The following is a 118973-nucleotide window of genomic DNA, read 5'->3' on the forward strand; positions in this document are numbered from 1 at the left end:
GTGGTAACGAGTGGTAACGAGGTGGTAACGAGGTAACCAGTTAAAAACGGTGGCCCTAAAGGGTCTAATTTTGAATAACTCGATACTGGTGAATGTAGAGCAGGACTTAATGTTTCTAGTGAAAGTGTTAGTGGAGTTGATGTTCCTATTGAATGTGCAGCAGGGGTTTGTGGTTCTGGTGAATGTGCAGCTGAATCTGGTGGTTTTGATGATTGTGCAGCAGGAGTTTGTGTTTCTGGTGAATGTGATCATGGAGTTGGTGGTTCTGGTGAATGTGCATCAGGAGTCGGTGATTCTGTTGAATTAGCAGCAGGGATTGGTGGTTCTGGTAAATGTGCAGCTGAAGTTGGTGGTTTTGGTTAATTAATGTGCAGCATGAGTTGGTGGTTTAGGTGAATGTGCATCAGAATTTTGTGGTTGTTCTGGTGATTGTAATGGTGGAGTTAATAGTTCTGGTGAATGTGATGACGGAGTTGGTGTTTCTGATGAATTTGATGGTGGATTTGGTGGTTCTGATGCATTTGATTGTAGAGCAGGAGTTTGAGTTTCTTGTGGATGTAATGGTGGAGCTTATAGTCCAAATCCTATAAGCCAACACGTTTTTACTAATATTAGGTATCTGGCAAAATAAGTCAAACACCGACAGTTGTTAATGTCTTTAGATAGCATTTATCACAATTCTAGCCCTATAGAAAACTGTCAAACACCTGAATACAATATATTCGAAATTCATGATAATCCATCCATCCCAAGTCCTGATGTAGATCTACCAAAACTAACAGTTTTGTGCTAAGAAGCATCAGAACCAACATGTATTTCTGTAGAACCTTTATAACCACAAGGATCTGTTGCATAACCACCAGAACAACCAGTTCCTGCTGCATAATCACCATAATCACAAGTTGCTGCTTCAGAATAACCAGATCCTTTAGGTTTTGTTGCAGAATCAACAGAACAATCATGTCCTGCTGCAGAATCACAAGGACCACTAACTCCACTATCACATTCACCAGAACCATCAACTCCTGTTGCACAATCATCAAAACCACCAGATTCAGCTGCACATTCACCAGAACCACCAACCCCTGCTGCACATTCACCAGAACCACCAACCCCTGCTGCACATTCAACAGGACTATCAACTCCACTATCACATTCACTAGAAACATTAAGTCCTGCTCTACATTCACCAGAATCGAGTTATTCAAAATTAGAGCCCTTAGGGCCACCGTTTTTAACTGGTTACCTCGTTACCACTCGTTACCACATCGTTACCACATCGTTACCACTCGTTACCTCTTTTAGTAACAACGCAAATCACACTATGTACTGTATTTCCACCAAGTATAAGTATAAATGCCAATACCTCCTGAACCAGAAAGATTTAGAGTTTTTTTTATAGCTCGTTGGATAGCTGAGAGTCTATTCTTTCTTTAAAAACCCAGTGACCAGGAATGAAACTAGGTTAGGTTGTTTACTCGTGACAAGTAGTAGTAGTGTTTATTTATTTGTCTATAACAAGACTAGCAACCACACTCATAGAAAAAAAATCTAAACTAAGGAGGTGGTCGCAAAATTGTTAAGTTACAAGAAATAAATGAACGCATGACTTCGTGACGCTCAACATCATCAAGACGAGTCAAAATGAAGTGTTCTTGCAGAAGAGGTGGTAACATTCGATTAAAGATTTTGTAAATAAAAAGAATATTTAGGTATTTTACGAAGTCAAAAAAGGTTAAAAGAGTATGACCCAAGAAGATAGGTGAGGAATGTGCTCGAAAAGCGCAAAATGTCATAATTCGGAGAGCTTGCTTTTGTAGTGTTAGAATTCGACGGGCGTGAACAGATTGGCGTTTTCCCCAGAGTGAAATAAAGAATAATATAATGCTAAAAACGTTTTCTTGTCGGTTGATTTTTATTTTTAGATCGTAGTTTACTTTCTTTCTAATAGGTCTAAAGATAATAAGCTCAGTTTTGTTAACATTCAGAGATATCTTGATTGCATTCAACCAATGCAATAGAAGTTTAAGATCGGTAGAGACCAAGCCACCAATTACGTAAGCACGAGATTTTCGACCCCATAAATATATCGTGTTAAATCATTATTTGGAGTCATTCGAAAATAAGACTTACGGAATATACTTTAGTAACAACAAAAAGGTGATTGTTACAGTTTTAAGAGTTCGTTTCTGATAAAAAGCATTGTGTCATCAGCGAATAAATTAACTAGGGAAAAGGAAGGGTGATATGCAAGTCGTTAACGTAAAGAAGAAATGATAATGGTTCAAGAACAGAGACTTGGGGAACACCGTGAAGCATAGGCTTAGTTTTAGAACTAATGCTAGAAATAGACACAAATTGTGATCATTCAGATAAAAAAGAGCGGAACCAATCAAGAGCTGTCCCACGAACCCCATAGAATTCTAGTTTTGAAGTTAAAATCTCATGATCAACGGTATCAAAAGCTTTTTGTAGGTCAATGAAAATGGAGCAGCCATACTCACCTTCATCCAGAGCAGTTAAGATTTTATCAACACAATATTGAAGTGCTGTTTCTGTAGAGTGTTTTGAGCGGAAACCAAATTGGAGTAGATACAAAGAGCCTGATTGATCAAGAAAAGTCATAAGACGTTTGTGCATAAGTTTTTGAAAGATTTTATCAATGTTTGAGAGCAGAGAGATGGGCCTGTAGTTTTCAGCATCAAGTGCAGGAGAGCCTTTTTCTTTAAAGATAGGTATGATGACTTTGGCTTCTTTGAGTTTAGATGGAAAAATACCAGAATAGAAAAACAAGTTGATAATGTCAGAAAGAATCCGAGAAAAGCTTTGCAGAATTGAATTGATTATCGGATAGGATATGTTACTTGGACCCGTGGATTTTTTATCACTTAAGGACTTGAGAACAGCAGATACTTCATTAGGGGTCGTGGGAACAATGAAAAAAGAGTTTGCATTCAGATTTTCGTCTTTCAACCACTCAGAGAAACGATGACGAGTAAAAGGGATTTTGGAACGAATGCTACCTGCGATTGTTACAAAGAAGTCATTAAAATTTTCAGAAACTTCTTTGGGATTAGAAGAGAGGGTGTCGTCAATATTAAGAGAGATGCAGCTAGAAGATGAGGAAGAGGATATAATTTCACAAACGCCTTCCCATAACTTACGAATATTTCCTGAATTATGAAAAAAGAATTTAGAATAGTGAAGCTTTTAACTCAAACGACAGAGAAAAACGATTCGGTTACGATAAAATTTATACCTACCACGCAAGAAAGCCTTCAGATCAGGTAGTTTTGTGTTTAGATAGTCACGAAATAAGCCATCTCTAATTTTCATCGAAGTGAGAATACCTCTAGAGATCCAGGGTTTCAGAAGAAGACCTGCTTCACGTCTAGTAACTTGTTTAAGAGGTACATGGTTTTCATATAAAAAAGAGCAAAACGAGTATCAAAAGCATTAAAAGAAGATTCAACATCACCTTTGTCAATATCGATCAAGCCTTTTCAGTCAATGCTATCAAATTCACGTTTAAAGACATGTGCACGAAATTTAGACCAGTCACGACGAAAGGGCAAATGGGGCTTAAGTTTTGAATTAGAAGTATTCAGGATATTAAAAATTGTGGTAGATGATCAGATAAAGCCACTGTAAAATTTCCAGATATCGAAGAATAGTCAGTATTTGAGGTGAAAATGTTGTCGATGAGAGTGCTGGATGTGTCGGTTACCCTAGTAAGAAGTATGATCGATGGAAGAATTTGATATGCACCAAGTGTATCAAGAAACTTAAAGTGAGAGATTTCAGTATGACAGGTAAGGAGATCAAATTTATTTTCTTTGCATGCTTTTTTCAAAAGAGGTGATAAATATTGTTCATTAAAAAGATCGATTTTGAAAGAAGGATGTTTGTAGATGTACCCAATGATATAATTTTTTCGGTTTTTAAAAATCATTTCAGCAAAAGTAGATTCAAGATTGCCACTATTAGAAAAGATGATTTTAGAAAACTCTTGGCGAGGTTTACTATCGAGAGATTCAGAAATATAGAAAACAGTACCTCCAACTGAAGAAACAGCTGGTGTGTGAAAAGATTTATAACCCTTGATAGAAAGATTTGCGTTTTTCGAGTTTTTGATAGAAGATTTTAGTCGGGTCTCACTAATACCAAGAAAATCAAAGTTATGATTGAGTTTAGATAATATTGTCATGAGATTGTCATGGTATTTATCTAGAGAACATATGTTAAGATGAAAATAAGAGAGTGAATTTTGTTGAGAGGAAGATAGGTAAATTCCTGAGTACCGTAATATTTACAGTTAAATTCTTAATCACGTGGTCATTATAGTCATACTCGTCAATCTGGTCGTCTTTTTGCGAATCAATGTTAGAAAAAGTATTCGAGATAGAATCCAAATGCTCAAAATATGATCTTAAGTAACTTATGTCTTTACCAGCAGGTAATTCATCATCAGAATCAAAATTAGGTAATGCGTCAATTCTGCAAGTTTTGAAGAGGCAGATATTTTTAATGAATTTTGCTTCTATGCCGTTACACTTAGCATGGGATCGTCTTTTGCACCTGGGACAGTAGTTAGAATTTTCGATTTTTAATTTTCTAGCGCATATGGAACAGGCTTCTGTCTGCATAGGTATAGAACAACCAAAAAAATGGTAAGAAAAAAAACAAAAAACAAAACATACCCCAAGCCTTACACATAAAACCATCAATATTAAAATAAAATGTCAAACATTATTGAGAATGCCTGCGTTTAGACCAGCCTGGCATTTGTAATTGGTTGCAGTATTCTTTTGAATTCTATTGTTCCGCGCAATTGTTCGGTTTGTCAAATGCCTAATGATGCCAGCGTGTTGGCATTTCGTTGGCATTTGAAATGCCATTTTGAGCAAAGGAATCCCCTTTTCTGGCATTTTGAATCAAACAAAGGAACCAAAACAGAGAGAAAAAGTGATAGTATTTGACGTTTTTTATTCAGTTCTTTCTATACCCTTTCTATAGATTGTAAAATTTGCAAGATTTGCCATAGCCTAGCCCTACGGCAAAAAGTTTCAGTCTTAATGAGTGCAGTTTTTGAGAAATTCCATGCTTTTCATTGTTTGATCTGTCAAAGTTGAACTTGAGGGAATCACCTTTTCAGTAATGACTCTAAAAAGACGATTCCTTAAATGCCATGACAGAAAATACAATGGAAAAGCTATTAAAATCGAATCCCTCATGAGCAAATGCCAAATTACAAATGCCAGTTGGTCTAAACGCAGCCACAGATTGGAAATTTCGAAATAAGGTCATTAATATGGCCAATCCTCAAAGGAATGTCATTTTCAATAATCTTTATATAAATGTTTCCATTGAACAACCAAAACTTATGAATTTAATTATCCTTCAACAATGCTTTTGATTCCCCCCATAGTAAACGATTATCGTTACTCAAGTTGCTGTTTATGAAAATTTTGTCAGATAAGTTAGCTTTTTCCTGTATTACTGTTTTATGAAATTCTTTGCTGGAGCGTAAAAGAGCTCCACAGATTTTTCGATTTTTAAAACGAATAATAGTTCTCCTTGGAAAGGGATGGGACTAGGGTTGGATTGTTTATCAGTGGACTAGGTCAAATTGTTTAACAGTGGACCGGACATGGATAGATCGGATTGTTTATCAGTGGACTAAGGTTGGATTGTTAAACAATGAACTAGATCAGATTGTTTAACAGTGAACTGGACATGACTTTAGGTTGGATTGTTTAACAGTGGACTAGGTTGGATTGTTAAACAGTGGACTAGGTCAGATTGTTTAACAGTGGACCGGGCATGGCTAGGTTGGATTGTTTAACAGTGGACTAGGTTGGATTGTTAAACAGTGGACTAGGTCAGATTGTTAAACAGTGGACTAGGTTGGATTGTTTAACAGTGGACCGGGCATGGCTAGGTTGGATTGTTTAACAGTGGACTAGGTTGGATTGTTTAACAGTGGACTAGGTCAGATTGTTTAACAGTGGACCGGACATGACTATAGGTTGAATTGTTAAACAGTGGACTAGGTCAGATTGTTTAACAGTGGACCGGACATGACTATAGGTTGGATTGTTTAACAGTGGACTAGGTTGGATTGTTAAACAGTGGACTAGGTTGGATTGTTTAACAGCGGCTAGTTCGAAACACGGGTCACGGGTCACGGGTCCGGGTCACGGGGCACGGGTTACGGGGCACGGGTCACGGGGCACGAGGTGACGGGGCAGCTCAGATCAAAGTAGTTCAAACAGAAAATGTTTTAAAAACACTAAAAATTATCGAAAAAATCAATTTTAAGGTATTTTATCCACGTATGACTATTTAAAACGCTAAAACCTAACCACGTGCTTTCCACGTGCTTTCGAAGTTTGCGTCGTGTATAATGCAGACCAGAAAACACCGCAACATATTACATACATATAATATAGCTATATAATAAGCTTATATTATCAATAATACACTTTTAGTGGTATATGCATGTTATATGTTATACGTAAGTAATAAACATATTACAATTCCCATCGCCTGAAAAGCGAGCTTTCTCAAGAAAATGATAGTACGGCTATTGTTAAATCATATCTCATTATATCCCCTCCATCACCTTGAGTATGAATATAATTTTAATGGATAATAACGTAGAAATGATGGTATTTCATAAATGTGTCAATATTTTCCACCTACCATTATGAAATTTTAATAAAAATGACGTAATTATACTCATATCTCTAAAACCACTATCTTGCAGCATTTAATCGTTTTAAAACATGTCAATCTATATCCAGTCACATGATTAGCATCCTATTGAGTATGAAAAAACATTTTGTTGTAAATTGGTTCAGAGGCCTTATATTTCATGATTTTGACAATATTTTTGTCATTCAATATCATTTTGTCAAAATTTGTGGGTGACATATTATTTAAAAATTTTCATGATAATACTATTAGTATATAATTGTTTCAGACATACTATACTAGTAGTATTAGTACTATTATATGTGTTGTGTAGTACGTGTTATGAATTATACGTCATGATATCGTTATATTTTTTCCGGTCTGTAAATTGTATGCCCCGTACCCCGTGCCCCGTGACCCGTACCCCGTGCCCCGTAACCCGTGACCCGTGACCCGTGTTTCGAACTAGCCGGTTTAACAGTGGACTAGGCCAAATTGTTTAACAGTGGACCGGACATGACTATAGGTTGGATTGTTTAACAGTGGACTAGGTTGGATTGTTAAACAGTGGACTAGATTGGATTGTTTAACAGTGGATTAGGTCAGATTGTTTAACAGTGGACTGGACATGACTATAGGTTGGATTGTTAAACAGTGGACTAGGTTGGATTGTTTAACAGTGGACTAGGTCAAATTGTTTAACAGTGGACCGGACATGACTTTAGGTTGGATTGTTTAACAGTGGACTAGGTTGGATTGTTAAACAGTGGACTAGGTCAGATTGTTTAACAGTGGACCGGACATGGCTAGGTTGGATTGTTTAACAGTGGACTAGGTTGGATTGTTAAACAGTGGACTAGGTCAGATTGTTTAACAGTGAACTGGACATGACTTTAGGTTGGATTGTTTAACAGTGGACTAGGTTGGATTGTTAAACAGTGGACTAGGTTGGATTGTTTAACAGTGGACCGGGCATGGCTAGGTTGGATTGTTTAACAGTGGACTAGGTTGGATTGTTTAACAGTGGACTAGGTTGGATTGTTAAACAGTGGACTAGGTCAGATTGTTTAACAGTGGACCGGACATGACTATAGGTTGAATTGTTAAACAGTGGACTAGGTCAGATTGTTTAACAGTGGACCGGACATGACTATAGGTTGGATTGTTTAACAGTGGACTAGGTTGGATTGTTAAACAGTGGACTAGGTTGGATTGTTTAACAGTGGACTAGGCCAAATTGTTTAACAGTGGACCGGACATGACTATAGGTTGGATTGTTTAACAGTGGACTAGGTTGGATTGTTAAACAGTGGACTAGATTGGATTGTTTAACAGTGGATTAGGTCAGATTGTTTAACAGTGGACTGGACATGACTATAGGTTGGATTGTTAAACAGTGGACTAGGTTGGATTGTTTAACAGTGGACTAGGTCAAATTGTTTAACAGTGGACCGGACATGACTTTAGGTTGGATTGTTTAACAGTGGACTAGGTTGGATTGTTAAACAGTGGACTAGGTCAGATTGTTTAACAGTGGACCGGACATGGCTAGGTTGGATTGTTTAACAGTGGACTGGACATGACTATAGGTTGGATTGTTAAACAGTGGACTAGGTTGGATTGTTTAACAGTGGACTAGGTCAAATTGTTTAACAGTGGACCGGACATGACTATAGGTTGGATTGTTTAACAGTGGACTAGGTTGGATTGTTTAACAGTGAAATACTTTCTGGTCTGTATTTTATAATATTATTAGGTTAAACGACATTAGGTTATATTCTTTAACAGTGCTCTCCACTACTAAAGAATCCAACCAGTGACCACGCTAACTGCACCTGACCCGAGAAAGTTTGTCATTTTTAACACACCAATGGAAGCCAAGATGATTTAGTGTGTCCTGTGGATTGATTTCGGTTGATTGGAGGTTCAGTTTTGGATTAGTTAATTTGCTTTGACCAGAAATAACAAATTGAGTTTTAGTTTTTGATGGATTGAACTTTAAACCATTATCTTTTCCATGTTCCTCACATAAACTAACAAGATTGCAGATGTTTGAGGGAGGGACTCATGAGTATTATGTCATCAGCATATGCAATGATGGCAGTACGTAGTCCATTCGGTAGTGAGCATCCGATTTTCATACTTTTGACGTTGGTGAGAAGGTCTTCTGTGTATATGTTGTATAAATATGGTGATAGGATTCCACCTTGACGTACTCCTTGAGTGAGTGAGAAAGTTTTAGAGTGGTTAGCACCATAGCAGACAAAGGCTGTACTGTTCATATATAGTTGAATTAAAAAGTTTAGTATTGCATTAGGTATGTTTTTGTCTAGCAATTTTGTAAATAGGGTGTTCCAATTACAACAATCAAAGGCTTTTTCAATGTCCAAACTACAAATATATACGGGTGAGCCATTGTTATTATAATACCTGATAGTGTCCTGAATGATTAGCTCAGCGTGGATTGATGAAGATGCTTTGACAAAACCAAATTGAGAGTTGTTGTGGTCGGTAAGCTGAGGACATTTTTCAAGCACAATAAGTTCCAATATTTTTGTAATGATGGGAAGAAGGCTGATTCCTCGATAATTGTTTGGGTCGTTTAAAGATTTCTTATGTGATTTCACGAGTGGTATTATTATTGAGGTGCTCAGTGATGTAGGGAGGGGGGTTTCATAGTTGGCGGAGGAGCGGAATCGGCCCTTTTTTCGGACGGAGTGACGGAATTTGGCGAAAATTTAGACGGAATTACGGAGATTGGGTTCTCTGACGGAGACGGAAAATTAGACAATTTTAGTGCGGAAAAACGGAATTTAGCAAAAAAAATTGCGGAATTTCGGAATTGGTAAAAGATATTCAAAATTTGCGGAATTTTCGACAAAAATATTGAATTTCAAAGGAATTTTCGGTGACGGAATTTTGGTTCAATTTAAGACGGTGTGACGGAAATTGAAGAAAAAATTGGCGGAATTGCGGAATCGGGTACCCCCTGAAACCCCCCCCCCTAGGGATGTGTTTCGAGCGAAAAATTCTATTGATAAGTTTGGTTAGATAGTCATTAAATATATCGCTTGTTGCATATTTATAATGTTCTGATAGCAGTTGAAAAGGGTCACGTGACTTTCCAAGTTGTAGTTTATTGATGACTGAGATAATTTCATGTTGAGATATGTAAAGATCACTTGAATCTATGTCTGTTTGTAGTTCGTGTAATAGGTTTTTAAGTTCTTCATTCGATTGGTTATTGTCGATTGTGTCAATTCTTGGTGTGTTTAGGAGTCTATCAAAGTGTTCTCCAAATTCATTTGATATGTCACTTTTGGTGGATTTGCCGTTCACTGTAAATAGTTTTATGTTGTTTTTCTTATTGAGAAGATTAACTTTTGTCCAGTAAGAGGATGGGTTCACATTTTTCAGCTTTTCAACATTAACATAGTGTTCTACTGTGACTTGGTGCTTTGCACGTTTAACTAATGTTCGAAAAAATTTTCTGGAAAATTTATAGCGGTTGTATGATACATCAGATTCAGATTTTGGGAATTGATTGTCACGCCAAAGGTTGAAACACAGTTGTAAGTTCCTTTTGGCTTTTGTTAACTCATCATTCCACCAATTCTTGGCTGGAAATTCATAAAAGTCCTTCTTGAAAGTTGTATAACACTCAGATGCAGATGAGTGCAGTATGTCGTTGAGGTTGTTTATCATTGATTCAATATCAGAGTCACTTGTGTTGTTAGCAATTTTCTCTGCTACCTTTTCTTTATATAATTTTATGAATTCACTGTTCTTCCATATGTGGTTTGGTATGAAATCATTAATTAGCGTTTCTGTATTTATTTCATTGTTTTGAGATGGTTTTGATGGAAAGTTCATGGTTAGTTTGATTGCAAGGTGGTCTCCTGTGTTGATTGCATTTGGTTCTGTAACATGAGTGTCAATAAATAAATCAAACAGCGATTGAGATATTAGAAAATGATCTATATAGGATTTGTGTGGGAGAGATGCATGATGATACGTATAAGCAGGACCATGTCCATGAGTGAGATCGATCGGCGCAAGGTAGTTTTCAGTAATGAATTCTGATAAATAGTCCGATAGAGCATTGGGGCTAGTAGATCTTTGTGTGATGGGTTCACTGGGACACGACTGGAAATCTCCAAGGATAATACATTCGGAAGTTGCAGAGAATTGATTCAAAATACCCGTTATTGAAGAAAGTTGGTTTTTGTAAGTCTCTTTACAGTCAGATTTTGAGTTAACAGATTGGAGATATACTCCTGTGATGATTAATGATCGATTGTTGAGTGTGGTTTTTATGGTAGTCATGAAGTCCTCCTGAAAAATGGTAGCTGTATTAGAGTGGTTTGTATTAGATTTGTTTAAGGAAAATATCTTTCCATGTATGATATAATTTGCTATATCTCACAAATAAATCGACCGATTGCTTTGAAACTTTGCCAAAAGTTTCAAGATATATTGGTAATCATCATTAGCAAAATATTTTTGCGAAAATTTATTTTTCCTACCTGGGGGACTGAATTTGAGTTTTTCTTGAGAAGTTTCCTCAAAAACTTAAATTCTTAGGATGGAAACTTTGTTAGCTTTTTGCTCTGAAATTTCTTCTATTTCTTCTATTTTAAGTACAATTATTTTCTGGAGTCTGGTATTTGATAAAAAATTGCTAGAAGGCATAGAAATAAAAGTTATTTTTTGCGGGTTAAGGGAAAACGGCCTACCTGACGAATAAAGCCAAATCATCTTCGATGAAAGTAGAGCTTGATGTCCTCTAATAAGTTCATACTTTGAGGTGACTTCTCTTTTTTTTCGCCATTTTACTTTCCTTTTAACAGTAGCAGCTTGCCTCAAAATAAGAAGTTCTACTTAAAAACCGGCAATAGTGACCTTTTCGGGAAGTAAAAGCTGATAAAATTACGCCAAATCACTGTAAGCCATGTAGCCATAACTTCAGTTAAAAGCATCGAAATGCTGTATAGTTGTCTTTAAAAGGACCAAGAAATGTTTGAATGATAATTTAAAGTTTTTTAGAGCTAGTTTCCATCCTAAAAATTTAGGCTTTTGAGGAAACTTGTCAAGAAAACTCAGGCAACTGTGAACTAGAAATTGGCATATTTACCCCCTGATTTGCCACCTGTATCCCTGATACCAGATAGTGAAAACGACAAATTGCTTTCCTCTATTGTCTATCAGAAAGTATTAATGTTTCCAGTAATTTGAAATCAAATTTCGTACACCTCAATACTGTTTTATGGGTCAAATGGGCCCAAAAATCTATAAAAATCAATAAAATCCACTAAAATTGGCAATTTTACCCCCTGGTTTCTCCAACTGCAACCTGTATGTGAAAGTTTCAAGTCAGCATTGTAATTTGGTGTATATTAAACAAAGATCAAGTTAAAACTATTTTCGAAGATATTTTAGACGAGATAAAAAGTGAAAATTACTCAAATTATGTAAAAATTCAATAAAATGGGCATTTTTACCCCCTGAAGCGTCGAAAACGCTACTAAATACAGTTGACAGGAATTTTTCTGGCGTATCGCATCAAATTTTATCATAAACAAAGTTTGTGCCTCAATAAAAGTTGTTTTGGTAGGTCTCAGTCTTATAAAGTGTCAAATTCGGTGAAAATACCCAAATTTTGCCTATTTCCCCCCAGGTAAACCTCCAAAAATAAATTTTCGCAAAAATCTTTTGCCAATGATAATCCAATCTATCTTTAAACTTTTGGCAAAGTTTCAAAGCAATTGGTCAATTTATTCATGAGATATAGCAAATTATATCACACATGAAAAAGATATTTTCCTTAACAAATCCTTACAAAGGGTAAAAAGTATCCCCTAAACTCGAGCCCAGTATGAAAAATTGACCAGGAGTTAGCTTTAGGGACCGACCATTTCTTAAACTAGGATAGTTGAGGATTCCAAAAATTTATAGTTTTTTCTGTAGAATCTTGGGTTAAGTAAAAGTGCCTATTTAGGGAGATATAGGATTTGGCTCCTGGACTATTCTCTTTGTAAAACGAAGACTTTTGAGAAGTAGTAGGGGGAAATTTTTTCATTTTTTTGAGGTCGCTTGATTTTTTTAGTCAAAGGACTTGATTTACATTTTTGGAAAGCTAAGGGGTAGGGTAATCAAATCAACTTGGGTGCCAATTTTTTTCGGACAAATATGACGGTCGCAGGCAAAAATCATAGGGAGAAAAATTAATGAAAATTTTAGCTTGAGAAAACGGAGACCTGTTGTATATTTTTGAAAAGCTCTCAAAAATTAAGATTAGAGATATATTGCAAGTATAGGTGATTTCTGTGCCTAACTCGTGATTTTAACCCTTAAAAACAGTTTTTTAGCCAAAAACAGCTGTTTTATCCAGTTTTTGCACGTTTCGAAGCTCAATATCTCGAGTTAGGTACTGAAATCAGCTATACTCGCAATATATCATTAATCGTAATTTTTGGAGAGCTTTCCAAATATATACAACAGGTCTCCGTTTTCTCAAGCTAAAATTTTCATTAATTTTTCTCCCTATGATTTTTGCCTGAGACCGTCATATTTGTTCGAAAAAAAAATTGCCACCCAAGTTGATTTGATTACCCTACCCCTTACAGGTCTCTATTTTCTCAAGCTAAAATTTTCATTAATTTTTGACCCTATAATTTCTTACCTGTTGATATAGCTGAACTAAAAATATATGTTCGGAAAATTGTACCCCGACAACACCTTTAAATAAGTTACTTTCCAAACATCACTTGCCTTGTTTTGAAATTATTACCATGGTGATTAACTCCCAGCGGAAAACTACTTCTTAAATTGATTTAAAACATTTGTCTACAGTACAACAAATCAAATCGAGTAACCCCCTCGGACCATAATTACATTTTCAAGAGATTAGGTAACTTTACCCAATTCCCCCCGATGCTTAAAGTCTTCAAGATCCTGGGTTGATTGACATACACAACAAATTATGATTTTCGACTCTTTCCATTTTCATGATTAATTTTGCTACATTAATGAATCGTCAACAAAATAATATAATCATTTGACAAAATTCCATTGGTTTGTTTTATTGTAACTTTTCCCATAATATTTGGTTGTGAACCCCAAATCTATACGTTTTTGTTGTTAAGTTGTAAGCATGTAAATAATGATATAAAAAAATGCACTAATTAGTTTGTCCAAAAAGATTGTTAAATTTTCTTTACAATAATATATGAAACATTCCCAGATCATTCAAAAACAGTTCAAAAGATGTTCCAACCGTCCAACTTTTTATAAATACAGTGTTTGTTCCGAAGGCGAAGCAGAAAAAATAAGAGAAGAATCTTTCCTTAGTATTCCTCTTTAAAATTACAGAGCAGTTAAAATTATTTCAGCATAGATGAATACCTACATCCAGATATTTTACAAAAACATTTATCTAAATTTTGAGGATCTACCTTATCGGGGAAATCTTCGTCGGAGAAAATTTCTGCCGGGGAAAAATTCGTCACTTGCTGGTAGTTGGTAAACGCATTAAGGCCGGGGATAATTTTCGTCGGGGAAAATATTCTTCACTTGTCCAAAATTTCGTCACTTTTCCCCGACGAAGTTTTCCCCGATAAGGTATCTATCTTTTTTCTCTTTGCTTTATGGGACACACTGTATATTACAGAGTTTCAACCAAAAAACACCATTCAAGCAGTGTCCATGCGATGACCACAAGGCAATTACCGCGCAACGCTTTCCCAACCTTCGCCTAACGTTACATGGACGTTTGTTTAACGTCACGTCAAGTTTGACGGGAAGCATTGGGGGTCTTCCCGTGTATGTGCGTGTGTAAACTCTGAAAACAACATCAATCTCTTAAAAATGTTTTCACTGAACAAAATGTCAAAACGTTATTTTTTTGTACGCATCTCTTAAACAGCGAGTTGAGGTGAAGTTTGTTCATTGATTGGTGACGTCACACGTTGTTCGTCATCGCTGCTTTCAAATTGGAATGAAGCTTTCTCATTGGCCAATTCCTCTTCGACGGTTGGTGAGAGAGTAGGCGAGATTTCGATCGTTTTCTCGATGATGTCGAAAAGACAGTTACCTGTGAAACAAAGAAAACGGGATGAGTTCAGTTAATTCAATACCAGCACAAATTACTAAATACTCAAAAAATGCTGAAGATAAAAAGATTGATCACGACTTTTTTTGAATGTAAACTTAATCAGTTAAGAACATGCAAAACATTCTAAGAATGCTGTAAGAATCTTCTTCTTCAATGCTGTAAGAATATTTTCGGATGATTTTCCCCACCATTCTTATAAAAACAAGGGATACTTTTATGGACCTACCTGGTTATGCATTTAACAAATATAATTGATATCTACGTGAACATGACTGTTAAACAATCATTCAGAACAGAAATAGTGACGATCTACTAAAATTAGTCGTTTGTTTCTTATAAAAAAAAATGTCTAGAAACCAAAATTTCATGCTCTTGAAATAATCTTTCATATTCAGGACTTCGTGAGCAAAAAAAAACATCTTTCTTATTAAAAAATTGAGTAATTTGGCTAAGAACATTGGTGTATGCTTATTAATAGTGATTCTTATAAATAAAGATGCGTTTTTTAGCTGAAAAATTATTTTTTTACAAAAATCTGCTCGAGCCATCTTTTACCTACTTTCATGTAAAAAATCAGAAAAAATCAGAAAAAAACAATGATCCAATGTTTCACAAAGTCCAAAAAACCCTTTTTTTAGCCGTTTTTTGGCCCAAATTTGCCCAAAAACATTTTTTTTCGGAAATCGGGCTCCGTCACATTTAAGGGTTTAAAGTTATGCATCTTTGTGCAAAAAATCATAAAGAATGAAAGAGCTAATCTCAAGAAAAGCTAATACCTAAGTAATTGATAATGTGCTTATAAAAAAATACCGAATTCGGCCAGTTTTTCTATAAAAACACGCTAAGCAACCAAAATTTCATGTCTAAACACACATACTCTCTAGAAGTAAGCCCTCATGAGCAAAAAAAACATCTATCTCATAAAAAAATTGAGTAATTTGACTAAGAACATTGATGTATGCTTATTAATAGTGATTCTTATAGATAAACATGCGTTTTTTGAGCCAACAAAATTTTTTTGCAAAAATCTGCTCGAGCCATCTTTTACCTATGATGGTACCCCACTTTCATACAAAAAATCAGAAAAAATTAATGACCCAATTTTTCACAAAGTCTAAAAAACCCGTTTTTTAGCCGTTTTTTGGCCCAAATTAGCCCAAAAATTTTTTTTTTCGAAAATCGGGCTCCGTCACATTTTGGCCACTACCATTTTGCACCTTTGTACCAAAAATCAAAAGATTCCTATGATTCAACCCTGAGAAAAGTTGGTAACAGACAAACGGACGGACGAACGGACGAACAAACACAGGTTAATTTATAGGACCTCCACCGGGGTAGGTCCAAAAAGTGAGTAGGCGAGGTAAGTGTGTAAACGTGTGTGGGTCGGAGATTGTGTTTTTTACAAGGTGAATTCTTTTGTTTTTTTTCACTGGATGAATAGATTATAACCACGAATCATAGACTCATAAGAGTCTTCTATCATATCAGAATCTTAATATCATTCATTCTCAATATAACTTTCAAGTTGGATATCAATTGATGGTATTACGTACTAGTTATCGCATCATTTCGAGTGCAATACGAGAAATATTTTACGAGTTCCGAGATTTTTCCGTAATATTTTTCCGAGCCTTTAGGCGAGGAAAAATATCGGTAAAATATCGGAACTCGTAAAATCTCGAGTATTGCACGAGAAGTCATGTGATAACTAATTTATTGTCGACTCAAAAAAATTGTCCTCTTTTTGTTTCAAAACTTACTTCCGCCTTCTTCTGCTTCTGTGTAGTTTCGAATGGTTTTATTCGAAAATCTAATTCGAACGTTAGATTCGAACAAAAACATATTCGATAACTTCCCGCTGAAAATATTCACACAAAAACAAAACTTTTCGATCATTTTCGATCCAGAAGTTTTGTTTTGAAAAGTTGCAGATTTTTCAGAGATGTATTTGAAAGTTTCTCGATTGATAATTCAAAATGCAGATGATGTACAGTATTGTTTCGATGAAGAAGAAACCCTCCATCATTGGATTAATCAGATTGATAACATTCAGTCTTTTTTTTGTTTCGATGACATATGGCCATGGAAAAGAATAGCAGAGGAAAGGAGTCCCACGATGGAAATGTATGCTTGTAATAATGGTTAAAGAACAACATTTTTTCAACAGCAAAACAATTTGGATACTTTCTTGATTATCGTCAAGCTCTAAATGTTTCGAATTTCAGAAGGAAGATGTAATGATTGTTGAGTTGAAAAGTCAAGGACGTACGTTGTTGTCGAGAACGAGAATTAGGAGAGAACTTTTATAAAAATCACTCGTCATTTGGTTTAATACAAGACATTACACTTCCCTTGTTATGTTATGAGAAATTTTATTGGCAAACATTCAAGAATCTCAAGTTATTTTGTATGCATTGATAAAAAACTGTTTGGTTACCACACGGACAAATTTGCCAAAAGTTGAAAATATTTGGGTGGTGTAGTTTTATAATTTCTTAGTTCATCAGATTTGATTTTAGTGTCTTTTATGGAAGAACTCCAAAGTAAAAGTTAATCTGAACATATTTTTGTTGCGTTTTTCCCTTTGATTCCCAAGTCAGTTTCTCCGAAGGTCAGTTCTTTTCGGCTGTTTTGTTTTGATTTTTCTCCCGCCGCTTACCCAGTCCCCCAAAAGTCAACGCGGTCATATTTCCAGACTAAAGAAATATGAAATATCGCAAATATCTCGATGCTCTCGACCAATCAAAACGCTGATATTTTTTTGGGTCGGCAATACAAGGTTATATGGTCACTCTCTGACAATGAAATGAGGAGCTAAGTTATTAAAAAAAAAACATAAAACATAAAAAGAGATACTATAATAATTTACCTTTAATGAAATCGTTGTCGACGAGGTTGACGAGTACAAAATCATTGCAAATACTTTCGATGACGTTAGCAGAGGCGGATCCTTCTTCGTAAAGGGATTGCCATTGGATCTTCCACAAGCCAAAAGCCTCGTCCTGTGTATTTAAACGATTTATAGTTGAATCTCGTATATTCGAACTAGAACGGGGAATCTTATTTGTTCGAATTAGATGAGAGATTCGAACTATAGAAAGTGGTTTAGAAAGATTCGCTTGTCATCGCTGTAAGTATTTGATCAGCAGAGCACAAAGGTTTACACTTCACTGAGTAGAAGCTCTGTCACGGGCGGGCCGCTACGGCTCAATAAGTAACTCCCGACAATTATCCTCAACAGCAATATTTATATTTGTCCCCGGATTAGTTCAGGATCCAAAGCTATTATTGGAAGAGAACCGGTTAGGTATTATAGAATTCAAAGCACGAGTAGTAGCAAGGTTTAAGTTTGATGCATCAATTCTTCAATAAAATAAATAACCATAAAATCTACGTAGTAAAGTCTCTGTAATTAAATCAGTCCATAGTCCGTGTCTGCCATTTAACATTTACCCTCCGCTGTTGGCTCAGCGGAGACTCTGCTTCATTTTGTCTCAGTCCAGCCATTTAACATTTACCCTCCGCTGTTGGCTCAGCGGAGACTCTGCTTCATTTCGTCAGTACCATTTCACAATAACCCTCCGCAGTTGGCTCTGCGGAGTCTCTGCTTCATTTAATTCGTCACGCTTTATAAGCGTCAGTTTACATGTATACTTCGGTGTCAAACAATAAATCTCCCCAAACAGGGAGAACCCACCTCGATCAGAGGCAGTTTGAAAGACCCCGTTCGTTTGTCTGTTTTCGTATTTCGTTTGAAAATGCACAATATGTGCATAGTGGCTTTCCACAGTTCATCACGTGACAACACCTCCGCCAACGGGAAGTTTGGTCCCCAAACTCTCAAAAGTACTTTCATTATGGTCGGTCACACTCTTGTTCTGCGGCTACCTCCGTCGTGGGCACAAGTCGAACACTTCCAACGAATGCTTCAGAGACATGTTGGATGGGAGCTCGCGACATTGCATCTGCATCACTGTTCTTCGCTTCCCTCTTGTAGCGGATCTCGGAAGAATACTGCTGAAGCAGAACAGCCCATCTGGACAAGCGTCCACTCGAATCGCGGAATCGCAACGCATGAGTCAGGGGTTGATGATTCGTAAATATGGTGAAGAAACGTCCTTCGAGATATTGACTGCAATTCCTCACTGCATACACCAAACTCAGCAGCTCTTTCTCTGAGATCGTGTATCGGATCTCTGCGTTTCTCAGAACCCTACCTCCGTATCTGATTGGATGTGGCTTATCATCACCCGAAGTCTGTGACAGCACATACCCAAAAGCCAACCCAGAAGCGTCTGTGTTGAGGATGAACTCTTTGTTGAAATCCGGGAACTTCAACAAGGGCGGGTTTATCAACCTTTCAATTAGGGTTTGCCAGGCTTTGTCTTGCTCTTCTCCCCACTGAAACTTTGGGATGCACTTGTAAAGAGGTCTGGCGATCTCCGAGTACCCATGAACAAAGCGACGATAATAGTCCGTCAGCCCAAGGAATGACTGGACTTCTTTGGCCGTTTTTGGCTTCTTGGCGTCCAAAAGCTTCCTGACGTTATCGACCTTTGGCTTGATCCCTTCCGCTGACACTTCATGACCCAAGAAGTTGAGGACTGGAACACAAAAGTGACACTTCTTTCGCTTCGTTTTCAATCCGGCGTCCCGCAAACGTTTGAATACGGTCTGGATATGCTCTAGGTGCTCCTCGAAGGTGTCACTGTAAATGATAATATCATCAGTGAAGATCGAAACAAAATTCCAAAGTTCATTTCTGAACACGTCTTCCAATGCTGGTGTAATCTTCGTCGAAGGAATACATCATGTTTCTCAGCCCCTACAAGGTTAAATGGGTAAACTCCTTCTTAAAAGAAGCAACCCCAAGTCCGTAGGTAATCAACAGAACGCTAGGTAAGTACTTGGAACAAGTACAAGTTAGCTAAACGTTGACAACTGAGTGTAAACTTGTTAGATGACTTGTTTTTTGTACTCCCTCAGCTCCAATGATGTAGACATTGCTTGAATTTCACCAACAAGATCTTTCTGCTTCTTCTCCAAGTACCACAGCCTTCGAATTTTCCTTTCCGTCGTTCGAAGTTCTCTTTCTTGCCTTGTGATTTCCTTGGCTAGCTTCGTCTTCCTTTTCCCTTTGGGCAATTCTTCCCTTAGGTTATGCTCCAACAGCTCCTTCAAGGTTATCTTCTCAGCCGAAAAAAAATCTCATAAACTTTTTGATGATTTCAAAACCATTATCAAAACTCCTGAGCCAGAGAAAAGCTTAATGGGTTCATAATGGTTGTTCGATCAACCAAGACAAACATCAATCAACTACATTCAACAATGTTTGATCAACCGAATTTTTCTTGAAATGTTTCAAAATGTTTGTTCAACCGTGCAAACATTCTAAGGTTTTACAGCTACTTGCAAGCCATTCAAGTGATCAAACAAACAGTTCGGTCTTAAACAATTCAACCAAAACTTCGTCCCTCTCCTTCAGCATGAATTTGTGTACGTCTTTTGAATGTATTTCTAACGTTTGCTAAAATTGACACCACTTTAATCAACTTTCATATGAAATGTCAATAATAACCACATCCACTTTTAAATACACAATTTCATTCATAATAATTCAACGTCAAATGTCAGTAATAACCACATCCATTTTAAATGGACAATTCCATACGTAATAATCAATGTCAATAATGTTCAAGTTCAATTTCAATACGGTAAAACTCAATGGTAATGCAAATCAAACCAATGTCACTATTCGATGCTTTCCTGAACAGTCCCGGTTGAGCCCCCATCTGTCACGGGCGGGCCGCTACGGCTCAATAAGTAACTCCCGACAATTATCCTCAACAGCAATATTTATATTTGTCCCCGGATTAGTTCAGGATCCCAAGCTATTATTGGAAGAGAACCGGTTAGGTATTATAGAATTCAAAGCACGAGTAGTAGCAAGGTTTAAGTTTGATGCATCAATTCTTCAATAAAATAAATAACCATAAAATCTACGTAGTAAAGTCTCTGTAATTAAATCAGTCCATAGTCCGTGTCTGCCATTTAACATTTACCCTCCGCTGTTGGCTCAGCGGAGACTCTGCTTCATTTTGTCTCAGTCCAGCCATTTAACATTTACCCTCCGCTGTTGGCTCAGCGGAGACTCTGCTTCATTTCGTCAGTACCATTTCACAATAACCCTCCGCAGTTGGCTCTGCGGAGTCTCTGCTTCATTTAATTCGTCACGCTTTATAAGCGTCAGTTTACATGTATACTTCGGTGTCAAACAATAAATCTCCCCAAACAGGGAGAACCCACCTCGATCAGAGGCAGTTTGAAAGACCCCGTTCGTTTGTCTGTTTTCGTATTTCGTTTGAAAATGCACAATATGTGCATAGTGGCTTTCCACAGTTCATCACGTGACAGCTCTATAGATTTAAAAAACATTAATAAATGGTAACATTGATAACCTAATCTGCTAGTGGTTTCCAAGACCCTTTCCGGCCTATTTCAAAACCTCAGGAAAAGAAGCTTTGTCCAAGTCATAGAGACGCTTAAAAACGGTTTGAAAACTAGAGGGACGAGTAAACAGCTGCAAAAATTGGTTTGATTTATGAAAGCTGTACTAACCTTCCAAAAGTTGAAGCTGATTGGGTCGACAACAGTGGGCTGTTTGATTTCTTTACCAGGGAAGACACCCCACGTTACAGCGATGGGTTGGTAACGATCTGCGTTCGTGTCGTCTACATAACCCTGAGATTAAAATAAACAGGAAGAAAGTTGTTTTATGGGATGAATTTTCTGCAAGCACCGTACGTAGTAGAAATTATGTACACTTCACCTCATACCCCTTTGTTACCCATCGAAGGGCCTACAGTGGATATCACTCGGCTGGCACACTATATAATTTTGACGTCGCAATCTAAATGTTGAACGTTTAAACAGCGCAGTATTCCGATCTCCTGATCTCAGTCTCTGTATTCCTGCAGCCCCCTGTTTCCAGAATACAATGTTTTAATAAAAAAAAGATGTTGTCGTACACACTATTTCTGATTTTTCAAAAGGCGGTAAAAATTTAAATGTACTTTAATCGGACTTAATTTTCGTGAGATTTAATTACGCGAGCCAAAAAAATTACGAAATTTTCTGGATTTAGTTTCGCGGGCAAAAATTTCACGAAAATTTATGCGATTAACGTAACAGCAATGATGCATCAAACAACGTTTGTTTTTTCGTTCAACATACCTGGTTATCGATAATATGATAATTGACTTGCGGAAGGTCCTTCAATACCAATCTCAACGCTTTGATGTACTTCTTGGGCATGAAGAATTCTAAGTAGGCTTTCTGGTAGATGTAGCCACCGCTGCCTCCCCAACCGAAAGTCTCATTATCTGAAGGAACACCGTTAACGTTGGGTTGACTGTTGATGGTTAGGAATCCTTCACCGTTGATGCGATCAAGTTGTTCCAACAAAACAGAAGTTTCGGTTTGGATTTCTTCATCGTTGAATGGTAAAGCTGTTACCTGGGAGAGTAGTAGAAAGTAGAAAGATAGAATCGTTTTATAACCAAACTTCTCTATATATGTAGGGGGGGGGGAGATTTTAAAACTTTACCAAAATAACAATCAAACAGACATCGTCTTGAAAATTACTTGATCAGGTCTCTCAGATAATTTTGCCTAAAATATAGGGCAAACATGGACTAAAATTTACAATTACAAGAATTACAATTAGTAACATTGTGATTTTTCAAATGCAATTCATCATAAAATCGCCTTTCTGTCTAAGTTGTTACAGGATAAAAGTAACGTAACCCACCATGGTTGGGCAAAGTTGAGAAAAAAATTCAAAATTTAGGACATTTAGTGCACTGTTTAAATATGTCATTGTTTTGGGCGGAATAATTTCATTATTACTGATAAAATCATTTATACTATGAAACGAACTTGGGCGACTTTCTTAATCTTTGATGGAAAAAAAATTAAAGATTTTATCATTAGAACTGAAAAGCAAGTATGACGCCCAGAGGATTACATCCCCTTATCAAAAGATAATCAGAAAAGTTATTTCAAAACGGCGCGTTTAATTGAGCAAAAAAGTGGATTCTTTTAATAAATATTTTTATTGCAGCATTTATGAAAGCTGAAACAAGAGAAGGCGGTTTGCGTTGTCAAAAAAAGACTCACGAGAACTAATTTCTGACGTCAAAACACAGTCAAAACAAAAACATCACATTCTTTACCATGTAAGAAAGAGAAACAAACACAGATAAATGACATAAAAGCAATCCATATTGAATTAGGAAATTCCCCGAGTAAACAATTGCTTAACCCAAATAAACTATAATTGTATCGAGAAAAAGTTTAACAAGTCTTACCGGTCAAACAATTGTGAAATACGGTTGATAAGAATTTAAAGGAAAGGAAAGGTTATCTTAAAGGGGTTACGAGTTAGAGTCAAACGACGTCAATCATAGTGCCCCACCCCCTTTATAAAGGGGGGATTCTGATTTTCCCCATTATTTGAGGTATGGGGGGAAATCAAAAATTTGATGGGGCAAAAAAAAGAAGGGGGAAACCAGGGAGAACCAGGAAAAATTTGGATTTTTAGTAGGGTTAACCAATACAGGAGGGACTCTATGTCAATTTTTCCAAGTCCCTGTAATGACACACTCACTATTTTAAAATGCACTTTGACTTTCGACCCTAATAAAGTAAAACGTAAATTCTTGTTACATACCTTGTTTCCCCACTTGTTTTTCTGTCCAGACAAATAACATTGGAAGACATGGTAGACATCTTGTAGACTTTCCAACTCGTTGCCCCACATCTTGTTTCTACTCTCTTTGCCCTTTGGTGATCTCAAGAAGAATAAATGATGATCGGTCAATTCAGCAAAAGAAGGCGCTGACGAATTCCCCCATCGACCGTTCGGGAATTCATCCCAACTTGAAGTCCTATGTACGTAACTCTTAGGTCGAATAGCCCAAAAGATGGGCCGGACGTCTTCTTTAATACGTTTGGTGTGCGCTGAATGTTTCCATGGTAACGGTCTGTGAATTTGATATTTCTTCCATAAACCAACATTCCTGAGAATCTCAATAGTAGCTACTTCACGGTTCAAAGTGTAAAAATGAAGACCAGGGACGTCGTCACTTTGTAAAAGTTCCCGACACATTTCGGTGGCCTGTTTGACGCCGTATTTACGGATGGCTTCATCGTCGTTTTTCATTGGTTCAAGAACATCCATGATCTCTTGTGGAACTTCAAGTTTGGATAATTTTACAAGTTGGCGTAAGGATGCATAACCCTGATTGTGTAAAAAAAAGGGGACTTTAGATCGATCAAATAACACTCGATAGATAGCGAAACCGATTCATTCTAATTCAAGCTTATAGTATTCATGATATGCACCACTGCAATGTCTTCTGACATTACATCATGGACCCAATAGCTCATTGGTTGGAAGTGACGTAAAAGCAGTCAATACGTCACTTTCAACCAATCAGCTATTGGGTGGAACGGAAGACATTGCAATGGTGCATATCATGAATTTAGTAGGTTCAGTCCCGAGACAATGAACTCAAAACTGGAAATTATCTACATTTAGTTTGAAACATAGGCCATGATTAACCAAGAAACTTGGATGAAATAAATCCTGTATGATGATAATATTGTCATAATGAACTTTGTAAATCAAAAGTAATGAAATCCTCTTCGTCATTCAAATGTAAATCGACCAAGTGAAAGTGATTTCAACTTCACTTACGATTTTAGGACCAAAATGTTTCTTAGCTACATTATAAGTGCATCAAAAGCTTTGGGATTATAAAAACATTAAAAGGGTGAACAAACCTGGATAGGCATGACACCAGGGAGGATAGGAACAGTGATTCCAGCTTGACGACAATCACGAACAAATTTCAAATGATCTTCAGTTTTGAAAAATAATTGTGTGATGATGAAGTCTGCACCTGCGTCCACTTTCTCTTTCAAATGAATGATGTCATCTTCGTATGACGTGGCGTCTGGATGACCGTTAGGGTAACCTAAGAAAAGACAGTATTTGAATTTTTATATAGTGCAAATACAATATTGTATCAGATATGCACTTAGAATAAAAAGACAGATCCACAATTTTACTTGGACTTTTACTCGGCTATCCGAGAACATCGTATGGAGCAAGGATTTATCTGGGAGCCCCTGATTTCTAAGACTGAAGCTATAGATCACTCGACTATTACTTCGCAAAGATGCATAAAGGTAAGCTCCAAATACAATCTAGGTAGGTGCTGGTTTGATTTTTTTTATCAGGAGAATCTAATAATGGGTAGGTCGATAGTAAGTTAAATCCAAAAGAACCATGGGAGCGAAAACAGTAGCACAGAATACGAACAGACCTGCGACACAAATTGTGAAATAACTTCCAAAGTGTTGTCGAATCAATTTGACGAGATCTGATCCATAGTTTAAACTGTCGTCGAATGATTTCCATTCTTCTCCATTGACAGGATCTAGAAAATCATAAAAAAAGAAATTATAAAAAAAGGCAAGCTAGAAACATTAATGAGCCAGCAAGGATAAATATTACATATTCTGTTGGTCAGAAAAATATGTAAAGTTCAAAACATTACCTTGCTGCTCCGATTGTTGTACGATTAATAGGTTTGTTGTTTTCCAGACAGGAGAAGGGGTAAATTAAAAGCATAAGAAAGTTTGATGAAAACTTTGAAAAGCTATCATCGGATAAATACCTCCTCTTAGTGCCAGTATATTTCTTAGTCCCAAATTTTTAGCTTTTGTCAGATTTTTGACGACAGTTTCTTTGGTGAGATTTGCACACGTCATATGAAGCATGGTTTGAATACCACAATAATTGGCAGCAATGCTTGCGATGGTGGTGGAGCTGGTTTCTTTGTCACCTGCAGGATCACCTGAAAATTTAAAATGGATGTGTTTTGTTACATTTTACAGACTAAGAAGAGATGTCAAGAACAAGAGCCTGAAAAATGTTGTCAATTTGAAATGCTGTATATAAAATGAACTTTTTATCTTTTTATAGGATGGTAATTATTGTACTCAAATTGGAAATGTTTTCCTCTTTTTATGTCTCGATTTCTTCTTAGGTTCTTCAAATTATAAATATCCTATCTTTTTCAAGGGCTGGGACAATGAACTTCAAATACAGTATATCACAACACAAAAATAGAGACGAAACTCCAGCCCTTGAAGTACCAATAACATTCAGTCTAATAACAAGGCCTACTAAGTAAATTACTTGGTCAGATAATGTATATAATGTTGGTGAAGAAAGAAAATTCCCAAATCCCCAGTAATAGGGTGGTACCTGCTGGATGCCAGGTGACGTCACAGAAAAGTGGTCCACCACGTGACATCCGATCAAAACGAGCAATCAAGTTGACAGCTCCATTTGGTGTACGTGGAGGAAAAAACTCCAATGAGAAAAACTTCTCATTATCTTTGATCTTTTGGTTGATTCTGTCTGTTAAAGAGACATAGTTTTGTCCGTCTTCTGTTGTTGCATTTTCGGGTCGATTTTGTACCATTTTTTCTGGATTCAGTTTTTCCTTGATTCTAAAAGTTTAATAAAATCTATTCTCAGCATATGGTGTGTTATAACATAAAACGTTTATACTTTACAGTTACTTTAACATCTCGTTGAAATCTATCTAAAAACATATGTCATTTGAAACTTTCTCAATAACTAACATTCTATGAAAGAGATCTTTTTGTCATTGTCTTTTGAAATGGCAAAGATAATTTTATTTTTAATCTATGATACCACAGAATGAAAATAGAACCCTATTACAAAGTATAATCAAAATTCTTTGTTAAAGAATATGTAACCTTTCAAATATAAGATTTCACCAAGAGACCTTGTTGGGCACAGTGTTATGATTTTTATAATTTCTACAAATCAGGAGTTTTTAGAAGTCTTTTTTGCCATCTAGGGTGGTAGAAACTCTACCGTATTCTAAATTCAAATTAATTCAACAAAATGACCCTTTCAGCAAGTTAAGATAGCATTCAAACCTCAAGCAAGCCTCAATAATGATCCACTGATTCTCAAATTCCTAGTAGAGCTTTGCTTCTCAAAATAAAAAATTTTCTTGGAAAGAAACTTTGAGGTTAAATGAAGGGTTAATTTATTTAAACTTTTAGCTTGAATTGATTAAGAGAAATACGGGAAATTCTAGCCTGGGAATCCAAACATTTACTTTGTTCACAGTCTAGTTTTTGATGCAAGGCCTCTTCTACAGAGTGGGAGTGATGTATACTGTAGGGCTTTGAAAGATTTGTTATTCATTTTCCCTCTCTTTTAAAAAAGTATCTTCAAAGTACCTCTGTACCAAAAATAAAGTTTCTGACGTCAAAGGATAAAAAGTTCATTTTTTTCATCTTCATTTTCTAAAATTTACAAAACTTTCTTAGTTGAATTCTGGCGTTGGTCTAAATTTCACAACCCTTTCTGATTCTTAGAGATCGGATTTGGAATAATATGAAATTCAGAATTGCTTATTGTAACAATGATTTTTCTTCTCTGGCTGCCAAGCAATATCATATAGTTTTAATCAGTGATGTTGAATTCTTTTATAGTCTTATCTCAATTTATATCTTGATTTCTTATCTTTATTGGATGTCAGCTAGTTTAAATATGATACTTTTCATTTCTATACAATATTATAATCTATTTTTCTTCAAAAATTACAACATAATACAGAATGTTTCACACTTAAGCAACGACCATCAGATAAAAATATAATTTTTACAAAATTGCATGCCACCTTTGGTAAATTGGTATGGAAAGTTCAAAATCATAAAAAAAGGTTTACAAAATTTAATTCTTCCAAGGCTTACAAGTGGGACAGAAATGCAATGAAGAATCTCAAATGGATGGTTTTCTGTGTACTCGAGAGGAGGGGGGGGTACTAGGGTTGGCGGATGATGGGTGTATGTGCGAACAGGACCTCTGAAAACTGACCCTTAGAGAGATCAAATTTTTAGTGAAAAAGTGGATATTAGACAGACTTTTTTGAAAAATTTTCTTTGATTTTTGAAAAATGTCATACCCTTAGAGAGACATTTTTACAATTTGTTCTCTGGAAATAAAAAAAAATGCCTTAAATCATAAAATCTTCAGCCCTTAGAGGGACTACTTTGAAATTTTCTGATTTTTGTAACCCTACTACCCAAAGACAAAAAAGAAATCATCTTCCTAAATTTTTTTAAGACCATCAAAATGGTGAATGGAGTTGGGGAAAAACAAAGACGTCAAACAAAATGTCCAAAATTATCAGCCAAGTAAGTTGCGAGTAAGTTGCCGCAAAAGTTACATCAGGCATTCCACTGCGCAGTGTGGGGTTTCAGTGAATATCAATAAATTATCAATTAAAATATTATAAGAATATTATGTGCTAAACTTCAGTAAACTTTGAGTGCTTCATTGATGATGAAGAGGGAGAAAGATTTAAAAATTCTACCATTGCAAATTTTTTTTACAGCACAGATAAAGGCACAGTCGGCCTTAAGAATTTTATATTATGTGTCTGTCATGCTAAAATGGTACTGTGAAGTTGGGTAACTTGCATCAGTGGAGGGAAATTTGCATAGCCATCAAATTCCTGACCAACCAAAACAGGACTTGGCAATCAATTTTAAAACAAATGTAACAGTGTAAGAACTACGCAGCTCCGCTCTCAGCTCTACTCTACCCTTTTAAAACCTCATTTGCCGCACAAGTATTTTTGGAGATTTAATTGCCAACAAAATCACGGGTAAATAAAACAGCATGGAAGGATAATAAAAAATTAATCATACTAGTCATAAATTTTAAGATGGCAGGAATTCAGATGTTTCTCGATGGCTGCTGGACATGTAATCTCAGATTTAATAATGATATCAAACATAATTAAGCATGACATCACTTTAGTGATTAGGAGAATTTGTTTTGATTTAACTTTGTATTTTATTTTAATGACCAGCCAGGTCATTCAATTGAGGGCTATGCATGTTAGCCTCCACTGATGCAAGTTACCCAACTTCACGGTAGGCCAGCTGCGGGGGTTGATTTGAGTATGAAGGAAGGATTTTGTGCAGTCTTGAGACTAAAATCTTATTGTATTTTGAAAAAGCAGTTGATGATACGTAGTGAGTGGTTTTAAAATTTAAAAAGGGTTTATTTAAAAGTGGTGCGACTTTCTACAAAATAGTAGGTAAAAAGAATTTTTTACGTCAACCTTAAATTCGCAAAAAAATAACAAGACTTTTCTACTGTTCTTTTCAATTCTTATCCAGGCAATGTCAATCGAACTTAATCGAATAGTAGGTGTTTGATTACCAAACAAATCGAACAGTCATCAAACCGAGAAATTCTGGTAAAGTTTGATTACTTCGATTGATGTTCGATGTGTTCGATCTATGGCTTTTGTTCACAAATCATTCTCGGAGCACATGAACAATTTTTTTTTGCTAATCCAATGATTGTTGGGGATCGTTTAGGCTAGAGATATTGCGCTAGCAATAACTGGAACCATTTGAGCTATAGAAATACTGATCAAACTTAATCAAACTGCGATAAGTAACCAAACTTTAATTGAGCTGAAGATTTTCTGGTAAAGTTTGATTACTGTTTGATCAGGTTCGGTATCGATGAAATGTGATGGTTCAATTACAAAAAATTGGTTTGATAGGGTTCGGTTGACATTGCCTGGTCTTATACACTGATCATACAGTTGATGCTCTCCAATTTGATATTCTACTGTTTGATAAGTTCCCGATTTCAATTAAAATCACCTTCAATCAACCTTTCTGGAAAAACTAATTCAAATTCACCTTAAAGAATTAACGTTTGTAAATTGCCTAAATATTTAATCATAATTTGCATAATTACGCATGAATTAACATATTTCATGCACGGATCACGAATCGTGCATCGTAAATCGTTAGATCGTGCATCTTAAATTACACCAATCCTTTTTTTGATTGCAGCTGTGTACAAAAACTCTCCAAAAATATAGTTGTTTTGGCAAACACAACGGTCTTTTGAATAACTAATTACTCCACAGCAGTTACCTAGAGAAAAGATAATTTATCATGTTTTTATTGGCTGAGGGAAAGTAATGTAGCGTAAGTTGGTCTAATATCGACATCCCTTGTCTAATTCCAACACCCTTCTTTAGAGAAAGGAAAAACAGTTTCAACCTTTCTATAAATTTCAGCTAATAAAAAGGGTGTCGGAATTAGAGGAGGGGTGTCGACATTAGACCAAGCTACGGTATGTGGAGTAATTAGTTATTCAAAAGACTGTCGCATTCGCCAAAACATCTATTCCTAACTACCGTGAGATTGGGTAACTTGCATCAGTGGAGGCTAACATGCATAGCTCTCAAATAAATGACCTGTCTGGTCTGGTCTGGTCATTAAAATACAACTACGCAGCTCCGCTCGCAGCTCTACTCTACCATTTTTGTTTTGATTTAACTTTGTATTTTAATGACCAGCCAAGTCTTTCATTTGAGGGCTATGCATGCTAGCCTCCAATGATGCAAGTTACCCAATCTCACGGTACCCTTTAGGGAGGCTTTGGAAGGTGAAAGCCAACCCTTTTTGTCTGCACATAAGTATCCAGCACCCCTTTTGCCTAAGCTACTGTAATTACAGATTAAAAATTTGCAATAATATTGCTTAAAATACTTAAAAATATAACCCATAAATTCTGTTGATTAAAAACTGAAAAGCTCTGCAAACAAGTGCAACTTCCAGCTACTAAAATATACCTTAAACTATGTTACTCATAATAATCCTTTAACAACAGGCCACTTAGATTAACTTTTCAAAGGTGATGAATGCATGCAACAGCCACTGAACAGCCACGAAAACAAAGTTTAAAATACAAAGTTATTTCACAACCAAGAACCAAATAGATTGTTTGAAATGAAATGAGTTGCCATGTTTAATTAAATTTCAATATCAAATTTTACTGTGAGCCTTTTGAAAATGGTTACACGTGAAAGAATCATGAAAGAAAATATTGTTATGGTGATTGACAGATCAAAAACAAAGGGACAGCTTTATAGCACTGAATGACTGGGAGATCAGGGAAACAAAGTTTTGTCAAATGGTCGAGAAAAATTTGAGTTAAAATGGGATATAAACCATTTAAATGGCTGAAAAAAATGTAACAAAAAAGGGCAAAAAATTTTAACATAAAATACCTTTCCATCCCTATTATTTATTAGTGTACTATGCAGGATTCTAGATGTACGAAACAAAGGACGTGCAATGTGTCTGTTACGTGTGAATATGTGTGGACACTGGTGGACAGGTGATGCTGGATGTGAAGGTATGATTTGTGATGATAGTCAAAACTCAATCAGATTGGACAGAATGAAGACATTACTATAAAATGAAAATTTATTTCTTCACGCCAATCAAATTCAAAACAAATCAAAATGCGCATGCGGCCATCTGAGGTACCCCTTTGACGCCCTTCACCGACCGCCTCCGCGCCCAAATAATTTGTGTACTTATTATTTTATTCTCATTTTTAGAGGGGGGAGAGGAGAGTGGGGAGCTCAATTTCGAAAAAATACTATGATAATAGTCCCAGAATTTGCAATATTTTGGCTTTTTTATTTCCTTGAATTTCTACTAATTGAAACCAATTTTCAAAAATGCGGCGGCACCCACCCGTCCCGCCCGCCCGTTGGACCCATCCGGCAAACCGAGTCGCGGCTAGTACCCCTCAAGGTGAGCAGTACGATGGCCCCTAAGGCTCACCATGCACTTCCAGTTCTTATAAAATTTGTGAACTAGAACTGTCTAGGGTCATGGCCCAGAAGGCTCACAAGACACTGCGCACTTCCGAGATTTTTTGTGACAACACTACGCACTTCTAAAAATATTTTAGAGACGCAAAAGTCCCCTCGAAAGATAGCCGTTCTGGTAGGCTCGATAATCCCGAGTTATTTTTCTCGAGTTATAAAAACCGAGTTACGAAAATACCGAGTTATGACGTCATTTTTCGGAAATTTTGACGTCATTTTGTACCTTCCATATGACGTCATTCTCAATTTTGTAGGTCGTTTTTTTCCCGTGAATTCAAAATCTCGAGTTATCTCTGATGGTATCTTAACTCATTTATATTTTCGAATCATTTCTCGTTTTTTAACTCGGTTTCGTTTCTTTTAAATTTTCGAGTTATTTTCCTTCCTATAGATTCTCAGATTCTCGAGTTATTTTGGCGTTCACAGCAGAAGACTCAAAACACACCCACACACTTTCTAGTTTTCATGCACTAGGGTGGTCCAATGGTGGAAAATGCTAGCGGCGTGGACGCAAAAAAACAAAGTTGATATTTGTTCACTTTTTAGCTTCCCCGATTTTTGCCACTGGGGGGGGGGATTTTGCTGACTAGCACTTAACTCAGAAATTTTAACCTGTAACTCTTGATATGAACAACTCGGAAATGTTAACTCATTTTGCGTAACTCGACATTCATTTTAAAGACCGAAAAAAATTTCATCGCGCGGGCCGCTCGCTTGGAAATTTTCCGCTCTGAAAAAAAGTCAGAAGTGCGCAGTGTCACTTGAGCCTTCTGGGCCATTGACCCTAGAGGCAGTTCTAGTTCACAAATTTTATAAGAACTGGAAGTGCGTAAAAACTAGAAGTGCGTATTTTGACCCTTCTGGGCCATCGTAAAGCAGCTCTTAAGGATAAGTCTTTCGTTTTTCAGGCTTCCAAATATGCACTGTAAGAGTGTCAACATGAGAGAAAAGTGCAAGAGTAAGGCACAGATATCTAAGCCCGAGAAGGGCTAGATAGGCAACTTTAAGCTTTCTCCAGCAAAAAAAAGTGAAGCTAAAATTTGACTTTTTAAATTTCGTGCCGATGGATAGGATCTAGCATTTTGATTGTTTTCGGAGCGCGAGATCAAAAAACGTAGGCGACAAACGCTATTTCACATCTCTCAAACCGGTGAAATTGCATATTTTAGTCACGTGACTCTGGTAGGAAATCCTTCCAAAGATGAGCTTCACTTTTTGAACAAAGCTGCAAATCTAGCCCTTCGGGCTTTACAGATATCTGTGGAGTAAGGGTCGATTTACTCTGTACCAGAGTGTATCTCACGATCATCGTAGCGTGGAATGAATTTTGAAATTAGCCGTAGATATCGGGTTTGTGTACAGACAAGGGTCGATTTGTACTTGCCAAAATTTACTCAGATTTCAGTACATTACAGTACATTTTCTCTGCACTTGAGGGTCCAATTTAAAGAACCTGATTTTGGGCCGCACATACGGTATTTTTCAGATTGAGTCATCTATGATCAATTGCCCAACCACCCGCGGTATATTGCACTCTTCACTATCTATTTTGGTCTATGTTTAGCATCCCCTGTAAGTTTTGAATTATTGCAAATAAGGTATTGTGTTCCTGAAACCAATGTCTTTCACACTTTCACCAGGGATATGTTATAGCGGAGCTGGATGAAGGACGAGAATTCCTTAGTGGATTGCTTCCTTGTCTTCTCTATTGTAAACTGTTGATAATAGAAATCCATCTCTGTCCCCTTGAGTGTTCTGTTTTTATAAGAAAAATGAAGCAGACAAAGTACGATGGCCCAGAAGGCTCAAAACACGCACTTCTAGTTTTTACGCACTTCCAGTTCTTATAAAATTTGTGAACTAGAACTGCCTAGGGTCAATGGCCCAGAAGGCTCAAGTGACCCTGCGCACTTCTGACTTTTTTCAGGGCGGGAAATTTCAAAGCGAGCGGCCCGCGCGATGAAATTGTTTTCGGTCTTTTAAATGAATGTCGAGTTACGCAAAATGAGTTAACATTTCCGAGTTGTTCATATTAAGAGTTACAGGTTAAAATTTCTGAGTTAAGTGCTGGTCAGCAAAATCCCCCCAGTGGCAAAAATTGGGGAAGCAAAAAGTGAACAAATATCAGCTTTGTTTTTTTGCCTCCACGCAGCTAGCATTTTCCGCCATTGGACCACCCCCCTAGTGCATGGAAACTAGAGAGTGTGTGGGTGTGTTTTGAGTCTTCTGCAGTGAACACCAAAATAACTCGAGAATCCGAGAATCTGCATGAAGGAAAATGACTCGAAAATTTAAAAGAAGCGAAACCGAGTTAAAAAACGAGAAATGATTCGAAAATTTAAATGAGTTAAGATACCATATCAGAGATAGCTCGAGATTTTAAAAATCGAAAAATGACGTTATAACTCCTTTTTTTCGTAACTCGAGAAAAATAACTCGGGATTTCCGAGCCTCTTCGCTATTATCATCAACTCATTTATTACAACTCGGTATCTATTTTGCTGACCAGAACGGCTTTCTTTCGAAGGGGACTTTTGCGTCTTCAAAATATGTTTAGAAGTGCGCAGTGTCGTCACAAAAAAACTGGGAAGTGCGCAGTGTCTTGTGAGCCTTCTGGGCCATGACCCTAGACAGTTCTAGTTCACAAATTTTATAAGAACTGGAAGTGCGTGGTGAGCCTTAGGGGCCATCGTAACAAAGTACTCATGCAGTACGTTTGCACATATTTTGCTATGATGTTCCCACTTTTCATCAAAATAATATTTGTATAAGATACCCCAAAAGCTTCCTTGTAAATGAAATCTATTTTTATCAGCGTGTGTTATGAATTTGAGAAGCTTTCATGATTTCTCTTTAAAATTTTAGGATGTAAATATTTTGACAAATATTGTTTCAATTGACTTGAAATCTTTTCCATAATCAGACATACCGACTTGCTATCTGAAAATATCAGTTAGAAAGTGAGGCACCCCGCGGTATTTCAAATGAAAAAGTACTATTTATAATCTTAGAGAAGAAGCTTCTTATAACTTTACTAATGAAAACAATGTTTTTCATTTTTTTAAATTGTTATTCACCAATGTTTTACAGACCCTCTTGATAATTAAAAGTTTTTAATCGTGAACGATAAATGCAGCAGCAGAATCATTGGCTAAGAGGAAATCCAAATTTCACGAGTTTGTAATTAAAAGAGTTAAATTTCATATCAAATTTTAATGTCAGGGACAGAGATAGAACAAGGCTTTTTTAAATGTGCGTTATCCAGTTATAACATATCCCTGCTTTCACTGGTCAAAATTTCAAGATTTAATTAAGTACCTATCGCGTTTGTATAAATCTTGAAAAACGGATAAAAATACCAACTTTCGAAAATTGCCTTCCGAGTTTTGGTCGATCCACCGTGCTACTGGATCCACATGGAAGGAATTGGAATAATGATCGAGTAGAAGGTGTTATATGGATGGCTCGAAGATCTAGTCAGTAGAAAAACTACACGCTTTTTTTATAAGAATACACTTTATAAGAATGTCCAAGATGAAAATGGCCAAAAAATTAAGAATATGGTAAGAATATCACCATCATGGAATTTAGCAACTGAACCTAAAAATGCCATTTTTAATGCATTTTAACCTGTGGATTGCCAATTTCGATCTTAACCTAAGAAAACCGTAAGAATATTTTTGGATGATTTTTGCCAAAAAGTTAAGAATATCCATGATGGAATGAAAATACACCATTCTTATAAAAAAAAGCGTGTACTGAAAATCAAGATTTTTAACTAAAATTTCAAAACTCCTGGACTTCATCACTCCGGGTAGAGTATGTGCCAGTTATATTTGTCTTGAATTAAGTCTTTACGAAGACATTTAGTGCTTGATCCAGATGGTAAATAATGTTTGAAAATAAGTTTCATATACAATTTGGAGAAACCCTAATTAATATTCTCATTCATATTTCTTTAAAAAGTACTTTTTATCAAAACATTTTAAAAGATTTTTTAAAATACTGTAGCAGCAATAAAACAGTACAGAAAAAAATTAGCGATGCTAGAAGAAATATATAAAACCTCCTTTCTGTATCAATAATTACTACTACTAATAAAAGAACAGCATTAAAGCATAATATATATTTTAAGAAATTTTAAAAAATACCGAAAATAAGATAAAATACTATATATAACAAAAACATTTCTCTTTCTGGTCATGCAATTTGATTTATTCATGGTCTACGGAAGTGTAGATTACGTCAATTTTTCTATCGGAATCACCCGTTTCGAGAGAGGAGACAAATTCCTCTATTCATGATACACACCACTGCGATGTCTTCGACATCACAGACCCAACAACTGATTGGTTGTAAGTGATGTAAAATCAGTCAATACGTCACTTTCAACCAATCAGCTGTTGGGTTCATGATGTAATGAATTCGGTGAAATAAGATCCCACCAACTCCAGAAAAGGTTGTTTCTCGGACCTCTCCTTCGTATACCAATTTTAGAAAACATTGGAATTATTGTCCTATACCAAGTTTTTGTCCTAGGGAAATTAAATTAAAGATATCTTTTCAAGCGGAAAGTTAAATAATTTTGGCAAATAAATAAGTATCAAAATCAAGGCTTCTATGATCTTCAATTTATGAAATGCGTAAGTCATTTTTTCTAACAGAGACACCCGAGAAAAGCCAGGATTTGACCCCAATTTCCTTGTTTGGTCATCGATACCGAAATTTTCACAAGTTTTTGGATATTCACAATAGGATGTAGGGTTATATATAGTGCAATACACTGAACATTGAAAACCCACGTATACTCCCTCTACAAGGTACGCCCAATAAAAAATATTTCAAATGATAATGGAGTCTGTGTCTTCTTCATTTTCTTGGCTCGCTCGCCCAGGCGTTTCACGCATCAATTTATTTTCCCCGCCTTTTTCATCCTCATCGTCGTCGGATTTTATTTGGGGCGTTGCACGCCCTCCTTTCATTTGCGCCCGTTTCAATAGTTCCGGTGATATAACATTTTTCGATTTAGAAGCAGTTTTTCTTGTGATATGAATACGACAAGATTTCAGTTCTTTTTCAACAATACCTAATCGTTCTTTAAATTTATCATGGTCTTTAGTGAGGACCTTATACTCGGCCTCTGTGACGCTGTTCTCTGTGGGACTGGCACTCGAATCTTTGCTCGAATCAAGTATAACAGATTCAGAAATCAAACTAGCTAATGCTCGAACATACTTTGATAATGCTGATTTTTCAAGTTCAATTTTCTCAGCGTACGTATGCAGTTTGTTTAAAGATAGAGCATCTAAAGGTCCACATTGATATAATACTGTGTCCTGTGTAAAAGTCGGCTTCCGTAGAATTAGTTTACTTGGTTTACGTTTGACGGGAGGAGGAACACGTTTCTCACGTTGGTTCTTTAGTATTGTTCTCCGTATACTTTCTTGTTGATGTAGAATCCCTTTAACGTTACGGAAGGTTTCATCAGCATTCTCCTTATCCGGGATGTTGTCAAGCAACTCAAAAGATTGATCTGTGACTCCATCATTGAACACTTGGTCTTCATCGTCGTTCAAATGACTCAACTGTTTCTTCAACTCTGGTAGAGATTCGATATTCAATTCGGTTGGTCTCTTCGCTTGATCTTTAGAAACATCCTCCATCTCCACGCTCTCATCCGGTAACGCTTCTCCTTTGTTCTCATCAGATAATTGCGGCGGCTGCGGCGGTTGTGGTCCATCTCCGTCTTTTTCATCATCTAACATATTCTTAACCATGTTAAAAGCATCTGGATCTTCTTTAACCAGTTTCGAAGCAATCTCTTTCCGCATCGAGATATCTCTCACGATCTCAGAATCCGATCTCGGCTTACCACTGTCGATAGGTAAAGGACCAAAATCGAAATCAGCTGGGTCTTCATCAAGCTCCTTGTTTTGGGTGCCGCTTGTACTACCGCCTGTCAGACGATGATATAAGATACCCATAGAGACAGCAACCATCCACTTATCCGCCGAACCAGCATCCAAGGCTTTCAGATAAACACAACATCGTTTCTCGTTCGAATTCGTGTATTCTAGCTTGAAAGCATGTTTTCCAATACTTTGCTCACTCTCATCTAAAACGACGACCGTCGATAAATCAATCGTTTTGACTGGCTTCGATTTACCGATTTTCGAAATGTAGAACCATCCGTTTTGGATCCAACAAAACCGATCTTTCTCTTTCGAAGATTTTGCCGTCTCGTCAAAATACTCCTTTAGTCGCCCTGGAAAAAAATCAGATCAAAGTAATCATAAAATGGAGCTTTTCAATTAAAGTGAAATTCAATATTTTAAATTGAAGATAATATCTCATATAGTAAGGCGAGACCAATTTAATTTGTTGTTCTACGGGCCCGACCGACCCTATTTTTCCTAAAATCAAAATAATAATAATATCGAATTTCCACTACAATATATTTTACACACTAGTTATTTGTAAGAATTAAACTTGAATAAAGCTGAAAATTAATTCAAGAAATTGAAAAATCATAAATTAAGCATTCTAGATACACTAAAATTTTATTATGATCTTCATCGAAGATAAACAAGCAACATGCTGAATGCACCTACCTAATGATTAACATCAGATGAAAATAAGAAAAAAGTGACAATAATTGTACAAAAATTCAGAATGGAAAAATAAAGCTTGTGCCTTGAATAATGTAAAATGGTAAAAAGGAATTTCCCCAAATACGAAAATCACTTAAACCATTCAGGCCCAAAAAACCTTTAAAGCTGCTTTTGGCCCAAATTTGCCCAAAAATTTTCCTTAAAAATCTGGCTCCGTCACATTTTGGGCATTGTCATTTTGCATCAAAATCCAGAAAAAAATTATGAGTCAACATTGAGAAAAGCTACATTTTCTTATTTGCTTAAAGGGAATTTCCCCAAAATACGAAAATCCGTTTTTTAAGCCGAATAAGAATTTTCCGGGAAAAACCACTTCAGCCATTCTTTAGAGAATCTTGCCCTCCATCTTTGTACAAAAAATCAGAAAAAAGTAATCACAGGATTTTGCACAAAGTCCAAAAAACCCTATTTTTAGGCAGTTTTTGGCCCAAATTTGCCCAAATAAATTTTTTCTCGAAAATCGGACTCCGTCACGTTCTGGGCATTGCCATTTTGCATCATTGTGCAAAAAATCAGAAAAAACTAATTAGCCAATCCTGAGAAAAGCTGGTAACAGACAGACGGACGAACGAACGGACGAACGAACGGACGGACATGGGTTAATTTATAGAACCTCCACCGGGGTACCCGGAGGTAGGTCCAAAAACAAAGTGAATTTTTGATCCAGATACTTTTTGGAAAATTTTCTCGGTACCTTACCAACCCTGATAAATGAAAAATCTATTCTTATTTTGCCGACCGACCGACCCATATTTTTCTAACGATCTGTCCGTAGAACAACAAATTAAATTGGTCTCGCCTAAGTAGCTGGATTCAACAAAATATAGATTTATCAATGAAGACAATAGCTGTTGTTAAATCTGCGTGCATACACAGGAAAAAATTTTCGATTTCCAAGGTTGGAAATTCAATATTTTTGGGTTGGAAATTTTGCTTTTATAATTGAGGTTTGGAAATTTGAGCGATTACCTTAAGCTGATTTGGAAAACGTAAATTACCCATAGGTTTTGTAGAATAAACCAATGCCCTTGAAAAATCAAGTGAAAAAAACTCATGTAGAAATGACAATTTTCCAAGGCTGGTTGGAAAACATGACTTTTTGGGTGGGAAAATTTTATTTTCCAAACAGTTTGGAAATTGAAAAAAGGTCGAAAATCGATGTGAAAATACATATTTTTGTAAATTTGATACCTCGGGTTGAAAAACTAGACTTTTTGGGGTCAGAAATTTGTATTTTCTCCAAAACAGTTTGGAAAACGTTAAAAATCCATGTGGAAATCACACTTTTCTAAGATTGAGAGCCTTTCTTGGAAAACCAGACTTTTTGGATTGGAAATTTGTGTTTCTCCCAAACAGTTTGGAAAACGTTAAAAATCCATGTGGAAATTACATTTTTGTGAAATTGAAACTCTTTCGATTGGAAAACAAATTACATTTTTGGGAAATTGAAACTCTTTCGATTGGAAAACTAGACTTTTTGGGTTGGAAATTTTTGTTTCTCCAAACAGTTTGGAAAACGTTAAAAACCATTGTGGAAATTACATTTTTGTGAAATTGAAACTCTTTCGATTGGAAAACTAGACTTTTTGGGTTGGAAATTTTTGTTTCTCCAAACAGTTTGGAAAACGTTAAAAATCCATATGGAAATTACGTTTTTTCAACCACTGTGCGAACAATAACGTGAGATTGACCGGGTGCCATCGAGCCTAGGCTAGCGAGTGACTGTTCACTAAAACAAAAACCTTGTTTAAGATCTCTTTTTCAGCATCTCTGGCATCACTTTTTGGATTTTGGCTTTTTTCAACCTGAATTTTAAAAAAGTCCAACCTTGTTTAACTTGGATTTTGGCTTTTCTCCAAATGAGTTTTAAAAAATTCCAACATTGTTGAATTTGTATTTTGGCCTTTTTCAACCTGGATTTACGAAAATTCCAACCTTGTTTGGTTTGGATTTTTGCTTTTATACGCCTGAGTTTTTGAAAATTCCAACCTTGTTAAATTTGGATTTTGGCTTTTTTCTAACTGAATTTTAAAAAATTCCAACCTTGTTAAATTTGGATTTTGGCTTTTTTCAACCTGGATTTTTGAAAATTCCAAGCCATGGAAAATGCAAAATTTCCAACCTTGGAGAATGTCCCACATTTCCAGGTTGGATTTTCCATTGGATTTTATCTTTTTTCCAACTAAGAAAACTTGAAATTTCCAACCTTGGAAATCGAAAATTTTTTCTTGTGATAGTGTCCTGGTAGGTTGGTTCCCCCTTGAAAATTGAAAAATATTTTAGTCCCCCTCCTAAGATTTCAAAAAAAAAATTCCCCCCTGAAATTTTTTTATCGTACTAGTACTATTTACTGCTTCTATTCAAGTTATGATGCGAAGACAAGCCTACATACCTGATATAGAATTTGAAGGGTCTGCTGTTTCTTGGTATTTTTCAATCGCTTTGACATCATCATCAACTAACAACATGCTGATCCTCTTGTCTTTCTTTGATGAAAATTCTTTCAATTTTTCAGCACTTCCCAAACGCTTCTTTAACTGCAACGTCACCGAGTGCCTTGGATTCTTCTGTCGTTTCAAGCTACGGCTAGCTTTCTTGATATCACGTGTGAAATTGGATCGTGTGTTTTCATCCGGTGCCACCAAGTAGATTTTATTGGTACCGGAAGTTGTATTTAACGGATCATCTAGTTTTAAAACCAGTTGATTTTTCTCTTTACTTTCGTTACTCTCCTCATCACAAATCTCCACGTTTACAAGCTGTACAATATGTAACGGATACTTATCGCTCTCTCCTTTATATAGTTCAAGAACAGTCTTTCGTAGTACAACCCAACGTTTACTTTTCGTTTGACTCAAATCTGAATTACTCAATTCGAACATAGCACTGCTTAAACGAATTGATTCCTCGGAAAGCGGTTTCAGTTTCGACGCCGAAAGACTCTTTGATAACGGACGTTTACCGTTGGCGCCACCGTCGACTTCCGATCGCGTCGTAGTGCCGGACGAAAATGATGATACGGATAGTTGATCGTTGCTTTGACTGTCAGGTGTATCTACCCGTTCCCTTGACTGTACGTCCATTGAGAGTTGTGAAGCAGTAGCACTTGTATTCTTACTTTGCCCGCCCAGTGAGCCGGTAAGCGATTCGTTGTCCTCTATTATAACGAAAGGATCTGTTAATGATCGGTTCCGTAAGATTTGAAGCTCCTCGTCCTCCTCCGTTACGGAATCTTTGGAGCCAATAGACGTGCGAAGAGAAACAGGTGAAGCGGGAGACGCCGGTGCGTAAAACGTGGAGCCAGAAACGCGTCTCGGTACTTGAGGTGAATTTTCCAACGAGTTTGCTGATTTATGTAGCTGATCAAAACCATCGAAAGCCGCTGTCCATGAATCTAATTCAGATTCATTATCTAAAGCAAAGGTATATTCGTTTGACGGTGCGTCGTTGGATGAAATCTTAAAACTAAATAGTCCGGTGCCTGGGTTCACAAATTCCTCAATCATAGCATTCCGTAGTGGAATTTTAAACAAAGGTTTTGTTGTTTCCGTTTCGTTGGCAAAGCATTGGAAAATCTTTCCGCGGATTCGACAAAACCTGTCCTCATAATATTCATTTCCTTCGTCGTCTTTCAAAAGTTGTTTTAACACGCCTCGTTGGGTTTCTTTTAATACAATGTCTTCCTCTCTCTGTTCTCGAGGAACTTCAAAAGGTTTATTTTTAGCTTTTCGGCCTAACGGGTCTATCGTCCAGCTACGTATTAACGTGAAAGCTTTGCTTCGTCGACGTGGAACTGAACTAGCCGTCGGCGGCGAATCAACAGTGTGTTGGTGCGGTAATGATTTCAATTTGGGCGTATTGTTATGATTCTGTTTCATTTCTTTCGCTAGCTTTTTACGTTTTCCGAGGTTTGGCATTGTTTTACTGGCAGTGTTACGACCGAACGGTGACGGTTCCTTTTCAATGGAACGACTTCGATTACGTAAAGGTAAGTCGCCATCAATGACGTCATCATCTACATCTTCATAATGAATGCGCTCAAAAATATCTTTCCACAAATCACAGTCATCTTTATCGGTTGCTTTCAGTAATAGTTCAACTTGTACGTTGCCTAGCAACAAATGTAGAACAGAAGGGTCGGCACCAGACTCTTCTTTTACTTCTATATCGAGGGCGTTGAAAACTAAAATGGGCGTGGTCGAGTTAATAGCTTCGTAAACTTTGAACCATTTCTCTCTCGTGATAATAACAAACCGTTCGATATGCCTGAACGATTGATTACAAATTTGTAATTCCGTAAGTTTTCCGTTCATATACGAATCCTCGATTTCAGTTTCCGACCACGATGGAGCGTGACGTCGCCGTTGATTGTATTTAAGTAATTGTTCTTTTTCGTTGGGTAGACTGGGTAATGATGGTGTTGCGGAAGGGATCTGGGGCAACATTTTGCTTGGTGATCCCGGTTTGAAATTTTTCAATGGAGGAGGTATTGATAACTCTTCGCGGTCCACGATAGTTGAATAATTCTAAAAAATTTGATAGAAAATAAATTCTTTCAATACTTATTTCACCTTAATCGAACCTAATTGGCGTGGGTTATCTGATAACGGTAAACCTGGTGGTCTTGTAGAGGTTTGCGAATCAGACTAACATTGGCTGATATTACCTCTGTTTTAATTTTTATAATAAAAATTCAAATTCTTTAATAAACATCCTTTCCTCATTTCAACTCGAGTAAACTCGAGTCAGCTTGACTCGTATACATTACAAGATAAGAACAAAAGAACAACTTACCGGGTTTTCACTGTCCTCGTCTGCGGTCTTTAATTTCTTTTCAGGTGTCGTCGGAGGAACATTAATATACGGGAATGATTCTTCGCTTGTGCTTCCTACGTATTTCTATAAAGCATCGAAATAAAGCAATTATAAATTAACAGTTTTATGAAACCATGTTAATATTCAAACGTTAAACTAATTTGAAGCAATTCGTGCACAAGCTACGGTTCAAGTCACAAGGTGGACTGTCAAAATTTCTAAATCGTGCAATGGTTGGTTCCTTTAGCATTCGAATTACACGACGAATTCAATCAACTAAACGATACTCACATGAAACATATTTCTTTTTACGATTCTTAACAACAGTTTAGCAACATTGCTTTATCCAATTACTGAAGGCGATATTGAATAGGCAAAATCTAGAACTCATATTATGACTACTATCCATGTAGGAGAGAGAGTATTTTTTTAACAATTTCTTTCTTTTACCTTAATACAATCGAGCCAGCGTTCTAGATCGCTTTCTTTCTTCGTTCTGAACACAGCATTGGCTTCTCCTTCGAATCTCAACTTGAACATAAAATAATTGGCCGCCACATGTTCAGGATCATTGGGCGTGGTCAGGGCGGCATATTCTAATAGTATGGCCTCTTCAGGGCGTTCTTTAGGATTTTGTTTGTAAGATAAGAAGCGTTTTTCTTTGATGACACACCATCGTTTGTACCAGTGGTTCTTGATGCGCTTGTAGAGATAACCTTTTCGTGAAAATAAAGAAAGATGAAGAAATACAATAATTTCCAAAATTCCCAATTTATTTATGATTATTAGGCTTCGACGGCCAAAATACTTACAAGTTGTATTTTGCAGACTCTAAAATACCCTATATTTTAGGAAATACAAAAGAGTGCTGATGCCAGGGACATCTAGAGTTTGCCTCTCTCAAAATTTTCTTATTATCTCAGACATGATGAGTTATCGAAATTTCAGTGCCCCTTCATGAAATCTGAAATTATTGTTTTTAAATTACCTTGCATCTCAGCATCAATATCTTCTAAACTTGCGGCGCGCGCACGATTCCTACGCGCGGCTTTCTGTGCGGGATGGAGATGCTTATTGCGAGGCTTTACAGCTACAGCTCGTTGCATATCTTGTGACTGTTCACTTTCACTTTCTGCATCTATGAGAAAATGAATTAGGAGCAATTTAATCAAAGATGTAAATGACTGACAAGATCGAATCGAACATTAAGACTACTTGGATAAACACGGCTAAAGTTTTCAAAAAGAGAAACATAAGTAAATAGACGGAAACAGGATAAGATATTCTATATTCCGGTCCTTTTGTTAAGAAGGTCAAGAATCCAGGCCACGAGGAGTGTATCCTATGAATTATACAACTTCCAGAGCGTTTAAGAGTGAATTTAAAAAATAAAGAAGGGAAGTAGTCTTAGGACCTCAACGAAAAAAGTTTTAATAGAAAGATTTGTAAATTTTGAAAGAATCTAGCAGGCCATTTTTCATGCCCTTTAAGCTGCCGGTTGTCGGACGCTGCCCCTCTTGAAATATTGGTAAAAACAGCCTTCTTAGTGGAAAAACAGTTGAAAAAAGTGTCCTTTTTGGCCACCAACGGACGCTGCCTTGCCTTTCTAAGATATGGCCTGTCTAGAGAATTACTGTTCCAAGAAAAAGACGATTTTACGTGGAAAGAAACAAAGTTAAACTTACCAGCTTCTTCCGATTGATTTTCGTTCAAACTTTCGTTGGAATCGAAACTGTCTTCTGAACTGATCATCAATTCTGTACTCGTCTGTGATTTTCTCTCGCTATCCTATAGTAGAAATAAAGAGGGTCAAAAACATACGTGATGAGACCAACTTGTTGATGGATTTATTTATGTGATGATTGGAAAGGAAAAAAAAGGTGTTCGAATCGATACGCCTTGTAGCTAACAGTGTACTATTTCAAAAGGGTTTTACTCTGCTGATTCTAAAGATGAGACTTTAGTACTTAAAGTGCAACAAATATTTTGAATACATTTTGTATTTGCTGACGAAAAAGTTATTGAATAAAGTCAGAGGAAAGTCTTAAAAATAATATCAAATGTATGTTTCTGGATCATGAAAACTTTTAATAAACCACATTAGTACCTAGATCCCATGTTTACAGGAAATACTTTTCCAGGAAATGTGAGAAGAATGTGCTGCTTACCAGTTTGGAAAGAGAGTTGAACTTTTCTTTATTGATAGCCTTTGCAAGGACGTTCAACCAACGAATTTGTTCAGCACGATTCACAGCGGCAAAGTAATAAACTTCAGATGGTTCTTTGAAAATTTTGAACGCAAAACTCCGCCACGCTTCTTCTGCGCGGTCGAGCTGGTAATCTTGAAGTGATAGACTGAGAGAAGGTTCATTTTCTTCAGGTGTTCTATAAACAGAATTACAAAAACTAGATAAGTATAAAATGGCATTTATTTAAAACTTTTTCTGCATGTTTAGTAATGATATCATAAACCTCTTTACCTAGTAAAAATATCATCCGATGCCCACGCTGATAATAGCATTACTTCATTAGATTAAGAAGAAATATTTCCATGAATCACAATTCCTTAAGAAGGTAGAAGAATCTTCATAGTAGAAGATGAGAAAAATGGGGGGGTTCCCCTAGGTGGGGTCCGCCACTTGGTTCGTTCACCACAACGTTATAAAAAAACTTTGTGTTTAACATTACCTGAAGCACAGCAATGATTGATCCCTCACTTTACAATATCGTTTCTGCCACACAGCCAGCATTCTTCTCTGGTGTAAGATCCCACAGTAAGTTGCCGTCAAATCCCTCATAAACTCGACTTCTTTGCTCGATCTTAGGCCCTTTAATACGTTTTTATCCAAAGTGTAGTTCCAGGATTGTCCAGTATCGTCACGTTCCCGACTTTTGTCGAGTTCCGTGTCTGATTTGACGCCGAGAGATTCGGAAGAGTCATTTAAACTTTCATCAGAGTCGGAATCTAAAAACAAGCGAATGTTATGCTTTATTTATGCTTATTGAAACGGTCGGCAGACTCCAGGATGCAAGTGAAATTTTTCAATTTGCGGACCTAGACGGGGGTTCAGTTATTATCAGATTAAGGTTGGAGCTCGAGAGTCACAATATAAGGCCGAAAGCCTTCTTAGGGACATTCGAGTCTTAACTTAGGATCCCGTGGGGATCCTTGTAGGGGCACCGGTAGGGTTGGTAGCTTTGTTAATTAAGATCTGTAAATTACACGCTATAAGTATTTGAAACAACGGCAATTGTCATTTTGAGATAATCTGAAAAGCACTTTCTAAACGAAATAGTAAAACAATATTTGGCTAACTTCAGGGCTCGATTAAAAAATGTGTATACACGGAAGGTCTGAGTGACGAATGACTTGAAAGAAAATTCACAATAAAATCTGGCACTCTTTCGAAAACGTTTGAGCGTTTTAATCTTTCAATAAGTCAAGTAAGAATAATCGTAAGAGAAGATAACAAACCATCATCTTGTTCGAAGCTCTTCTCATTCGCTGTACCCATACCAGCCGCCGGCCTTCTTTTTGGTAAAGGTGGCGCTTCTTTATCTTCCTGTATCATTTCACCAGGAGTGGGTGGTAAATCCATATCATGATATCGTTGAAAAGGCGTGATAGATTCATAAATGGGCGGAGAAGTTGGGCGCGGTGAGCCGATTGGTCCCATAGAAACATACAAGTCCTCTAAATCTTCGGGTGACAAAGCACGCCCGTCCGGTGATAAAATACGCCCATCAGGTGTTTGTATGAGGCCATCGGGAGAAATAACTCGACCTAATTCGGGTGAGGTAACTCGACTGTCGGGTGATTGAACCCGCACTTCAGGTGATATAACTCTTTCCGGAGATTTGACCCGACCTTCTCGTTTGTACTGAGGGATCGAGTTCTCGATAGGGTTTACTTCTCGAATGTAACCAGCGCTTTGATCACGTGGTTCATTGATGGTTGGTCGTTCATACCCAGAATCCTGTTCATAATTGTTTTCGTCACCAGGGAAGCCTGGTAACGATAGATATGGTTTCTCTTCAGTGATCGGTGACGTCAGATGTGACAGTTTGGCTTTTTTGAAAGCATCGTGCCATATTTCGTACTGGTTTTCATCGACAGCTGCCAGAATAATGGAAGGCTCGTTGTGTTGTGTGACACGGAAGACGTGCATATCGTGTGGGTCTTTGATCACCTTTGGGAAAAAGAAATTGATTACGCAAACGTTATAAATATTACTTCTTGCTTCTAACAGACATTCCCTTGGAATTGATACCTATTGGTGAATGGTTATGAAATTTCAAATTTTACCAATTATGTGTAAATGGCATCTGGCGAAGAATGATCACTGAGTGAAAAAGCGAATAAATTTCCTTCGTCGAGACTTCGTCAGGTACATATTTTCTGGCGTCCAACTATCAGTAACGTAAATTTTATTTAAGGCCTGATTGGACACGTTTAGAAAAGGTTTTTGAAATCGTTTTTGTTACCGGTTGGCCCTAAAATTGGAGTCCAAAGATTAACCCTTAACCTACTCTGTATAAGAGTGTATCTCACGTTTATCATTTCGTAGTACCTCTACGGCAATGAATTTTGAAATAAGTCGTAGATACTGGGTTTGTGTACAGAGAATCCTTAACCTTGAGACCTCAGAAAAAGATACACTGCCTTACTTCTGTAATTATCATGTTTACCTAATTATCGCCATGGTGCTCAAACACGATATAAGGAAACATTGATAAAAGACAATTTAGCGAGTTTGATTAGTAGGCCTTCAAATGAGACTGAATGAAACAGACTTAAAGACTAATCCAAAGTTATAAATTATCTTTAATTACATGTGAAAAAAGAGGTCGTAACCAGCCTTAATGAACAGCATTTAATCGTTAAAAAATGTGCCAAAAACCACCACGTAGTAACTTTTTTGTTTAAAATCAATTATAGCTGATTATAGCCCATTTATGTTGTATGAATTTGATGAGGTAAAGTTTCGGACTGTCCAAAAAACTTTCCATTTTTCTGTAGGTTTCAATTGTTGTAATCTCAGCATGGCATAGGCATGGTCGTTCGGGGGGTATTGCACGCATAATTTGTAGTGGGATCGAATCCTTCTAAATACCCTTCCCTCTTTCTGTAAACTTGTGTTTTAGTGATACGTAACTTTATAACTGTTTATGATTAAATTGAGAAACCCTGCATCTTATCATTTGACCCCCAGTTTTTTTGGAAAATCTTGGTACCCCCCCCCCCCCCCCCCCCCCACCTACATAGGCCCCCAGCAAAGTTGGCATCCCCCTATTGAAAAGGGGGAGTACAAACTAATGGCACTGTGCAAATTCCAGTGTCAACAGACGTTCTTAGGAGAAAATTTTAAAATTTCTGTCAATACCAAGCTTGTGGTACAGAACTCTGAGCCTTATTAAAAGGTTGGACTTACCTCATATTTGGTGAGATCTGCAACAAAAGCCGCCGGTTCATTTAAATCATTGAAGAGAAATAATTTCTGATGTTTGATCACACACCATTGTTTTGTGTTGGACGTCACATTCCGTAATAACCCCGAATATGTCGGATGAGGTAAATCAACAATCTTCAACCTGAAAAATATATATCAGTAAAAGATAATTGTATCGGGGATGAATCAAAACAATCAAAATAACTAAACAACATTATCACTACAGTGATTGAGTTCCAAATTCGCAATCAATGAGCTAGGTCGTGTTCTTCTTAGCCAGGAAAAGTCAGGTGATTAAATTTTCAACCAATGAGAAGATTGTACGATTTCAAAATATTCTTTTATTGAAAACACATAATCAATCTGCCAAAAGTGCTCAGATTTTGCCCATTACTGAGGTTAAGCATACCAGGATAATCACGACGACGGACGAAAAATGTAATAGGCTAGTGAAAATACGAAATTTGATTGGTTGAAACTCACTAGCCTGTTAAACTTTCGTTCGTCGTCGTGATTTTACCGATTTACTTAACAGCACTATTATTGACGTCATGCCGTGCCGAGATTTATACCATTAATGTTTACAAGTCTTACCCTTTATATGAGCCTGATCTGGGACTGGGAGGGCTCAACGACCCTTTAGCAATAGCACGATTCAACCTTGGAGGAGGGAAAGGTTTTGATGTATCTTCTTTGTCAGCATTTTCGTTGATAGTTTGGTAAATACCATCTCCACTTTCCTCCTGAAAATCAAAATACAAAACTCATTTAAATGATGAGCCTACAGGTAAAATGCCGCACACATATCTGGCATTAATATCAAAGTAACTTCATTCATTAAAAGAAAAAGTATTTTCTTATTGATCAATACCAGCTACTGGCTTTATGCATCATTGATGCAATTTTTATTTGGATTATGTGAAGAGACAATTCCTCAAAACTAATGTTAAATGAACGTCAATCAAACATCCATAATGTCCAAACAACGTTCGCTTTACGTTCAAACAGCGCTATGTATGGAGAAGTATCTCAAGATGCAAACTACAGTGTTAAATTTAAAGCCAGATTGACAGTAATGTTTTCCGAGGTCTGAACCGCTGCTTCAAAAATGCTGAGCTTGCATAAAGATTTCAGTTATTCAACCAATCATCAAAGCAAAAGATATCGCGTGATGTAACTTAATTGTTCGATTCAACACTTCGATGTTTTCACTTTTTGAGTTTACAATGTTTTGACTGCAAAGTGTCGAATAAGAATTGGAATGAATTGTCTGCGTTTTGAGCCAAATTTTATCGTAATAATAATTAGCTTTCCTTGGATAACATACCTTGTTGCCGTTGGAGACAGCTTCATTATTATTGTTGCTTTTCTCTTCGGTGTTCTTTACTCCGCTTTGTTTTTCTTTGTTGATGTAATCAGTTGGGATGTTCCCATTGAAAAACTCATCTCCTTTAAGATAGATGGGTGACGAGACTGTATTCTCAGTGGGCGGTAAGTCAAGCTGAATAGGCTGTTGGGTGGTTGAGTTTTTACCAGAGCGTGGTGGTAAGGAGGGCGGTTTTAAGATGGAATCAAGCCGCCCAATGAATCCAATGCAATCTTCCTTGGAAGTATCAGTAAGTGGTTCATTGTCGACCAGGTGGTTCAAGAAGATCTTCAGCTCCGGTATAAGTTTGTTGAATTCTGAACGAATAGAAAACATAATAATAGAGAGATAAATGTTTTTTGGGCTAGTGTAAGCAGGGAAAAGTAAAACAGGTCTTTGATTTGTTCAAAGTTTAACCATTGAAAATGCTATCTCTCCAGCTAGCTAGACATATTTCCACGGGTTTAATACAAGAGCCTCAATTCTTCTGTATAGAAACTGTTACTACTCACTAATAGTACTCGAGATTATGTTACCACAACACAGAATAAATAAAAGTTGAATTTTCAAAGATGGTACCTTCAGTCATGAAACACATTTTCGCAAAACAGACATCTCATACGGTTTCATAATATGGTGAATAACCAAGATTTTTTCTAATACTCGACCTTAAAAGTATTTCTCTACAAAAAAGTTATATTAAGGTGGGCTGAACATTCATCTCTTATCTACCAAAAATACTTTAAAAAGAAAAATAGTAGCATTTAACTTAAAATTCTAAAATTACAATGAGGTCATTTTTATTATCTTAGATAAGACATTTAGAAGGCACATATCAATAAGAGAAAGTTTTCGCAACATTTCGTTTAGTTAGAGAGAATCAGAGAGAATGATTAATTCCTTGCTTTTCTGATGAGAAAGTTCGAATGAGATCCATTCAGTCTCAAGTAATAACTCGTGATATATACAGTACAATGTGGGGAATATATTTTCAATTTAAACACATCAGATGTTTTAAGACATCTTTCAAAAGATTAAATCACCCTCAAAAAATATTAGTTTCGTTGAGAATAAAAGTATCTACCGCAAAATATTCAATTTAGATTTTCCCAAAAATATTCAAAATCAGATTTTTGAAAAAAAAAGTCATAAAAAAATATTCATCACTGAAATTTTTTTTATTAAAAATTTTGGAGGATGAGAACCTTTGAAGAGAAAAAACTCGATTCAACCCAGCTCAAGTGAATAACACTTCAACTTATCCAAAAACAATGACCACCAATTTTATTGAAAAGAAATTGTGATAGAAATTTCAATATAATATCAATAGCAAATGTTGATGCTCGTTTTCTAAAATTGTAAAATCGACAGTAAAAGTTTTTAATCAAAGCTTACCAGAAAGCAACTATAAACATCACTGAAAAAAAAACACAGCAATCTAAACAGACAAAATTGGTTATTTTGGACGTAAGAAAAAATAATATATCACCTGTTCCCCCTCTCATATTTCGTGCGTTTTTGAGACATAATCTCAACAAGTTAGTATCCGCAGGCATTATTTACACCATGTCATGTCAGTATTCAAAAAAACTATAATAAACAGTAAATAGAATGCCAAAACAAATTTCTCGTGTATCTATAATGATATGTGCGTAGTAATGCATATAAATGTCCTATTAATGTCAAATGACGTAAAAAGACAATTCTCATGTAGTCATTCATCATTTTCTTTTAATTCTAATGAACTAACTAACGACACTTTCCAAATTAACAGCTATGGAAACATTTGATAATAAGTAAGATATTTCTCTGCCTTAAAATAAGTTAGTGTTCGTTTTAGAAGCTATATGCGTAGCAGAGACTCTTTTACTCTTTTACGCATGAAAATACAACTGAAGAAATTATTCTTACAAATTGCTTGAGAACAAATACTAAAAAACTCTGTGTAGCATTTGAGAATAGTGTTCTTATACGAGACACGAAAGACCGCATGATTTTAAAGCACTACTGCGAGGTCTTTACAGTGTCATTATATCATTATGCAGTTTCTTTATTCAAAACAAAAGCCACTAATTAAAATTTCCATTGGTAAGCAGTCTGAACCGTTCGAAGAAAAACCTCACTGGTTCAATATGCATTGCCTGATCTGAAAGTTCCTTGAAATTTGTTGATTTAGCAAAAATGACTGTGAAAAAAAAATTATTTTTAAAGAATCACCACATATAAACAAAAGTAGACAACTTCATTCGGACGATCAAATTTCAATGAAAAGCTATATAAGCTATTAAACAGTGCATTGGAATTCCCATGGGAATAGATCCTGCTCCTTTTTGGGCAAATCTGTTTTTGTACCATTTTGAATCTGAGTATGTCAAAGGTCTCATTTCTGCTAGTTCGCCTAGTGCCTATAACTTCCACTCTGTAGGTAGATTTATTGATGATTTGTGTGCCTTAAATGACAGAGATGAGTTTCATAATTGCTACAAACAGATTTACCCTAAAGAATTAGATCTCAAAGTTGAGCACCATGGAAACCATGCATCGTTTTTAGATTTAGATATCACCGTTGAAAACAATATTTTTAGATATAAACTTTTTTGATAAGAGAGATGCCTTTCCCTTCTTCATTGTAAGGATGCCACATGCCGACAGTAACATCCCATCGTGCATTTTTTATGGATCCGTCTTTTCAGAAATTTTACGGATAGCACGTAGCACACTCATGTTTGAAGATCTGACTCCTAGAGTCACTGAGCTTTTTTCATTCGAATGCGAAACCAGGGTGCTTCAAACGCTTTCTTGAAGAAGCAAGTTGTCAATGTTTTTCAGGTTTCCTGACTGTTTTTATGAAGTATGGGAAAACCGTCGAAGAATTTTTACATATTTTCAAATTGTGAAATTGTTTCTTTGTATTGTATGTGTATTGTTTTTTTTTTTTTTTTTTAGTTTTTTTTTTTTTTTCTGTCTAAAGAATTAGCATCAGCATCGAGGTATTCATTTCCCTACTTCTTTGCCCTGTGCAGTTCTCCACGTCGCGGCACGCCGAACCGGTTCTCGGCAACTTACGATTCTATTCTTTCAGTTTTTGTGTGTTTTTTTTCTATTTTTATGTAGATTGTGTTTGTTGTAGTGTCTGTTGTTGTCTGTTATTTATTGGAGCTGCTGGTCAGTTCCTTTTTACATGTTTTCCCGAGGCGACTGAGTGTGGGCCCTTAAACACGTGGAAAGTCACTATGCCAGTCACAAGTCTGGGACTCGGGTTTTGTTTTGTTTATGTATCTTTTTTTTTTTTTTTTTTTTTTTTTTTATTTTTTATTATGATGTGTTTTTGCTTTTGTATTTGTCCCCCATTTTGTATGTAATTTGATGAACTTACGGAAGTGTGTTTATCAAAAAAAGTTTTGCAATTCATTTTCTCCACTATTACTTTTCTTCTATCTTTATTTGGATTAGGTTTTTCTTTCACATACCACTATTTAAATTCCCTTTAACTTTTTGCTAAATTACCCTCTGTTTCGGAATGATTAAAAAATAAAAATTACCAAAAAAATCGTAAATACACACAATTAACAAAAATATTCTTAACTTTTTTCGTTTTTATCAGTTTGAGTTATTTATATATCAATACTTTTCTTTTTCTAAAATGACAGATATTACATATCTTCACTATATATTTAAAAAGCACGAGGCGTCATCAACACGATCTCTTCAGCTCAACAGTGTTATATATAACTTAGTTAAAGATACCAGAATCAATAAGATATAGCCTCCTGAGAGAACTCGTGATGGGCCGTGCAAGAACTTGCGACGATAGCACTTACAATGACTTTGTGAAAAGGAGCTTGAAAGGAAGCTGCTAAACCATGCCGTAGACTAGTTAAAGATACCCGAATGAATAGCCTTTCGAAAGCACTCGTGATGGTTCGTGCAACAACCAGGGCGATAATAATCACAATGACTTTAGTAGAAGGGAGCTGATTAACCATGTCGTATACCATTGAAATTATAAAGAGTCAAGAAAAAGTTGTTTAGGCTTCGTCGTGGTTTAAGAAAGATTTATGCTGTATAATATCTTTTGCATGTGCATGATAGTAGATCCATTTCCTGTGAGGGCACTCAGTGTCAAAAACAATGTAGTATTATATTACAAGAAAGGCTTAATTAGGATTAATCACATTGAGTGATAGCTTAAGCAAAGGAAATTAATCTTAATTACCCTATAAACTTACAAACAGTTAGCTAACAAGATACTAAAGGACTACATCTTGAAAGCTGATTGTCATAAAAGAATAAACAAGCTACATGTTGAATCCTGATAGAAAATTATAGAAAATAGAAATATAACATAGTGCCCCCCCCCAGCCAACGATTTTTTTTGGGAGGGTGCCGAGAGATAAGGAGAGTAAAAAGGCGACTCTGATTACTAATTTCAGCGCCCCTTTGCTTTTTCACACCTAAGAATTAGCAGTTTTCAGCAAAAAATTGAAAAAATACCCCAAATTTTTTTGTTCTCTCTTCGCTCGCCTAATTTTTTACAAACATATTTCACTTTCAATAGGGGGCGCCAAAATCTCAATTTTAAAAAATAGATTAAAAAAAAGATGATTTCGGGAATCCAATTTCCAGTATAATCAAGTACATTTTCACACATTTTTTCCATTTTTCAAGTATATTTTCAAAATTTTCAAGTATCTTGGACTAAGAAAAATAAGTATATTCAAGTACATACTCGACTAAAATTTCAAAAACAAAGTAAGCTGAAATAATTGCAATGATTTACCGCGATTTACTGACTTACTATTTCTTTCAATTCTTTCTGGCTAATTAAGATTAGAAAAGTGAAGTGAAAGAGAGTTTTTCAAATTTTTGATCAATCTTGCCCTGAAAAATGGGCCAATTCCAAAAACAATCACGTAAGCAAGCTTTGTTTTACTCATATTAAAAGCTTTTGCGATTTCAGAGTCAGAGAACATATTACTCTGTTCATTGAGTTCTAAACATGAGCGCAATGAAAAGTGTGACATGACTACTTTCAATGCCCATTGAATTTCAGCTGAGTGGACTGCTACTGGTACCGCAATTTCTTGTAGACTTGGCGGAGAAGCTTTTGTTGAAGATGAAGCACTAGATTTCATTGACTCAGATGAAGTTGCCGCAGTTCGAGTTGAAAGTGAAGCAATGTCAAATTCTTTTTTGCATCCTCCTTCTCTTTGACCAACTTGGAATGTTTAGCTGATGTCATGTGGCTCTTTCATGCTGACTCTCCCATGTTTTCAATATTTATGTCTTCATGGCATATCTTACAATTGGCCCAAGTCTCGTCTTTCTTTAGTAGCCATATCTTATATTCCTCTTTTTCTAACCATTTATCTTGAAACTTATTCCTTCCTCTTGGCATTCTAACTATTTATTAATCACTTTTTTCTATCTAAAATCAACATTAGTAGAATTAAATTCAAACAGTAAAGATTCTTTGAAAAGTAAGTGACAGTATAACTATGAAGTGTTAATCTTCAAGCCAGAGACAAACGAATTAATGTTTGTAATTTTGATCGAAAATACAAATAACGCAATGAACTAAAAGGATATTCACAAACAACATAAAGAAAAAGGGTGGTGAGTTATCCCGCGCTGGACACCAATCCAGGATTTGACCTCCGCGGCATCATGAATGATAAAATCAAGTATATTCCAGTACTAGAGATTTTCATTTCCAGTATATACTTGAAAAATAACACTTTTATCCAAATTTCAAGTATAATCAAGTATCAATTCTTTTCTCCAGTATATTCAAGTATTTTCAAGTATTTCCAGTATCGCTGGCCACCCTGTCCCACGTTTGGCACAATTTTGGTCGACCCACTATGCTACTGATTTCTAGCATTTTTTGGCGGACGACTGGGAATATATATTTTCGAAAATTGGGTCCCCTTACATTTTAGGTATTGCCATTTTGCACCAGTGTGCAAAATTTCATGACAAATAGACAAGTACAACTAGAGAAATTCACAAAAAGAAAGTTCTAGCTACCAAAATCAGTTTCATTGAAAATTGAACCATGCTTTAAACCGTGGGTATTCTTATAAATAATGTTTTTGTTGGAAAAAACAAAGATATAAAACGAAAAAATCCAATGAAAATCTGCAAAACCGGTGATTTCCGGCATATTTCTGTCATTCCGAATTTTCCTCAAAATCAGATTCGGTCATTATTTTAGGCATTGCTAATTTACATCTCTGTGCAAAAATTCAGAAAAAAACTAATGACGACATCTCAAGAAGATATAATAAAAATGGTTGTTCTGGCATATTTTTGGCATTTTTGGTTGGAAAGATATGAAAAAATAAACAAGCAAGTGGGAGCGTTTATTAGGCAACTGAGAGTAAAACTCAGTTAATTTTCACACAGTAACAAAGTAACAAATAGAATGACTAATAGAATAGGATAGGATATTTCAAGAAAAAGAAACAAAAAACCAACGTTAAAATTCTATACTGTATTTCATGTGGGCACAATCTTTGCTATACCCCTACTCTAAAAATCCAAGTAGTAAACTTTGTTCACAGTCTACGTTTTGGTTTTTTGTTGCTAGTTTACCACTTGGCAGAGGGAGATTTTATCCCTGCAATTCAGTTTCAGCATGATTGACTGATTTTTGGCAAATCACTAACTAAAACTTTAGCTGACATTTAATACACTATAGAAAATATAAACTGGAGACCCCTTGTTTGTATTTAACCCTATTCATACTAGGCTTTTAGGGGCGGTTCAAAACTAGGGGGGGGCTGTTCCTGTACCACACCTTAATTTTGAAAATTGAAATTTGGCACACAAGATCCTTGTCATATATCAGGTAACTTTTGAAAAAGATTTTTTTGATGACGTCACTTATCATATCATGCCCAAAGTGAGTAAAACCAAAAATTTCATTTGTTCTTGTAAATAGCTATTGTATTCTAACAAAGGCTTTAGAAAAAAGTTCCCTGAATCTAAAATGCTTATTCTATCCTAAATATTCAATAAATTACGGTGTTATGGTTTGTCAGTTTTCGATGTCTAGATCTTGAGATATTTTGGTTTAAACATTGAAAATTATCGATATTTTTTGCAGAGTCAGCAGTTTTTCAGCATATTTACCCACCTTAAAAATGAAATATCTCAAGATTGGAACATCGAAAGTTAACAAACCATACCATTTTCGGATACTACTAATTCAGGGCTATCCTGCTGTGGGAATGATTTTTTCTGAAAATGCTCCCAGAAAATTCTGACGTCATCGGAAAACGCCAAAAACGTAGATTTTTTGCCTTAAAAATGCCATATCTCAGCACCAGGTGGTCGCAACTTAACAAACCCCATTTTCTTTATCAACTTTTCACGCTAAATCCATTTATAGCTCGAGATATTTGATTTTCAGACTTTGAAAAAAGCGTTAGTAAAGGGGGGATTGATAAGTTCTATCGATTAACTAAAAATCGATTCACTCGAAAACTGCAGGAGATTCGAAGGGCAAATTTTTTTGTCAATTCTACACCCTATTAGGAGCATAATATCAAAAATTTGCCCTGATCTAAGGGGTGCCCTACAAAAACTATTTTTAAGGCCTTTTCTGAATCTCAGACGCTGGTCTACTGCCTGATATGATTAGCAAATAATCAGTGTGCTATTTGCTGTGAGCTAGTGTGAGTGACACCATACACTCCAATCAGGTGGCCTCTCATTTTCAAGGAGGGAAGGTAACGTGCCAGGAAACTAAAAGTGCCAGGAAACTAAAAATCCCTCAAAACTTGCTATAATCGATTATGCAAAGCATTTTTGTTTTTTTGACTTCACAAAAGGTTATCTCTGCCAATCTATCCAATATCTCTGCAGTCTATTCAAAAAAAATTGTTGAACTCCTTGTCTGCTCTCAGCTAACAGATCATCTTAGACAGCACAATCTTGAATCAGAACATCGGTGGGAATCAGACCAAAACGATCAATGAATGACAGAGAAATGGAGAAAGGCTATTGACTCACATCAATCTGTTGATTTTTTTATTGATTTTTGTAAAGCTTTTAAAGTGTCTCACATCCAATCTTATTGAAAAGTTGAGTGCTTCTTGTGTCTCAGGAGACTTTTTAAACTTTCTTACAAGCTACTTGTCCAACCGCAAACAATTTAGGTCATTAATGGAGCTCACTCCCAACATGAAAACTTAGAACATGGTGTGCTTCAGGGATCCCTCATTGGTCCCTGCTGCCTCACAGTAAATATCAATGATACTCTACGACTTACACTGTGGGTTTAGGCACAGACACGGTTATCAAAAACATCCAACAAAACACAAATGAATTAGAACACTTTGCCGAGAAAAATTCATTAACAAGGAGAATGTGAAGTTATGATCACGTCGAAAAATCCCTTTCATCAGCCCGCTTCAAAATTTGTCTATCTGCAACAAAAGTATTGAATTGATAAACTCTACAAAATGTATGGGTATAAAAATTGATGACAAATTGAAATGCGATGTCCATGTTCAAAAAGTTACAAAAAGCTTTAGTGTTCAACTCAAAAAGCTATATCAGATGAGAGGAATGCCAAAATCTACCCCCTCTACAATTTATTTTTAAGGCATAATTCCATCAGTTCTTTATGGTAATCCTTATCAGAGCGGCTGGTTTCCTCATTCGTTTGAAGAAGTCAGTGACTGATGTATATGTTTTATCTTCTGCAATAGGAAAGGAATTGCTTACTACTATAAAAAGAGTATAGCTTGCAAAGTGTATAACATCCACAATGGTCTGTGTTCACCACTCTTAGCAGATCTAATTACAAGATCAGTTGCTTGTGATAACAGAAACTACTCATCTAAAATTGACCAAGCACGCTTTCGTTGACTAAAAACGCTCTTTCAAATACAGAGCTGCTATTGTCTGGAGTAATATTCCAAGCTCCATCAGGGAGAAAAATACTTATGATGCCTACAAGGAGGCACTGAAAAATCTGACTGTCTATACATTCTATCTAAACCTTAAATATTTTATTCAACAACTTACTTTAATACATACCTTACTTATTTTTATCTCTAATTATTTATATCATATTATTTAATACATTTATTATTTATTAAATATACCGTAATATTTATTAAAAGTTAGCTTTTATACCTAAACCTATATCTTTATACCTATACCAAAACATGGAACGGCAATTCGACCACCATTTCACCGAACCTCCAAAGTCATTTCATTAACATAACCCTGAATCATAGATAGCAAATAATGTGAATACGCTACTCTCACTACTGTAGGTAGGCTTTCACATCGCAGCGACGAGAAACGCGTAAATGTGATCACGCGCATTCGCGCAAGCATTCGACACATAAAAAATTCTGTTTTTTTCCGGGGTAAATTGTGAGATCTGTTATTGATACTCTGTAACTTTGACATTTCAATCAATCGCGCACGCTAGAAAAAAGTCTCTAGAGAAAAACAACAACACTGGCGTCAAGATGTGAGCAGCATGTTTGTGATTAAATTGTTAATTAACTTCTTCAAATTAGGTACTTTTAAAATGCTTTAAATATATATTGGGTTGTGATTATGGGACGGTGAAAGTTTGATATTGATAAACTTTGAAGTATCAAAACAAATGTGTTGTCAAAGTTATTTAACAGTAAGTGACAATACAGGCTAGATAGAGTTTTTACTGCCAATATATATGGAATTGTATATGATATATTGTATATAATTTTGTATATAGAACCTGATCTGTAAAAGATATTTTATCATTTGTAACACCCCCACTATTTAGATTATTCTATCGTGGACACAAAATAAGGCGGAAACTAAGTAGCACCCTCAGCTTGAGATTGCCCCGTTATTTTTATTCGCCTGTGGGAGAACGCGAGAGCTAATCATTTTTTTCTTGCACGCTCAAGAGGAAAATGAAAGTGATCAATATTCTTCCAAGGAAGAACGTCAAAAAAAAAGACATTGACCAAAAGATGCATTTTGTGGTTGAGAATCGATCCTGTGAAATTTTTGCAATGCATTTTTTTCGGAACGCTTTTTTTAAAAACTCTAATTTTGATCTTTCATGAGGTAAAGAGGTTGCAAAATTTGGGTTAGCAAGGCAAAAATTGCTAAAAAGCTGGTAAATTCGTAATCTTGGAATATCGAAGTTCTATTCTACCTACACTAAATTTCCATCAGGGTGGCATTTATAAGTGCCCAATTGAGTTCATGTCCTCTAAATTAAAGTGTAATTAGACGGCTTCTTGGACTATATATGTGTACTTTTTTTGCCTTAGCATCCCATGCTGAGGCCTTGCTTAAGCCAGACCCAATCAATCAAACTTGTGAAACCAACCAAACAATCGAACTTATTGAACTGCATCGAAGGATTAAAAAGTTCAGTGAAAAAATTTGATTAGTTCTATGATATTAGAAATCCTCATATTAATGGATTAAAACAAAATTTAAAAATGCATGAAACAATTTTTATTTCTTTCATTCAATAATATTGAATACTATCCACTGATCATCCGCGGCACTATCATAAAGCTAGAATCGTCCTCTTTGCTGACAGATTAAAGTTTTTCAACCACGCCGGAGCTCGCAGACGTTCTGCGGGCGTTCTGCAGCCGTTCTCGGCTCAATTCTCACCTCACTTAGCTGTACAGATCACTTTGATGGAAGTTGTTGGAATGTTTACAAGGCTCTTGACAGAAAATCTTTTGTTTTATTGTCAATCAGGGGGGTACATGTTCAGTGTAGTGACCCATGGCTGGTGGGGTGGTGGTTTATCGAAGTTATTTCCATTTAGTACATGGTAGTAAAAAGGGTGGTCCCCTAAAAAAATCCCAGAAAAACTACCATGTACTAAATTGGGTGGTACCAAAGTAAACCTTAATTTTAAAGGATAGTACAATGTAGTATATTCAGCTAGATTTGATCAAACCAAATCGAAAAACTGCCAGTTGTATTATCGTAGTGCACTGTACTGCATGTGCCATAACTAAAATCTTTCTTTCTTCTTTCTTTCATTGTTTATTTTTCTCTTTCTTTTTGTTATGTTTAGAAATTTCAATCTCGAATGTTTGAAATATTGGAATTTCGAATGTTTACATAAATCGGTGCCCTATGTATTTTTGTTATTGTTTTTCATAATGGTAGCCAAAGAATTGGAGAGTATTGAGGGTCGAGACAAACCTGGACAAACTGCACTTATTCAAAACGTAAAATAGTCATTAAATGATTTGGCCAGTTAAGATGAATTGATTGAAATTGGCATTTTTAAGGCCTAAAATACACACTTTTAATGAGTTTTTGAAGTCATTAACAAATGCGAAAAGACGAGAGAATGGTAAATGCGCTTGGGAAATTGGGATTAGATTCAGACTTGTAAACAAACGAAATCATCTATGTAACTCAAAAAAACTCTATATTGATATAACGAAACTTCTATCAAACTCTGTTCATTGCTTAGTAAACCTGGCAAGGGAGTTGCATCCCAACTTACAATAACTTACTATTCTTTTTTTATCCTCCCCAATTACCCTTATACTTTAGTAAGAAATCTTTCAGTTTTTTGTTTTCACTTTTCAATAGGTTTAAGTAGGTTCAAGGAGCCAACAAAAGCTTTTCTATCCCAAATTTTAGAAAAAAATCAAGGTTAGTATAAGGGTGGTATATGGATTTATATGGGCGGTGATATCTACTACAAGGTACTAAAGGGTGGTATAAGGATTCGAATTGGTGGTAATAGCTACTACATGGTAGTAAAAGGGGTGGTCCCCTAAAAAGAATCCCAGAAAAAACCATGTACTAAAAAAGGGTGGTGGTCCCAGATTTTTTAAAAATTACCGAAAATCAGTTTATTACCCCATGGGTTACTACACTGAACATGTACCCCCCCCCCTGTGTCAATGGTGATAATTATTATTATGATGTATACAAGCTCACAGGCCCGAGGTGGACCTCTACGAACCGATTTCTAATTACAATATTAATATGTCAAGTATCTTAGTTGGTGTTTTTCCCACGCTTTGTTTAGGCTTTCTTTAAACAATTTGATTGAGGTCGACTCGATGACAAATCGTGGTAGTGCATTCCATGTTGGGATCGATCTATAGTAGAAAGATTTCGTCTGAGCCCCACGAAAACCATCATCAGCAAAGTTTGGAACAAATTCATGATCATGGAATCTGGTTGGACGGGATTTTTTAACAAACTTGTTCCGAGTTGTCTGTGGGTCGTAAAAATGAATATGCTTATATATTTGCACCATATCACTGAAAAGCCTTCTGAACTCAAGAGATGGAAGCTTGAGTCTTTTTAAACGTTCTTCGTAGTGGAGATTACGATATTGAGGAGTCAGTCTTGTCGCCCGTCTTTGAACACCTTCAATCAAGTTTATACTACGACGTAATTTTGGCTGCCATACTGATTGTGCATATTCCAAGTGAGGTCTGACAAAGGTGGTGTACAGAGTACAAAGTGCCGAAGGACTCAAGTCGTTAAAACTTCTTTTGATAACTCCAAGGATTGAATTTGCTTTGTTAACCTGTTTGGATATATGCTCCTCGAAAGTTAGTTCCGAATCGATCAAGATGCCGAGGTCTTTTTCTTCAAAAACATGTTCAAGTTCATTACCTCCAAGCTGGTATCTGTGTGCATGCTTGATGTTGGCGAATTTACCTATTGTTAAGACATGACATTTATCAGGATGGAACGTGAGTAGCCAATCCTGAGACCACTTTTCCATTTCATCGATATCTCTTTGTACAACGATAGAGTCTTCTACCGAATCTATAGTCTTCACTATTTTCGTGTCATCAGCGAAGAGAAATGCATCCGAAACTACTTTGTCTGGCAAATCATTGATGTAAATGACAAATAGCAGAGGTCCAAGTACACTTCCTTGAGGAATCCCACTTATGACAGGGTTAGTTGTTGATTTGGCTGAGTTGACTTTGACCAGCTGCTTGCGATCTGACAAAAACGATGTTATCCAGTTTAGTAGACTTCCACCTACTCCGTAACATTCCAGTTTTTTCTTTAACCTCCTGTGAGGGACGGTGTCAAACGCTTTTGCAAAATCAAAATAGATGCAATCGACAACTTTGCCTTCTGCCATCGTTTCACAACATTGGTCAATGTAGTAAAGAAGTTGAGTGACTGTTGATCGCTTACCAATAAAACCGTACTGTTTTTCAGATAAAAGATTTTCTTCCACAAGATGATCCATAATTGCTTTTCGTAGCACTGACTCCATCATTTTGCATACTATAGATGTTAAACTGACTGGACGGTAGTTTATGGCTAGGTTGTGAGCACCCTTGTTCTTGTAGATTGGCGTGACATGCGCCATCTTCCAGTCCTCAGGTAATACGCTATCTTCTAATGTTTTGTTCATAATTATCTTCAGCGGTTCTGCAACGAAGTCAACTAGTTCCTTCAGCATCAACGGATGAATCTCATCTGGTCCAAATGATTTGCTGGGGTCAAGCTGCTTGATCTGTCTTATTATTGTTTCTAGAGAAATTTCAGGGATATCGATCATCGTATCTGTTCTTTTATCAAATGAAGGTAATTGTCCGTTTGGCTCATTCGTAAATACACCACAAAATTGCTTTTGTAGGATATTTGCCTTTTCTATGTCTTCATGCTTCAATGATTCTTTGTTGTCCTCCGACTCCAGAAGAGATGCAACTCGGCTTGTCGACTTCAATTGATTTCTTACATGCGACCAAAATCGCTTCGGGTTGTTCTTTGCCGATCTGCTAATTTCTCGTTCATGGTTTCTACGCGTGCGTCTCATTATACTGTTGACTCGGTTTCGCGCCGAAACATATTTTGCTCTATTGAACTCCTTGTCAGCATCCGAAGAATTAATCCACTTCCTATGTAGGCGATCTTTTATCCTGATTTCATTTCGAATATCTTCCCCTATCGGAATATTTCCTTTTTTCTTCCAGAAGGAATTTCCAACTTCTTTTAGCGGGACGAATCGGCTCTTTAGATCGTTTAGATCAGTTTTGAACTGTTCCCAGAGCTCACATACTGTCTTTCCGTTTGATGTCACGATAAAGTCTTGCGTCCAATTAGCCGCTCGAAGAAAGCGTCGCATTCCCTGGAAGTTAGCTGAATTGTAGGAATACTTTTGGCAACTTGGCTTCTGCTCAGCACAACACTTGAAGTCAAAGACAAGTACACTGTGGTCACCTTTTCCAAGTGGACTAAGATATTTGAGATTGTTGACTTGGTTATATTCACTGGTTAGAATGAGGTCTACTAGAGACGGATCGTCTGTTCCTCTACATCTCGTCGGCTCTTTGACGTATTGGTAAATAATAATGCCACCCATTGAAGAATCATATTCTGGTTTTCATATTATTAGATGCTGTTTTAGAGCTTTAGAGCTAGCTCATGATTATTCCTATATTTTCATTTGGGCAGGTCTAAAACGCCTAATACCTACTACCTAATACTTACTACCTAAAACTTAATATTTACTGTATTGATTGCTCGAAAATACCTTTAAAATAATCAGCATGCCAAATTTGACCAAATCTGAAAATTTGGTGTTGAAAAAATTTCAATTTTTTGTTATATAGCGTTTTGAAGACATGAAAATATTTTCTCTTTTTTTCTCGTCACTTTATTTTCCCGCGCTTTTTCTATAAAGTTTACAGACTACACACATTTTGTCGAGACACACTTTTTGTAGGAGAATAATATTTCACTTGCTCGTTCATATTAGTTTTATTTATAAGAATCAGTTGAGATGATAAAGCCCTACAAACCTATCTCAAGAAGTAGTATGACACTATACTCGATATGATGCAGATAAATACAAAAATAATACAATTAATGACCTATATTTAATCTCAAAGAGCGTTTTAAATAACGTTTTAGCCATTCAGATCTTTATAAAGGAGACAGGGGTATATAAGAATGACTGTTTTAGATATTTACGCATGTTCTTATAATTAAATCAAAGCCATTAGAAAGAGCAGGAAAAGGGAAGAAAAACTAAGGTAATGACCTTTTGCTTTGTACTTATATGAGGCGAAGAAAATATTTACTTAATGCAAATATTTAAATATTCTTTTGGATAACACATTCAAATTCCATGAAACCAATTTTCTTAGAATAGAGATTTCGAACAGGCGAAGGCAAGGAGAGCCAGGGCCTGTCTGGCCTGTAAAGTATCCAAACGGATTAGGTAGTAAGTAGTAAGTATTAGGTATTAAGTAGTAGGTATTAGGCGTTTTAGACCTCCCCATTTTCATTCCTAGAACTTTTGCAAAAAAACTAAAATTGAAAAAATGCATTTTTTACTACTCTATTCACATACCTTAATTCCATTTATTTTTGTGCGCCTTTTAATTTCGCGCAGAATACGTGCGCGAAAATAAAAGGCGCGCAAAATAGGCCTATTTTCGCGCACTTAGCCGCGCGAAAATAAAAGGTGCGGGAATTAGTGATTGTTCTAAACGTGTAGAAATCTCATCTTAGGTCTCTTTTAATAAAATGGAACCTAGATTCATGATAAAAATGCCTCTGGGATGTAAAATCTAGTTTGAATACACACTTAATAAAGTGAGTAAAACTCATTTTAAATAGTCAAAAACACTAAAAAAATAACCCAGAAATTGCAAGATGTGCGAAAATTAAAGGATGCACGAATAATCTATTTTACAAACTGCGTGAAAATTTAAGGCGCAAAAATTAGAGGCGCGAAATTAGAGGCGCGCGAAATTAACGGAATTAAGGTACTGAATTTGTAGGTTCGGCAAAATTCTTCCATCTTCTACACTATGTCCAGACGATCTCAATCGAACGGAATCGACGATCGAACCAGTTGAACCAAATCCAACGCAATCGACCGATTGAAATTCGATTGTCGAACGCAATCGAATCTCAATACACCGTTTAGGAGTCTCGCTATTTTCACAGTACTCCATTGCAGAGGCCGGTAAAAATGGTAGGTAAAAATGTGCACTTTAGTACTGTGAAAGGTTAGATGAATGTAAACATTGTGAATTTTTTTTTTCTCCTTTAAAGAGAATGATTTAGATATTTGAACATGATATCAATGATAATTTTATAAGTCTCTCCTGAAAATTTCACAAAAATTCATCAAGAGGAAAAGAAGTTATGATCAAAAGGAGTTCTTTACCTACCGTTTTTCTGCTATGTTTCCTTATGAGAACCAGATGTTTACCTACCGTTTTTTTACGGAGGAGAGTGAATTTTCCGTGGTCGCTAAAATCAAAACAATGGAAAATTGGATTGACGCGTGCGCAGTCGACACTCCTAAACGGTGTATTGAACGTCAAAATTCTGGGTAATATTCGATTGGTTCGATTGTTGTTCGACTGGCTGGTTCGATCGTCGATTACGTTTGATTGAGATCGTCTGGCTTTATTCTTGCAGCTTCCCAACATCCAAGCTCTCAAACATCACAAGCCGAATGAAATTACTTTCGATTTCCCGTAGAAATTATGCGATGAACAATCCGGGGGTCAATAAATCGAGGATCGAACGCAATTGAACGCAATCGAACATCAATCGAACGCAATCGAATATCAATCGAATCTGAAAATTGCGGTAATATTCGATTGAGATTTGATTGAATCTTGATTGATTTGGTCTGGTTTTTTAAGAAGAAACTGGTCATGATTTAACAACATTATTAGCTGCTTAAAACCAGCAACTAATTGCTCATTAGCAAATAAGCTGGCTGAATGAAATGTGAAAGGTGTATATGCTGACTGGCCATTATTTAACAACAATTGCTATGCTACTTTTTAGTTTCAAAAATAAATACTTACCAACTAATCGATCAGAATGTTTTGATGCTATTGACATTTTCCTTTGAAGGTTAACATCTTATTCTAAAAAGGATCTCGAATTATCGTCGGTTATGTAAGACATCAAAATTTGTTGATGTTAAGCTGGTTCGTAGAAAAAGGTTGTCAAAACCTCATCATGATCGTAATTTGTTTGGAAGAGCAACCTTCAAAATTCAAGCGCTGTTTGCTATCTTTTAGAGCAACGCTCCTCCCTTGATATTTTTCTGAAGAAATCGAAAGTGGAATTCAAAATGGAATCCCTGGTGATACTAGTAGCAATCTACAGACTTGATAAAAAGAACTTTGTTTACTTTTAAATGAAAATTAATCATAATTTGAACATTAAGTAACTATAAAATATGAAATTGTTACCATATAGGAAATCATTAAATGATATTATTAACGCAATAAAACAAAATTTGTCTGTAAATCTGAAAAAAAGAAAAAAGAAAATATTTTGCAGACCAAAGACTTTTTCAAAAAACACGCTCGCAAAGCATGCATCAGCAAAAATTCGAAAATACAAAGATGGCGGCCGCTGCAGTTCACAAAATGAACATCATGGACCAAATTTCTTCAGATCTTCACCCTGACTGGTTGAATAGTGAAGTAAAAACTGGAGTAAGTCTTTCCAATAACTTGACCCCTTATAAATATGTACTTTTACTCCTCATGCGGCCCCATCTGTGTAATTAAAATTCAGAAAAATACTACTTAGGCCAATATTTTTGGTTTTTCTGAAGGACAAAAGAGTAGGAAGCTTTACTGAAGGAGGGATAAGGCTGGGACTATCTATTCAAAAGATATGGACATAAAAAGTCACTTTTTTGGGTGATAATTAAGATTTTACTTAGAAACTTTAATTCTCTTACCCAGATCAGATCAGATCAAAACAATCAAGGAATTGATTCCTGTAACTCGAAGAAGATTGGAAAAAGCTGGGTTTTGAGTGTTTCTGATCCTAAAGTGCTATTTTTTGGTAAAAGCTATGCAATTTATGTTTGGATTTCTAGAAAGCTTATATACCCATTCATTGTCAATATATTTTTTATTTGAAAGTAATCTCTTCATGGAATAAAAAGATATAGTCAAATCTTGTACAGTGTAGACCTAAAGCTCTAAAACAGCATCTAATAACATGAAAACCAGAATATGATTCTTCAATGGGAATCAAAACTATAAAGTGCACTTACAAACATCAATTTGTCAGATCTAACAAAACTAATAACCGCACTGTCATCATCATTGACAATAAAACAAACGATTTTCTGTCAAGAGCCTTGTAAACATTCCAACAACTTCCATCGAAATGATCTGTCACAGCTCAGTCTACCATTTTTAGCGCGGTCCGAGGATTGAGCCGAGAACACTCCGCGAACTCCTGCGCGGGTGAAAACTTCAATCTGTCAATCATTTTCTCAAGCGAAGAGTACGCGAAGCGATTCTAGCTTTGCGATAGTGCCGCGGGACATCAATGGATAGTATTCAATCATCATTATCCCTTTATTTTCATTCCTAGAACTTTTGCAAAAAAAAGGAAAAATAGAAAAGTTGTATTTTTTACTGCTCTATTCACATACTGAATTTGAAAGATCTTCTATGTGGCGTTTTTTTGCAAACTTCAAAAAACTGATTTTTGTCCCGCCTTTGCGGGACTTTGGCTTAAGTGCTTGAGTGCAGCATAGGGTACAAAGTCCAAACATGCGTTTCCCGTAATTTTTGTATGAAGAGTTAGGTGTGAATTGTTGTAGGGTCATTTTTCAAAAAAATTTTGCCAAAATCGATTTTCGCATTTCGCCATTTTACCCTACGCAAACACACGTGTCACCGAACCTAACCTGAGATCAGATTGTGGTTGTTTTCTACCCACCACGCTGAAGCTCTAAAGGAATGGGTGAAAACATACAATCTGACGAATATGCTATCTCAAAATCGTTAGAACTGCATTCGTCTAAAAGGACTTGGGATGACAACAGAGTTGCGTGATTGTGTTTACGAATAGGGCGCCGTATCAGTTTATGACTTTCTGGCGCACAACACGATTCTTGTTGTAAAATTTTCCGCGGGAGGACTATTTTCCTAAGATGTATAATTTTCAAGTGCCTTCAGAGGTTTACCGTGCACGTAAGAAAATTATGAACAGCTGTTATCAGGTTAACCGAACCTCCATAGTCATTTGATTTGAGTTAATGAACGGCGTATTAAAAAATACATGATCTCTCTTTTGCACCAAGTAGGCTTTTAAATCAAAATGTGAAAAAAATCCGTAGTGGAACACACAGAGATCCCACTCGGCATGTTTTTCATGATTTTCATGATTTTTGCAAATTTGGCATTTTTCATGGTTTTTAGCATGTTTTGGATCATTTTGGCATGTTTTTCAGAGAAACATTAGGGAATTTTGTTTATATTGTCTCTTCTCTGTCCTGATATTCAGATTCATTAAAGATAGCTCAAAATAGCACTTTCAGCCCCCCAAAATTCTAAAATTTTCTCACTTGCCCAACCATGGTGGGCAACGTTAAATATCATCTTAAGTTTTCAATAAATACCATTGACAGAAATGTTAAAACAAGGATGTGTCAGGCAGGGGGATCCATCTTTTCCAATGCTTTATAGGGAGGTAGGAGATTTCCCGAAAAAAATGGGGGGTTTGGATGAAATAAAAATAGGGGGTTTAGATCCCTCCGCACACTATGTTTTTCTCCGTTCAAGCTCTACTTTATAAAACAAGTAGCCAATATTTGGAAGTTTTGTCAAGACTACATGTCACTGAACGACCTCATTATTCTTCCAGGGTTTAGACAGGTCCATGACCTCGGCAAAACACAGAGTTTTTTTAAGCACCAATTTTTAAAATGTCTCTTGCATTATAGCTTGTATTCTAGTGTCTGGATATACATGATTTTTAAATATTTCTCCTTTGGGGTCAACCTTGGTTTTTTCAGGAACAGGGCTCCCTAAGCTAAAATTTGTCTTATGCACATTTTTCTGATTCTTAGTTATATTTTTCCTACATTTCAATCAGTTATTTTCTATTTAGTTTTCCACCCTTGAAAAGACACTTTTTTTGCATCTTGAAAATCATAAACTTTTCCTATTGTCCAACCATGGTGGGCTACATTTTAAATTGCAGCCTTTGATTGATTAATAAATTCCAAGTGAAATGATTTCTACTTATGTTTGTGATATTGAGGCAATTTTCACCAGAGCATAATTTGCAAAAAGAGACTGTTGACACTGCTGTATGAGTGTTGTATCGTACAAGCTGTACAAGTTATACAGTATATATCTAATTAGTCAGAAAATTCAGGGAAACTAAGGTAAAATTATTAATCGATTTCTCATCATGTCTACATCACTGTTTTTAGGTACGGGAAACACGGGGACTTCGTTGATTAATAACTCTACTTTTTAGCATGTTTTTCATGTTTTTCCATTTAAAATTAGCATTATTTAGCATTTTTTTCTGCTCTTTTTGGCATTTTTTCATGCATGTTTTTTCAAAAATGCCAGTGGGATCTCTGAACACACGCGAATGTCTGGTGTAGTGACCTACCTTGATAGGTTTATGTTGAGCGAGGCAAAAGCCTCTTAGTTGCAAGCTTGGCAGAGAGTGCAGACGTCTTTCTTGAAGAAGAAGAAATAGTTGTAAGAGCTGAACTTTACCTGGTCAATTATTTGTGTCACTCCCTGTTTGTTGACCCCCCCCCCAAGCAATTCGACTAAGTGGGTACTACATTGGCGACGAATAGACTTATGTTACCCAGTTCCAGATGATCAACAACCTGAAATAGACTCTTGTTGTTTCCAGAGAAAAATTCCAAGCTACGCTTGCTTCCAATCGAACCATGCACATTTTGTCTCGATAAGTCAAATCCAATTCGGCTGCCAGAGGCGCTCTTGTTTCCGCCCTCCCAACCTTCAAACGCCCGAAAGACGCGGGTGCCGCCCTCAATTCGTTCGATAAATATGTCAAGAGAGCAAACATGATTTTTGATACGGAGGACATTGACGAAGATAAGAAAAAGAAAGCTCTTTTGCAACTCTGGGGTGGAGACGAAATGATTACGTTTTTTGAGCACGAAGGAAAGGTGACGACAGAAGTTACATACGCAGCCGCAATTGACAAAATCAGAAACTCCTTAGTAAAGGGGCAAATAAACAAAGTTTACCCGGTATTTAAACTATTTAACGAGATGCCACAAGGGCAGATGCCGTTCACCGAATGGTACACAAAAGTTTTGGATCAAGCAAAGCTCTGCAATTTCGCCACCTACACTGCAAAAAAAGCCGCTCGCAACGCTATGACGATGCAGACGAATAACAATAAGCTCAGGAACCATGCCCTCGTGGAGGGTGCAAATTTCGATGATTTCGTTAAATACGGAATAGCGCTAGAATCATCATTGACACAAGTGCAAAACATTGAGAAACAAGAGAGTGTTAACTGGATCGGCAGTAGAAGAGGACCAAGAAGACCAGACCCACCGAAACCGAACATCACAAGAGATTCGATCGGTAGGGGAAAGCAAACGGAAAGTTCCCCAAAAATTTGTGACTTTTGCGGATATGAACGTCGGAAAGCCCACTCAAAAGGAAAGTGTCCCGCAAAAGGGAAACGTTGCAATGATTGCAAGAAGAAGCACCATTTTGCAAAATCGCCGTATGTCCTGGTGCACCAGAAACAGATGTTAATGCCCTGGACGAATCGAGTGATTCAGACGATGAACAACTGATGGGTCGCATTTTGACTGTGAACTTCATCCCTCTGGTGAATGACCAAAATGAAATTGAAATGATTGATGTGGAAGCCAATGGTACGTGTTTGAAAATGAGAGTCGACTCCGGATGCAGAAAGACTCTGATCCCAGAAAAAGACTGTATAAATCGAAAGTGAAGCTCCGCCCGTACGGTACTAAAGACCTACTGCGAGTGAAGGGTAGAGCAAAGATCGAACTGACCACTAGCAGTGGGGCAACAGCCGAGCAACTCATTTACGTGATTGAAGGAAACCACACGGAACCGCTCTTAGGTTTAGAAGCATCATTAGAGCTTAGGTGTCTTGGAGATTCACCCAGAAGGCCGCAGAGACGCCAATGATCCAGAAACGCCAGTATACCACATCAACGAACCAGAGAAAGTCCCAACTTCAGTGACTGAAATCATCGACAAGCATCAACCTATCCTTGAGGGAATCGGCAAGTTCAATAAATCAGAAATAAACTTTGATATAGACGGATCGATCAAACCAATGATACAGAAGGAGCGGCCGATACCGTTCGCTTTCAGAAAACAAGTCACGAGCCATCTCAAAGAACTTAGAGACAATGACATCATCGAAGGCCCATTAGACCCAAGTGTTAACCTCGACTGGATCTCGAACGTTGTCATTACAAAGAAACCATCCAGGCAGATACGCATGAATTTAGACATGCGTCACGCAAATATTGCCATCAAAGAAAGCCATATTCCCGTACTGTACCTTGCGTCACAAGCTTAACGGGGCCAAAGTATTCACAAAGCTGGACATGAAACATTCATTTCACCAAATGCCACTCGGCGAGAAATCGAAAGAACTTACAAACTTTTACACGCACGATGGCATCTACCGATTTAAGCGTCTTGTCATGGGTGCTGGACCTGCCAGTCAAGAGTTCCACGAGCGTTTGCGACAAAGTATTGTAGACCTTGTTGGTGTGGAACAGATTGAAGACGATTTGCTAGTTTACGGAGAGACCCAGCATGAGCATGACCTCCATTTGAGTGCTCTACTTGATCGATTACAATCCCTCGGCTTAACACTTAGACAAGAGAAATGTGTATGAAGTGCTCCAGAAGTTATTTGGTCTGGATATAAGTTTTCCAGTGAAGGTATGTCTGCAGATCCATCGAAAGTAGAGACTGTCGTCAGACTCGCACCACCAACCAACGCAGCGAAAGTAAAAAGTTTCTTGCAGATGTGTCAATATAACGCCCTCTTTATGTTCGGAGAGCCAGAGACTTACAGTGACATTACAGCACCGTTACAAAATCTAACGCGTAAGAAAGTTCCATTCCACTGGGATCAAGCTTGTCAGGACGCATTCGACAAGCCGTTTTACGAGAAGAACGACTCATTATTCCAGAAAGTTTGCAGCCTGACGTGATAGCTCTCGCTCATGAAGAGGAAGGCTAGATTTCATCTGCCATTTTTGGTGCTTTCGAAAAATTATTTCTTGCTGGCGCGGGGTAAGCAGACGATTCTTTAGAAAGGTGATTTTATGTGTTTTGAATACTTAATATTGGAAATACTTATTAACCAAATTTAATAAATGACCCCTCATTTTTCTCACAAAGGTAAGGACTTTCAAATAAAATTAGTGTAGTTTTCAAAAATCAAGGGGAAAATTTTTGCCCTGTCCACCCTACTCTTGACAGAAAATCTTTTGTTTTACTTACTTTTATTGTCAATGATGACAGTGCCGTTATTAATTTTGTTAGATCTGACATTGATGTTTGTAAGTGCACTCTATAGTTTTGATTCCCATTGGAGAATCATATTCTGTTTTTCATGTTATTAGACTGTATTAGATGCTGTTTTAGAGCCTTAGAGAGCCAGCCTGCTGTTATATATTATATGAGAAACATAGTATTATATTCAAAATTTTTAGTATTATTTCTTCAACAGATAGATTTAGTATTATTTCTTCACTTAAGTCAAGTAAGTCAAGATATCTAAGAACAAATTTTACCACTAGAAAGCTAAAAACTTTAGCTTTCAGATGGTGTATGCTACTTACATGAAAAAATTCGCAATCTTGTTGAAAAATCGCAATTTCTTCTGTAGATTTTCAAATAAAGCAGCATGTGATAGATTGTAGCCAAATCTTACCCTTGGTTTACTAAAAAAAACTGTGATTGAAAAGATGAACAAGCTCATTAGCGATAGCCATTTGTTTCCATGTGGGTCAAGAATTTTCCGGTGCCGTAAATCATCGTTTTTTCACCTTGACGTCGAAAAACATCAATATCTTCGGAAAGAAAAGAGATATTCAGATGCAGTTTTTTTCATTTGTTTCCCTGATAATTTCTGATTGATTTAAAAAAAGAATGAAAAGATTTTAAATGATTTAAAGGTGAGTACTAATACATTGAAGTTCATTTAGGTGAATTCTTCCTTGTTGCGCCAAAAATCCTGACGAGTGCGCACCCTATCAAGAGCCTTGTAAACATTCCAACAACTTCCATCAAAATGATCTGTCACAGCTAAGTCTACCATTTTAGCGCGGTCCAAGGATTGAACCAAGAACGCTCGCAGAACACCTGCGAGCTCCCGTGCGGGTGAAAAACTTTAATCTGTCAATCATTTTCTCAAGCCAAGAGACACAAAGCGATTCTAGCTTTACGATAGTGCAGTGGATCATCAGTGGATAGTATTCAATTATCATTATCCCTTTATTTTCATTCCTAGAACTTTTGCAAAAAAAAAGGAAAAATAGAATGCTCTATCCACATACTGAATTTGAAAAATCTTCTATGTGGCGTTTTTTTGCAAACTTCAAAAAACTGACTTTTGTCCCGCTTTTGCAGGACTTTAGCCTAAGTGTTTGCGTGCAGCATAGGGTACAAAGTCCAAATATGCATTTCCTGTAATTTTTGTATGAAGAGTTAGGTCTATACTGTATAATAGTCAGTTTAGTCACACTAGCGTTTAAACACCCCTGGAAATCTTCAATGACCCCTGGATAGGAATGGAGACCTTCAATGATTTTTTTGGAAAATATTACCTGAAAAAAGCTGTCAATACCCCTGTCTGGATTAAAATTGGGCTGCAGTAATTTGTTATTCAATAGACTGTCGCATTCTCTGAAAGGATTATTGAGTTGGATTTTGTTTGACCATTGATTCTGTTTGATTGAGATTGCTGTATAACCATGATGAAGTGTAGTATAGTTTGCCAAAGCAGAAATAAATACTATTTTTTCAAACAACACTAATTTTCTCCAAAATAGGACTGTCTTTGTTAATTAAACTGTAGATACTATCTTTTTCAAAGCTAACTTGGTATAATATCAAGATATTATTGACGGTTGACTAAAATTTGCTAAAGATTTACAGGTCAAAGAAGGCAGTCTAAAGCTCCAAAAGAGCATCTAGTAACATGAAAACCAGAATATGATTCTTCAATGGGAATCATAACTATAACTATATGTACTTACAAACATAGATTTGTCAGATGTAACAAATAATAACGGCACTGTCATCATTTGACAATCAAGCAAAAGATTTTCAGTCAGAAACAAATGATGTGTCACATTTAAAGTCTACCATCTTCAAAAAGTTTTAAAAGCATTTCACGAGTCGTTCAAGGATTTGCCTAAGTTTAAAAAAGCCAGCACCGCAGAACACCTGCAAAACTCCCTCACAATTGGAAAAACTTTAATTTGTGAGTACTTTTCTCAAGCAAAGAGTACTGGAAACGTTTTAAAAACCCAAGGTATAGCCTAATTTTTGGGCCACTTTTTGTCACTGTTTTTTAATTGTTTCGTTTTTAGGGGTCTTGGGAAATCATCATTCATTTCTAATATAATGAATGAACTAAAATTATGCCCTGATGATGGTTGCGTGGAAAAGATAAACTTTAAAAATTTAAAAGAATTTTTTCTAAAGCTTAAATCTGTCATGACTTATGCTTCAACAAAGTGCGGTCCAAAAATGAGCCAATACTTAGCATTTTAGTAGGAGCAAATACTTAGCATTTGGATTTAGAAGCTTGTATCTCTCTCAATTTTTCTGCTATGACTCTAATACTTTGCACATGCCTTTTTATACCTTATAAGATCAATATACCAACATAAGCAATCACTAAAAATGGTTGTATGGTCCCATTATGAGCATGTTTTTAGCATTGGGTGTGGCTTTTTTTTAATCCACCAGCACAGTTAAGATAAACACAAAAGAACTATGATATTGATATTATGCATACTTGAGGCATTCAAAAAGATAGAAAAACCAAATTTGGCCGATATAAAGCATTCCAAGGTCCTTTTATGAGCAAAAATTTAGCATTGACTGGACTTAGAGTTCTTGAAGGCCATGTCTTTATTCTAAAATTTGAAAACCCGAAGGTTATTGTTATTTCATAGCTCATTTAGGCGCTATTTGATGCTTGGATCATCCACGAAGCTTAAAAAGTCTTTTCTGTGATCTTTGTCATAGTTAAATGGACCAAAAACGAGCAGTATTTTAGCATTTTAACGGAAAATGTTAAATATTTGCTCGATTCTGGACCCTGAAAAGGTTTTGAACATCAAATAAGTTATCATTAATGTTTGATACACAATTGAACAGAACTTCGTGAGGTTATTTTATGTTCCTAGGTCTCGAAATGAGCTGAATTTAGCAAAAATTAGACTAGTTGTAAAGTTAATTTTAGTAAGAGAAGCAGAATAAATTGCAGTATTTCCAGTGGAAAATGCTAAATTTAGCTCCAAACGGGCCCTTTAACAGCTAAAATGTTTTATTGGTGTTAATAACTTGATTATTAAACTACTTCAAAGGAAGTTATGAAGGTTTTACACCCACTCCAGCCTTTTAATTAGGTGTTTAGAAACATACTAGTAATTCTGCTGCAGTATTTTTAGTGGAAAGATGCTAAATTTAGCTCCAAACGGGCCCTTTAACAGCTCAAGTGTTATATTGGTGTTAATAACTTGATTATTCAACTATTTCAAAAGAAGTTATGGAAGTCTTATACCCAATCAAGCCTTTTACTTTGGTGTTTTGGCACTTATTGTCAATGGGGAAATAGGTGCTAAAAAAGTGCTCTAAAAAGGGCCCTACAATAGGAAAATGTGGGCCTTTTAACAATAGGCTGCTTTAGTTGCCATCCCTCTATGAGAATCATTGGTCAGATAGACAACTTCCTGGGTTTTAAGCTCTGATTTAGATCATTTTCCGAAACACATACAAATGCTAAAATTTGCTCCTAACTGGCCCCTACAACAGCTAGAATTTTGGGAAAAGAACTTTTTGGGGTCCTATCATCACTACTAACATCCTGTGAAAATTTCGGACCTCCAAGTTACCCCAATCAAAATTTAGCTTTTTTGAAAATGCCAAAAACGAAACAATTAAAAAACATGTCCCTATTTCCTGAATTAGCAATGAGACTTTTGCTGCATAGAAACATTTTAATTTAATCTATTATCTTATTTACTTTTAAGACAACCACTATGGCAGTTGAGTTTGATGGTGGTGTTGTTATTGGCGCAGACTCTAGGACAACAAGAGGGTAGGTCCATGCAAACTGGATAATCTTTTTCAGGGCTTTTGTTATTTTAATCAGATGACACAGTTTCATGTAAATTGCTTTCTTTAATATAAAATTAAACTATGAATACTTGCAGAAAAATTACCATAATTTTCAAATTATCATTGATTTGATATAAAAGTGTTTTTAAGAATTTGAAATGATTGTTTTTCTTCTCAAGGTCCTATGTTGCAAATCGAGTAACAGATAAATTGACACCAGTGACCAGTCACATTTATTGCTGTCGATCTGGGTCAGCTGCTGACACTCAAGCTATTGCTGATAAAATCCGTTATGAGCTTGATGCTTACTGGTATAAATTTTCATTTTATTCTATTTACCACTTTTTCTGTCTCAGAAATTATTCTATTGGTAAAAGATATTATCAAAAATATTTTACACTACTATTATTATACAAAATTGATTCTCTTTTATTTGAATTTCAAAAACTTTAAATACATTCAATTTCACTGAACTCTCACCAGCAGGTTTTATACTCTACATTCATAAATATAATTCAGTTTAGAGAGAGGTATCAAAGCATCAGTTAAAGAAGCAGCCAACTTGTTTAAGAATGCATGTTATGAGCAACGTGACTCTGCAAGTGCTGGTATCATTTGCGCTGGATGGGATGAACGAAATGGTGGTCAGGTATTATTGTACATTATACAATACAACATTATTTTGTATAATTTGACATTTGGATGAGTTTGAGTCAGCATAGTTTGCAATCTGTATAAAATAAGGGGGAGGTTCTCAGTGCCATCTTGATAAGGAAAAACCTTGTTAATACAGGTAAAACGCTGATTTTGAGCTGGGTAACATCAAATTGTGAAAAGGGGGAAACCTGAGGTAGGAGTGGGCTGAGCCCGAGACCCTTCCAAACTATGATTTCAGTTGATATAATAAAAAGAAACGCAAGCTTTCTCGAACCAATTATGCCTATTATGCCCTACTTTTTTAGGTGTATTCAATTCCCATTGGAGGGATGTTGGTGCGTCAACCATTCACCATCGGAGGATCTGGTAGTACTTATCTCTATGGACATTGTGATTACAATTTCAAAAAGGGAATGAGTAAAGAAGATTGTGTCAAATTTGTCATCCATGGTAAGTTTCCTGAGTAATGAATATAATGAATATTGCAGCTAGAAAATATAAGCACAAGCTAGAGATCATAAGTGACATTCTATAAACTGATTCATTTTTTCTGTTTTTTTTTTTTTTTTCATATAAAGCTGTTGCATTGGCAATCTTTCGTGATGGTGGATCTGGTGGTTGCATAAGGATTGGTATCATTACCAAAGACGGTATCGAACGACGTGTTGTTTTGAACAGTGACTTGCCTGAATTCTACCAAGGAGTTTCAAAATAATAATTTTTCTCAGTAGTTTTCACATCTAATTGTTTATTTCTAGGGTGTTGTTTCCTTATTATTTGTTTATTGTTACTTTTTTTTTTTTATTGTTATTATTTGAAAAAGATCATAGGATAACACGATTATCTTTTTGATTTCGCGCTTTACCTGTCGTAAATGAAAAAAAAGGGACTTTTGTTAGAAAAGTGTTTATATTAATAGAGGTTTGGTGAGAATTTCGTTTACACAGGAGTTGTTCGCTAAGCTCACGCAATTTGGGACCTAGCTTTGTTGTTATTATGAATGCAGAATAAAAGTTTATATCCGATTGATAACCAATATATTCTGTTCGTATTTAGAAACAAAAAGTAAGAAAAAATATGTTTCAAAGTGTGCTTAATGGTAAAGAAAAATCTTCATTCAACATTATTCTCGGTAAGTTGAAGTTAAAATGTCATTCAGCCACATTGCTAATGATCTTTATATATCCCTGGACAAAGTTATATCATGGAGGCATAAAGAAAAACAGGAGTTGGATTTGTCGGTAATTGGTCGTCAAAGTCTTTTGATTTCTTTTATAAAATGCATCAAAAGAAATTCTAAGCTCGCCCAAATGAAATAAGACTTTTTAGTAGAACTCAAATTTGCTCTAAACATTCTAACTATCAGTATTGAAGATTCCTAGCCTTCTTATATTCGAGAATTAAATAAAACTTAGCCCCAGAATCAAGTATATGTTCCTTTATATTAATCATTAAATTTTGTTTTGAAAATATATTTTCTTAACCCTATTAGCCCCCCGGGGGGGGGTTAGAATCTACCACGCTGGAGTTCTTTTGTTTATATCTCGGAGAAAAATTTTTCAAACGACTTGAAACTTTCTGACTTTCAATGAAATCTTATTAAGAGTACTTGAGTAAAATTTTAGGGTCATAGGTTGTCCAGATCAGGTTTTATGACTTTATTGTGAAACATGACATAAAACCCAGCTAAAATGGCTTAAAACTCCAAATTTTAAAGTGCTGATAACTTCTAAACTATTTATTCAATCATTTTCAAATTTTGACACGTGATAGTCATTGATAATACAAATTTAAAAAATCAATTTTTTTTAAATGACCATCAAATTTTGAAAATTTTACTCATCTTCAGCATAGATTTTAAGAAAAAATCTTTATGGAAATTGCAAAACCGGCAATTATCATGGGCCCCGTCAACGGGGGGGCCGGGGGGTCCATGCCCCCCCCCACTTTTTGGCAGATCATTTCATACGTTTTTAAGAGTTACTATTTTAAGCTGGTTTGAGACCAAATCAAACCACAAAAACTATTATTCTCCCTGACTAGATATCGTTTTAAGGTGTTTTGAGGGTGTAAAAAGTGAAAAAATTTTCTTCGTCGCCCAACCATGGTGGGCGACATTTTTTTCCAAAATGTTGGCCCCCTCACACAAAATGGCTCGCCGGGCCCATGTATGTTGAAGAACAGCCTTTTACCTTTAAGAATCTTCAAACAGAATCTAAAGCTCTTTATTGGTTCGATTGTAATAGACACTTTTGTAAAGCACATATTGGGCTTTTTTTCCGACAGGTGGAATTTTTGTGATGACGTCATCGGTTTTTGAACGACGTCATCAATTTTTTTTTTTATTCCTTGAAAATTGTATCATGACGGAGAACATCTGTACCAAATTTCATGGCTATGGCTCTTCTAGATCGAAAATAATCGAGGGTGGTAGATTCTACCCCCCCCTGGGGATACAAAAGTCAAAAAAGCTTGGGGCTAATAGGGTTAAGCCAGAAAATGTTTCTCATAAGCACACGCGATTTCACACTTGTCTTTTAGGCAAAAAGTCAGTTTCAGCTAATAGAGTTCACTTTGAAGAAAAAAATTGATCAAAAAATCTTGTCATATGATGAAGGATTTTCAGGCCTTTTTTTGTTCAAATGATTTTCTTACACCGATGTCAGAAACAATAGATCTCGTCTCATCTAATTTCTAACACTGAAATGAGCCAATAAGATTTCATTAATGGACAAAAGAGCTCATTAAAAATGCACGATATATGAAATTATGAGCCTGCAAACCTCGTAACTTTTTTAATCGTAGGGCGAGCTTGGTTATAATAACATACATCTCCTATTTTTCTTTATATCTCCATGGTTATATCGTAGAACCCGCAAATGTTAAAGATTAACATTTAACGGTGCTACATCATCAAAAGTCTTCCAGGAAAAGTAGACCTAGCGCTCTCGATGCATTTACACCGCCTTTGCCTAGTGCTACCATTAGGGTACCACTTTCAAAAAAAACTCCGATCAAAAATTTTGCTTGGTTGGGATTGAAGAACTTTGACCAGGGATAATATAAAGGTCAGCGCATTCAACAAATGCAACCAACTCAGCATTTGAATTAGACTAAACTATAATTAGTTAAGTTAATTTAATTAATTTAATTATTTTCAGAAGGAGAGATGAAACATTTTCAGAATCTGAAGATATTTTTTACTTTTTCTTTAGATACCAATCAAGACCAATGTCTCAAATACATGCTACTCAATACCCTTGGGAATAGGTAATTCTTTTAAAACACTTTTGTACTTTTACTTCTCTAAATAACATTTTGATATCAAATGAACATCTATGTTATTATCTATAGTAATTCAATATTTAAGAAAAAGTTTGCACCGCATTTTTTCAGATGACGAGATATTATTCAAATTCTGACTGTAAATATTACTTCCAATCCAGCATTTGTATGAAAACCATGCGGGCTGTGCATCTTATGTAGGCGATTAGTGTTTTTAAATCCTACGTTAGAGCAGATTCGACTCTAGCATTCAAATATTTCTTGTTGCTTATTACGGTTGACAGTATTTAAAGGGGAAATTTAAACATTTTTTCATATTTTTAGAAAATACCTAAAGCACATCACATACTTACAAGAAATGACCTCTGAAAAAAATGTTCTCTTTTTTTTTTTTTTTTTTTTTTTTTCTGTTTAATTATTTGCGTTTAATCACTAAGCTATTATAAAATTACACGTTAAAAGTTTTATAGCTATTGTTTGTGAGATAAAAAATTGTTTACGCTAAAAACATTCGCAGGAGATAGAAGAAGGCATTGCTACCTTTTCACCTATCCCCTTGATTGCGAAAGTGTTTATTTACATCTGCTACATGTTTCATATAATAGAAAAAGAGAAATAAAAGAATAAAGAAGAAAAAAGGATTATATAATTTATTTACACCTATGTGATTAATTGTCATTTAGTAATATTTCTCAACATCTATGTTAAAGATATATTTCTTTACAGCCTTTTGGAAACATAGTTTTGATTTTTCTCCACAAGTTTCTTTGAGATCACTACTAAGAACATTGTTCCACATAAAAGGACCCCTATATCTAATAGCAAACCTTTTCACATCTAATCTTGCACCCTGTATTTTAAAAGCATTTTTTGAGTATCTTGTTTGGTATTTATGATTTATTTGAGGAAATTGGTTCAAAAATAAGTCAGGACAGGTTTTAGTTTTAACGCTTTGCATAAATGCAATTGTCTGGTAGATGTTTATTTGATGGATATTAAGCGCGCCTAAGTCCTTAAAGTGATGATTAACCGGACTAAATTTATTTACACCAAACATGATGCGGAGTGCATGTTTTTGTTTACTAAAGAGTTTTTTTAAGTTCGATTTAAAAGTACTACCCCATATTATGTTACAATAATTTAAATAACTATGAATAAATGCAAAGTAAAGTTTTTTGAGCGAGTTTAGTTCAAGGACTTGCTTAGCTTTAAAAAGAACTCCGATGTTTTTAGAGATCTTATTTTCAATGGTTTTAATGTGTTTATTCCAATTTAAGGATTCGTCAATTATTACTCCAAGGAAGCTTGTATCGTAAACTCGTTTAATTTCTGTATCGTTAATTCGTAAGGAAGGGAGTCTTAAAGGTAGGTCGTCAACTTTACTGCTGCGTTTACAGAAAAGTAGTATGTACTTCGTTTTTTTAACATTCAGTGATAATTTGTTAGCGACAAACCAGTTATTTATAAGGTTAAGTTCATTGTTTACTAATTCAAAAAGTGTTTTTAGGTCTTTGTTTGAATAGAAAAGATTAGTATCGTCAGCAAATAGTATAAAATCAAGTAGTTTCGATGTGTTATGTAGATCGTTTACGTAAATCAGGAATAGTAGCGGTCCCAGGATTGAGCCTTGGGGAACCCCACAGTCAATTTTTCTAGTGGTCGTTGTCGAGTCGTCATATGCAACACATTGTCTACGTCCAGTCAAATAGTTTTTAAACCAGTCCAAGTTAGTACCTGTTATTCCGTATCGTTCCATTTTTGAGATTAGTATGTCATGGTTAACAGTGTCAAATGCTTTTGAAAGGTCAATGAAAATACCAATGGTGAATTTATTCTTTTCGAAAGAATTTGAAATTTCACTGATTAATTCGAGTAGAGCGTGTTCAGTCGAGTGTTTTTGTTGGAAGCCAAATTGTTTTTGATATAGAATTTTATGCTGCTGAAGATAGTCATAGAGCCTGTTGTACATGATTTTCTCGAGGAGTTTTGAAAAGCATGGTAAAACTGAGATTGGCCTATAATTCCCTGGGTCATTTTTGTCTCCTGTTTTAAAAACGGGTGTAACTTTAGCAATTTTTAATTCATTCGGAAATATGCCTTGTTTTAAGGAGAGGTTGAAAATATGATGAAGAAAAGGTTTGATAATGTCATATGTTTTGAAGACAACATTGACGTCAATCTCATCAATTCCTGGACTTTTGTTAGCTTGTAGAGATTTGAATGCTTTATCAAGTTCGTCGAGAGTTAAAGGTTCTGTATTCATAGAGCTTTGGTAGTTTTCAATATATGACAAAACATTTTGATTTGTTTGTGGTATTTTTGATGCTAAATTTTTTTCCTATGGTAGAGAAGAAGTCGTTAAAAATATCAGCTATGTCTTCTTTTTTATCATAGTTGATGTTCTTGTAAGTAAGTTCTTGGGGAAATTTATTAAAAGTTTTTGATTTGCCGATAATATCTTTAATTACATTCCATGTTTGTTTGGAATTTCCTTGAAATTTATTGTTACGTTTTGAGAAATAGTTCTTTTTGGCTTTTTTCTTGATTTTCTCGAAGAGTTTTTGATACGCCTTGTAGACGTTTTCATTTTTTAGGGTCCTATTTTTCAAGAATTTGTCATATTATTTTTGCTTGCGTTTTGAAGATTTCAATAATCCTGTTGTCATCCACGGAAATTTAATCGTCTTTGGTTTTATTGCGATTTTTTGTTTTGGAAAAGTCTTTTTGTATGTTCTTGTGAAAATTTCGTTAAAAGCATGAAATGAATGTTCTGCATGATGTGTTTCTGTTACAAGTTCCCAATTCATAGTTGATAAGGCTTCACGAAAGTTTTTTATTGACTTTTGGTCAATGAATCGTTTAAAGGTTGTAGTTTCAGTCTCAAAGGTTTCAATCTTTTTTTCACTTATGAGAAAATTTGGAAAGTGGTCTGAAACATTACATTTTATCACGCCCGTAAAATTGTTGTAGTAATCGTTCGTTATGATGTTATCAATCAAAGTTGTAGTTGTTCTTGTAATTCGTGTCGGTTTGTTGATTGTCGGTAAAACGTTATGTTGAAGAAGAGTATTTACAAAGTTTTTAACATGTTTATTACTTTCATAATGAAGAAGGTTTAGATTGAAGTCACCCGCTAAGTAAATACTATTATTGTTTAAACTATTTTTGTTTAAGTGGTTTTTTAAATGCTGTTTAAAATTTTTTAAATTGCCAGAAGGTTGTCTCGTCTAAAAACTTCTCTATCAAAATACATAGCTCCTTTTTGTTTACAGAAAATCTGATCTTTTTAAAGCTGTTCAAAAAGTCGTACTAGTACTTGGATGATACAAAAAAGTATGACCTAAAAAAATATGACCTCCAAAAATGTTTAGTTCCCCTTTAATTCAGTCTTCGTTTCATTCGTTTTTCATAACCGAAGAAAAATGTTTGAAAATGAGTTTTAACTTTTAACGTAGACAAGCGCACTTTATTTTAAATTGCAGAAATATTTGAACGGAGGCTCGGGTCGAAAAAATTAAACTCGACAGAACCCACTGCGTTAAAAATATTATTTTCGAAGTTCTCAAATTACATAGCGCTTTTAATTCTTTTGTTGATTTTAGCAATAAAAATCTCATCATTGGTTGTTACCAAGAAAGCTGTGAGAGTTATGCCAAAAAGTTGAGGATAAACAAAAGGTATACAACTCTTAAAATAACACTCATTACTCTTAGGTGCCAAATAAACAGGGGGGTTCGAATAAACGGGGGGGTTGGAAAATTTTCGAAATTTTAATAAACAGGGGGGACCTAATTGCCGGGGGGGTTGGAAATTGTACTTCTGAAACCCCAAAAATAAGGTAAATATAGGCTAAAATCAGGATATTAAAAGCAAAATAAGAGGCCTTCTCTTTGACAGCTGAAAATATTCTTAAAAATTAATAAGCGGGGGGGTCCTTATAAGGTCCGGGGGGTTGGAAAATTTTCGAAAAATTAACAAGCGGGGGGGGCCGTTTATTTGGCACCTAAGAGTAAAGGGATATAAAAGTAGTAAAATGTAAACATTGTGCGAACCACGTGTCATTAAAGAGAACAATTAAAATCATGTGTTTAAAACAAACTTGTAAAACAATTGAAAAAATCAAAATCAGCCATATTTGTTTTTATTTTTTATTTTGGCATGTGACATTTGTTTTGATTTTGTATCCCGCTGCATACGGTTTGTTTACAAATTTCGTCAGTACTTTTATGTCCCTTTAAGAATATGAACTCAATATTCGGGCGTTTTTTAGCGTAATGCTTTCTTCTGGCACTATTTCTATTCGTACTTTGCTTTGTTTTAGAATTTACTATGATGACCAATTTGAGAACTACAAAACTCTGATGAATCAAGAAAAACGGTACGATTAAAGATCTTTACATCTTAGATTCTTTATGATAAAGAAAGAAGGTGAACGCCTCGAAGCATAATTAACAATAGACCTTCTCAAAATTTGTGCTTGAGTGCCTCTTAGTAAGGGGAGAAGTATGTTCTTTCTTTTGTTCAAAAATGATGTGTAAAAGCAAATGGTAGATAATGTCCTCTAAAAAAAGAATGAGATGCAGTGCTACTTTTCTGCCATCTGATTTGTATAATAACCATATTTTTCTTTCCTCTTTTACTAGCTTTTTTATAAGAACATCAAAAATTTTTGAAGCCTTCAGATGTTCTCAACTTTTTGGACCTACCCCGGTGGAGGTCCTATAAATTAACCTCTGTCCGTTCGTTCGTCCGTCCGTCCGTTCGTTAGTTACCAACTTTTCTCGAGATTGGCTCATTAGTTTTTTCAGATTTTTTGCACAAAGATGTGTAACTATAAACCCTCGAATGTGACGGAGCCCAATTTTCGAAAAAACATTTTTGGGCAAAAAAATTGGACCACAAAACGGCTAAAAAACGGGTGTGAAAAATCGGATCATTAATTTTTTCTGATTTTTTGCATGAAAGTAGGGTACCATCATAGGTAAAAGATGGCTCAAGCAGATTTTTGCAAAAAAGTTTTGTTGGCTCAAAAAACGCATGTTCATCTATAAGAATCACTAGTAATAAGCATATACATCAATGTTCTTAGTCAAATTACTCAATTTTTTTATGAGATAGATGTTTTTTTTGCTCATGAGGGCTTACTTTTGAAGAATATGTGTGTTTAGACATGAAATTTTGATTGCTTGGCGTGTTTTTATAGAAAAACTGGCCAAATTCGATATTTTTATAAGCACATTATCAATTACTTAGGTATTAGGTTTTCTCGAGTTTGGCTCTTTCATTCTTTATGATTTTTTGCACAAATATGCATAACTATAAACCCTCGAATGTGACGGAGCTCGATTTTTGGAAAAAAAAAATTGGGTAAATTTCAGCTAAAAAATGGCTAAAAAAGGGTTTTTTGGACTTAGTGAAATATTCGATCATTGTTTTTTTTTGATTTTTTGCATGAAAGTAGGTACAAGATGGCTCAAGCAGATATTTGTTAAAAAGAATTTTTCAGCTCAAAAAAACGCATATTTATCTATAAGAATCACTATTAATAAGCATACATCAATGCTCTTAGCCAAATTACTCAATTTTTTGATGAGATAGATATTTTTTTTGCTCACGAAGTCTTGAAAATGTAAGAATATTTCAAGAGCATGAAATTTTGGTTTCTAAACGTTTTTTTATAAGAAACAAACGACTAATTTTAATAAATCGTCACTATTTGTGTTCTGAATGATTGTTTAACGGTCATGCTCACGTAGATATCAATTGTATATGTGTTAAATGCATAACCAGGTAGGTCCATAAAAGTATCACTTGTTTAGTTTTAAGCCTAAAAATGTTCGTAACATGTTCTTATTTTCACCAATTTTGAGTATTTTTGTCCATTTTCCTAAGAAGTTGGGTGTTTTAGAGTTTCCAAAGCCTTAAAATGCTTTTAACTTGTTCTTAACATTTTGGCCATCGAAGCCTTATGTTCTTATATAGTTTGTCCTTATAAAAAAACAACGTGTACTAGCTTTTTTTTGCATTTCAGAAGTATATCTAATGTCAAAGAAACTATGGTACACAGGATTCGTAATAGTGGGGTACAGGATATTCATTCTTCCGTACTTTTCATCGATGACGTCATCTTGTTTGGACGACTACATGGATTGGTCAATGAAGATGGGGAATGGGACTCCTCAATTTTTCGGACATTAGTTGATGTCTCGAAAGGTAATTGAAAAGACCATGGTTTTCAGCTTCATATCAACGGTTTATTTCCCATTAGATAGAAACTAAATCAGCCTGATTTGAAAAGCCATGGGCACAATGGAGTGATTCAATGACCCTTTACGGTCAATTTAACTGGGCTGGGAGGCTTCAAAAACAATCAAAATCTTCTATTTAAAAAAGTGTAATGGGTTTAAGATATTGCTGAAATATTGTTCAGCTCTGAGACCGCACGTTATTTCAATGAATAAGCTAATAATTCTAAAGCAAAGAGAGAATTTTCTTTAAAGGATCTGGCAACACACAGAGTCAAAGAAGATTCAAATAAAGATAAACTTTTCCTATCTGTCGTTTCAGACATACCGATCTTCCTATACGTGAAGCCGTCGCTCATATCTGAAGCAAACATTCGAGCATTGAAATATTACTGTTCATTTTATGCGGAATTTTATCCTTCACAAACGTTTGCATTGGAAAAGAGACCAAGATGTGAATGTATTTTGCGAAAAAAATCTGGGAAAATTGTTGGTGAAGTAGGAATCCGAATTACTATTGAAAATAGACTCTTCTATAGTTTGGACTTTTTTTAACAGTTTTTCGCTTGGTTTTGGCGAAAAAATGATATACACCATACATTTTGTCAGAATGCAGAGAATAGCCCTCTGAATAAGTTATGGACTTGTACTATTAATAATCCCAAGTAATGATGTTGTCGATGAGTTATTATCAATATCCTAAATATCTTGTCTGTGATGGTTAGTCTGTCTCTCTGTGTTTGATAAGCTAGGGCTGATAGCCTTTTTTTTAATTTCCTTTTGCTTATTTATTTAGAAAATGGTTTATGAAATGGACAAATTTAATCAATTGAAATTAAGTAAACTGACCGACCTTGTAAACCCAACCATTACGAATGAGGTAAAAAATCTATGATATCTAAATACTTTGATGTCAGAAGATTTTGAGACCAGAAAATTTGATTTATTTCGATTTTTTTTTGCATGGAACGACTTTTAGTGAAATCAGACCATTCAGTCTTTTTCTATGTGTTTAAAAAGTGTTTTTGAATTCGATTTTGAAGCAATTGCAGTGCCTGCCACTTCTAAATTGAACCAACCAAAATAGAATAAAGATTTCGGGATAGGAAATAAATCCCGAAAAAACTCAGGGTTTTACGAAAGTGAACGTGGTATTGTTAGTTTCAAATTAATTAAATCTCGTGGCTGAGACAGCAACCCACACTGCTTTGATGAATTTTAATTCAGAACGCATTCTTTTAGGAGGAAGTTGACCCAACATCGAATCTGACTTTCAACTTGCGTCTGACTGAAGCAGAAAAACAAGCCAAATCCAATACAGTTTTACCATATTTAATCGATGATGAAAACAAGTCATTATTGCTAGGTGACAAAGAGGGCGTCGGGCTGACGTCGAAAGGCGGTGAGATTCATTACACGCCCGATGATTTTGATGATTTCGATGAAGAAGACCCAGATGATGATCTCGATATTTGAGGAAAGAATCTGAATTTCTTTTTGTAAGTCAGTTTATTATGAATGCCCTAATCGACTTGAAAGAATTTTCAAAAAAAGAAAGGTCGTTCAGTTTTTGGCTACTTGGGGGAAAATAATCGTATTGATTACCGGACGTTTCTGCGTTGGATTTTACCCGACGGACGTTTCCCCGACAGACAATTGGCCGACTGGACATTCCCCTAACGCGATCTTCCCCAAACTAATATCTTGCCTAATAAAGAAATGAAAAGTTGATGGAAAGGGGTAAAACTTGATTTATGCCACAAGAGTTTTGCGATCGTTTGAAACTGACTCTAGTAAGCGAACCAGCTGAAATTCATCACATTTGTCTCCTTGCTTTGTTTCAAATTTCTGAGGCATTAGTATATACCTCTGTGTTTGACTGGTTTTTGTTTTTTTCTCGAAAAAATTGATTTTTATTGTCTCTGGCAAGCTTAGTATACTAGCTACAATGGTCTCTCTGTTGTATAACAAACGATATAGTAATTCCATGTGACTTTGAAGTTTATTCCTAACTGTTGTCGAAATTTTAGGGGCAAGTTACTTTTGGTTTATTGTTTCTGGAATAAATAGAAAAGACTATTTTGTATTTTCAAACATTTCAAAAACCTTTACTTTCCTTGAGTGATGATGATCTAGAAATTTGGTACGGCTTATTTTTTTCTCACAGTATAGCATAGCAATAAGTAACTAAAATAACAAAAGAAATATTTTGGTATCCACCTACGCTAATCCACTTTCGAAAAAGGTCATTGTAAGTATTTTCTTCTTTTTTTGAAACTTTTCTTGCCATATTGATCTTTGCCAACGCCTTTATTTCCATTACAGCTATAAAGTTGTGTTAGCTCCTATTCTTTTCATTCTTGGTTAAAGAGAAATGCAGCAAACTTTTAACGTGTCTTTGATCTGTCTACCTGTAAAGACAAAGACGTAGACTCGAACTCGAATCCGGACTCAGATTTTTTCAATTAGACGAGATCAGTTTGCAGGGTGCCCTGCTTAAGGGCTGAAGTTAGAGGGTCAAATATTGGAGTAAAATGACGTTGCCCACCATGGTCGAGTTGGAGAAAATTTTTGAATTTTAAGGGGTTAAAAGTGCTATTTTAGAAACCATTTCAAGTCAATTTGAAAAGAATTCATATGGAAATAACTGAAAGTTTTCAAAATAGCTTTTCTCGGCAAAAAAGTGAGGGGGCCATGGTTTGATATACTATTTTACGGGCCCAACCAAATCTAAGAAGGGAATGACAGTCATTCTGTAGTATCAGTAGCGTGGAGGGTCGTCTAAAATTCGTGCAAACTGGGGTGGCAATTTTAGAATATTTAGATTTTGGCGCTCCCTTTAAAAAGTCAAAATCTTGGAAACTTTTGGGGTATTCTCTCTCTTTTAGGCTGAAAACTGCAATATCTAAGGTGTAAAAGAGCAAAGGGGCGCCGAAATTAGTAATCAGTGGCATCTTTTTGCGCCCTTAGTATCTCGGCGCAAAAATCGGCCGCTGGCCACAATGCTACTGAGTTGTATCTGAATGATATGGATTGTTGGTCATTTTGGAAACGAACAGAGAGATTGCAAATGTGTCAGATGGAATTCTCATTGAATTTCATCATGATGAAACCCCTGTGTTGCTTTTGTTAATTTTGCCTAAAATTATGTTTTTGGAAATTTTCATGATCACACTTCGATCAAGGTGGTATAACAAAATGTTAAAAAGTGATTTTTCCCAAAGAATATTTCTTTCACACCTCTTGATTTGATATCTCGTCCTTAGCCTTCCCTCTTTTCAACTTGGTTGTAAATCATTTTCTCACGTATCAAAGGCTTTAGATCTTTGTTACACCAAATTTCTTGTTATCGCTAAGAATTTGATCGAAAGTTTTCTTGTTCAAATATGTCGTTGATAAAAAGGATGGACATTAAAGATTTCAGACTGTTTCTTTGGAAAACCACCGTTCTTAAAATGTTTAAATCATTTTTGAAAGTTTTTGTGTGTTTGTGGTTGTTGTACACGGATTTTTATAAGCAACAGTAAATTTTGGTCGAGACTCGGCTGGTCTTGTTTTTTTGTAATTTTCATGTCTTATAACATGCTCTTAGCCCGTATCCAATATATTTGATATCGGGGCTTGTGAGTTGTACAATTTATATATATATCTTATATAAAACACTAGATAGAGCTACTCTGTATTTCCCAAGCAACGGCAGATGAACAAAATAATGCGCCATATTTGCTGAAAGTAGGTCACAGTTCGGTACCGGCAAATTGTTCCACCAAGCAAAAAAACCTGAGTGGTGCGAAGCGACAAGGCGAAAGATAGGCTTGGTCGATCAAATTGCCGGCACCGAACTATGGTCTACTTATCAAAGATGGCGGTTGATTTTGATTCAAATAGGGACGGAGTAGCTCTATCTAGTGTTTCATATAAGATATATGTGTGCTTTACTCAGTTTGACTTAAAAGTTTTGCACTGGGTTTGTTCTTCTACACATTTTTTATAAGAAACCCTAAAAATTTAAAGCATTCGGATGCTCTTAACTTTTTGAGTTTTTTAGGCCTTACAAGTTCTTAACATCTTCAAAATTGACGTTTATTTGAAAGAAAATTTTTTCAAACTTTCTTTATAGCTTTTGAACACGAGGAGCAAATTGATAGTATGACAGCTCAAAATTCAAGTTAGTCTTTCTTCTTTCGAATGGCGAAAAGTTTGGATTTATAACATTTTTAGTTTTCTCACAAACTAACTTCAAAATTGTACAATTTTTTCTGAAACACCCCGTAGTTTTACACTAAATTTACCTATAATTCAGGCATTCCAGGGCACTAAGTTGTTCTTTTTTAGGCTTTTTTTAGTGTTGGTTGTTTATCGGTACGGTAGAATTAAACAAAGGCTGTAAACTGTATACTTCTCGACGTCACCAAAAGAAGGGGTTAGATAACTACTGCTCCTTAGTCGATGGTGGTTTTCATCAATTTAACGAATTTTACTTCATTTCAAAAGAAATTTTAAATAATAATAATTTCTGGTCATCTTTGTGTGCAAAATTTGTGAATTATTCGTTTGCATGCATGGTTTCCTTGACTACGTACATTTGTTTGGTCGCTGGGCTATTGCTATGTGCGGCCAATGCATTTGTTTTCTATGCTGCTCTAAAGAAAACAAAACCTTTCACGGTAGACATTCTGGTTGGTTCTCTATGCTTACATTCCATTGTGTATTACATGGCTTATGGTATCCTTCTCATAATACAAAAACTGACCAATTGGTCCCAAATAACACTCAAAGCTGGAGAATGCGTCGATTGTTATTTCGCGTTTTCATTTCCCATCATCCTCTCTGTGTTTTTTATCGATCGTTACCTAGCAACGTCGCGTCCGTTGTTTTACAAATTGAGAGTGATCAATCGACATGCGTATATTGTTCTTTTCACGATCATCGTTTTATCCATCAGTTTAACTGTTTTCACCATGGTTCGTAAACAGTTCACAATTGGTTCGGTTACCGTAAATTTCTCCTATTTCCTCTGTGTTTTCATAATTACAATAGCATCTTTTGTTGTCATGGTGATTTGCTATATTTCGATATGCCGTGCTTTGTTGTTTTTTGCGGGACGTCAAATGTACATATTTGGTAACGAAGCGATGTTTCGGAAAACCTTACCTACCATTGTTGAAAATACACATACCGACTCTACTGAGGACTCTACGGAGATAAATGTTTCTAATAATGAAACTGAAAATTCTAAAAGTGAGTCAGAATCGATACCGCCACCACAAGTAGTCGTAAAAGAAAAACTGTGTCGGAAAAAAAGTTCATTGCCCACTGTCCTTCGTGAGAAGTCAGTAACTTTATCTGGAGACGATAAGAAAAACTTTCTAGCAGCTCGAGCTGCTAGATATTCATGTCCTATTTGCGTGGAATCGAAATATCAACCGGATTTGCCATTATGGCTGATTGCATCATTGAGCAACGAGTTGAAAGAAGTCCATCATGTACAACGACCACGTGCTCAAACACTTCCTGTCAAACCGCAAGAGAATCAGGTTCAAGAGAACCAACCGTGTAGGAAACGGGCGTCCACAATTGACCAATTAGCATCCAATAAAGAGTTTGGACGGTTTCCACGAGCTCGAACTTATACCATGTGTAACGTTGTCGTAAATCTAATAGCGACACGTCGGAAAAAAGAAACTGACAGAGGGTTGAGACTTTCACAAGCACGTCATCTTGTACAAATATTAACTACCAAACTAGTTTTCTACTTGTTTTGGTTACCCTTTCTTGTAAGTGACTTCACGCGTCTGATTATGTATTTGCAGTCACTAGGTGCCATCATACTAGGATTTATAGGATGGGTGCAATAGGATTTCCCCCGCCAAAAATCCTTTTGTATCCTTGAGAACCGTCATTTGCTCCCATCGGTTAGTTAGAATCGAAGATCTCAACAATTAATAGCAGTCTAAAGTCTAAAATCATTTGCCTTGTCAAATCGATTTTTGGTTTTAAAAAAGTCCTAAACGAGCCAAATTCAAATCGGAAGACCTTGATAACGGACTGATTAAAATCACCTTTTTTAGAAGAAAAAGTCCCGTGAATTCCATTCCTTCAATCGGCTATAGCCAATTTTTCACGTCCACTTTTCTCACCAATTTTTTGAAGTTTACGTTTTTCAGTATCCTTTGAAAAATTAGAATTTGCACTGTTAATGCGATTCCTGGACTCCTGACGACGTCTAATGGCATGTTCAAGAAAAAAATTGTACCCTGTGTTGAAGAGTTGCTTTTTGGAAAAAATGTTTCTCTGGATTTTTTTTAATTGTTCAGGACCCCCTTGGATTTCTCTTTCTCATTTTTTGGTCCACCCTGGATTATCGACCTCGTTTTACTGCTCAAAAGTAGGTTCGAAGGTTAGAGTTTTAACTCTGAGTTTTTTAGGACCTTAGGATCTGAGGATCCAAAAGTTCAAAAATAGACCAATAAGGCTCAGAATATAGCCTGGAAGTCTGCCAACACCTCCCAAATTGAAATATATGATTAAGTTAAAGAGATCGCCCAAAATCAACTTTCTTGCCGGAACTTTAAATCTTGAAAAACGTTAAAATAACGTGAATTCTCAATATATTTCGACCATGATTGTGGATCTTTACACTCGAAAAACCAAACCCCCTGGATTTTTAATTTCCCAGACCACCCTAGACGTCGCACCTCCTCAACATAGAGGTTACAGACTATTTCTGAAATAGTCCAATGATAGGGTTTTGTTTGTCTTTTCAGATTTATTCATTGATTTTGGAAACGAAAGGATCTTTGTACAAGCAAAAGAGGGTTAACATCTCATTGGTATGGGATATGTTACACATTGCTCTTCATCTACACATGTTTTCGCCCACAATTTACGCGTTCGCCTGCCACCCGTATCGCGTGACTTTGAGGAGATGTTGGAACCGATCGGTCCGACGAATGATTCAACGAAGTCAAGAAACAATGTTTTAGTATGGAGTTTTACAGATAGAACGCATCGTTTGTGGTTCAGACATAGACATCAATGATGTTTTTATTCTCATTTCTCATTTTCATAGAGAGCTTGTTATGACAATAAGATTAACTTTGGATAATAGCTTTATAAACAATACTCCCAGTATGCAGCAAACGGAAGGATTTTCTAGGCTAATAGACATATATGGATACATAGTGTTTATGTAAACAAAGCAGCATCATTTAATTATCAATAGCAAACATTACATGAATTTTTTTAGATCTTAAGAAAAAAGGGCAAGACCCTCCCAAAAAAAAAACAACCATCGTCTATTTAGTAGGAAATTTTGGCAATTTAGCCTTCATATCAATATAAAAAATAGGAAATTATGCCTAGTAAAAAAACCTACTGTATAAAATAATGCAAGAAAGTCCAGCGAGGAAAACGTATCGCAATTTATATATTACGTTTAAAAACGAAACATTCTTTTGTTAATCAATTCAAACCAAAACAAAATAAAAAAACTAATATCAAGTCGTTGTCGTTCTTGCACTACAACAAATATCAACAATTCAAAGATAAAGTTAAAGTCACTCAAAAGTAAATCAAATTTCTGACACCTTAGGGAAGGGTTTCAATTTTAGTTCTTCCAAACATGATATCAAATGTGCTCGCATTCTGTCCACAATAAATACAGCATCAGAAGGTGACTTTCCGTCCAGAAGTTCAGCTGCGAATGCTATCGCGAAAAGGCCACAATTATAAGCATCAGGTTGCCTTTGTACTTCAATGAAAGAAATAATCTCCGTTCCTGTAAAATAGTTTTTGTACAAGGATTTGATTGCTTTTCTCGAGGAACGCGTTAGATATCGGTTTAAGCTGTCGCAAACTTGAACACGACCATTAGAGCAAAAACTGAGAATCCAGTGATTGCTACCATCATGAAGTAATTGAATGTGTTTTTGGTTAACGGCTTCAAATGGCTCAACATCTTTCTTTTGGGAATTCAGGACTGTTTGAAACGTAAGAGGGGTTCCAATTTCTTGACAAATCAGCTTTTGAGCCGCATCCATTAGGTTGTCGTTTAACCAACTATCTTTGGAGATCAAGATATCCTTATCTTTTTGTTTCAAGATATAGAGACGGTTACGAAGCCACTCGTTTGATTCAGTTTCGGGTAACTGACTCGTTTTGGGAAACGATCTTCTCCAAAAAACACGATCAATCAGAAACCAACTGTGCTTTTGCTTCTCAAGAATCAACCAAGCCGATTTCCAATTTTTGTGTGAGATTGCTTAACAGACATCATCTACCGCGCCACTTCCAGCACCAAAATGTCGAGAAAGTTTGATTACACTCACTTTCACTTTGTTTTCAAAAAATGGCAGCTTTTTTAAAAATTCACTGTAGAAATCCAGATATACCGATGGCAAGAAGTTACTTCTTTTTGGATGGATGATTTCTCGAAATCTGGAACATGTATTTAAGATGGATTTGAAAGCATTAAAATCATTTTTCACTGAAAATTCTAAAATCAAGATGACGATCTCATCAGGAAGAAGATGAAAATAATTTTTGGTGTGGGTTGTTTCAGCTACTGGTTCAGCTCCAAACTCTTGCGATTCACCTTTGTTGGGAGTGCTTTTTTCCTAGGAAAAAAGTACTCCCTGGCTTAAATCAAGGGGAGTACCTATTTCCTAGAGGGAGTGCTTATTAAAAAATACTCTGGGAGTATATATTTCCGGGAAATACTTACTCCGGGAGTACTTTTGTTCAGGGAGTACTTATTTTCTGCTACACCGGGAAAACTTTTTATGACAAAAATAGTGACGCCATAGGCAAAACTGCAAGGGAAAAAAGGAGTAGAGAAATGGCTGATTTTCAAAAGCCAAAATAAACGAAAAATGATTGGTACCATCTGAAAGAGCATGAAATTCTGAGCAAAAAAATGTATTACAATAACTCTCTGACTAAAACACACAAAGAAATACAGCCGCTTGAAGTTCAAACACATACAGACGTCAGTACGATCAAGAAATAGATTTGACCTCAAATCACAGTAGAGCTGACAGTTAGTTGGTCTTAAAGCGGCTGTAATTATTTGTGTGTTTTAGTCACAGAGTTGTTGCAATACAATTTTTTGCTCAGAATTTGACTTTTGAAAATAAGCTATTTCTCTACGCCTTTTTTCCCTTGCAGTTTTGCCTCTGGCGTCACTATTTTGGTCATAAAAAGTTTTCCCGGGCCTAATCTGCGTCCTCCCTCTCAAAAATATCTTGTAATATACTGTTCTTTGGAATAGACTAAAATTGGCTAGGTCGTAGAAAAGATGTCACGGAACCCCAGGCTTGGCCCCTACTAATTGAAAATGCCGACAATAAAACTCCCCTCTAACTTTTTTTCACTTTTACTTTTTTGCTCAAAATTTGCGATGCAGCTTCACCTGTAGTTTGTGGGGGAACACAATCAATTTTGTTCCATCGGTTGGCATTTGTGTATTTTACAGACCATAAGCCAAAATTGATCCTTTTGCCTAGATTTGCCCTACCTTGGGTTATTTTATCCGCTAGAGGGATAGTAAACGCGGGAAAATAGATGTGCGCGGAGTTTACAGCTGTCAAGACGGATTACATTTTTTCTTTGAATAAACAAGAATTATCATCTTTTAGCCAAGACACGTTCTAAATTTGACTATATACCGAGTTCCAGACTTAAGGCTTTTCCTGACAACTTGATTTAAAAGTGTATAAATCGAAAACTTTTAGAAAGGCTATAAAAATATCTTTCTCATGGTACCAAAACCATTGTCAATTTACTCTCAATTTACAAGCTTTTATGCCAGTTTGAAGTTTTAGATTTCAGTAAAAAAAGTTTCAAATTTTCAAGTTTTTCGAAAAAAATATTGTACGCTGGGGAAAGGTTAATAGACTATCCATCCCTAAAAAGTGCTACGATTGTAATAGCGCTTCGTCGTGCAAACGTCATGATTTCTTTGTAATAGCGCACCGCGCTGAATCTAAAAATAGATTTTATTTTTGACATAATCATTACTCTCGATGTGTTTGTACGAGTTCCAATCCCATCAACCTTTGCGCTAATCTCTTTTGCACGTTAATTGCATCGTTTGACAAAAGATATATAACAGCTTGCACGTATCTTTAATTGAGCCGCGTTGAATTGTGGGATTGCAACTCGTACAAATGTCAAAAAAAGTGAAAAGTAATAATTATGACGTATGCATTGCGGAGCGCTATTGAGTGTAATTTGCGTGCAAGCTTAATAAACGCAAAGGGTGATGGGATTGAATTTCAGTCAAACACAAAAATCCATGTCTATTTTTAGATTTGCGACGGTATGCTATTGAAACATTGCAAAATTTCTTACAGAAAAGCCGTGACATCTATAATGTATGATAGGCTCTATCCCTCTATAAAATTGTATTATACATTACAGATAGATAGGCTTTTTTCTACGTAGTAATGGGGAGGTTAACATTTATCATCGTGTGGCACACTCTCCGAAATTTTCCTATAGGCGTGTATTTTATGGACCAGAATACAAAAAAGCGAGAATCGTTTTACTACGGAAGCCCATTAGTGCCATTTAGATTTTTCTTTAGTTTTTTAACGACGAAACTAAAATAATCGACAACGAAACTAAAAAAAAATTGAAAATGATGGCCCTGATGGTTGAAAAATGGAAATATCATTGATTCTGGTGGGTTATGAAGATGGATTTGATAGTTCTGGTGAATGCTGGCAATGATGTTAAAAAATTAAAGGAGAATCTAAATGGCACCAATGGGCTTCCGTACATTAGTATCATTTAGATTTTCCTTTAGTTTTTTAAAGACGAAACTAAAAAAATTGACGACGAAACTGAAAATAAATCGTTACTTCTTTTCGTCGTCGAAAAAATCGACCGAAACTAAAAAAAAAATGAAAATGGTGGTCCTTATGGTTGAAAAATGGAAATATCATTGATTCTGGTGGAGTCTGAAGAGGGATTTGATAGCTCTGGTGAATGCAATGCTGGTGAAGATGGTTCTTGTGAATGAGATGCTGGCAATAATGAACCAGAATAAAGATGTGATGGTGGAGATTGTTGGAGTCACCGGGGTGTCAATGGAATCATTGGAACTAATCAATAGCAGATGATGGAATCAATGGAGCAGATGATGGAATCAAAGTTGTAGCATGATGAGATGATGAAATCCATCCATTTATTTCATCATTGATTAGTTCCAATGATTTCATTGACACCCCGGTGACTCCAACAATCTCCACCATCACATCTTTATTCTAGTTCATCAGTGCCAGTATCTCATTCACTAGAACCATCTCCACCAGCATTGCATTCACCAGAGCTATCAAATCCCTCTTCATAACCCACCAGAATTAGTGATATTTCCTTTTTTCAACCATCAGGGCCACCATTCTCAAATATTTTTTAGTTTCCTTGTTGATTTTTTTCGACGACGAAACGAAGTAACAATTTATTTTCAGTTTCGTTGTCAATTTTTTCGACAACGAAACAAAGTAACAATTTATTTTCAGTTTCGTCGTCAATTTTTATTTCCGTTGTCAATTTGTTAGTTTCGTCGTTAAAAAATTAAAGGAGAATCTAAATGGCACTTCCGTATTTTAAGTCAATTGTGTCAATTGCCCTTACTTTGTATAATGTAATTTTTTAAATGATTTATCTTATTATAACGAAACATTGCAGGTATGTTACTCTGTAAGTCTACCTTTGGATGCTAATAACATCCCTCTAAGTAAAAGTGGTAAAGTTTTAATGTTTTTTTTCTTCACTTCTACCGACTTAAGTTAAGTCATAAGTTTTCAAATAGAAACGTGTTTTAGAGATTTTTTTACGTATTTTTTGATCGAAATAGATAGATTCGGTTGATATTATGTGCAGAGTTTTCGAGCTCTCTTGCAATTGATTGGCAATCCTTCAGAGTTTTTACCAAAGGAACTGCTTAGAAGCCCCGGGGGGGAGCACTCGATTTCTAAACGACGGCATGTGCTGCCAAAAAACATGGCTTTCAAATTCGAACCCTTACAGTGCAGCCCTTGAGCAGTGAAAAGGTACCCTTACATTTTACCAAACATTTCTGACCCTGAAAATGAGCCTAAGATGTCGACACAATGTGCAAAACAAATCAAAATGGGTGCGAGTCAAAACTGTAAAAATACAACAGATTTTTACTGTAAGACTTGCAATTAAGCAGTCTCCAACACACACCTTTTCAGTGCACCCAGCTAAAAGTTCACCCTTACAGTGCATTTTGAGGGTCTCGAAACCTACCCTTAAAGGCAGCACATGCCGTTGGTCGGGTTAGAAGCATACTTTTCCATCCTTCAGCATCGAGGATCGAAGGTCCAGAGCCGCCGTTTGTTCGTTTTGATCGTTTCCACCTGATTTGTTCGTGAAAAAAACGGGGTGAATTTGTTGTGGACGATCGTCTGTTATCAACACGGTATTGTTGGGTCAAGTTGCTTGTGGATTTTTCTGTCTCAATATGGAGAGAGTTTCATCCGTCAATGGAAAAATGTCGTTCTTTGTGTTGTTGGTCAGAAGTCTCATGACACTGTTCACTTTACCACGTGACATTGAGAGTTAGACTTACTTGACATTGAATATTGCATTTTTATTACCATTCAAAAGCCTTAGGCTGGGTTGCATCGCGGGCATGTCCCCATGATAAGCACTCCGGGGAAGGGCACTCCAGGTAAGTGATCTACCGGACGTGGGGCCCTTAAGGGAAGGTTTTTTGGACTTTGGAAAGTGCATTTAAGGGTTGATTTGTGAGCAAGTGGGAAAAAGTACACTGTAAGGGGGTAAAATTTGAGAAAATACCAAATTTTGAGGTAAAATTTGAGAAATTTAAAAAATTTTTGCCCTGAAAAGGGCAAAAAATTTCGAAAAATTGCACTTTAAGGGTTGATTTCCAGCCAAATTTTTCCTGCACTGTAAGGGTCCAATTTTAGAGACCTGATTTTTGGCCGAACGTACGGTCGTTTTCACAATCGAGTGCCCCCCCCCCCCGGGTAAGCACTTCTAAGGCAAGCTTTCCCACCCTAACCATCATAATCGAAAAGCTACTGTAGTGTAAGTCTGTAAAATAAGTTTGTATCTGATCTAACTAATAGTATCTAGTACCGGGCCTGAGAGGTCCATTATCGAGTTTCACAAAAATAAAAGTGCATGAAGAATTTTTCTTTCCAACGGTACGTAACATGACATACTTTGGGGGAACCTGTTCTGGTTGGTCTGCATAATACACAAACAGGTATGGCGCGCCAAAGCGGAAATAAATACTATCTCTCATTTCGCGACACTATCTTTCATTTCACGACACTATCTTTCATTTCGCGACACTATCTTTCATTTCGCGACACTATCTTTCATTTCGCGACACTATCTTTCATTTCGCGACACTATCTTTTATTTCGCGACACTATCTTTTATTTCGCGACACTATCTTTCATTTCGCGACACTATCTTTATTAAAACGATACTATCTTTCCAAAAAAACATTATCTTAATTGAAGCAATACTATCTTTTTTACGGGATACTATCTTTTTTACGGAAGCCGAGAAGTGCCATCGACAAAAAAATATTTAATTTCAGAAAAAAATAATTAATTTTAGAATAAAAGAATATTTAATTTTAGAAAAATAAATTTGAATTCAGGGAAAAATATTTGATTTTAGAAAATAAATTTAAATTTAGGAACAAAACATTTAATTTTTAAAAAATTTATTTAAATTGGGAAAAAAATATTTAAATTTAATTTTAATAAAAAAAAATTAAACTTAGAAAAATTATCAATTTAGAGAAAAAAATTTAATTTTACTTTATAAAAAATAAAACCTTAAAACATACCTTATTGGAACTACTTCTCGCGGGTTTTAATTTTAGCGCTTTTCGCGGTTTGTTGTTATGTACATTAATTTTTGTTACCGAAATCTAACGCAACCGTTACCTACCTATTTATGATAATCAGAAAATTTTTTACCTACGTTGTTATTATGGGAAAAAAATGTCAGCGGAAAGTGACGAAAATTTTGAAGGGGTGACGAAATTTTTCCCCAACAAAATTTATTCCCGACATTTCATCACCTGATCAAAACTTTTTTTACCCGATTTTTTTATTCCCGACCAAAAACTTTTACTCAATTTTTCCAATTTCAAATCCAAATTTTTTACACCTTTATTAACCGAAATTAGTGTTTTATAAACGTCGAATTACAAGATCTATTTTCGAGCTAAGTGAAGAAAACCATATTATTTGGAGAGTTTAGTCACGTGAAAGTCACTAACTAAAAATAATCTTGTCTGAATAACAAAAGTCAAATCCAAAGACAAATCCAGGAAGTATGAAAACGAAAGTTGTAAGTAAGTGTGCCGCCAGGGAGGAATCAGATCAAAAAGTTTTTCTTTTTTCAATTTTTTTCAGACGGTGGACTTTTGGTGTAAGCATGCACGGAATCAGGCAAAAAAGGTTTTCTCTTTTTTCTCTCCAAAGAAAAACTTTTTTCTTAAAACATTTTTTTTCTGAAGTGAAATGAACTTAATTTTTTCTCGAAACTAAATTGATATTTTTTCTAAATTTAATTTTTTTTACTAAACTTAAATATTTTTTTCTAAAATTAAATATTTTTTTTCTAAACTTAAATATTTTTTTCTAAAATTAAATATTTTTTTTCTAAACTTAAATATTTCTTTTCTAAAATTAAATATTTTTTTCTCGATGGCACTTCTCAGCTTCCATAATAAAGATAGTATCACGTAAAAAAAGATAGTATTGTTTCAATTAAGATAATGTTTTTTTGGGAAAATAGTGTCGCGAACTGAAAGATAGTGTCGCCAACTGAAAGATAGTGTCGCCAACTGAAAGATAGTTTCGCGAACTGAAAGATAGTGCCGCGAAATGAAAGATAGTGTCGCGAAATGAAAGATAGTGCCGCGAAATGAAAGATAGTGCCGCGAAATGAAAGATAGTGTCGCGAAATGGAAGATAGTGTCGCGAAATGAAAGATAGTATTTATTTCCGCTTTGGCGCGCCATAAACAGGTGCCAATTTTTTGGGTCTGCTGAGATTTAAATGCATTTTCGAAATTATTCGAAATCGAATGTTTGGATGGAGCTCGGATTTTGAGCCCCAAGACCGGCTCTAAATTTGGGCCCAAAGTTTATCCGACGCAATAAAGCCACCGGGTTTAATTTTGTCCTAAAAACCCAAAAGGTGATGGCTTCTTCGGAAAAGCGAAAGACACAAATATATTTTTTCGGATCCGGTATGCGGGAATAGTGTTAGAACCTACAGGCAACCCCCAGTAGGGTTGGCTATGGATGTGGTTTGGTTGTGGTTGTGTACCAGACTGGCTAGGAATTGGGATATTATCAGTGAGGATCACCAGTTGAAAAACATAGAAAACAACTTCCTAAAAAGTCAGAAAAACTACGAACTAGAGACTGAAAAGTACGAAACAAGTCCAGATGTGTATTTCGCGACTGTGAAGAAGCCACGACCAAACCAAAACCAGAAAACCTGCAAAGTCCTGCAAAACTGCATAACTCCATTCACAAACTGCAAATCTATTTTAATTGTTGGTGTAGGTATATATCTTTGTTGAATGTCTTTTTTCTATTTTTTCATTCTTCTTTATTTTGTTTTGTATCTTATGTATTTATGGTCGTCAAAAAGTGGGGGGCATCCGAGGGTCTTAAATCTGAAATCCTGAAACCCCGTTAAATTTTTGGAAAGATCCTGAAATCCCGTTGATATTTGAATACCAGCATCTTTGTCCATTTTCTGAAAAAAATTGGCCATTTTAGAGTCCGAAAAGCCCTACAATATGCAGATATGTTCTTAGCTTGTTCTTAATATTTTGGCCATCGAAAAACTTTTGGGAATCGTTCTGCAATAAAGTTTCCAAAAAGTTTGTTTGTATTATTTTCTTGTCGGCTCGTCGAAGCCTGATTGGAAGCTGCTCTAAAAGTGAAAAGACCAGGTGTACCCAATCGATGAAATCGATACGGGAAATCAATCGATATTAATCGATTTTAATCGAAAATAATCGATATAGTGATCGATTTAACTAATCGATAAACAATCGATAGCCAATCGATACTAAGACGTCATGTTCTTCTCGATTGGATTTGATTGTTATCGACTGCTATCAATTAATCGCTGATTGCTTTTGATTGTTATCGATTTCTTTATATTCGCAACCCTACCGTGGTTTTTCTAATTTAACGCGTGGCAATAAATAATTATTTTGCAAACTGCAAAAAACTCATTTTTATCCCGCTTTTCCGGGACTTCAGCTAAAGTGCTGGCCTGCAGCATAGGGTACAAAGTCCAAATATGTGTTTCCCGTAATTTTTGTACGAAGAGTTAGGTCTACACTGAGAGGAGGATGACAAAGATCCCTTTAATTTGTGTTTTTTAAAGAAAGAAGTTTATCAAAAATAAAACTTTCCTGTCTAATTTTTCTTGTCCAAGGCTTGATCACGCGTAATAATTAGAGTGAAATTAATTATGCAGAATTTTGGCTACGCGTTAATGATTAGAGTAAGATTAATTACGATTTTTCGGCAAAAACAGGGTACGCGTTAAATTAGACTATGCGTTAAATTAGAAAAACCACGGTACATGGTATTTGGCCATTCCTATTCCCCTGTGCATTAATCCGATTAATACAGTGATTTGTTTGTGTGATTCTACCCAAGCTCTGGTTGCCAAGAGGGTTAGAATTGCGGGAAATTTGGCCATCGAAAAATTGGTCGTCAGAATAGTCATCCGGGCGTCGAAATACTTTATTGCATGAAAATTTCGCGGTTTCACGGTCGAGTTCTGAAAACTGCGAAATTAAAATGCCGCGAAACACGACTATTTTCAGGATTTTAAAAAATCACCCGAAAATTAGTATTTTTAGGGCAAAATAGGCCATATAATGAACAGAAAATTCTCTCAACCGCGAAATTAAATTCCCGCGAAACTTCAGAATTTTGAGCTGTGAACCGCGAAATTAAATTCCGCAAAAATTTCTTCCCGCAAAAATTTCTTCCCTTAAAGTACACTACGATATTATCGTGAGATACACTCTGGTACACAGAGTAGCGATCATACATACAGAAAATTAGCACAATCGATCGCAATCGATAACAATCAAATTCAATTGATGGCTAATCGATAATAATCGAATTTAATCGATGAAAAAATCAATACCAATCGATAATAAAATTTTACGTTCCTATCAATTGGCCATCGATTAGTTATCGATCGATCATCGATTACGAACGACTTTTATCGATTGACATCGATTAAATCGACAATCGATGTTATCGATTGGGTACGCCTGGAAAAGAGAGTGACCAATCCATAGCCAATAGGGAAAGAGGTGAGACAGTCTAAACTTAAACTCCTATATCAGGATTAGAAACTAGGCTGGTCTTGCCTCCTTTATCTTTTCCTTTACAACAATTACAATGCTGACAAGTTGACACAACACAACACATGCGTACATGTTATGTACCATTTGACAAGTAATCCCTGAGAGAAGTTTTTATAGAAATCTGCAACAAAAACAAAAGTGGTCTCTTCTGCTGATTGCTTCCCAGCGCTCCTTCGCAGCTGCTTATCAAATTTCCACCAATGAGGTTGCTGCATATTTCAAACGGCCCTTCTTTTTGGCACTCGTGGCCTTTCAGTGCCTTGCACGACGGGCAGCTGTAAAATCCCATCCTTCATATATTTGTTTCAATCCGTGATCCGTGGCTTGAGTTTTTTTCTCATCTTCAATTTACTGAAGAAAGCAGGAATTTGATGCAAGAGTTAGATTGTCAACAAAGTGCCGTAAAAAATCATTGAATAAAAGAAGAACTTAAAATCTTAAATATTTTCATTTTGAAGAATAGGTGAAAAAAGTGAAACATAGAAAAGTTTCATTTTTCATTACATTAATCGAAATGGGGGATTTGGAAAATTTTCTATGTTTAGTTTTTTGCACAAACCCCTGTAACTATGGGCGAGCACCCCGTTGCTAAGATGTTGGCTTGAAATCGAAAATGAAACCACTCAAAATGAAAGTAAAATCGGCCTGTACTCGAAATCCCGTAATCTTGATATACCAGTTTAAGTCTATACTGTGAGACTGGCAGTCTAGCAAAAAGTTAATTCTCCTTTCAGGAAAAAGACTATAATTTGTTTACCTTTATTCTTGCAGCTTCCTAACATCCAAGCTCTCAAACATCACAAGTCAAATGAAATTACTTTCGATTTCCCGTAGAAATTATGCAATGAAAAATCCGGGGGTCAATAAATGGAGACTTTCTTTTTCGCACAAGATTTTTTTGCTTATAACGAATTATTACTTTTAATATATTTGGTAAATATATTTTTTGATTACAAAAATACTTTACATTATTTTTAAAGTTTGAAAAAGTCGATTCTACTTAGTTCTTTGTTTTCATGTCTAACCCCCGTCTCAAAAGAAGTCCCAGAATCTCGAGATTTTTACAGTCGGGCGTTTAAAACAAAGGCGTTTTTATTTTTCTGCCCACTTACGAATTTTTCTTGAAAATAGGCATTTAAAATATCAAATTTAAAAATAATAGTATAAAACTTTATTTTCTACCGTATAGTCCTTCTTTTAAAACGAAAAAACAAAATACACTAGAAAAATAAAGAAATTACAAGTGTTATCAAGCCACCCAAAATAAACTTTCATTTGTTGCGCGTCATCAAATTGTTGTATACCTCACGATCTTTTGTCAACCATTGTCCAATCCCGTAAGCAATTGAAGTGCTGTCAGTAATCTGAGAAGAGAACAATAACATTATAACATCACACAAATAAATTACGCTGGGAAAGTCCGCGAGGAAGTAGAGAGAAAAGAAGTGTAAAAAAGATTTACAAAATAGAAAAGTTTCGTTTTGGGGTAAAGAATCAGTATTGTGAATTTAAGCGAGTTTCTATTTTGCAATTTTTCTACAGAGCCAAATAAAGATTTTATCTATTGTTCTTGCTCGATTGCCTCTAAGGATAAGTTCCGTAGGAATGAGGCTATCGAGACATAATGTGACGAATTTGCGCGAAAACAAAATTTAACATTTCTCTAGGCTGACTGGTAAAAGGCTGCTAAAAAGCCGGTATTTTACTGCTTTTTGGCCAATCGGTCTGGACAGGTCTTTCCAGGTACTTAAAATTGCTTGGGGAGGGGAGAAGACATAACTTGGACCCCCAATATGGACCCCAATATGGACCCCATTATGGACCCCATTATGGACCCCAATATGGACCCCCCAAAATTTGCAAATTACATCACGACGCCACGCTGTCGAATTGTATCATGGTTACCACATGTTTAATTTCATAGACCGGCTATTTATTTGTATTTCTTGAAATAAAATCATTTCATTATCAAAAATAACTTTGAAATTATGTTTTAGAACATAAGGTCACACGTGTCTTAGACACAGGGCACAGCAACCTCGTCCCCGTGTATCCCAGGCTTTATTTACGTTACTGATTGACGCCAGAGAATACCCTGGTGTTGGCTGATGCAATTTCCCCCTCTCAGAGGGGGAACTTCTCAAAACAATACGTCATAAAAAATTCTGACGTTACAAAGCTACACTGCAATGCAACCACTCGTTTTTTCTGCCAACAGTGGAATGAGCACAGAAACTAAGCGATTTTACGCCCGTTTGAGCGAGCTTCTATATGAGAAAAATAAATCTTCATTTTCGGAAACATATTTTTATGTAAAAAGAAAAATTTCTTTTAGTCTGATTCGGTCAGCTGTGGTGTGTTTGAGAGGCTCGAGGTCCTGGAGGCACCGGAGACACTCGCCTTTCGTTAACACCACTGCTGACGCAGTTACAAATTTCATTTGTAATATTTAATTAAAGTTTTCAATAAGTTATAAGTTTTGTTGTTTTTTTTATTACTATATTTTATTAGACACGTATTTTTCAATACGTATTTTTGGACATTTTTTGAGTTTTTCACACTGGTCTTTGCAGGGTTCCAGTTTCATGTTTGCCTTTTCTTTTTCCTCTTGGTCATTGCTCACTGTTTTTCAGATTTTTCATCTTAAAATATATTTGATTTCTATTATATGCAGGGTTCGAATTATAAATTTTAGGAGCTTCGCTATTTTTTGGAGCAAAGCGAGGTAAAAAAGCAGTGCCGCAGGCAAATTTTTTTTACTGTTTGCGAAGCATTTTCATTATTTTGCAATGTTGTTTAGAAGAAAATGCGGATCTTCAATGCATTTCTCGAGAAAAGCAAAGTAAGACTTGAAGTAAGAAATTATAGACAAAGCAAAGAATAGTGAAGTTTTAAAGTGGCGAGTAAAGCAATAGAAACACGAGTGAGTAAAGTTGCTAGTTTATAAAGCAATAAATAAGCGAATGAATAAAGTAGCGAAGTGGCGAGTAGATAAAGCAATAGATAAACGAATGAATAAAATAGCAAAGTGGCGAGTAGATAAAGCAATAGATAAACGAGTGAATAAAGTTGCGAGGTAGCAAGTTGATAAAGCAATAGATAAACGAGTAAATAAAGTAGCAAGGAATGAGTTGATAAAGCAATAGATAAACGATTGAATAAAGTTGCGATGTAGCAAGTTGACAAAGCAATAGATAAACGATTGAATAAAGTTGCAAAGTAGCGAGTTGATAAAGCAATAGATAAACGAATGAATAAAGTTGCAAAGTAGCGAGTTGATAAAGCAATAGATAAACGAGTAAATAAAGTAGCAAGGAATGAGTTGATAAAGCAATAGATAAATGATTGAATAAAGTAGCGAAATGGCAAGTTCACAAAGCAATAAAATATAAATAAATGAAAGAAGTAGCAAAATAGGTGTTTTCTTATAATTTTTAACTTCGCATTTTTGAGTTACAAAATCTTTTTGGGTCGCTAAATCTAAAATTCACTTCGCATTTTGCGAAGTGCGAAGCTATAATTCGAACCCTGATATGTATATCCAAATGAAAAAAAAAATGCAATAGTTTCAAACCCAGGAACAAATGACATCTGACGTTTTGGTTTTGAATTACGTAATCTTACGCGTTCGAAAACTAGCCAATGCCAGGGTATTATCTAGCGCTATCAGTAAGTATCAAAGAGCTGATAATGCGCAGGGAACAAGGTTGTGGGCACAGATCATACAAATTACAGACCAGAAAAATTGTAACGCGCTCGTATCATATAATTTATATATAACATGAAAATAATAAATGCAATGGAAATGATGTATATGCTATTTAGAAGATTTCAATGACAAATCGTCAATCCCAAATATTGACAAAAATGACACTTAAGTTATGTAAATAAGAACATTATCAAAAAAAATGAGGTATGTATACACCAATTTACAACAAGTGTTTTTTCATGCTCAATAGGATGCTGGCGGTGCAAATGGATATAGATTGCGATTCAATGAAAACATTAATGCTCCAAGAGAGCTGTTTAAGAGATATGAAAATAGTACTTTTATTATTATTTTTGTTTTCGTATGAACAGAGCATTACATAACTGCAAGTTTTGAAAGGACGTGTTTCTTCCACGAGAAAGACGTTACCTGTCATTTTCCTGACAAAATGACACTTTTCGACAAAAAATATTGACAGGGCACTTAATTGGGATACCTGCAAGCTTTATTTACATCAAATATTTTAATTGTACCGAATGAGATGCCTTTGATATAAATAGATAAATATTTATTGTCAAGAGGCAAACACTGGGAAGCGCAGTTTTAGAGATACAATTCTCATCAATTATTCTATTGTCCTTATGTTGACAAAATGACTTATTTTTACAAAATAATGATCTGATGGTCAAATATAAAGCTTCTTTAATCAACCAAAATGCTTTCCCGCCATTTTTGAGGGGGTCCATAATGTGGTCCATATTGGGGTCCATAATGGGGTCCATATTGGGGTCCATATAGGGGGGTCCAAGTTATGTCTTCTCCCCTTGGGGAGTCTTATTTCTTGGTTTACTAGGAGTAAAATCCCTCCTCAGATTTCTTTTGATTCCTTGAGACTCCCCAGGCAGCACCCCTTATCGCACCAACACATTCTTTTTTCTTATCACAACAGATCACAATCACAAAAAGTGGATCATCACTCAAAAGTAGCAAAATGTAGCCATGCTAAAGCATGAAATGCATCACACCATAGTCTTGATCAAATCATCAAATCACAGCAAAGAAAATTTGGAATCATAATCCTGTAAAAAAGAAACCCTAATATCACGGCTGCTCAGCTGTTCATTCATAATTGTATATTTTTTCTTTTGATAATGAATTTGTTATTTTAGGATTTAAGATAATAAGGATAGTAATTGATTAAATACTGAAGCCTTTTGAAATGATAGCAGTCCAGAGCCAAAGGACTTTCATACTTGCCACAGCAGTTGGAGCCACTCTAGGATTGGGATTATACTATCTTCGATCTCGAAAAGAAAGAAATGCTAAAATTCAAAAACGAGTAGATAAAATTGTAAGTAAGCTTAAGCTTAACAGATATATTTGAAATTGTGTTTACATTCAGTCAGATTTGAAAAGCTAATTCACTTAGCAATTGAATGTGTCTTTATGTTGTGTTCAAGTGTATTGTGCCTCTGTGTTTTAGCTCTTCTTGGGATATGAGCCATACATAAATGAAGCAACCAAGGATCATATGTTCTTTATCCATTATTTTTTAATCCTTCATCTGTATGTTTCACTTTTGTTCACAGCTTGAAATTTTGAATCAAGACTTCTGTCATTTCAAAGATCCAGTAGCCATTAAGGAAAAAATACGAGCTTTTGTGACAGCTGGTGCACAAGGTGTCCAGGTTAGTTTATTGATTTAACTATTTTAATTTATAAATTAGCTACTTGATAGAAGACACAAGAAAAATTAGGTAATATCTTTACATTTTTCAAATTCTTCTGGATCAAGATTTTGAAGTTCTTTAAAATTGTCTCTTTAGATTGTCGCAGATTTTGATCGTACCCTGACAAAGGCTTTTGTTGATGGCCAGCCTGCTCATGCTAGCTATGGTTTGGATTTTATATTCAACAAAACTTCTCACATGTATAATATCTATAACTGTTTCACAGGGAGGTGCTAGTTTTGACCCTCTTAGTTTGTTTAGGCAAACTACATACCTTATTTATTCTGTCCAGAAAAAAGGTTCTAATGTTGAAGTCTGCAACAAAAGCACTGCACTAACCTTCTAAACCATGCCCTGTCGAATTCAAAGATTTCATTGTTTCATTTAACTTTCAGGTGTCATTGACGATTCATCATATATCCCTGAAACTGCCGTCCAGGAGGTAAGATTTAATTAAAGTTCAAGTATTGATTGAAAAATTACCCATTCGTTTTTGAAGGTAGAATATTCATTTAGAGTAGTTGAGGAAGGATCAATACATAACCAGAAAATTCACCCTTGCTCAACAATGCATTTTTTAGACAGTACATTTGATTGATAACTGTAAAATGTAAACTGTATATAAAATATCCATGAACAGAGTTGTCGCACAACTGGGTTAGATTGTTTCAACAACCCTGTTGTTTAAAAATTATGGTAGTCAGTATTTACAATCCGTTTAGTTGCCTTACTGATTTTCAGAAATTCTGTTTTTAATCCATTATCCGATCTTTTCATTTTAAAGTAGTAAAACATAAGTGTCAATAGAAGAAAAACTTGAGTGAAGGATAAGAAAGAGAATAGGGCTATCATTAAGTAATTGCCAAACAACTGGTTGTCAAACAACTGGAACTGGGCTGTCAAACAACTTGGATTTTCACTTGTTTGACAGTTCAGTTGCTTGACAGTTTCATTCAAATGACAAATAATTGGGCTGTTGAAAAAATGCACTGTCAAGCAAGTGACATAGGACCCATATAATCTCTTATTTAATTCATTGAATGAGCTTTTTGGGCCTACCTGGAGGTCCTATAAATTACCCTGTGTTTGTTTGTTTGTCTGTCCATTGGTTTGTTAACAGTTTTTCTTGGGATTAGCTTGAAGAATCTTTTAGACTTTTGGCTCAAATATGTAAAATGATAATACCTAAAATTTGACAAAGACCAATTTTGGAAGAAAAAAAATTCTTTTTTGTTTTTGTGACCAGATGTGGTTTCTTTGATATCTCTCAAGTTTTTCTCATTAGTTTTTTCTAATTTTTTTGATTTTTTCAATTTAATTTATTTTTCAATTTAATGTTTTCTGTTAGGTAGGTCAATAAAAGTATCACTTGTTTTTGTTTTAAATATTTTTCTTTTCAGCTAAATGCATTAAAAGCAAAATACTTTCCAATCGAAATGTCAACGTAAGATATATAATTATTCTTAAACAGACCAAACTTAGGAAAGGTGTTCTTGAGAGCACAAGAATAAGAACCTTTTCATTGAGAATATTAAAGTCACTTGTGTACAGGTTTTTTTAATCGATCATGAATAAGAGTTTAAGAATTTTTACAAAACATAAGTTATACCAAGTAGGCATCACCTCCAGCTTTAATTCTCCATAGTGCAACTATTACTGCAAAGATTTGCCGTGGTAAAACTTCAATTGTAAATAGAAAGAATTACTGTCCAATAGACACTGACATTTTGATATATATCATCATCATACCAGATCATACCAACATGTATATGGAGAACTAATATTCCTACCTGTAGATTTTGCTAATTGTAGTGAGATGTAATTTTAATTCGAACTTTTTATTTTTATGTAATTACAGGGCATTAACTGAGGCTGAAAAACTACCACACATGATTCAATGGTAGGTAAAAAAAGATAAAACAAATTGGGGACAATGCCAAAACATTAAATGTACTACTCCTCTTATTTTGAAGCACACAAGTTTTTATTGGAGTTGTGCTATTTTCTCCCCTTGATTTTTTTGGTCCTACCTCAGAGGTCCTTTAAATTTAATTGAAATTGTTGGTTCGTATGTTATCAGCTTTTTTTTTGGATCGGCCAATTAGTTTTTTCTGATTTTTTGCATAGTGATGCAAAATAACAATACCCATAGAAAATTTTCGTTTGCCTTGAAATACAGATTTTCGTTTTTTGGGGATATATTCCCATTTATGATAGGGAAATCACGCTAAAATATTTATTTAACCATGCTTCCGATAAGATATTATGAAATTAGACAGTCCAACAAACTTGAAATTTTGACCAGTAATTTTTATCGTTTTGATCAAGTCCACGTTTTGATCAAGTCCACGTTTTTTTTTTTAAGAAACACACTTTTAAGAAACATGAGGCTCAGAATGCCTAAAAACTAAGAAACATGCTGAGGCTGAGACTAGGAAAATAACATTTTTCAATTCGGTTTTTTTTAAGAACCTTCCAATCAAAACAATTTATTTTTTCTTTGCATGAAAAATAGGCTGATTATGTCAAAAAAAAATTAGAAACATGTAAGAAACATTTAAGGCTCAAAAGATCGATTCCTTAAGAAACATTGAGGCTGCTTAGTAAAACTAGTTTCTTAAAAAAAACGTGTAACCTGTTTAACCTTTTGTATGTATTATAGGGTCAATAAATCAACATATTTAATGATATCTCATGATTTGAAAGTGCTATGAAGTTGAAATTTTGACCAGTAATAGACCATGATAATGCAAATGAAAACTTTATTGTTATGATCCAGCCACCACTTTACTGGTATTTTACAGTCCAGTATCATAAGTTTCGTTATGTGTTATACTATTTTGTTATGCTTAATAACAAAATCAAGCTACTTTTGATAATATCATGATTCAGAAGTGCTATGAACTTGTTTTACTGTTTTACTGTTTTACTTGTTTTTAAGTCTCATTTCTTACTGATGTTGGCATTTTTTCCTATTTTCTTTTTACATCAATCTTCAGGACCTCCATTCAGCATATAGCTTGTTAGTTTGACATTCTGATTATTTCTTTAAGGTACAACTCTTCTTTTCAAGTAGCAATCAAAGCTGGAATCAAAAGGCACATGCTCCCTGCTATGGTTAGAGAAAGTAGTGTTCAACTTAGGTAACAAAACTTAAAGATTGATGCTTGCAATGAATATCTTTTGGAAGTCATTTTGTGCCTTATATGTGACTCCCCAAGCGATTTAAAGTACCTGAAAATGGGACCGGTCTTTAGACGGTCTTTTAAGGGCCGGTAAATGACCGGTAAAAATTTACCAAAAGGCCGCTAAGAGTTTAGGGGACCGGCCCCGATCGCTCGGTTGACATCCTTTTACAACAATTTCTTGATGTAATTGTTACTAAAAATCACTAACTAGCGGCCTAGACAGGTCTAACGAACGGCCCAGACCGGTCCAACGAGCGGTCAGGACCGGTCTAGTGAGCGGCCACGACCGTTAGAGATCACATTTCTAGAAGGTCTGGAGGCCGATCTAAAACAAAAATTTGACCGCTACTAGACCGCTCGTAATACCGGACTAAGACCGGTCTGATTTTCAGGTACTTTAAATTGCTTGGGATGTCACATATATTTAGTCATTGTTTTTCTTTAAAGATTTTTTGGAACTTTTAATTTTGATGTTATGGGTCAAATCTACATAATTTAGTCCTGTTTTTACCACAGTCTTATATTTGTGTTTTAATATGTTAAAATCTCATATTCCACTTTTTTTATTACAGGGATGGATCTGACCAGTTTTTCCACTTGGTCACTGAAAATAAGACTCCAATATTTATTCTATCAGCTGGTGTAGGAGGTATATCTTTCTGAAATTTTATATATAAGTCAGTATATATAGTATGCCAGTCAGTATGCAGTGCTGCTGAGTCCTAATAAGAACGAAATGCAAATGCTGCTCTGCCTAAAAGAAGATGGTTGGACAGAAATTCACATATGTTTTTCACCGGGTGTGACTTGTAATAAGGAATGGGCTTTTTTGGTGACTAACAGTTGTAAAAATTGACTCTTTCTCTAGCCTTTCTCCTGATGCTTTCGAGTTGTGATAATTTACATTTTTAGTTTTCTTATCTTTTCAGATGTGATTGAAGAAATTATGAAACAGCAAGCAGAAATACCTCCACAATTGAAACTTGTGGCTAACTATTACTCCTATGACAGCAATGTATGTTTTTTGGACCTACCTTAAGGTAGTCCTTTAAATTAACCCTTGTCCGTTCGTTCGTTCGTCTGTTGCCAGCTTTTCTCAGGATCGGCTCATTAGTTTTTTCTATTTTTTTGCACAACGATGCAAAATGGTAATGCCCAAAATGTGACGGAGCCCGATTTTCGAGAAAAAAAAAATTAATTTCCGGCCGAAAATTCCGGAAATATGTTTTTTTGGCATTTTCTCAAGATTTTATCATTCGTTTTTTCTGATTTTTTGCTCAAAGATGCTAATTAACAATGCCCAAAATATGGCCGAGTCCGATTTTAAAGAAAAAAAATTTTCCGGCAGAAAATGCCGGAAATCGCCGTTTTTCTGGATTTTCATTGGACTTTTTCCTTATAATTGGTTGTTTTTTCATTCAAAAACATTATTAATAGTAATGCCCACCATCAAGCATGTTCAAATTTACATTAAAATAGATTTTTGAAGCCGGAACTATTTAAAAATCGCCGGAACAACCTATTTTCGCCGGAAAGACAGTATTTCTTGAATTTCTCAAGGTGTACTTTATATTTTTTTATGAAATTTTGCACACTGATGTAAAATGACAATTCCTAAAAAGTGACGGAGCTCGATTTTCGAAAAACATTTTTTTCCGGCCGAAAATGGCGGAAATATGCCGGAAAAACTGTTTTTTTGGCATTTTCTCGAGATTTTATCATTGGTTTTTTCTGATTTTTTTGCTTAAAGATGCGTATTAACAATGCCCAAAACATGGCTGAGTCCTATTTTTGAGAAAAATTTTTTCCGGCCGAAAATGCTGGAAATATGCCGGAAATCGCCGTTTTCTGGATTTTCATTGGACTTTTTTCTTATAATTGGTTGTTTTTTAATTCAAAAACATTATTAATACCAATGCCCACCATCAAGCATGTTTTAATTTTCAATAAAATTGATTTTTGAAACCGCAACTATTGACTGACTGATAGCTGGATATTACATTATACAATAAACTACCCATAACCTAAACTTCAACAATAATAGAAATAAGTAATTGTTAAGTTACAGAGATTCAGAGAGCCAGTCGCCAAAATAGCTTTCATCAGACTAAAATAAAACTCGAAGAGCTCGATTCGAGCTTTGTACAACTACTGTATTTATCTTGATTTTCATAATGAAATGCGTAAGCTCGATTAATGGAAGGTTTATCATCTGATAGTAATCTGGCTACTTGGAGTTTGAGCCACATTTTCAGAAAAACCAAACTCTTCATTCCAGGGGACAATGAACGGTAGGGATGGTGAACTAATTCACACTTTCAACAAACATGAAACCTCTCATAAAAGCAAAGATTATTTCCACTCTATCAAGGTATGTTCTCTCATATTTATTTACCATTTCTTGTTCATTTGTTAGCTACAATAACATTCAGCCTCGGTGTACAAGTGCAATTTACAGGTATATAAAAGACTTAATACCAGTCCGGGTAGGAAAGCCAATATTATAAATTGTAAGGTCTTTCTTCAAAGGTTTTGTCTTTAAATAAGAGAGATATCGTTTGCTTACTCGTCAATTTTAACTTACAAGCTTTTTCAAAGAAAAACATTTTTTCTTTATATCAGCATAATATAACAAAAGGGATACAACGTCCTGATTTGAACATGTTTCTGATATGAAACGGGAAAACTACAGTTTTTACAGTCCCAAAAGTTTTTTGGTAAGTGTCGTGTTGGTAAGTGCTTTTTATTTTCTCATTATAGCAATGTAAGAATGTTTTGGTGATGGGAGATACTTTAGGTGATCCAGTGATGGCCGATGGCATTGATCACATGACAGCTTGCATCAAAATCGGCTTCCTAAACAAGGACGTAAGTGCTTGTCTTCGAATTTGAAACTTTTCTGTTCCTGAAGGATAACCGCCTGGTCTCTCAGGGCGAAAAGAAAAAGCTATGTGACCTCCTACCATTAATTTTTTAATCTTGATTTAAAGGTTTTCTTAATATCGCTCGAAAAAGGACTAAAATTTGGGATATTTTGGCCCAATGGCAAAATTTAAAGGGATCTAACTCACTTTCGAATTTAAGAATTGCCAATATCTAATTTTTTTCAAGTACATGGGAACATGTAGAGTTATGAAACGTACAAAAGTCTTGTGAGTTTCGTGACATGGTCATAAGTAAGGCAAAAACAAAAAAGCTTATTAATAAGAAAGTTGTGTAAGAATATTCGATTAAGCCTTCTTCGATAAATCAACCGAGAATATATTATCGATTCCGGTCGGAAATAACCATTTAAGTATAAAAGATTTTCATGTTTTGTTAAATTACGTAATTTCTGCATTTATGAAAGTGAACGTTCGATTTGCGTAAAGGCGTGTTTCTATCGATCACACTAGGTCAAAATTTCCTAAAATAGGAGAGTTTCTAAACATCGACCAGAAATGGTGACCACCATCGGCAACCACCATCGGCCACTGCGACTTTTAGTATTCCGAGGACTTGATTTGGACATTCTCTACGGTCGAGAGAGCAGATAAACTCGATAACCCAAATTTATCTGGTCGCCGGTCGTGATCGCCATTTTTGGTCAACGTTTAGAAACTCCCCTAAAATAGCATATAGCCATCACGAATTAAATTTTCTTGTACACAAAATGCGAGCTTTCGTGCTCTTTTCTCTGCTGAAAACTTACAACCCTTTTAAGTGGACAGGAGCGCACACGTACACACGTCCATATGCGACCGATGGAAACAGGCCTTAAGAGATCGCCTCTACACATTCGAACGTTTGCTTCCATAATGGCGGAAATTATGTCACTTAAACAAAACATGAGAAACCCATTTTATAACACCATACGACTCACAACATTTATTTGCTTTTTTTTCGATTTCAGGTTGAGGAGTCATTGAGCGCTTATTTATCAGTCTACGATATTGTTCTTGCACATGATGCAGACATGGACCTTATAAATCTGATGTTACGTGAAATAGTCAAAGATTAAGAATAAGTTTTCCAAATTCCAAGTTCCAATATTGTAGTTAGCACGAGAAGAAGGTTTTTTCCAATTTTAGCATTTTCCAATTTTTAAGAGAATTTTGTCAATTATTTTGTACAGCCTCTAATTATTGGCTTAATTACACCAAGCTGGTATGTAGTAAACAACAGTTACTTTAAAATTATTTTTACACACAAGCCACTTTGTTTCAAGGCTTCATAGCATCGCATAAAAACTAATGGGAAATTCAACTATTTTAAAAAAGGGTGTCTTTTAACTGAAATAAAGTCATGTCGTTGAAAGGTTTTGTTTAAAAAGTTGTCTCTCCTTAACCTTTGCTGGTTATATTAAGTTGCATATATATTATACCATTATTTAATGAACATATAGTTACTTTATTTGGTATGTTTTTTTTTACAATTTGCAGTTTTATATTTCTACGAAACTGTTCAATTGATTTTTCGCAAACTTTTAAATGACTCGCTGTAGACTATTATATGCCAATTTTCCAAAAGATTCGCCTATAGTAATATAGTCAAATCTTTCTTATTCGAACCTCTATAACTCTCTATTATTTTTGTAATTCAAACTTACCCCCAAGTGAAAGGTAGTGTAAAATGCCCTCTACGATTCGAATAATAGGGCCTAATAAAGATCGAATTAGAGAGAGATGGCAACCGTAGTCAAAAAGACAAAACTCTTCAGAAATGGTTAGAATTTGAGTATTATCACATTGAAAAATATATATCTTATCGGAATTTTCGATTTTTCTAAAACAGCGATGCATTGTGGGATTGTTTCGGGGGTATTACAATAGAATTTCCTTGAGGAATTCCTAAGAGATTTCGATTGTAATGCCCCCGAAACAATTCCACAATGCATCGCTTTTTTAGAAAAATCAAAAACTCCGATAAGATCTATCATTTTGAAATAAAATTTTGTTATGTATATTATTATTTTTACACTATTTTAAACAGGGCTCGAATTTGTGAGTTATTGTGTTCGATTTATTGTCTGATGTTTATTGAGATGAAAGTATAATTCAGTTAGTTCGATCGCATATGATAGCTCGAAATTGTTGGGTTCCTTTTTAACAGCGTTTTAACCTTTTCAGCCCGGCGGACGAGTATAGTCGTCGAGCATACGTTCCGGCGGACGAGTATAGTCGTCTTTTTGACATAGTGATCTTCTAAGCTATATTTCTCCCATTGGCTTCTTTGCTAGCCGTAGAAGTAAAGAGAAACGGAAAGTAGAGGTTCTAAGCTTTCTTTTGATATATGGTGATGTAATGTTTTGATCACGTGGTGACGCAGCAGATTTCGGAGAAAAGGTAGAGAAAAACACTGAATCAAGATGGCGACCAAGAAATGGGTTTTTCCAACTTACTGCTAAAGTTCTTGGATTTTTTGACTGGTTTAGGCCATTTTTCTTCATGGAAACATTGTTTTTATAATGGCAAAACATCCAGTAAGTATATCTTATATTTTGAGTTCTGTTTTTAGCATAAAAAATCCATTTATTTGTCATTTTGACCACTTTTCTCGACAAACCATCGGAGTCGACCCAAACTTACAGTACTTTTTACTTTTTATTCAGGTTGGAGCATGGAAAGTGGACAAATTCAATGCAAAAGT

The 118973-nt window shown here is 35.6% G+C and overlaps 5 protein-coding genes across 7 annotated transcripts; 3 read left to right on the top strand and 2 right to left on the bottom strand.

Annotated features, from left to right (window-relative positions):
- Window positions 1-14313: 14313 nt before the first annotated feature.
- Window positions 14314-31264, bottom strand: LOC136802730 (methylenetetrahydrofolate reductase (NADPH)-like). Its single transcript, XM_067059480.1, has 10 exons — window positions 31036-31264; window positions 26148-26395; window positions 25555-25734; window positions 25201-25314; window positions 24656-24849; window positions 23541-24110; window positions 22043-22324; window positions 21428-21550; window positions 17679-17811; window positions 14314-14788 (listed from the first exon to the last, which is right to left on the bottom strand). Exons 1-10 carry the CDS (start codon window positions 31041-31043, stop codon window positions 14613-14615), a joined length of 2028 nt encoding a protein of 675 aa, XP_066915581.1. The 5' UTR covers window positions 31044-31264; the 3' UTR covers window positions 14314-14612.
- Window positions 31265-36120: 4856 nt separating this feature from the next.
- On the bottom strand, window positions 36121-67022 carry LOC136802741 (uncharacterized). 3 transcript variants are annotated; one of them, XM_067059492.1, is made up of 13 exons: window positions 66776-67022; window positions 49911-50266; window positions 49178-49326; window positions 48566-48725; window positions 46609-47323; window positions 45822-46098; window positions 45302-45518; window positions 44819-44921; window positions 44122-44271; window positions 43584-43849; window positions 43113-43217; window positions 40711-42844; window positions 36121-37912 (listed from the first exon to the last, which is right to left on the bottom strand). In XM_067059492.1, exons 1-13 carry the CDS (start codon window positions 66810-66812, stop codon window positions 36489-36491), a joined length of 6093 nt encoding a protein of 2030 aa, XP_066915593.1. In that variant the 5' UTR covers window positions 66813-67022; the 3' UTR covers window positions 36121-36488. The 3 variants fall into 3 exon arrangements, with proteins under 3 accessions (XP_066915593.1, XP_066915592.1, XP_066915594.1); XM_067059491.1 differs by lacking the exon at window positions 66776-67022 and adding an exon at window positions 51439-51562; XM_067059493.1 differs by lacking the exon at window positions 66776-67022 and adding an exon at window positions 50529-50614 and having other exon boundaries at window positions 36389-37912.
- A 264-nt stretch (window positions 67023-67286) lies between these two features.
- Window positions 67287-78592, top strand: LOC136802731 (proteasome subunit beta type-6-like). Its single transcript, XM_067059481.1, has 6 exons — window positions 67287-67417; window positions 77005-77072; window positions 77272-77403; window positions 77612-77741; window positions 78055-78199; window positions 78328-78592. The coding sequence occupies exons 1-6, from the start codon at window positions 67295-67297 to the stop codon at window positions 78462-78464; spliced, it is 735 nt and encodes a 244-aa protein (XP_066915582.1). The 5' UTR covers window positions 67287-67294; the 3' UTR covers window positions 78465-78592.
- Window positions 78593-78805: 213 nt separating this feature from the next.
- Window positions 78806-94513, top strand: LOC136802732 (uncharacterized). The gene is made up of 9 exons (XM_067059482.1): window positions 78806-78881; window positions 80965-81019; window positions 84637-84711; window positions 85356-85412; window positions 87066-87247; window positions 87602-87777; window positions 88076-88159; window positions 88522-88778; window positions 94047-94513. Exons 1-8 carry the CDS (start codon window positions 78827-78829, stop codon window positions 88753-88755), a joined length of 918 nt encoding a protein of 305 aa, XP_066915583.1. The 5' UTR covers window positions 78806-78826; the 3' UTR covers window positions 88756-88778; window positions 94047-94513.
- A 15060-nt stretch (window positions 94514-109573) lies between these two features.
- On the top strand, window positions 109574-117351 carry LOC136802733 (cytosolic 5'-nucleotidase 3-like). Its single transcript, XM_067059483.1, has 12 exons — window positions 109574-109778; window positions 110017-110115; window positions 110254-110323; window positions 110553-110599; window positions 111558-111601; window positions 112016-112057; window positions 113211-113300; window positions 113918-113994; window positions 114275-114360; window positions 115624-115716; window positions 116106-116213; window positions 117238-117351. Exons 1-12 carry the CDS (start codon window positions 109647-109649, stop codon window positions 117343-117345), a joined length of 996 nt encoding a protein of 331 aa, XP_066915584.1. The 5' UTR covers window positions 109574-109646; the 3' UTR covers window positions 117346-117351.
- Window positions 117352-118973: the final 1622 nt, after the last annotated feature.

The sequence above is a fragment of the Clytia hemisphaerica genome, unplaced genomic scaffold (assembly GCF_902728285.1).
Source record: "Clytia hemisphaerica strain Z4C2 unplaced genomic scaffold, Clytia hemisphaerica genome assembly, whole genome shotgun sequence".
NCBI classification, from domain to species: domain Eukaryota; kingdom Metazoa; phylum Cnidaria; class Hydrozoa; order Leptothecata; family Clytiidae; genus Clytia; species Clytia hemisphaerica.

Coding starts and splice junctions, on each gene's coding strand:
- LOC136802733 (XM_067059483.1), top strand. CDS start 109,647: ATGATAGCAGTCCAGAGCCAAAGGACTTTCATACTTGCCACAGCAGTT. Junction 112,058..113,210: donor CTACCACACATGATTCAATG/GTAGGTAAAAAA, acceptor TATTTCTTTAAG/GTACAACTCTTCTTTTCAAG. Junction 113,301..113,917: donor GAAAGTAGTGTTCAACTTAG/GTAACAAAACTT, acceptor TTTTTATTACAG/GGATGGATCTGACCAGTTTT.
- LOC136802730 (XM_067059480.1), bottom strand. Junction 25,315..25,554: donor TATACTGGCACTAAGAGGAG/GTATTTATCCGA, acceptor ATGATTTTCTAG/ATCCTGTCAATGGAGAAGAA. Junction 24,850..25,200: donor TTTCACAATTTGTGTCGCAG/GTCTGTTCGTAT, acceptor GTCTTTTCTTAG/GTTACCCTAACGGTCATCCA.
- LOC136802741 (XM_067059491.1), bottom strand. CDS start 51,505: ATGCCTGCGGATACTAACTTGTTGAGATTATGTCTCAAAAACGCACGA. Junction 43,218..43,583: donor GCTGGCTCGATTGTATTAAG/GTAAAAGAAAGA, acceptor GATGCTTTATAG/AAATACGTAGGAAGCACAAG. Junction 37,913..40,710: donor CCCTTCAAATTCTATATCAG/GTATGTAGGCTT, acceptor ATTTTTTTCCAG/GGCGACTAAAGGAGTATTTT.
- LOC136802731 (XM_067059481.1), top strand. CDS start 67,295: ATGCATCAGCAAAAATTCGAAAATACAAAGATGGCGGCCGCTGCAGTT. Junction 67,418..77,004: donor ATAGTGAAGTAAAAACTGGA/GTAAGTCTTTCC, acceptor TTTACTTTTAAG/ACAACCACTATGGCAGTTGA. Junction 77,742..78,054: donor ATGAACGAAATGGTGGTCAG/GTATTATTGTAC, acceptor CTACTTTTTTAG/GTGTATTCAATTCCCATTGG.
- LOC136802732 (XM_067059482.1), top strand. CDS start 78,827: ATGTTTCAAAGTGTGCTTAATGGTAAAGAAAAATCTTCATTCAACATT. Junction 84,712..85,355: donor AAGTTGAGGATAAACAAAAG/GTATACAACTCT, acceptor GCTTTGTTTTAG/AATTTACTATGATGACCAAT. Junction 87,248..87,601: donor ATTAGTTGATGTCTCGAAAG/GTAATTGAAAAG, acceptor CTGTCGTTTCAG/ACATACCGATCTTCCTATAC.